At 48.0% G+C, this 113,508-nt stretch overlaps 4 protein-coding genes across 9 annotated transcripts; 3 read left to right on the top strand and 1 right to left on the bottom strand.

The window, feature by feature from the left end:
- The first annotated feature begins 664 nt into the window (after window positions 1-664).
- Window positions 665-9,320, top strand: NIF3L1 (NGG1 interacting factor 3 like 1). 5 transcript variants are annotated; one of them, XM_032967586.2, is made up of 8 exons: window positions 665-944; window positions 3,391-3,631; window positions 4,191-4,554; window positions 5,299-5,458; window positions 6,558-6,693; window positions 7,404-7,542; window positions 7,880-7,963; window positions 8,256-9,320. In XM_032967586.2, the coding sequence occupies exons 2-8, from the start codon at window positions 3,413-3,415 to the stop codon at window positions 8,438-8,440; spliced, it is 1,287 nt and encodes a 428-aa protein (XP_032823477.1). In that variant the 5' UTR covers window positions 665-944; window positions 3,391-3,412; the 3' UTR covers window positions 8,441-9,320. The 5 variants fall into 5 exon arrangements, with proteins under 5 accessions (XP_032823477.1, XP_032823475.1, XP_075928776.1 ...); XM_032967584.2 differs by lacking the exon at window positions 665-944 and adding an exon at window positions 1,126-1,279; XM_076072661.1 differs by lacking the exon at window positions 665-944 and adding an exon at window positions 1,194-1,452.
- A 2,504-nt stretch (window positions 9,321-11,824) lies between these two features.
- MRPL16 (mitochondrial ribosomal protein L16) lies at window positions 11,825-16,725 on the top strand. The gene is made up of 4 exons (XM_032967587.2): window positions 11,825-12,126; window positions 13,957-14,028; window positions 14,426-14,574; window positions 16,060-16,725. Exons 1-4 carry the CDS (start codon window positions 12,030-12,032, stop codon window positions 16,537-16,539), a joined length of 798 nt encoding a protein of 265 aa, XP_032823478.1. The 5' UTR covers window positions 11,825-12,029; the 3' UTR covers window positions 16,540-16,725.
- Window positions 16,726-18,553: 1,828 nt separating this feature from the next.
- Window positions 18,554-28,282, top strand: MRM3 (mitochondrial rRNA methyltransferase 3). The gene is made up of 5 exons (XM_032967590.2): window positions 18,554-19,371; window positions 21,253-21,497; window positions 21,882-22,055; window positions 22,710-22,872; window positions 25,781-28,282. The coding sequence occupies exons 1-5, from the start codon at window positions 19,070-19,072 to the stop codon at window positions 26,199-26,201; spliced, it is 1,305 nt and encodes a 434-aa protein (XP_032823481.1). The 5' UTR covers window positions 18,554-19,069; the 3' UTR covers window positions 26,202-28,282.
- On the bottom strand, window positions 28,282-107,467 carry LOC116950118 (uncharacterized). 2 transcript variants are annotated; one of them, XM_032967588.2, is made up of 9 exons: window positions 106,464-107,467; window positions 66,536-66,622; window positions 48,351-48,472; window positions 44,830-45,029; window positions 43,571-43,762; window positions 41,726-41,869; window positions 39,979-40,072; window positions 38,777-39,054; window positions 28,282-36,019 (listed from the first exon to the last, which is right to left on the bottom strand). In XM_032967588.2, the coding sequence occupies exons 1-9, from the start codon at window positions 106,643-106,645 to the stop codon at window positions 34,679-34,681; spliced, it is 2,640 nt and encodes an 879-aa protein (XP_032823479.2). In that variant the 5' UTR covers window positions 106,646-107,467; the 3' UTR covers window positions 28,282-34,678. The 2 variants fall into 2 exon arrangements, with proteins under 2 accessions (XP_032823479.2, XP_032823480.2); XM_032967589.2 differs by lacking the exon at window positions 66,536-66,622 and having other exon boundaries at window positions 106,464-107,466.
- Between the last annotated feature and the right edge of the window lie 6,041 nt (window positions 107,468-113,508).

Below are 113,508 nucleotides of genomic sequence, written 5' to 3'. Positions count from 1 at the left end.
TATATATTTTGTTATTTTGTTGTTTCTCTTCAACGTGACTTTACCGAAAAAACTAAGAATATGAATTATAGAATTGTTATAACACTCCTACAACATCAGAGTGCAGCGCCGCATTAAATACGCACTACAATGACAATAGTTTAAAGCGATTTGAAGCATGTTTTATGGTTTTGGGGGGGGGCAGAGCTTTGTGACGTCATATTTGAGGGGGGGGGACTGACTTTTTGTGACCCCGTGTGACGAGGAAGGGGGGGGTCAAAAATCGCGTGACGTCATTTATGGACGGCCCCGAAACGAATACAGTGCTGTACTTATTCTTAGTTCTTTCGGTAAAGTAACGTGGATAGAAAATGAAACAAAATAAAAAATTTAATTTAAAATAATAAAAGCAAAAAACCCACCGACGTTTCGATCGCAACACATGCGGTATTCATCAGGCGGGAAAAAAAATAGCCCCCCCCACCCGCGCCCCTATGCCCCGCCCACCCCCCGCTCGCTACCAATCACAAGCCGCCCTTCGCCCCCCGCGTGTCGCGTGCCAAGGTTGCAGCCAATCGCCGTGGCGGGAGTAAGATGGCCGAGTACGGCGAAAGGCGTCGCGGGCAGGAGTCGATTCACCCTGGGAATCGATTTCTCAGAATCGGATTTTTTATTACTGCAGCAGGGGGAATCCGAAGAGCTATGAAGCGCTTTTTGTCACAGATGTCCTCCAGTAGGGGGCACGGGGTAATAACGTTACAAAGTACAAGAAATGTAAACACAATCACCGTAAACACACACCCGCTGCAGATAGAGCGAATTTTAATTCGACGAGAGAAACAAATCGATGCATCATTAATTGCATTACAAGCAGCAACAACAATAACAACCGCCATTCACCACTAAGTGGTCCTGACATCACTACGGCGCTTGCATAACAAGCACTTCCAATCGTCAACAACCACGTGCGTATTCATATTATCAAAATTTAACCACGAGTGTGTTTTTGCACTCCTGTCGTGTCTACGTATTGTTGTAACGTTCTGACCCAGCCCTTACTGGACATCTGTTTTAAAAAAGCGCTTCATAGCTCATCGGATTCCTCCCTGCAGTCTAAATAAATATATTATCATTCTGGTGCCAAGTTCAGCACCGCATTCAAAGGTCCACGGGGGAATCGATTATTGAAAGTAATCGTGACGTCGATTCTTATAGATTCCACCGCGTTGGAATCGAGGAGTCGATGCTCCACGTTGTCCAAGCGAGTCCAGGGCGCTTGGAAGCCGGCGGAAGTTTCCCCGTAATTATAATAATTATATAATAGTTATAATTGTACAATACTTATAATTACATTGTCGCGCAATGAAGCCAGCAACCCGCGTTCGATTCCCTGCCGCGGCTAACATCAGTGGCGAATGTAATCCGAACCGGTTCTGCACACGGACCTCCATCAACACCGTACTGACCAGCGTGGTGAAGTATGGTCAAACCACGATCACTACAACCACCACGACTGATGCGGCATAGGGAGAGGCCTTCACACAGTAGTGGATTAACAAAGGGCTGTTGAGAACGCAGTAAGAGTGCCCTTCATTGTACCCGGGGAAGGCCTCACCGAGTGTCCCACAGACTCTTTGCCGAGAGGGCCCTGCTACATTGACTTAATTGATCGCTTAATGAGAGTTTTGACTTTTCTAGATTCGAAGCTTTCGTGACTGCAAGGATCCATACTCTTTGGTTCTATTCGGTAAAGTCACGTAGGTAAAAAATAAAATAAAAATCGCGACGTTTCGGCCACAACACAAGAGGCCTTCATCAGGTGAAGGGACCGTGCTGTCATGAGGACAGCGTTGGAGTGAAAACGGTGTCCTCATGACAGCACGGTCCCTTCACCTGATGAAGGCCACTTGTGTTGTGGCCGAAACGTCGTGATTTTTGTTATTTTATTTTTTACCTACGTGACTTTGCCGAATAGAACCAAAGAGTATAGTTTTGACTTTTGGTGGGAGGAAAGCAGAGAACCGGGAGAAAATATCACCAAAGTTGCGTGTTCACGATCCCACGTGCTGCATGGGATGTCACGCCCCCTGAAGTGGCCAGGAGATGGTAGAGCAGCATTGGATTCTTGAATCCATCTGTGCGAATAATTGAGCGTTACTCCCCTCTCACATAAGCAGTGAATTTCATCCGGTCTCCCGCCTCCCACAATCCACTCAATAGAATCGGCCAAACATTCCAATAAAGTTGTGAGATGCAGGCTTAGCTGGAAAAAAAATAAACGGGATCTATTATTATTATAACTTGCAAGTGTCCACGGTTTCGTCATATTAAATCCACCTGCTTGGCACGCAGTTAACTTTACAACCACTGTCAATCCACTGCTTGAGCCTTCGGACAACATCGGTCGTGGGGTTCTGATCTAACTTCTCGACACTGGTCCAGTGCTGGTTTGAGATGGGGAGGACACCAGGGCCGGTTCGGATACTAATCGCTGTTATACTGGTAGGAACCCCCTGGTTACACCACCAGCCCACAGGGGATTATTGTGTCCGTCCGTCCGTCGTGCATCCCAAAATGGGAGGGGCTGGGTGGGGAGGGGAGGGTGGGGAGGGGCTGGGTGGGGAGGGTGGGGAGTGGGAGGGGTGGGGCTGGGTGGGGAGGGGCTGGTCACCCCGTGGTGCCCTTATAAAATTCAACGTTTAACCTACTCACGCCGGCTTGTGCCCGCCCTCACAGTCGGGCATATTTGCGGAATACACCACGTGGTGCCGCCGTTGACCCTGGCCATTGACCGAGCAACCCAACGTTCCTACCAGCTCCCTCCGCAGGAATGTGTTTAGTCGCCGCTGAGTTCAAACTACAGCGCACAAACCACTGTGACCACTCTATCCTGGCGCTATAAATAGGAGGGACCTTTTTCATTGGGATGTAAAAAAAAAAAATCCAGGTCAGGTGACAACTCCAGGTCGGGGTAACAATTCCACCCGTCATCATCAGCCCCTCCAGGTTTACATATTAGACTACTACTTTGTGCCAAGTCAAAAGTGGTGGTTTTATGGGTAAACTAACCCTGTCATACGCATGGAGAACTTCCAACACTGTTTCAGTGTTCACTCATTTTCAGAGGAGGGCCACTTTCGACGATAAGCCATCGTCAATGTGAGGGCCAATACATATTTGAAACCATTGGGTTTAATAGGATGATGATGGGGGGTGTCTTTACATTCGTGTATTGTCGAGGGCTGCATGTCAGGGGCAGCATTTAAGACCACCGGGGCGGCCAGTGGCCCGTGGGCGTTGCAATGAAGAACATTGCTTCAGACAAATGACCACCACCACCCCATTCTTGTTTGAGCGAGGAGACCCTTTGACTTGTCTCGTCTCTTAACGGCATCCCTCGCTTTTTCACAGAGCGCCACGCTGAGCAGAGTGGATGTCTTGGGTGAATGTCCTCCCCGCGTCGAAACATCCCTTCTTCAAGACATCCCTCGGCTTCGCAAGACGTTCATTCAGCAGACGTCTGCAGTGGCCGTCACCGCAACTGAAATCTCAACTAACCTCCGCCCACTGGCCCACGCCATCTCCTGGCTGTTCTTTCGCTGGGCGTTGTTGGAGGCTGGTCACTCCCTGTAGCAGTAGCAGCAGCACCAGTGTGAGTGCAGCAGTAGAAGTAGGGTTCCCATGATATATTTCACGATAATATCTGCATCATCAATCGTGGGCCATGGCCAATCCACTGCTTGATGAAGGCCTCCCAAAGCTACCGCCATTGCTAATTATCAGATTTAAAATATATTACAAATTATCTTGAATATTTGTTTCAGAATTTTATCAAAGTCCGATTTTATGACTTTTCCAATGAATCCCAAAAATTGGCAACACATCCCAATGTCGTACAATATACTGTAGTCATATCTTTCCAATGGGACGCTGTTGATTGGTGAAGGGTTTTGAAGACCTGAGTAGCTATGCTTGATAGGGACAAAATCTGCTATCTTCACATACCAACCTACACTGACTAGCTTGGTGATTTATGGTCAAATCCGACCCCTATGAGCGGCGGACGAGACGGAGTGATGCAACCAGCACGTGTGCAGGCACTCGGATTATATATCGCAGGATCGCGGGGGATGGCAGCGGATTGGGGAGTGGATTGATCGTGGCCGGATAACAAAGACGATCATTGTATTGTCATGTTGTGGCATCCCTAGGTGGCGGGGATGGAGCTGCACGCGGTGGTGCGTACGTTGGAGGAGCTGGCACCTCCAGCTCTGGCCGAGAGCTGGGATAACGTGGGGCTGCTGGTGGAACCGAGCCCGCCGCACTGCGTCTCGACCCTGCTGCTCACCAACGACCTGACGGAGGAGGTCCTGCAGGAGGCCGTGCGACTGCCCGCCCAGATGGTGCTCTCCTACCACCCGCCCGTGTTCGCGCCGCTGCGCTCGCTTACCATGCGCTCCTGGAAGGAGAGGCTCGTGGTGACGGCGCTGGAGAACAGGGTGGCTGTCTACTCGCCACACACCTGCTACGACGCCCTGCGCGGAGGAGTCAACGATTGGCTGGCAGAGGGCCTCGGTATGGGATTGCTCAGTGTCGTCTGCTGCGTAGGTTTTCGCAGTTGTACTGTACAGCCCTCCGTTGTGTTTACGAGTTGTGCCACGTGTTGTTTGACACAATGGGTCAGCACGTTTCGCCCCGTGTGCTTGGAGCTTCTTCAGGAACTAAGAAGTGAAGATGCTACCTTGGTGTAATGGTTATTACACTGAACCTTTTGTAATATTTGGCCACTTCCATTGACGGGCGTTTGGCTTCATGTGGGAGGAAACTTGAGAACTGGGAGAAAGTCCACCACATTAAATTAGGGGGTGACACAGGTCTGCCCATATAAGTTTACGATCCCACTTAAAGAGTGAAATATTTCACATCTGTACGTTTACAGACTGCTGCGGTATAATGGTTAGCACACTGGACTTTAAATCTGGAGATAGCCAGCTTCATCTCCCAGCGCAGGAGTGGAAACAATGATACAAGGTTGTTAAATCCATTCACCTGTCCACCCAGCAGTATAAATGGCAACGCTATTGATCGGCAGTTCGCATGTGGTGGGGTAAAGTGTGAGTACTCCCAAATTATCCAAGATGTCTGTCCAGCATGTAACCTCGAGAAGGACTCTTTAAAGCTGCCTCGAATGGAGGCTTGACCGTCAAAAGTGGCATGAGCAAGAAATTGTAAGGCCGCACTTTTTCCCTTCGGTGAGAATTGGTTTTAAACAGTGATACATTGATGCACGTGTTGCGGCCTAACGATTGTGTCGTGCAGGCGAGGGCTCCGTGACCCCACTGAAGACATCCGAGGCCTTGAAGCACCTGAGCCAGGGGAGCGTGCACGTGACGAGCGCTGCAAAAGCGGCGGACTGGCCCTCGCTGGCCGCCCAGCTGAAGGCGGTGTCTGGGCTCGTTCTCCACACCCTGCCCCTGCAGTACGTACGCACACTTTTAAGTGCACGCACAGACCCTTTTCGTCGGTCCACTGCTGGATTTAGGACCCCCCTCACAGCGCGCGGGTTATGGGGGTCATTAAGCCATACTTCACCGCGCTCTTCAATGCGAGCCGATGCAGGGAGCATGGACGTTGAAATGTAGGAGAACAGAAAGCCAGTGGATTTTTCCGCACTGCCCTCTGCTTTCCGCCACATAGACCGAGAGCCTTCAACAGCGTGTTATGTATGGTGGTCATCCATCCAAGCACCATCCAGGTTAAACCCTACTTCTGAGTTTGGATGAGATTGGGCACATTCTGGGTGATTTCGTCACAGGCAAACCCACCGAGGGATGTTTATATTTTATCCGCCACGCTGGAGGAATGCAATGCTGATGCGACCCCTCAGTGGGATTTTGACTCACTACCTTCTGCATGCGAGCCTTGCACTGTGCTACTCTGCACATTGGTCGAATTTTTACTTTTTTCAGGTTTCCAAATTGGGATGTTCGTTTGGCCAGGTCTGTTCATCAGTGTTTTGTAATGGGAAGTAATTCAGAGTACCCAGATAAAATCTACCATGGATACAAGTGAATGATAGTCAAAGGCATGCACAGAAGGGTTCACGAAACGTACCAGCTGTACTCTTACCTGTTAGCCACCTCATAGCCAAGCGAGTTTGGGACTAGCAACTATACGTGATCCACAAACCCTCGCATCCAAAATATGAGATGGGAGGTGTACATTTGGAATATGTTTCCAATTTTCATACTTCAAAAAAAAATCTGAAAATGGTACCTAGATTTGAAATTTTTGATGATCCTAACATGTTTTTGCTTCGGATTAACGTGAAAGCATGACGTTGCAGGAAATTACATTACTTTCATCACATCACTTGGCACTTTTCCTGCCAAAAGTGGTGTCATGTAAATGATCCGCATATATGAAAAATAAACTAAACTGTTCTTACCTAAATAAAAAAAAATCTAAATGTAGATTATTATTTTTTTATCCAAAACTCGTACCTAGCGTGCGCTAACAATACCACACCCGTCCTCATGAGCGTAACGACTCTCGATCGACGCCTGTGTCGTCTGCAGGACTACGAATGAGGGGGGAGAGTCGGCGGTGATGCTCAGCATGAACTGCACGGAGGGAGCCTTGCCCGAGACGCTGGCTTGCCTGTCCAACAACGAGCACGCGCACCGCCACACGGAGATCACTGCCCTGCGCAAGGTCAGTCCAAATGCAGAGGGAGCCCGAGAGCAGGGCCTGGGAACACCTTGGAAATGTTCTGAAACGTTTCGGCCAGCCAGGAGGCACACGGTCGCACACATATACATAGACCAACATTGGCACAGGTAGATACGGTAGTATACACAAAGACAAATATCTCCCCTGTAGCAGTAACAGACTGTTGTGGTAGCTATCATGAGAGACATGGTGTGGGGAAAGCCCTCATCCAGAAGTGGATTGACAAAAGGGCTGTACACGTACTTGTTGCACAGTACCTGCTAAGACGGATTATGGGAATAACTATTAAGAGAAAGGTGGTAGAATTAAGATGTTGAGAGGCTTAGCAGGGGTTACTAATATTCTCAAGAAGGTAAGGGAGGGTGGCCTCAGACGGATTGGATCATTCGTTGAGAAGCGACAAAGAAGGTCCAATTCGATGGGTGATGGAGGTGTTAAGGGTGCTGAACAGAAGGAGCAGAGGGGAGCTGAGGAGGAGATGGGAGGATGTTGTGGAATGAGATATGAGGACAATGGATATGAAAAGAGATGAGGCGGAGAATAGTACGTGGAGGGAGAAAATCCGAGCATCTGACCCCACACACACATTTATGGGACTTTTGTATTCAATTAAGAAGATCGACTTCATGATACACATCACGTAAGAGGTGTGGGTACTTGAGCAGCGCGTGTTTTTCCTTCTCGTCCCATAGCCACCGTTCCCCGGCACCGGCATGGGTCGACTGTGCACGCTCGCCGAGCCGGTGTCCACATCCACGCTGGTGTCGCGCATAAAGCAGCACCTCCTGCTGCCCCACGTGAGGCTAGCGCTGGGAGCTGGGAAGTCGCCAGGTAACCATTACCATGTCAGTTATCGTTGGGTCATGTGCAAGAAGAAGCTGTGTTGTGTGCTATAGATTTACAAGTTCTATGTTACAGACACAGTGATGCTATGTGCTGTGTGCTAGAGGCTCTGATGTGCTATGTGCTGCACTGTGCTATAGGCTTAGATGAAGCCCAGGTCACGTGCCTCAATGAGTTTCGTTTATCTCCTGGTTAAATAAACGATACGAATATATGCTAACAGTGGCGCTGTGTACTATGTGCTACAGGCTCAGTGCTGCTGTATTCTACATAGGGGTGCTATGTGCTACAAGCTCAACGGTGGTGTGTGTGATGTGTTCTACAGACTCGACAGTGCGGACCGTGGCGTTGTGTGCCGGCTCTGGGGGCAGTGTGCTCAAGGGTGTTCAGGCTGACCTCTACCTTACAGGTGCAGCACCACACATCACTCACCTTAATGCTGCCTCGACCTGCAGTTTCAATCCTGTCCCATTAGCACCCCACCTAATAATTATAATCACCACGCTGGGTAGTGCTGTGGCGGAGTGCTCTGCTCCCGGTTGGAAGTTGGTGAATCTGAATCTTGGGTCATGGGTCGATTCAATCCACCATTCCTTCAGGGTCAATAAAATTAGTACTATTTCATGATTGGTACATTGTGGTGGTCCCTTAAAACCGACCCATTTTCTCCACTACTGTCGTCTGTGCTGTGTACGTGGCAGGGGAGCTGTCGCACCACGAGGTGCTGGACGCAGTGTCGCGGGGTGTCAGCGTCATACTCTGCGAGCACAGCAACACCGAGCGTGGCTTCCTGCCCCGCCTGCGCCTCCTGCTGCTCGACAAGCTACAGCAGAAACTCAACATTCACGTGTCTGAGGTCGACCGCGACCCCCTGACCGTCGTCTGAGAACGCCGGAGAGTTATCTTTGGTTTCCATCAGTTTATTTCATCGAGGGGTTGTTATTATACTATCGTGCAGGTTGTTGCAGTCGTGTGCTGTACATCTCTGCGATGTACTTGCGGGTTGTACCACGTGCTGTTTGGCATGATGTCCGATGTTTTGCTCCACATGCTGCAAGCTTCTTCAGCAACTGAATTGAGTTCCCGATGAAGCTCCCAGTACGCGGGACAGTACAACTCGAAAAGATATTGGAGAGCTGTACAGCACAACGACTTTGGCCTCCGCAGTGGTAAGTTGTAGCCTCCCCGTGGTCTATATTCGAAGAATTGGAACTGCGTTTAATTTCTGTCATTTTTCATGCTAAAACACATTATGAAAACGATTCATTTTATGCAGGAATGCCTCGCTGAGTTGTCTTTGACAGGAGGACACTACATTGGAATTGAAATGTTTGGTTGATTCCTGTTAGTGTAAATTCATATAAAAACTCAACATTGTGCTATAACATAGATATATAATAGGCTAATATTTATGCCAACGACCCTTTACAATATTCTTTTTAGAGTTTGGCCTTACTCTTAGGAAGGGCTTTTGCATTAAATGTTAGCCTAATGATGTAAAATGTTATTTTGCACCTTTCCAAAAACTGTCCTTTATTTTTTTTCTGTTACACGAGGCTATAGTTCCTTGGACAAAATCAACAACATACGTGATAGGATGTGGGTAAAATCGGTTCATATAGGTCAGTGACCTACTTGGTGTACTGTCTACTGTCAAGCTCGTATTCCTGGTGGTTGAGTCACTCATGCTGCGATGAATCAGTTGAAAAATATTAAGTATTGAATAAATGTGGTTGGAAATAATGGATTAAAAACGATGTAAACACTCACTGCCTCTTTTCTGATTAACAATCCTCTGGCCAGCCCCCCCCCCCCTCCACGGCCCTTCCCGGCTCCCACCCCCCCTTAACCTGTATATAATCTCGGGTCTCTTAGAGCTCTCTTCACTTGATACAGCAATTTTGCTGTGACCGTTTCCACCAGAAGACGGAAGCTTGTGTTGCCTCCGAAACGTCGCGATTTCATTTAGTTTTCATTTATTTTATTTTACCTGCGTGACTTTACCGAAAAAAAACAAAGAGCATGTGCCAATTGTGAATGAAGAAAGTACAAAACAGGTAGTCAAGGTGACACGCTTTCGCTGAAGTTATTCACAATGACACTCGAAGATATTTTCTGAAAATTTGGAGAAACAAATGGCATAACTATATATTTTTTGTTATTTATAATTTCATATTTGCTAGAGACCTGGTCATAATGAGAATGAATTGCAGGAAATGTTAAAATTACTTAAAGCCTGTAAAGTTAAATATGAGCAAAAACAAAGGTCCTGTACATCAAAGTCGCTAAACATTGGACAGTGTCGAGGGAACACAACTGTAAGACAGCAGTGTGTGTGTGTCGCTGGGACAGCTATTGAAGACTAACCGGAATAAAAATTTATGAAACGGGAGAGAGAACAGGCCGCGGAGTGCTTTCAGAAATCTGAAACTTGATAATGAAACGCAACATAGCAATGTGCATCAAGGAAAAAAAAGACACCCACAGAGAAGTTGGAACAATGAAATCAGCTCGTGGGCAAGTGTTAGGTGCATTATTGCATCGCAGGGCAATGAGAATGGTGATGGCTTGCGGGGGGCTTCATCCAGCGGTGGATTGACCACGGCTGATGATGAATGCTCATTTTCTTGTACTTCAATGGACAGGGCATGGTGGAAGGGCCATGACATGCACACAAAGGAGGCATCCCTTTTTATTTTACACGCTTTCTATTAACTCACTGTTGTATCCTCAAATCTTGTAACTCAATTTTAACCAACTTCCCGATGTGGTATTGACTGCAAACTTGGTATACTTATGTCATACTGATGACTACTATATTCTATCATTAAATTGTCCACGCTCAACTGACGTTGGCTGTAATTGCCCACGGTCCCCTTACGTCGTGGCAAGCTTCGGGGCCACTTCCTGGAGTCGTGGAGTTCTTCCATTACGAGTACATTTCATAAAAGCGTGTTTTTAAAAAAGTTTTTTTAAATATTACTTCATTAGACCTCCTTTGCCAGTACCAAAATGTAATAATAGGGTTTTTCCCCTTTTTTCAGGCAACAAAACTGAAACCTTTTTACAAGGATTCATGTCTTCATTAACCACAATACCTGCAGTCAAAATGCAAACAAAAAACATACTATGATAATATATGCATTGTCCTTGAAACTGATTGGTCCACACCAAGGGACGGCTTTCTTTAAAAGAAATGCAGATATGAATCCTTGTAAAAAGGTTTCAGTTTTGTTGCCAGAAAAAAAGGGGAAAAACCCCTATTATTAAATATTACTTATTAAGATATACTTTTAATGTACTGTATGTTGAACGTAATGCTGTCAAACCCCAATGGTTCTGAAATCGTGTAGCGGCCCTCACACTGATGATGTCCTATCGGCGAAAGTGCCCCCCCCCCCCCCTCTAAAATAGTGAAGATCAATGCTTTAGAGTGCGGAATGGCTCCTAGTTCGATGCAAGGTATCATACAAAGCACAACATTACATTATTACTATTAGCGTCCCGGAGAATATGAGGAACAAAAAATAATATTTTAAATTTTTTTTAGTTTGTTGGGTTTCCCCCCACCCCCCGCCCCGCAACCTTCGATTAGCACGGTTGGCTAGGTACGGTGGGAAAGAAGTTCAACATACACAATGAATGTGTTTTCATTCATTTTTACAGGAAGGGGGGGGGGGGTGCAATTTCGCCTATAAGTCATCAGCAGTGTTAGGGGGGCCGTCAAACTATTTGAAACCATTGTGAGGTTTGACAGCAGCAGGACGATGATGACGGGGAGGGGGGGTGTTTTCACCATCTGTGTGAAAGGGGCCGTCCATAAATGACGTCACGCGATTTTGGACGATTTTTGACCCCCCCCCCCCCTTCGTCACACGGCGTCACAAAAAGTCAGACCCCCCCTCAAATATGACGTCACAAAGCTCTGCCCCCCCCCCCCAAAACCATATTTCCATTTTGAAAATAAAGCATGCTTCAAATCGCTTTAAACTATTGTCATTGTAGTTGCGTATTTAATGTGGCGCTGCACTCTGATGTTGTAGGAGAAAACATTTATTAAAAAGTCTATTTCATTTAGTAGAACGTGTTGTCTATGTTTAGTTAAAGTTGCGCATTTTGATGTGACGTCACACTTCTCAACCCCCCCCCCCTCGTCACACATCGTCACAAATGTCTGGACCCCCGCCCCCCCACCTAGGTGCGTGACGTCATTTATGGACGGCTCCCTAATGTCACGGGGCCCGCACTTAAGGCCACCAGGGGGCGCCGCAGCGGCCCGCGGGACCTTGCGACCGCTCTTCGGTGTCACCAGAAGGGGCCGGGCCGCGGGTGTTGACCCGCGCGAGAGGACGGAGCCCCGCTCCCCTTCTTCCCACAGGGGGGCGGTCGCGCGTGTCCCGTAGGAGTCTCCGCGTGAACACTGCGGGCTGCCGCTGCTCGTGCGTGTTCGCGCTGTCGGGGCCGAGCGGGCGGGTATGGCCGCGTTGCTGGGCCGAGCCCTGGGCGTCCTCACCGCGGGAGGAAGAGGAGGAGGCGGCGGCGGCTGCTTCTGCTCCGCGCTGCGTGCCGCAGGTGACCCGGCCCTAGGCCCCAGGCTCTCTTTGGGCCTCGCATTGCATCTCCCACTGCTGTTGGGCGACAGCCAGGGATCGGCGGCCGCCGGTTGGCCATCGTCGAGGGCGTGGTTTGGAGTCCTCCGACGTGATTGGCGCGCTTGCTCGAGCGCGATGCGGCGCCGCGCGTTAGTGTTGGGAAGTGTGAAGTGGTGACCGCGCGCGCGTTGGGGGTCATTTGAATGGGACCCCACCGACCTCTGAAGGCGGACAGGTTGGTGAGTGGGTGAGCGGGTGGGTGAGCGGGTAGGTGGGTGGGTGAGCGGGTAGGTGGGTGGGTGAGCGGGTAGGTGGGTGGGTGAGCGAGTGGGTAGGTTGGTGGGTGGGTGAGCAGGTGGGTGGGTGAGCGAGTGGGTAGGTTGGTGAGTGGGTGAGCAGGTGGGTGAGTGGGTAGGCGGGTGGGTGAGTGGGTAGGCGGGTGGGTGAGTGGGTAGGCGGGTGGGTGAGTGGGTAGGCGGGTGGGTGAGTGGATAGGTGGGTGGGTGAGTGGATAGGTGGGTGGGTGAGTGGATAGGTGGGTGGGTGAGCGAGTGGGTAGGTTGGTGAGTGGGTGAGCAGGTGGGTGAGCAGGTGGGTGAACGGGTGGGTGGGTGGGTGAGCGAGTGGGTAGGTTGGTGGGTGGGTGAGCGGGTAGGTGGGTGGGTGAGCGAGTAGGTAGGTTGGTGGGTGAGCGGGCGGGTGGGTGAGCGGGCGGGTGGGTGAGCGGGCGGGTGGGTGAACGGGCGGGTGGGTGAACGGGCGGGTGGGTGAGCGGGCGGGCGGGTGAGCGGGCGGGCGGGTGAGCGGGCGGGCGGGTGAGCGGGCGGGTGAGTGGGTAGGTGGGCGGGTGAGCGGGTAGGTGGGCGAGCGAGCGGGTAGGTTGGTGAGTGGGTAGGTGGGTGGGTGAGTAGGTGGGTGGGTGAGTGTGGTGGGTGGGTGAGTGAGCAGGTGGGTGGGTAGGTGGATGGGTGAGTGAGTGGGTAGGTGGGTGAGTGGGTAGGTGGGTGAGTGAGTGGGTAGGTGGGTGAGTGTGGCGGGTGGGTGAGTGAGCAGGTGGGTGGGTAGGTGGATGGGTGAGTGGGTAGGTGGGTGAGCGAGTGGGTTGGTGGGTGAGTGGGTAGGTAGGTGGGTGGGTGATTGTGTGAGCGAGTGGGTGGGCGAGTGGTTGGGTGAGTGGACGGGTGGCGGTGGACATTTCCACATTGCCGTGGTCAGAGCGAGTAACATCCACACGACGATCACAAACGTGACACTCACGCTTTGACAATCTCGTTGGATTGATGGCGATTGCCTGAGTGTGCCTGCCGTCGTGGTGTGCCAATGTCACCAAATTTGGAAAATTATCCGTGAATTGCTCTTTCGCAATATACAGTACTTAGAAATCATCGCTCCCCCCCCCCCATGTACTCCAATCACTTGGCAGCACCCTCTTCTAAAAGAGTCATGGGACTCTCGCTGTCCTGGGTAAAACAAACATAAATTATAACGTGTGTGTGGTTGCTTGCCCCGGCATGGGAATGTGGAATTGACTCAGATGGCTCAGCACAGGTCTTGATTACTCGATGAATATTTTCCGGCTTGCCGGGAGACTGGCGGAGTTGGCACGCAATTATTAGTCTTAGCGAGAGGTCGTATACTGGATGTGGTGTGCTGGGTGTTAGGAATATTTTTCCGCATCACATACCCAGCTGAAAGTTAAGCCCTGGGTCAACACTGGACCGTTGACTGCTGCATTAAGCAATCACTTCAGTGGTTCGTTAATGAGTTAACACCATTGTGCTTAACACCACGTTGCTCGTTTGTCCTGCAGGTGTACCCTTCCGCGTGCCTGCGGTGTTCACAGCTGGACTCAAAATCTTCCCGCAACCTGAGAAATTTGATGGTAAAAAAGTGTGATTTCAGCCAGCATTTATATCAACGTTCTGCATACTGATTGTAGGTTATAAGTAGTGGCAAACCTGCAGCAAACACCATCCATTCACTCAGCCTCTTGCCACTCTTTACATGATAAATGGCTTTTAACAAGAATGGAACCAAAAGGGTTGTGATGTTGCTGGTTTGTAAATGTGGGATTACAAAACTCTCTTGGAATGTTTCCGGGTAGAACAATGTGTTTTTTGGCATGATGTCCATCGTTTTACTCCACATGCCAGAAGGATCTTTAGAAACTGAACATCATACATCAGAGAGCCTATACAGCACAACCGTGAAATCCGATGCAGTTAGTACACGATTGTAAAGTCTACTTCTTGTTATCTTGTTATCTTTTTCTCTCCCAGATGTGGTCATTCCTACGAAAAACAAGCTTAAATTTGTCAGCAAAGTTCCCAACTACAAGAAAGCACGAAAATGGACCAAGCAGTTGTCGGATATTCGGGGTCCCGCCAGAGGAAACACCTCGTTCACCAACGGAAAATTTGGCATCGTGGTAAGTTTTAGCGTCGGTGGCTTTCACACAACCTCTGGTGCGAGAAATTCAATGGAGGGGGGGCCCCCTGTCCAATTATTCCCTTCCCGCCTTGTAGCCCGGTGCCTGAGCCACTCCGACCCGTGGGCCCTGGTGCAGTTGCACCGCCTGTACACCGGATAGCTACGCCACTGCTGGGGTGGTGCAAGTGGTTAGTGCAGTGCACTCACTATGAGTTAAATTCCTGGCCATGAATAACTTCAGTGGTGCTGTGATGTCTGGACCAGTACTGTGCCATTGACCAGCGTGGAGAAGTATGATAAAAACAGCCCCTTCTCACTGATAGCACAGTGGGGTCTTCATCTAGCAGTAGATTGATGGGCCATAAAAGCAGCTATTATTTGAAAAACGTTTCATTTTTTATGTGTAATGCCTGTTCCATTTAATCCTTTGAACCAGCGGGTTTTAGACACATTCCACCAGTGCAGCGACAGTGTAAATGCTTGCACATCAAATAATTAAATGCAATACAATGTGGATTTATGTAGCATCTACATGCAACCACATCTCAAGGTACAGCAAGAGTTAGCATATATATAGCAGAGAGAGAGGTCATGGAGATAAGAGTTCCTTTTATAAAGAACATTTGGGTTGGTACAAAGCATGAGAATATGCAGTGGAAAAATTTTACTACAACTCCAAACAGTTGTGAACATCGTGAAAGGGAGAGGGAATAACTGTCACAACAAACCAAATAATAAATACAAACAGTTTAACACGAAGGCTTTCACGACCAATATCCATAATACAGGTTTTTTGGGTGAGATCGCATTAATATATAAATGTGTCATTAAAGCCGCCGCCACCACCCGACACAGCCAATTTAATAAGGTTTGTCACGTAAACAGAATATGCCAATTCGTTACTAGTACCGGTGTGTTGGAGAGCAAAGCTACAACATTTACAATCTGAGTACGACGTTTCACCAGTAATAAAAATAAAACCTCTTATGGATATACAAAACGGTTGCTAAAATCCTTTGATTCTACATAGATCATCTAAGCAGAATTTTGTTCTGTGTCTCCACATATAAGTAAATACATAATTTAGTCTTTATCAGCCTGTTGGCTCTCCAAAACAAAATAATGAAGCACCATTTGTTTTAAGTAAGCAAACTCTGGACCACTGTGTTTCATTCTTTACATATTTATGACTCCACGGCAGAGCGAGCGGCTCGCATTCACAAGTTTGCGAGTTCAAATCCCGGTTGGGGGTTAACTCAGTCCATTATCTCTCCAGGGCCGATAAAATAAGCATTACTTTGTGGGGAAGTCAACAGTGGATATCCGATGGAAAGACCCATTCCCAACACAGGAATGTTGACTTTCCACCACTGCCTCAAGGCTAAAAGCAGGAGATTAGCACCGCCATCAATGCACATTTAAACAATATATCACTTTTGACTTTTAGGCATTTCTGACATCGTTCTTTTTCTTCCATTTTAAGGCTCTGGGAGGCGGGTACCTCCACTGGGGCCACATGGAGATGATGAGGCTCGCCATCAACCGTAAGATGGACAGCAAGAACATGTTCGCGCGCTGGCGTGTTCGAGCTCCGTACAAGCCGCTCACGCGCAAGGGCCTGGGCCAGCGCATGGGCGGTGGCAAGGGCGCCATCGATCACTACGTTACGCCCGTCAAGTACGGGCAGCTGGTGGTGGAGGTGGGCGGCCGTGCCGAGTTCACGGAGGCGGAGGGCTGGCTTGTCGAGATGGCCAACAAGCTCCCCTTCCCCGCCAAGGCGGTGAGCAGCGAGCAGCTGCAGGAGATGCAGAAGACGGAGGAGTGGCGCATGGAAAACAACGAGAACCCGTGGACGTTCAAACGCATCGTGGACAACAACATGCTGGGCCTGCGTTTCACGTTAAGCCCCTATGACATTCGCTACTTCGGTAGTTTCTGGGGCAAGTTCAGGCTGCCCTCCTGATCGCGTGCGATTGCCGCCGTTGCGTTTATAAACGGCGAACGGCATCACATTTGTTTGTGCGCGCGCGGTGTACGGTTGCGGAATTAAATCTGGCCTGTGTTCGTTGTCTTCAAAGTGTCACTGTATTGTAATGCAGTTTTCATGACAATGAACACTCTTCTTCAATAAAAGACATAAGCGCCTTCACCTGGTGGTCCTCAATCTTTGTGGTGTGGTGGCCCCCCTCATAACCCCCAGAAACCGTGCTCGCATCAACTCTCAAGTTGTAAATGTTCAGTGAGGATTTTAAAGCATAGCCACATAACACCTGCAATAGATCATGGGACCTCCCTCGCCAGTATCAAAATATAAGAATAGGTTTTTACCCTTTCTTCCTTGCAAAAACTGGAACCTTTTGCAAGGAATGATGTCTGCATTATTACTGGCAAAAGGTTTAAGTTTGGTGTTTTAACATCTTAACACCTGTTTTATTCTAGATTTGAAGCTTTCGTGACTGCAAGGATCCATACTCTTTGGTTCTATTCGGTAAAGTCACGTAGGTAATAAAATAAAAATCACGACGTTTCGGCCACAACACAAGCTGCCTTCAATTAAAGGGACCAACCTGTCCAGCGGACACTCCAACGCTGTCCGCTGGACAGGTTGGTTCCGTCACCTGATGAAGGCCGCTTTTGTTGTGGCCGAAACGTCGTGATACCTGTTTTATTGCCCGAAAGGGTGAAACCTATTCTCATACCTCTGATAGAATTATCGCTTTAATAATGGCATATTCCACATTGGTTTATTTAATCTTAAGTATTGTTGACAACCCGTGAACTGCAAGGCCTCCTGGGGGTGCATAATTTCAGCAGCTTTGGTTCAATGCAAGCAACCTTTGGCCCGGTTTTGACATGTGGTGTCTCATCAGCAGTCACGATTGCCTCACACGATGCTGGTGAACTGATTATCTTAGAGGCAATGGACCTCTATGAAAGCTATGGGTCATAAATTATATACATAAAATAGTCGACGTCATTGTGGAGGACAGGCTAACATACATTCTGGGACGTGCACTTCCAGAAGGCTTTGTGGTTTCCGGGTGGTGTAAAAATACTTTATTTTGTGTGTGTGAACATTTGAAGGAGACGTTGCTTATTAATTGTATGTTCTTCAATGACTAATGAGCATCACTCGATAAAAAAATATATATTTCATCTGTGAAACCCAGTTATTCGAATGGGCGTCTCCCATACATATCAATCCATACGATTTACCCGTATATTTTGTACAGGGAAATTGATTTTTCAGGTCCATACGGCGTACAGCCGTTTCAATTAAAAAAAAGTGTGTTTCTCCCTTGTGATGGGACTTTGTAGGATGAACGTTGAGATTTATAAGGTTTGAATTGGTCTGTAGTAAGGGGCCGTCCATAAATGACGTCACGCGATTTTGGACGATTTTTGACCCCCCTCCCCCTTCGTCACACGACGTCACAAAAAGTCAGCCCCTCCCCCCCCTCAAATATGACGTCACAAAGCTCTGCCCCCCCCCCACAAAAAAATTAAACATGCTTCAGATCGCTTTAAACTATTGTCATTGTAGTGCGTATTTAATGTGGCGCTGCACTCTGATGTTGTAGGAGAAAACATTGATTAAAAAGTCTATTTAATTAAGTAGAACGTGTTGTCTATATTTATATTCTTAGCTCTTTCGGTAAAGTCACGTTGAAGGGAAACAATAAAATAATGAAATATTGATATATTTTATTATTATATATTTATATATTTCATTATTGCATTGTGACTTTACCGAAAGAACTAAGGATATGAATTACTGCAGTCACGAAAGCTTTAAATCAAGTCTATATTTATTTAAAGTTGCGCATTTAGATGTGACGTCACATTTCTCAACCACCCCCCCTCGTCACACATCGTCACAAATGTCTGACAAACCCCCCCCCCCCGGTGCGTGACGTCATTTATGGACGGCCCCTAAGGTAGGGCCCTGATAAGGGGTTGACAGGTATGGTCCCCTAAGCCGCAATTGTAATCCACGTTACACTACAGCTGTTGTAGCGCGTTACTCGTCGCGTTACTCGCGGTTACCCTGGCAACGCCCCCCCCACGTGACTTGGCAGGCCCCCACGTGACCGGAAGCACGTGTGAGCACCCGAACTCAGGGTTAGTTCACGGTGACGAGGTTGGTGGGGGTCCTGGTTGTGGTGGTCGGGGTTGTGGTGGTCGTGGTTGTGGTGGTGGTTGGTGTAGCGGTTAGCGCGCTGCGCTACGAACCCGGGTTTGATTCCCGCCCACGGCGAACACCACTGACGATTATCTGCCCCCCCCCCCAGGTCGACTCAGCCTCAATTGAGTACCAGTGCAAAACAGCACCGCCACTGGGAGAGACAAAGGCGGCCGGGCGTAGTGTTGGCCACCCACTGCCCCCCTCGTGTGCCGTGCCACGGCCTTCATAGGTGCTACTCGCAAACAGCATTTGCCCCAACAGTCTGTTGAGGCTATAACGGGGCAAATCTTTGGTGGTGGTGGTGGTGATGATGACGGCGGTGACGACGCCCGCGCTCGCCGCGTGCTGGAACCTGGCGCCTTGCCGCTTCCTCCTCGCGCCGCCCGCCGCTCGCTGGCGGTCACTGTCGGCGAGGACGGCGAGGGGCTGGAGGAGGCCGAGGGAGCCGGAGTCCCCCCTCGGGAGGCCGCAGGACGCGACTCCGCCCGACCAGCTGGGGCCACGTGGAGCCGCGCGTGGTCGGGACACGTGGAGGGCTGAGCGCGGTGCGGTGCTGGGCGTGGGAGATCTGCGGTTCGAGAGAGCGGGTCCTGACGACAAGAGGCTCAGGTGAGCAACGGGAGGAGAGACATTGTCTCGGACGGGGGGGGGGGGGTGATGTCCGTAATGGCCTTGTCGGGCGAAATGACACTTGTCTCAGGGTCATTGACGTTCTGGGGTCAATTACATGGGGCTGGGTCACTGCCAGGTTCATCATGGCATTGTCCAGGTTACGTATTGAGATGCTGGGTTCAAGATCTGGTGACTGTCTCATTGGGTTAATGATGTGCAAATTTTTGTACCCGCAATTAATTTTCACGATGATTTCCCTGAATGTGTCATGTTTTAAGAGTGCGCGTGTTAAACGTATGCTGTTTGTAAGGTTTTAAAATTCGCATGTTTTTCTCCTGCTTTGAGTTGTCACGATTGTCAAAAGCAATCCAAACTTTATTGCAGAATCTCATCTTGCCAAACGATTAAAAGTAACAGACCATCATCACACCCCAATGCGTTTGAAGAAGATCGGTGTATACTATCCGAGCGCATAAGTGCGTGCACTTAACTTGTTTTCCTGGCGCGCCTCTTGCTCTCATTCTCTGTGCACAGTTTAGTTTTTTTAATATATATTTGTGTGCGTTTTATTTACCACCGTTTAATACCTCGTTTGTTTTTTTTTATTTAAAGCTTTCGTGACTACAGGGATTCATATTCTTGGTTCTTTCGGTAAAGTCACGTAGGTATGAAATTAAATAAATCACGACGTTTCGACTGCAACACAAGCAATCATCATCATCAGGTGTGAAAACCACAGCAATACATTTTTGAAAAAAAGTGGCGTTTTTTTTCCACGTGACTTTTACCGAAAGAACCAAGAATATACCTCGTATGTTGTTGTACAATACTCCTGTACTCGTTCCCCTGCAATGCCCCTATGCTCACGCACCACGCATCGCCCTGGTAATAAAATAACCGTGCAAACTGACAAAACCGGGCTCATCCCTTGTAACAAATCAACTAAAATCGTGCTCACGACGCACAGCGCGAGAAGCGTGATCTGATCGTTAAGCCATGGAGAGGAGATGATGCACGCTTGAAAGGTTGAAAGAGCAACGATGTGGTCCACTTTATTCGCTCATCCGTGTGATTTTAGAGAACGAAGTGGGAGGGGGGGGGTTCAAGAAATGATCTCGATTCTGAAGAAACGGTGCGTGGGCTGAAGCAGAAATCGTTTAACAGTCTTGTTTACATGCTTTTGAAATCAAATTGTTGGTGTATTCATTGAAAGTATTGAGAAATCGGAGTAACACAGAGATTACATTTAAATACATACGTAAAATAATCTGGAGAAAAGTTATAGAATGCAGAGAAAATAAAGAGTTCCTGACCTAGCTACGAATGCCTCTCACTTATTTCCACAGATCAGCAGTCGATTGCTGATTTTCTAGTGACAAGTAACACGTGTTGTGAGTGATCTAAGGAGCAAAACAGAGTACAGTACTCATGTTTGGGTATTAAATTCTCAGGGTCATTGATGGATAAAGTAAAACCATGCAGAGAAGTAATACGGTTGTCAGAGCACACAGACCTTTAATGCTCCTCGTGTATACATACAATAACAGCAGTTATAACCCATCATTGCCTCAACAAAACAACCCAGAATGCACCTGAATTTGTCAGATCTCGGAAGCTAACCATGGTTGAGCCGGGACAGTGCTGTGGGGTTCTTTTATGGGCAGGAGAGGACGGAGAAAAAAATCCATAGCTGGAATTCTGCTCTCACGTCCGTGCTCCCCGCCTTCACCAACCCGCAATGACCAGCATGGCGAAGTATGGTCAAATAACGTCCCACGATCCTCACAGTGTCGGGAAACCCGCATCTAGCGATGGATCAACGAACGTGCCTGTACATGTGCATGGCCCGTCGGTACGCCCCCTTTATTTACCATTCAGGACGGTGGTGACAATTGCCAAGTCACGCCAGTACCGGGAGAAGCACGGCAAGATCTTGCTGGAGGGCACGCGACTCATTCGGGACGCGTTGGAAGCTGGTGCAGTTCTGCAGACGATATTCTTCGACAGCGTAACCCAGCTGCAGGAACTGCCCCTCGAGCTCATCGCCAGAGCTGCCCTCATCCGCGTGCGCATGAGGGACATCAGGCTGTGGTCGGACCTTGTCACCCCGCAGGGCTTACTGGGTAAGTGGAGGAACTCCGGGGGATTGGGAGCTACACAGTACGGCAGAGTCCTCAACATGAGTGGATTAATCAGTGCGTGAAGTTCAGAGGAACTGTAACCATGGTTGTTGGCTATAACAGAATGATAAGGAGGCTCCTCACCAACGGTGGATCATCAATCAACCTGACTTACAACCACTGTTGGCTCTCCCACAGAGTGATACTTATTTTATGCACCTTGGAGGGATGATGGGTTGAGTCAACCCCGAACCGGAAATTTAACTCGCAACTGTCTGATTGCCATTTGCTCACTCTACCGCTGGGCCACCTGTCTGATATAAGTAAAGCTGTCTCTCGTCTGGTTATACGTTCATATTTTTTGTATGTATGCATTCATCATTACAGCCATCTTCAGGAGACCTGACTATGCATCTGACAAGGAGCTGAGGAGTAGGGCAGAAGGCAGTGAGTGTCTTCCCATCTCGCTCGTGTGTGACAACGTCCGTGACCCTGGGAACATGGGGACCATTATCCGCTCGGCCGCTGCTGTTGGCTGCTCCAAGGTGCTTCTTATCAAGGGTAGGTTATGACCTTGGTGATCTCATACGGCCCAGTGTTCTTTATTGCAAGGCCTGCGGGCCACTGGCGGCCCCTGGTGGCCTTTAGTACAGCCCCTGACGTGTGGCCCCTAATGCGCAGCCCCCAACAATACACAAATGTGACAACACCCCCATTATCACGTTGTCAAACTCCAATGGTTTCAAATGGTGTGGCGGCCCTCGCACTGATGTCTTATCGGTGAAAATGCCCCCCCCCCCCCTCTGAAAATTAGTGAAGAACACTGATCTGAGCCATTGCCCGAGATCGTCTATTCCATATATTTGTATTGTTGGCGAATGTGTTGTGTTCTCTCATAGAAGTTTAGATCTCCCTAAAAAGTTGATCGTTTTTAGTTAACTACCAACTTTTTACTTTACGAGTTAAGACCCAATGAGCTTTTATCTCATTTTCAGAAGCGATCTGGCCACAAATAATAGCTCAACGAAATGGCTGATAATGGGCAAATTTATTACAGCCAAATCTTCTAAACCGGAGGATCCCGGAGAAAAATCCACGCGACCACGGGGAGAACATGCAAACTCCAAATATGCAGGGTCGGGTTTGAACCCACGACCTCCTGCACACCAGACGACGAGCCTTCTCACTCGTGCACCCTCGCTGCGACCCGGCCAGGCTGCGTCGACGTGTGGGAGCCGAAGGTGTTGCGAGCCGGGGCCGGTGCTCACTTCCGCGTGCCGCTGCTGCCCTGCCTGCGCTGGAAGGATGTGCCGGAGATCCTCGGAGTGCACACCGTGGTGCACGTCGCTGACAACCGGCCCATTGGGCACACGTTAAGGTGAGTGGGGCTGGTTTCCAGCTAGCAAGGAGCGGATAAGAACCCTCACCACGTCTTCATTTACACTGCCGCTTCTAACAAAAGACATGTCGAGTAGACAACAGAGAGGGGTAATGACTGGCCCTGCTGTTAATTTTATAATTTTAAAATGCAATTCGGCCTGAAAGCTGCCCATCGGCTTCCGTGACTAATATATACAGAATCTGAATTTTTATTTGGACTCCAAGAGGAATTCGATGAGCTATGAAGCTCTTTTCTCACAGATGTCCAGTATGGTTGGGTCAGCAAATTACTTCCGGAGAAAATTGAACGTTCAAAAGTGTTGCGTAATCCATGCGTACTCGTGATTTTTCTTGCTTGTTTCGTTTACTTTCAATTTGTATTTCAACATGCTTAATATTTGTCGTTGAACATGTTAGCCATTTTGATTTAAAGCTTTCGTGACTGCAGTAATTCATATTCTTAGTTCTTTCGGTAAAGTCACGTTGAAGGGAAACAACAAAATAATAAAATATATATAAAACAATAAAAATTCTCACGACGTTTCGACCATAACACAAACGGTCGTCTTCAGGTGTGTTGGTTTGCATAAATTTATTTTTAAACGGTGCATTTGTTAGAGCCCAATGCATATCCGACCAGGAACACATAGGCAGTGAACTCAAGCACGTACACCAAGCTCTTAGGGCTAATGGTTACTCTGACTATACAATCTGCAAAGCTATCACTCAAACCATGAAGAAGAACCCTCTTGAGGAGCCTTTCAAAACCATCACTTTACCCTACATTGCGGGGATCACAAAAAAGAGCTCCAAAATCTTGAATAAACACAAGATCCAGGTCCGTTTCAACACATTACATAAAATCCGTGATCTGGTTCCATCTGTAAAAGATGTGATTCCGGACATACAATACCCTGGTGTCTACAAACTAAGTTGCCTCTGTGGTAGTAGTTACATTGGAGAAACCAAACGCCATGTCTCGGACCGCATTCGTGAACACAAAGTAGACCTTAAACACGGTAGGACCAACACCTCGGCCGTGGCAAATCATTGTTATAATTCAGTAGGCTCACATGCCATTGACTTTTCCAAGACAGAGGTTCTTTGTAAGCCATCTGGCTACCATGAGAGATTCGTTCATGAGGCTATCCACATATACAAGCACAGAGACAATTTCAACCGAGAAGATGGATTCTATCTTAGCAATCATTGGAAAGATTTGATAAACCATTTCAGGTCTTAATTGATTGTTCACGCTTACAGTGGCTTTCAGACAGCACACATAAAAAAAATTGGTCTCCCCCCTCCTCTTTTCAGAATATAGATGGACTAGTCCTAAATAAACTGCCAAATCGCTGCGCGTGGTGCTAACGTTTTTTTTTATAAATAAATAAATGCACCGTTTAAAAATAAATTTATGCAAACCAACACACCTGAAGACGACCGTTTGTGTTATGGTCGAAACGTCGTGAGAATTTTTATTGTTTTATATATATTTTATTATTTTGTTGTTTCCCTTCAACGTGACTTTACCGAAATAACTAAGAATATGTTAGCCATTATTATTTACTATAACCAACCAGAAATGTCTGTCTGTCCCGCGTGTGACGTCAATCCACATGAGGCCCACCCTCCCCCCTCATTAATATTCATGAGTGGGTGAAGTTTTACACTAACGCAGAGGAAGGTTGAGCTGAATTAAATTATTTATTACGCAAAGTCGCTTCAAATATGACGTTTCTTTACAGAAAGTGACGGTAAAAAATACATCTACGCAGCACTGCTAAATTTGTGCGTGACGTCACTGCAAAAGAGGACCCCCCCCCCCTTCATTAATATTCATGCCCGCGTGGAAATTTACACTAACGCACAAGAAGGTCGCGCATGCCGCACCCCTCCCCTCATTAATAATCATGAGTGGGTGACGTCACTCCACATGCCGCACCCCTCCACAATATCCATGAGTGGGTGATGTCACTCAACATGCCTTACCCCCCCTCAAGAACCACGAGGGGGTGACGTCACTCCACATGCCCCACCCTCCCCAATAACCATTAGCGGGTGATGTCACTACATGGGGGCAACCCCCCCCCTCATTAATAATCATGAGCTGAACAATTTTTCTATTGAATAATTCAGATTTACTGCAATACGCACCCGTCCTTGGACAGGCAAAAAAGCTAGTGATTTGTAACAATTTACATTTGTAATGCACCCATGTTTCCCTTGCAATAATAACTTTTATTTCATTTGGCTCTTACTTGCATCTAATTAAAAGTTGTATGATTGAATTTAATTATGTTGACGTGGTCATGTTAATGAAATTGGTAAATTATGCCCACTGGGTTCACCTCACGGTTGTGGCTTCTGCCTCAAGAGATCAAAAGTATGGACCATGGAATTTGGTACCATCTGGAGATCTTAATAAAAAATGGCTATAAATTAACTTGGAAGCAATTTATTACGAGTCATATTGGCCGTTATTTAACATGCTATAAAAGCAATATTTGTAGCAGTAGTTGCTTTCATTGAGAGGGCTTCACTTGGCTCCACCACCATAATTTAGACCGTCTCCTTCTAACAGTAAGAAGTGGGCTTTTTCAGGTTATCTAGCTGACGAATCGTGGCCACATTTAGGTTCAACGATATAATCGATGCTGTTTAACGTTGGGGTGAGCATAGCGGCATCTCGTGGCTCCAGGGACGACGTGAACCGATTTTCACACAATTCCAACTGAAGCACGTCTGTTCTCGCATGCACAATTCGAGGCGTGCATCTTACGTACTTAAGATTCGACATTGATGAGTGCACAACTACACGTCCAATTGCTTGGTACTCCTGATAATGTTTTGTGCCGACGAATACCCGTAATGCATTGCCCTTTCTTCTGCTGCCCCATGCGTAGTGCACTCGACGACGAGGACGTACACGACATGTCTGGCGATGAAGGTTACGACGACGAAGACGACGACGAAGACGACGACGAGAGAGAAAAAGAAATGCTGCGCAAACTATCGTCCATGCCAGCCCACGCCTACACGCGGCCGTGGGCCGGCTCTGGCCCCGGCGGTGAAGACGGCGCACGCGAGACGGCGCTGGTCGTGAGCGGAGAAGCGCAGGGGCTGGGCGTTGAGGCCCTGCGCCTGGCCGAGGGCACGGGCGGCCGCCGCCTGCACGTGGGGATGGCCGCCGGCGTGGAGAGCCTCAATGTGGGCGTGGCGGCCAGCGTGCTGCTATTCGAGGCGCGACGGCAGCTGACGATGGGGCGCCGCGAAGCCGCGGCTCAGGGCGGCGCGGGGTCGCAAGCGAGGAGGACGCGCCGCTGACGACGCCGACGATTGCGGTCACGGCAACACGGTGTCCTTACAGATGTCAACGGCTTTAGATATGCCTTCAGTCATCAGTGGATAAAAATGGCTTGAGGAGGTGACGTGGCCTTTTGCGCACGGGTCGGCAAGCATTTTTGTTCGAAAAAGATGGCTCTTCTTGCATGTGGTGAATACGAGACCGTGGTCCTCAATAAAGAACGTCACGAAGCAGCTCCTGAGCCGCAGGCTGGTGACCCCTGGCCTAGCTGTAGCGCGTTCGCCGCTTGTTGCAGAGATTCGCGGTTCTGATGCAGTGGCCGCCGTGGTCGATGCCGTGGGTGTATATTAACCGTTAAACGCACCGTCTGCTTCACAGCGGGCGATCGCGGAACGTCGTTTTTCAAAGAGTAGGCCGTTCAAGTTCTGTTCTCCAGCAGAAAATTGGCTATGTGCGATTTGAATTCACTCGTACGCGACCCCGACGTGGGACGATATTGTGTGTGTACTGTGTGTGTGTGTGTACTGTGTGCGTGTGTGTACCGTGTGCGTGTGTACCGTGTGCGTGTACCGTGTGCGCTATTCGGCAGGCAGCCGTCTCCCCCGCGCGCTTTCGCTTTGTTACGCCCTTGGAACGCATCGACTGCGGCCGTGTAAGAGCGAGGGAAACCTGTGCACGGTTTGAGATTGATGACCACAGTTGCATCCGAGGATATTTTTGTATTCTCCATCCGTGAGGGGATGGGCGCATCTGAAGTGCGGTTTTGTCACGTGGTTCAAAACAGATTTTTATTTGCAGGGTTGCCGGGATGTTTTTCTGATGAAGTTCGCTTTCGGGGACCTTGGAACGTTTGCACTGTGTGGGTTGCCAACGGAAATATCATTGGTTCTGCTGGATGCATGTATATATGCCGCATTGCAGTATATACAAATACAAAGCTTGCATAGTCACTGCTTGTATAACATGTTTGTGCCTTATATTTTACACAGAGAAATGCCAGTTACCAGAACACGTCGGCATAGAGATGAATAAAAATAAAAATGTCTTTCGGTTACCTCCGTATCGAAAATATTGCCCTCGAATATATTGCCCAGTTATGATGTTTGATGAATTTCATACGTATGCTTTCACGACCGATATTATTGGTTTCCCTTTGGCCGTGCAGGTACAATAATGCCAGTTAAGAGCTGTGACCCCTCCACCACACCCGGCAAATTTTTCCAAGCGAAAACTGGAATGTTGGGAGAGTACACCCAATATCACGCGACCTCCGATCTCGAGTTGAATCCACTGACTGGTCTGGATCCTCAAGTCGATGCCAACACAATATACCTGAATACAGTATAATGAAGAATATTCTTCTTCTTTGGTTCTTTCGGTAAAGTCACGTAGAATGAGAATAAAATAATAAATTGATAAAATAAAATAACACAATAATATTCTCACGACGTTTCGGCCACAACACAAGCGCTGTCCTACCAGACAGTCTCGTTCCTTCACCTGATGAAGGCCGCTTGTGTTGTGGCCGAAACGTCGTGAGAATATTATTGTGTTATTTTATTTTATCAATTTATTATTTTATTCTCATTCTACGTGACTTTACCGAAAGAACCAAAGAAGATGAATCCTTGCAGTCACGAAAGCTTTAAATCGAAATTTAGAAGAATATTCTGTTTTCTCTTTCATTCGCTTGACGATGCAGGGGTGTGACACCTTCACCCGTATGACAACTTGGTTTATTTGGCTGTCGGGTGGTGCAAAGGTTTTATGGTGCATGTTGAATCGTGATGTTTTTTATTGGTTGTTTAAGTAAGACTCGTGGAGTGGTGGCGCTCTGGCTTGTGCACTAAATAACGAACCCGAGTTTAACTCAACACCAGCGATGTTCCCGAGCCTGCACTGAGCAGCATGATGGAGACTGGTGAGATATTGAAATGGATTCTTCGTTTGATGGCACGAGGCCAATTAGAATGAGCAGGATAAGCATTTTCAAATAAATTATTTTAAGGAAGGCACGTGACGGTGATCCTAATTTTAATTGTCAAATCATTTTACCTGGGGACTCTTTTCCGGTGTTGATCAATAAAATGTCCAAATGCGTTAGGTTTGTGAATAGTTTTATTAGTTGTTTTTGCAGAATACAAGATTGCCCACAGCTTGCATACAATAGGTGGCTGTTCAAGCAATATGCACACACACAATTTCACACGTTCACCACGCCAGCAATAAGCGACTTCATGACAACATAAGCAATATAATAAAGGAATAAAATCTATCACCTGCTCAACGATCAGGTGTAGTCTGGAATAAGCCACATCAAGCGTGTACAATAATACATCAAAATTACCTTTATTCAGTGTAACTATAAAGGTGAGGGCGAGTTGGCTATCCTATCGCAGTCGCTTCATTGCTACCGGGGGGGGAGGTCGAGGCTTTGCGTACCCCCGGGCGTGTTGGGGTGTGTCGCGGTGCTATCACGATGCTATCACGATGCTATGGCGGGCCCGGGGCCTGCAGACTGGATGCAGCTGCTTCTGAGTTTTTTGTTGTTGTCGCTGTAAGTAGAAAGAAAAAAAAACTTCACGTCCACGCGCGTCACAGACCTTTCAAAGTGGCAGCCGCACGCAAGGGACGTGGGGAGTGATGATCACGGCTTGCGCTGTTGGTTTCACACGCGCGCAGCTCCCACGCACGCGTGTTAAACCAGTACCTTTCATCCCGCGAATTACGGCTGAGATTTATTTTAGTCGTTGGAAAAGTTACGATCGACTTTTTTTTTGCGTCCGAAAATTTTGCTCCGCGCCTCTTTCAAAATTGTAGGCCCCCAGCACGACGAGGTCAATGAAGAGGTCAATGACGAGGTCCCCTTTAGCCTGAGGTCCATCGCCCTCCGTCCAGCGGGAACGGAACCGGATCCCTTTCTTTCGCGAACTATGTTCACTGTGTCCAATTCGTCGAGCAATGGAACCGATTTATCGGCGGTGGTCATCGATTGCACAGCGCAGCTCCACTGTTGAGCATAGCGGTACCTACCATAGCGATACCTTCCCATCCAACCTACCATTGCGACACCTTCCCATTCTACCGACCATAGCGATACCTTCCCATCCAACCTACCATAGCGATACCTTCCCATCCAACCTCCCATAGCGACACCTTCCCATCATACCTACCATAGCGATACCTTCCCATCGAACCTACCATAGCGATACCTTCCCATCCTACCTACCATTGCGACACCTTCCCATTCTACCGACCATAGCAACGCCTACCCATCCTACCTACCATAGCGATACCTTCCCATCCTACCTACCATAGCGATACCTTCACATCCTACCTACGATAGCGATATCTTCCCATCCAACCTACCATAGCGATATCTTCACATCCAACCTACCATAGTGATACCTTCCCATCCAACCTACCATAGCGATACCTTCACATCCAACCTACCATAGCGATACCGTCACATCCAACCTACCATAGCGATACCTACCCATCCTCCAAGCCACTGTCCGCCGCCTCCTTGAGAGGTCACAAACTTAAGCGGGGCCACATTATCTTCATGAAAGGAAAGACCCAGCGTTTATATTGTCCACAGCACAGCAACTGTTCCACGCGTGTTATTCTTTCTGGTTGGTGACAGTACTCGCCATTTTTTGTTTACATACATTTCAAGTGTTATCATAACAACGTTTTTCTTTTTTATTATTCGTGGCCATGGTCACGGCCATGAAATGGCTTTTCCGCCAGCCATGATGTTAAGTCATTCACTACCAGTCTTCTCAATTGTAGATTTTTGGTTACAATTAGGTATCACAAAATGCTCAATTGTATCGACACATTTTGCCAAAGTACCAAAAGGAAAAAAATAATTGGGTAGGCTGAAAGCCACTACGTGCTATTAACTACTGGTACAGCATTTGCGTTAAGCCAATTCACGAAGCGTGTCATGCAAGCTGCCATCCTCTCTGCGACCAGACGAAGGGATTCTACCGCGTATATACACGAACGAATTTTAGCGAGATCAATGATCACAGGGAGGAGGGCCGTGTGGAGACATTCGGCACTTGTTGAATACGACCACTTTGCACACTTTCCAAAAGCCACTCCACTAACACGGAGAGGCAAAGAGCCTGATTGGGTTTAGCGCTGTTTAACACACAGTCGGTAGCATTCGCGACCAATATTATCCAAGGTCGAGGCTTTCTGGGTTAGATAGGGTAGATATAAATGCGTCATTAAACCCCACCACCACACGACACGTGTGAGTTTACTCTGTGCTGAACTAGTAACGAATTGGCACGTTTTGTTAACGTGACGAACCTTACCGATTGGCTGTGTCGGGTGGTGGCGGGTTTAACGACACATTTATATTTACGCGAACTAACCCCCCCCCCCCCCAAAAAAAAAACTTCTTACGTTTGGCTCTGTCCATGGACGTGGCTTTTTGCCATGGTGTCGTTGGATACCCTTGGCAAATTATCCTCACCCCCGCCACGAACGCGGTGTTGGTTGGTGTTGGTGGAGTGGATTTGTACTCCGCCTATTTCACAGAGCCACACTGGCTTTCGAAAATAGTTTTCCGTTGACAGAATTTTCTCCACAACCGGAATCCGTTATGGTTATGAATCAGCCCGCAAAATGTTTGAAGAAAAACAAACTCTTTTAGCAGCCTGGCAATGCGACTGGCAGAATAAAATGAATGTAGACACATTCTACGATCATGCACTGGGGTTGGGATTTAAAATGACTATCAGCCATAACAAAAGTTTAAACGAAACAAAGTGCAATTGTCTACTCTTAATTCTGTAAATAAGTTTTGGACATGACCATCGAATTAGACGAATGTAAAATATTAAGGTAAGAAAATACTCATTTTCCTTCTCTCATTCGTCAAAAAAAATAACCTTTCACTGCCCCAGTATTTAAGCATTGTTGAATGGTTGCATATGAACTTCCCAGGTATTTGCTTTCATTAAAAATGATGGAATGCTTTACCGGTGAGACGGACAGTAATTTCAAGGGCTTATAATGTAAGCCTTCATTGCTAAATATTGCCATTGTTGGGGGGTATCTATCATGAATGTTGAAGCATGTTGGATACCACTTAAATGACCGACTGTGCCTTTTATTGCTTTCCATAATGTTAACATCAAGTAGGGCGTGTGAGGCGCTTGGAATTAGCAGTGCCTATCCATATTCAAGTAGCCTTCGTTACTCAGTCCATTATTTAATCGACAAGCATCGGCGCATCACTGTTTTGGGATCCGCGAAAACAATGTTTCACTGTTGAATATATTTAATTAATTTTGTGTACGTGCCCTATTATCGCGTAGAAATAAATTCTTTATGACAATCATTGGGAACAAATTGGTGACCGACGTTTGAGGCCAGTTCAGTGCAGATGGCTCCACCATCAACTATATATGCACACAGTAAAAAAATACTTAAGTTGGGACTTGGTGAAGCCAGATTTGCGCTCGTGCCAGGAAGGCATCCCAAAAGTAAACACTGCTCACATGCTCATCAAGCTGTGCCTGGAAGGATTCGGGGAGCTGTGATCATCCCACGTGATGTCAAATGACACGGGTTCACTGAACCTATCAGTCTACCACATAGCCTGGACATGAACTTAGTTAGTAAATAAAATATATATATTGTATGCACTATACTCTTTGGTTCTTTCGGTAAAGTCACGTAGGTATAAAATAAAATAAATCACGACGTTTCGATTTCAACACAAGCAATCATCATCAGGTGGGAAAACCACAGCAAGACATTTTTTTTAGCTGAAGTGGGAGCTAAAAAAAATGTTCTTGCTGTGGGTTTTCACACCTGATGATGATCGCTTGTGTTGCAATCGAAACGTCGTGATTTATTTTATTTTATACCTACGTGACTTTACCGAAAGAACCAAAGAGTATGGATTCCTGCAGTCACGAAAGCTTCAAATCAAGATTGTATGCACTGTTAAATATATTTAACTTATTATCCAAACGCATTTATTTCACTATTTTTGGTGATTAAATGGACTCTGTGTGGATGATTGACATGTTATTAATTATTACATGTTTTGTTAACAAGTATTAAGTGTTAATAACATTAAAATATTAGGTGGCAATTACATGCACATTTGGTTATATACTTAAATTTCAGTGGACCGAATAACTCCCAATTCACCAAATAAAGGCTTTCCCTTCAGCTGCCAAATGTGTCACTGCAATATCGAACGGTTTATGGAACAGAACCAACTCATTAAATACCGTGATGCGTAACTTTGTTGAATATGAAAAGACATTTGACTGTGGAAGTTGATGCAGTAATCTAAACCATTACAACATGTACTGATTGGAGTATGTAAACATACATTCAGGTGAGTAAAACAAACAGCAAGTACAAAAAGCCGAGTACAAATATTGAAGATCATTTTTGTTTGTTCCATTAACAACGAATATTGAAGATATCCGAATTTAAGATATTCGCTCTGTTAGTGGAACAAAACTTTTAAAATATATCCCAGAGAGCATTCATTGAAGGTGCAACGGGGGATCAAACAGAGGCGAACGAGAATTAGAAAATTTAATGAGAGAATGAGAATGAATGAGAGAACGAGAGGAAAAACGTGAATAGGTTGGCGCACTTTGTTGGAGAGCTGAACTTGAACGAAAAGCGAACATACCAATGCGGCGAAACGCACAACACCGCGCTAATCGATACAGGTCGATGCATCGTCACGCCGCTATTGAATTTGAGCACGACCGAGTCGAGAGATTTTTTTGGGGGGGGGGTTTCTCCCACGATACTCCGCGGTCCTTCCTACACGGTGGCACGCGCTCGCCGTTCCATGCCACGAGTGGAAGAGCGCGCGTCCCGCTTGCTGTGCGAGCGTCGGTTGCGTTTTAAAACACTCGCTTGACGATCCCCACGTTTTTCTTGGCGATATTTTAGTGTTAACATATCTCGCGTGAAAACAATTGACCCGTTCGAAAACGTTAAAATCAGATGAACTGTCAAGATACATTCAATACTGTACAAATGTCACGAAAACGATCGGCTTGCACTATTCAAGTTTGTAAGTCAACAGCAGAGAGTACTCTAAAACGCATTTTTATTTCACTATCTCACGCGGAGGAAGCCTCCCTAAGCACTGCACACGCGCACGCACACACACGATAACCCGCATTTCTATTTCTCTACTAGCCAAAACGTGGAGGCGCTTTGACTGCTGATGGAAGTTGTCTTGGCAGCTACGGTCACACCATCGTTTACAATAGTAGAGCAAACGAACCAAAAAAAAAAGGGTCGACGTTACAGGCACTGCAAGAAGATCCACTTGGGAATACGTAACTATTGACTGGCTCAAGAGTTCTATTACAAAAAGCAGGAAGGGTAAATTACACTGTACAGTAAAATGCAGCTTAGGTAGTATGTTAGACTCGAAATACAGGACCATCTCCACGTGCCAAAAGAAATACCTATCCTTAAAAAAAATCTAAGAATTTTTTCTCATTTCCAAGAACGGCAGGGGGAAAAAAACATTGGATTGCACACACAGAACCTATATACTGTATACTAGTTATGTGGGTGCGTGTGTGATATCTCTCGGAATGAAACAGAGAATCTATGCTGTGCTGTTACCCACATTGATGTGGCATGTATACTCCACTTTTCCATTGGCGCAGCCGAGCCGGGCCAGCGTGGAGGTTTTCGTGGTTACAGGTGGGTTTGTTTTCCAATTGCTGTTTATGGTGCCGCGTCAGATCCAAACTGTTGTTGGCTTGTCCAACAAGACATCCGAATCGTGAGTCTGGGCCAAGTGGGGCCAGATCAATAATTTTCTTTGCACGTTGCATCAGTCCGTACACTGGAACGTGTGATATCAGCAGCAGCCGTAATGGAGGTTTTTTTGGGGGTCAGATCATGTAAATATAAATGTGTCATTAAACCCTCCACCACCCGACACAGCCAATTAGTAAGGTTTGTCAGGTAAACAAAACGTGCTAATTCGTTACTGGTTCAGCACACCGGTGTGTTGGAGAGTAAAGAATTGTAAATGTTTTGGGTTTACTCTCCAACACACCGGTGTGCTGAATCAGTAACGAATTGGCACGTTTTGTTTACGTGACAAACCTTACTAATTGGCTGTGTCGGGTGGTGGCGGGATTAACGACACATTTTTACTTACCCACGCCCACACCAGAATGGCTTGGCACGAACTACAGGTTGCGCCTCGGTGGTCCTGAAGTTATCCCCACTCAACCAACATGAAAGATGACAGGTACCTGATATCCACTGCACGGATTTCATCACAAACCCACGTAAATCGGTGCCAGCATGTGACCTTTTGTCCCACACACGATCAGTTTGTGCAACCACAGACAAGCATGCAAAATTGGTCTCCTCTACACCACACATTGAACAATTAGTGCAGATAATTAACGTCAAACCACACCGGTCACAATCAAGGTCATTTACTGTTTGTCGACAAACACACTTAACAGGCCACAGCCATGAACGTGCTCTGGTCGCCTGTCCTATCTCCGGCGCCGCGTCTGCGGCAGAGCTGCAGGGACTCCTTCACAGGCTTTGGCCTTCCCCACGATTGCGTGGCGTCTCCTTCGCGAGACGGAGGGTGCGTGGCAGGCCCAGCTGAGCGTCGGTCGCCTCCGCCGCCATTCTTGAGTCGAAAGTCTTCTGACAAGGAGCTGTCCCAACCACGTGCTTTCACTTTGGCGATGGCCCCGGCTGGTTTGTACGGCGCTAGCACGTCGCCGCCGTTACCCGCGCGACTGCATTTGTGTCGAGTCGTCGTTGTCGTCGTGTCGGGCAGGCTGCGCCCTTTTTTTTCACAGTTCATATCCGTGCTGCTCTCGTCAGTGTCACGGTTGTCGACTTCAGCTTGCCCGGGAGCTGCCTGGACTTGATAAAGGCCGCCACGATCTGCTGCATTATGACCCTGCGTGGCACTGGGCGCGACGAGGCTACAGCTGAGCGGCTTCAGCTCACCTCTCTCATCCGCCGACATAGATGCCTCGGTGTCCCCTACCGGATCAGCCAGGGGCCAGTTTGAACAGCCGACTGCAATGCCCGATTCGTCAGCTGCGACCGTGTTGCTGCTTGCGATTGCACCACCAGGACTTGCGTACATATCGTTCTGGCCGCTGGTACCGACTCTAGGTTTCATTTCACCGCTCGCTGTGACGTTGACACGCAAGCCTTCGCCGACGTTGCTCATCTCACCGTGGGAATCGACAACACGAGCACCGCACAAAAAGCGGTCGGGAACACCTGCGATGCAGGGACGATCACCCTCTGCTCCGTCGGCGACACTGTTCCAGCCGGTTACTCCGGACCCACGCGCACGCGGGCGGACGTCACGACCCGAGGCACCTGCGCCGTTGGCGTCATCGCCGATCCTCGCGGGGAAATCCATCCCTCGCTGCGGCTCGCCGATCCACACCGGGGAGCGCAGCGCCAGAAACGTGCGCTCCGTCAAGGAGTCCTCGCGGTTCTCCGGCCCAAACTCCGAGCCGTTCCCCTGACGCGCTTCCCCGCCTCCTCCGCCATCGCACGGATCCCTGGCGCAGTCCCCTTCGCCGTTGCGCCCGTCAGAATCCCCGTGCGTCCCTCCGCCGGCCCCGCCGCCCGCTCCGCCGTTGCCGTCGTTGCTGCCCCCACCGCCGCTGTCCCCTCCTCCTCCACCTCCACCACCTCCTCCTCCTCCCTCCCCGCCGCCGCCGCCTTGGCCATTACCGCCATCGTCTTCGCCGCTGCCGCCGCCGCCGCCAGGTGGAACGGCCCGGTCTCTCTCTCCGTCGGCTCCTCCCGTGTCCTCCTGCAGATTGGAGCAGCAGCACAGAGCTCAACAGTACAATAGTAATAACATTCGTGTTCATCAAAGAAAGCCTTGATGCCCAGAGCAAACCCACTCAACATACTATCCCAGCGGTCGGCAACCCAAAATAACAAGAGACATTTATTTCGAATTCGGTAAAAAAAACAACTCAATATTGCAAGAGCCGCAATGCAAGCGGTGAATACGAGACGGTGGTCCTTCATAAATAACATCACAAAGCAGTTCTCGAAGAGCCGCATGTGGCCCTGGAGCTGCAGGTCACCAGCCCCTGGTCTGGAAGATCACGGAGAGTTTAGAGGGATCGATTCACAACCACGAATGTGAGTCGTGGATGAAATGCGCCTTGCAAATGTGAATTCTTATTTTATTATATGGTGATACTACAATTTATCGTATTATATGTAGTGTTGTAAATGAGTAAGGGCTTGCGCCGGTTTATTAACAAGGGTTGGTGACAATTTCCACGAGAGGTAGGTGCCCTACACTGGATCCTTCACGTGGACCCTCGGGTCTGTCTGTCCCCAGCTCGGCTATCTCTTGGGCTCTCTCTCTCTCTCGAGTCAGATCGGGGGTTCAGCCAACACCGACCGACCGGGTTGAGCAGCACCTTCCACGACTACAGCCGGCTTCTCTCCAGACTCCCTGAGCTCTACCCCTGGCTGGCTCTTCAACCGCTCTCCATCCCGGGCTCTCACAACAACCCCGCTTTCGTCACGGGGCTCCCCTTAAGTATCCCGAGGTGACATGACGTCATCGCACCGCACAGCGCATATGACGTCACGTTCCCATACTACCCCTCTACACATTTATAAGGTCTATGATCGCACGCTGTTCCATTGCTGAGCTTCAGGAAATAATTTTATTTTTCACAGAGGTACTATCCTGTACCAAAAAAAAACACTTTTATAGATGGGATTAAGTATATGCATGCATTTTATGCTCGGGGCACTCTGTATATTGAAACAATGGTGCAAGTATCTTAAATCTCCCCCCGCCGCCCACCTCTGTCATATCAACAGAGTTAAATGGGTTCACTACAGTCGATCGGTAGGTCGTCTCTGGTGGGGTAAAGTGTGAATACTTTTAGTGGAAGCCCATTCCATGAGCAGTGGCGCATGAGCAAGTAATTGCAGGGTGGCACCTTTACCGTTAGCGTTCATGAGGTCCAATATAACTGTATCATCTTTTAGTAAAAAAAAATATACAGTTACGTCACGATCATCATTGATAAATTTTAAACTAATTTGGAGGATCAATTTGTCAATTTGCCAAAAAAATTACTTGAGGGCCAAGCAGTGGCACAGTGGTTGGCGCATTGCGTTACAAACCTGGCGCACAGAGTTTCATTCCTGGCCACGGCTAACATCAGTGGCGAACGATATTTGAACTACTCCTGAGCACCTCCATCCCGAAACTGGTTTGATGAAGGGCTCTCCATTTAGAACGAACATTGTAATTATATTTCAGCCATTTGGTGAATCAGAAAACCATAATTTTCGCTTTAACAAATGCATAATTCACAATACAGGACATACGAGGAAAATATATATATACGCCCCCTTGATTATAAAAAAAAAACAGTTGAGGTGGTTTGGCACCTGATAATGTTGTTTTGTTATTTTTGCTTGTGCACGACTGCCAACTTAGCATTCATAAGTCATCTTAGTCTGGCTCTTTTAGTGTATTAACTTGCATGTGTGTGTGGATATATATTGTGGGCGGTGGAATTGTAATGGTTAGCATGTGCTGCGCTACAAACCCGTCAACCGAGTTCTATTCCTGGTCACGGCCAACACGAGTGGTGATTATCTGCACCGGTCATGCGCCTCCCCCAGGTTGACTCAGCCTCAAATGAGTACTTGGTGCGGTGTATAATTGACTAGCCTTTATAGATGCCTGCTAAGAGCACTTGCCCCAAAGGTCTGTTACGGCTTTAATAATAATGCTATACTGGGAGATCTTTGCCTTGTACATTTGCTGATTGCTAATGTTTGCATACACATATGAGAAATCTAAATAAAATGACATTATTTTCCAACCCTTTGTCAATCCACTGCCGGAAGAGGAGCCCCTCCCTATGCCGTTGTCATCAATTCGTCTTAACTTTTTTTTGGAAAGCCACCACCGCCCCTCCTGTGAAGTTTTCCTGACTTGCTTGGGAAGTTGGGACCGTCGTCTGGGATGTGACCTAAAAGACTAATTTCTCTGTTGTTCATAACTTTTTTTGTTGTTTGTTCTATTTGTTTTGGTGCCATTACTTAATTAAGTTTACTCATTTTTTAAATTTTGCTTGGGTAGAAGGATTTTCACTTGCTTTGGTCGTGGCTGTACTGTATATGCGATTTGATCCCTATACATAATGAATGTAAATCGTTATGTGATGCTATTATCATGAATGACGCTGTATAAAATTTAAGTATTATTATAAGATATATTTATTCTCCCATTCCCGCCCCCGAATCTTCAGCCCAGTATGTCAATACGATGCGGGGAAAACGATCGGACGGCGATGCAGGCGGCGCAACCCGGTGGTGTCCCGTGTCACGTGTCCCGTGTGCCGTGTCCCGTGTGCCGTGTCACGTGTCCCGTGTCCCTTGTCACACGTCCCGTGTCCCTTGTCACACGTCCCTTGTCACACGTCCCGTGTCTCACGTCCCGTGTCTCACGTCTCCCGTGTACCGTGGCACATGCCCCGCGTCATGTGTGCCGTGTCCCGTGTGCCGCCGTCACCGCCACCTGCATGACGTCGCGCGCGTCTCTCAGGAAGACGACGAGGACCGTGATGTTGTCGCTGGAGCCCGCGTCGCGCGCCGACGCCACAAGGCGGTGCGCCAGCATGGCGGGGTCCCCGTCGTTCTCGCGCAGGTGCTCCCCCACGATGCGCGCCGCCTCGTCGGGCTGCACCGTGTCGTAGAAGCCGTCGCACGCCAGCAGCAGGTAGTCCTCGCTGCCGTCCAGCGGGAACGTGGCACAGTCGGCGTCGCACGACACGTACGGCTTGTGCTCCATGTCGCCTGCGGCGGTGGCGGGGATGCAGGTGGAGACGCGAGCGGTGGAACACGAGGCGTACGGGTGACTTACGCCGTGTGCTGTGCGACGCCAGGCAAGACGAACAACAACGTGTGCGCGCGTGTGTGTGTGTGTGTGAATTGAATGTGTGGGGAGCGGTAGTGCGGCAGTTAGCGTGCTACTCTACGAACCCATGAACCCGAGTTGGATTATCGGTCACGGCCAACACCAGCGATGATTATCTGAACCAGTCCTGGGCCTCCCCTAGGTCGACTCAGCCTCAAATGAGTGGCTGGTGCAGTGTGTAAAAAACATCGCCACTGGGGAGATAAAGGTGGCCGGGCGTGGTGCTGGCCACCCACCCTCTCGTGTGCTGTGCCGGCCGTCATAAGTCCTCGCTAACAGCACTTGTTCCAACAAGTGTTCTACCGAGTCGATACCGGGGGATCTTTGTGTTTATTTTTTTTTATTGAACGTGTTATATTTTTTGTATTTGTTTCGTTTCCCCAACCTTTAACCCCAATGGGGTCAGGTTATGAGACCAATAATCCACTTGGAACTTTCGCCTGGTAGTGTCACCCTTTTTGTCAGAGAATAGTCCACATGGAAGCGGATATCTGAAATTTCTTCAAGTGACGACCTTCACAACAAGTCCTGACGGCTGACAGTAATGTTCGTCTCTTGGACAAAATCAACTGATATTTTGTTTTATTTGTCAGAGCTGGCATTTAGCTAAATAAAGCACAATGTGCCGTTAGTTTTGTGTGCAGACATTGGTGACTGGACTGAGACCAATCAAGTCACTAACCTTGGCTAACTGAATTCAAATCTAGGATGTCGGTGGTGGCTGCTCAGCGCTACAACCTTTGAGCCACCCGGCGGCCACCTCAAACGATCGATATGCTGAACTACGTGACCACGTGACCCACCGATTGCCCTCGACACGGACAGCGTCCCGTTCACCCTCCAGGCTCCAAACCAAATGACGCAGCCTCCGAGGGCCTCTATCCTCTTCTTCTCATCCTGCAGCATTTGGGCACACACGCACGCACCACCACCACCACGTCACAACATCACGTCGCACCGCAACGTCACACCGCAAGATCATCGTACTACGAGCACTCCACAAGGGTTCTCGTTCAGGCTGTACACCACTCTCATACCACAAAACTAGAAAATCTTCATTTCCATACCCGTACTCTTGTACAGGGAAATTGAGTTTTCAGGTCCATACAGCGTACAGCCGTTTCAATACGGGCAAAAAAAGCTCTATTTATTTGTGTTTCTCCCTTGTGATGGGACTTTGTAGGATAAAGGTTGAGATTTATAAGGGGCACGGGGTGACCTATAAGGTCTGAATTGGTCTGTAATAAGGTAGGCACTGATAAGGGGTTGATAGCTATGCATTTTGAATTTGGATTTCCACAAAAATTGCAACCCAGAGGTTGCTTAGATTCACTCAAAGAGTAGCTTCAAATATACATTGCTGAGTCTCACGTTAAAACACAATCTTCATCATTCGTGAACCGTGTAATTTAACTCCTGTGGGTGTGACACTATAGGCGATGCAAAGCCAGAACAGTTCTTCCCGTTATCACCAGTGTATACAACAGAAGACAAAAAGTTACTTAATCAACTCAAGACGCTGTGTCATCATCATCATCAGCACAATCCGTGGGAAAGAAAGCCCTTAAGGTGTCCACTGCACATTTCGTCATTTGTTTCTGCTTTCCTCTGCCTCGTGCCACTATGTATGCTGAAGTATTTTTAACACGTAGGCTTTCGCGACCAATAGTATATTCATAATAAAGGTGTTTGAGTTTTGATTTAAAGCTTTCGTGACTGCAGGGATTCATATTCTTGGTTCTTTCGGTAAAGTCACGTAGAAGGGAAACAATAAAATATCAAACAATATTTTTTTTTATTATTTTATTGTTTCCCTTCTACGTGACTTTACTGAAAGAACCAAGAATATGAAAAATTATAGATTATGTTTTTTTTATGTAGGGGGAGGTAAGGCGTCTGTTTGTCTCTGTGTGAGTCTCTCTTTGCTTGTGTGTCTCCGTGTCTGTGTTTTGTCTCTCAAATTTAGCAATCTTTGGAAGAACGTCAATCAACCAGGTGGGGTGTTGACTGTTGTGTTGGCCGACTCTCTGTGTTGTATTGCATTGTATTTCCAAGTTTACTATGTTTGTTTTCTCATTCATTAAGTACCTGATCACGATTGCTTGTGTTGCAATCGAAACGTCGTATTCTATTATTATTTAATTTAATTTATTTTATTTCTACGTGACTTTACCGAAAGAACCAAAGAGTAATTCCTGCAGTCACTAAAGCTTCGAATCTAGTAAGATACAACAGTAGCAGATAAACAACCCACACACACAGGGGCTGCGCTGGCAATGATGCGGCAGCACACATTTAAAAAAAAAACCATCTTTATCCCCAACTTTTCTTCATCGCACTATATTCTAAAAAAAACATTTTATAGCTTGATGACCTGCGTGGATTCCTGTCAGGCTGAGCGCCTCGCTCCCACCTGCATATCTGCGCGATGACGTCACCGTGCGTATCGGCGCGATTCGTCCTGGAAATTTATTTGTTTGTTTGTCACAGACCTCCGGGGAAGAACTTCAGCGTGAAAAAACCGGAGCGCGGTGGTGAGAGCGAGTTCACCTCGCGGTCGGGCTTGTGCGGAGACATGAGCTCCACGGGGCTGCCCTTCCTCACGAGGATCACCTGCGAGTCTCCGAGCCACGCCACGTGCAGTTCGTTGCCCCGGATCAGGGTCACCACGCCCGTCGAGCCGCAGCGCCAGTTCTGACGGGAGAGCCGCAAGCCGGGCAGGGCACGGGGCGCGCGTGCCGAGTGTCACAACGACTTACGAGCGCAAAACGGGCACGCGACCATCCAAAAAATTTTGGCGAATAATTGGCCACGTTTCCAGAGCTGACGAAAAGGCTTTTTTTTTAAAGCCCAAGATTATCCCCCCCCCCCCACCCACCTCTCAGGCCCCCTCGGCCTCTTCAGAGGGTCCCTCTCATGCCCCCGCCCCCCCCCCTCTGATTTTCCACAAATTTGTGCCTATTTTTAACGACCAGAGATGGATGATGGTGGGTTTTGTCAACATCTGAATCAATTATTCCTGGTTTATTAATGTGATGACTTGTTCACGGAAACCCTGCAGCCACTATAGACTCTGCACGACCTGAGTTTGGTGAGAAAAAATAAAATTATGACTGACTATAACCACATTTCAAGATGATTCACTGAACCGTGGAAGGTGGTGAATAGCTTATCAGTTGATTCAGCATGTTACATCTCATGAACGTCAATTACACTCCAATAATCCTAGTCGTCATCATACTTTATAGTTATCTCAATTCTAGCTTTTACTACTGTGTGCTATTTCTGTTTGCTTTCACAAAAAATAAAATTCGTACATTTTTACGTAAAAATACAACCCCGTTACAGTACTGTCCTGTACATTACGGATTGCAAAAAAAAATGAAGGCCACGCCAGTCACGGTGGTTGTTTGACCATACTTCACCACGCTGCTCAGTGCGGGTTTAGTGAAGTGGGGCCAAGGAATAGTTTCTGATGTCACTCGACACTGACGCTGGGCCGTGGCCAGAAATGTGACTCAGGCCACTGGGTTCACAGCAAAGTGCGCTAAGCATTGCGCCACCGTTGGTGGTTTAGATACCATCAAAATCAAAGGTGGAAAACATTTACTGACGAGCGAATATGACGTCCCAATGCTTGGTGTGTCAAATGTTAACACACCTCAATGGAAAGGCCTCTCGCACAGACTAATGATATAAACGCAGTGTTGTCAGGATGAAAATATCCCCTTCTAGTACCAGATTAGTGCGGCATAAGATGCAGTGTGGGTCACTTATAAATACATGGCCTCGTATGGCCAAAGATTGCCACCTCTGAGGTACAAAAATCCAGGATATATAGCGTGGAAAGAAGACTATCTCACGATATCAGCAGAGGGCAGAGCTACCCATAAATGTATTGTCTTGAGTGGCGTATGATCCTGCAACTGACAAAACCAGACCTTTTAATGTCCTGTGAAGGCTTGAGAATTTTTCAGCACAGCTATGTGAACAAAAAAATTGGCAACTAAAATTGTGAACAATACTCACCATTGAAAACCACACTGGCTATTGTGAACCACACCGACCATTGTAAACCACACTGGCCATTTGTGAACCACACTGGCCATTTGGAACCACACTGACCAATTACGAATCACACTGGCCATTTGTGAACCATACCGGCGATTGCGAATTACACTGGCCATTTCTGAACCACATTCACCATTGCGAACCACCACTGTTCTCTTGTGAATAACACCAGGAAGAGGTGGTCACTCCATTGTGGCCCCAGGGCCGTATGAAACGATGCTACGGCCCGGCCGTGTACGTCTCCCACATGCTAGTGAACCACGTCTTGCATCTCCAGACGCCTCGGCGGCGTCCTACTCCTCCAACTCCTCCAACTCCACACACCTCCTGGCGAGCCTTGAGCACGAAGCGTTGGTCCGTCTGGCAGAACGCCCGGCGCAGTGCCTCCAGGGGGTCGCGGCGAAACGAACCCTCGCGTGCCAGGCTCACGTGCAGGTGCGTTGCCGCGTAGATGGCGGCGTCGACGCCTCCGTGGCCGTCGAATATCGCAAAGTACGCCTGGTCGTCCTCCTCCTCCTGCGACACACGGCACGGCGCGCATGCACACACGGTCGCGCACCCGGTGCGTGGCGCGGGGTCGGAGCGGGCGGACGCCTTCACGTGCGGAAGCGGAGTGCGTGAAGGCTAACCAAATAAATGTCCGGGAGGCTCTCAACATGGGACACGTGGTGAGCTGATGGCCCCTTCCCTCTGCCATTCCACTTTAAAGAGCAACATTCACTCAATCAGTAGCCCGTCCCACACAGAGAGAAGCGGCCTCCTCCATCTCTCTGATGTTCGCCCTGCCTACTCATCATCCAATCCCGGCCCATTACCAATCACAATCCCCGCCATTTGCTACTAAGTGACAGTGACCTTACCACGGCCCTGTGTCAGGCCAGGTGCACTTTGAGGCCACGTGAAGTGTCAAAGGCTCGCTGACAGGAGGTCAAGGGACAGACTCAGGTGCCATGGGTTGACTGACTGAGATGACTGGTTAATGCACCAGCTGTACCCCCTACTATGACAACTTGCTGCGTTTTAGCCGCCCGGCGCTCCACTCGTTGTTGTGAGCGTCGCTCCTCTGCCCTCCGTTTTTGCTGGAGGGTGACTGACTCCAACTGCCCAGTAGCGTCCTTCACGAGCCTCCTTCATAGAAGCTGATCTTGACACCCCTGGTTCAAGTCCACTCAGCTCCACATCCTTCCGTACCGCATTAGTCCATCTCTTCTCCAGCCCATGTCATACACGTTAAGTTAAGCCCCCTCTATGCGGCTAAACAGAAGCTGCTTGGGCATGTGGTGGCTGGGCATGTGGGCGACATGACCCTGCCCACTACTCAGGTAGCCCCAGCCGTTGCCCATGTCGAGTCAGGCCAGAAAAAATGTAAATGCCTCAATATCTGTGCTTTTCTAAATACTTTGGGACACCTGAACATTGGTGGTCATAGTGGGACCTGTAGACAGTCCACATTTACATGACAGGGGCCATAGTCTCTACAGGTCATAGTCTCTACAGGATGGCCACTGCCTTTGAACCTGTACTCAGCAATTGTTTGTTTAAGTAAAAAAAAAAACACGACCAAGTAAACCCCCTGACTGCACCTCGCTGGTGAAGAGGGCGTTGAGGTCCTGGAAGATGACATGGCGGTCCTCCATCTTGCGCCGCGTGTTCTTGATGGCGTGCAGCGAGATCTGGAAGCTGCGGCGCTGGCGAGAGAGCGCAGGCGGCTCCTTCTGCCATGCCACGCACACCTCGCGCAGCTTGGCGAACACCAGGCGCGCCAGCTTCACCGAGTCGTACACTGAGGGGGTGTTCGGAAAGAGAGGGGGGGTGGGAAACCTTACTGCGGACCGAATAGGAACTTCCAAAACCTTTGGCGGGAAACCACACAGTGACGTTACCGAAAGAACCAAGAATATGAATCCCAGCTTTAAATCAAAATCTAACCACACAGTAGTCGACACGAAACTTTAATCACCATGCGTTCAACTACTTGAAAGACAACAGGTAACCGAATGCAGTGGTGTGGCCAGGTCCAAAATACTCCCCTCTAGCACCTGATTAGTGCAGCTAACATGAATTAATGGATTAACAAAAAATAAAAAAACATAAGTGTGCCAGCCATTACGAAGTGGTAGACCTCATTGGAGATAAATCTTGCAACAGTCGACACGTGACCTCCGAGGTCTTGCCCGCACATTAACCACCCCTCCACGCCCGCTGTCTAAAGTTAGATGATTTGTTTCTTGAAAGTTATACATTAATTAATTAGAGTTCTTAAAATTCAAGGACAGTACACTTTTCTGACTGCTACCAGTGATTTGGCGAGGCAGTGTTTAACTATTTTTGTACATCAATGCTGTCCATGGCCCTTATAACATCTGGCACATATAAAAAATAAGTCTCCAAGTTCAACATTAACACTATCTCACAAGAGAAAATACATAAATATGGCATTGTGAGGTGACTCGGTCGCCTCCATTATGAGGGCACAAACTGCTGACAACATTCAATGGCGATCAAAACAGTTTGCAAGTGTTTCTTGTTCAAACAAACGCTACATTGATCTGTCTGGAGGAAGCTGCCGTGGCGTAATGGTTATAAACTTGGACTCGCAATTTAGAGGTCACTGGTTTGACCGTGCAGCACAGCAGCTGCAACATTGGGTAAGGTTGCTTGAATCCCGCCCGTTTCTATCCAGCCAGCACTTTACCCGACCACAGCTTGCGTGCTGTGGTCGGGTAAAGTGTGGGTAATCCCACCGCTTCCAAAAGGTGTAGGTCTGCGTGGAAGAGTAGGCCAAAATTTGAATACCAAAGGCCCTTTTATGCCAGCAGTGGGGGTATAAAAGTGTCGGGTTGCACCTTTACACTTTACATTGATCTGCAATTGCGCGTCGGTGGTGGATCAAGTGCTGTTTTATATAAACGATGAAAGAGATGCCTTACCTTTTTCCATTTTTTTCCATTACCCACAGTGTGCTTTGGCAGCGCATAAATTATTTGGGCATCTTTGCTGACGCGTGTCGACAAGGTCAGACGAACGGCGCTTCTGGCAAATGGAATGGCTCCATTATTCAAATAGCCATGAAATTGAGTCAAATGCACAACGTGACATTGTAAACATAATTTAGAATCGTCTCTCTCTGGTTTGGGAATGCAATGTTCATTAAATGTTAAGTATGAGATAAGAATGGTTTGATGTCACAAATTCAAGCAATGTCCCAGTTTACTAATACGTTTCTGTATGACAGAAGCATGCTTGAATGACACCCGAGACAAAAAGAGGAAACATGTGGATGGGAAAATGAATGCTCATAAAGGCGTCACATTTACTGGTAAGAAAAATAAGCACGCTTGGGGAGGACACGTCGATAGGAGGGACAATCGACGGTGTTCTATAATAATTAGAATCAGAATAAGTATTTATACTGGAGGAATCCGATGAGCTATCAAGCTCTCTTTTTCCACAGATGTCCAATTAGGGAAAGCGGCAGCAAAGGGAGAGAGACGGCGCCCAGGAGGACGTCTGCTGCTGAAACGGAGCGACAAATTTTGCTCACGTGCAGCGCTTCATGGATTGTTACGTTGCAGGACCGATACCAACCCTGAGATACCAACCCTGACGCCTGTTATATATTTTTAGAACCGTGCGTTTAGATTATTCGGCTGCTGTAAATTTCCAGATGATAAGCCAGTTCATTCAGCTATCATTTGTGGCCAGGTCGCTTCTGAAAAATAAGTAATAGCTCAGTGGGCCTTACCTGGTAAAATAAACGTAAATATATATTTTAGCGATGTGTTTACCTTTACTATACTTTGCACCCCTATCGTGTTTTGTACTGTTTGTTGTTGTAACTTTCTGACCCACCTTTACTGGACATCTGTAAAAAAAGAGCTTTATAGCTCATCGGATTCCGTCAGTATAAATAAATATTCAGATTTTGAAATGACAATAGCTTGTGGAGGATATCATCCAGCAGTAGATTTTTCAAGCCTGATAATCATGATCTGTATGTTTAAACATGGCATGTAGTACCTGACAATACAAAACTTGAGATAAGAAGTGCATTCTACGATTTTGTGAAACTCCCATATCAGAACGGTTTGTGAGGTAGCCAGGAGATGGCAGTACTGCAAGTGTGTGAACCCATCCGTGTGCCGATAACTTATCCTCTAGTACTGGGGTCAGCGACCTGCGGCTCTGGAGCCGCGTCCGGCTCTTTAAGGAGCTGCTTCGTGACACCGTTGTTTATTAAGCACCACCATCTCATATTCACCGCAGTGCATTGCGTCTCTTGAAATATTTTTTTACCGAATTCGAAAAAAAATGTCTCTTCTTGTTATTTGGGTTGCCGACCCCTGGGATAGTATTCTCTGGAAATCAAGGCTTTCTTTTTTTGATAAACAACCAATTGTATTACTATTGTACCAAGTGGCGATGCTGGGCATAATCAAACGAAACAAAAGCTTAGGCCTCCAAGCAGCTCAGCAGCCCTGATTCATGAAAAATATATGGGTGTCTTAAATATCAGCTCAAATTCAAATCCTCATAAACACAGCATGCCAACTTACATATAAAATTAATGTCGCTCTTCTCTCGTATGCACATCTCTTTGATCATCTCACGGAAACTCTACACTGCATTTGACAACATTCCATTTATCTCACTACGTATGTATCTCTTGTCTGTATCGCTTCCGTTATCTCACGAATATTTGACTCATTAAAAGGGGGAGTGGGGGGATGGGTGGGGTACCCAAAAATATGTTATGCTTTGGGCCCCCCCAATTGTGCCCAGTAAACATCTTAACGCAAGCGGTTTTGAGGCTCAGTCAGGAGTTGCTGGATAAATAGATCACATCATTAACATGGTTATGGAAAGTATATCGATGTAAATTAACATGCGAGAGACCAAGAGGCAGACCTCGATGCAGGCAGGTAGAGAGATTCCATTGGCCTGATAATACACCGTACATAATCAATACACTGTACATAATCAGAACATGGAGCAAGGACATTCAGGGAATGCAGAGGGTTTTGGATCAAGAGAAAACTCTCTGTAGCTGACAGTAACATCTAGCATGGTGAAGAGGAGAAGGATGTATTGAGTGCACACTTACACAGTGGTTCCTCAGTGCCCTCCTTGATTTGTGCGGGGCAGAGACACGAGGACAGGTCAGAGGCCAGCACCTCGGCGGCCGTGGAGCGAGCCAAGGATGCAGCCAGGAGATACGGCGCATTGCTGTGGATTCAGGACAGGTAACAACCCAGCAGCATAATTACAAACAACCATAATAAGGGCATTTCATCGTCATCATCATTAGCCATCGTCCATTGGCTGCCTGGTGAAGACCTGTCCATATCATCATTAGCCATCGTCTCTTGGCTGCCTGGTGAAGACCTGTCCATTTCATCATCATCATTAGCCATCGTCTCTTGGCTGCCTGGTGAAGACCTGTCCATATCATCATCATCATTAGCCATCGTCTATTGGCTGCCTGGTGAAGACCTGTCCATTTCATCATCATTAGCCATCGTCTACTGGCTGCCTGGTGAAGACCTGTCCATTTCATCATCATCATTAGCCATCGTCTATTGGCTGCCTGGTGAAGACCTGTCCATGTCGTCGCCATCGCTCACATTGCTGCGATGCCACAATGTCACACCTCTGCACGTGGAATTATCTTTCGTCGCTCCATTTCCACGCATGCGGCTTCTTGGGCACATTCTGTCTCTAAGGCATCTGGAAAGTTATCTATCCAAAAAAATGTAATCATCGCAGTCTCCAGGAATGTTTACTCATGGGAAGGTTTGAAATAAGAATAAAACAATGAATATGGAGAGAGGGGGGGGGAAACCGGAGTACATGGAGAAACTTCCATGCATATGAGGCAATAACACTGAGAGCTCTTTACAGATAAAGGTAGATTCAAGTATCCTTTTCTGAACCACCACATTTGCCCTAAAACTCCTAACATTTCTTCCTGACTCGACGACTGAAACTGTCTCCTCTGTGGCCCACCCCCAAATCCCTCATCGCCAAACTGAGGATAATCAAAAATTACGCTGCCGGGCTTCACGTCCACGCTTGTAAATGTGACCGCGTCATCGCGATACTCAGATCTCTCCACTGGCTGCTATCCTGGATCGATTACAAGATCGCAATCCCCATCTCGAAGGTCCTCTATGAGCGTACCTACGTCTCCATTTCTCATCTCTCTCAACTCCTCCACACGTTGTCCCCTACCTCTCTCTCTCTTTCAACTCCCATCTCACTCTACTCTCCTCCAGGCACTCTGTGCTCCAGCAATCAAGGCTTTATCTTGGGGTCCCTAGGTAACATTCGCAAAGTAGGGAGTCGCTCATTCTCCTCCGCTGCCCCCATTGCCTGGAACTCTTGCCCTCCGCCATCCGTGATATCCACTCCGTGTGGACTATTTCGAGTCCGGGCTCAGGTCCCGCCTTGTTTCATCTAACAATGACTCTTTCTTCTGCATTAAAATTAATATGCCCCGTGTTCTGCACAGCGTCTTGATGTGGTTGCATTTAGAAGCCGCAACACGAATCCAAATTGCATTGTAGAACCCTGCAATTAGCAGCAAATATGAAAAAAAAATTTAAATGGAAGAGAGCGTAGGCATCAGCACATCGCAGGATGGGCCTTGCAACTCGAGTGATTCCCGTGATGGCTAATGCGACCGGCGAGATATAATCTGAACTCATCCAAGACTCCCTCTTTACTAATTCACGCTGACCAGCTTGGTGAAGTATGGTCAAACAACCCCAATAATCGACATGGCGTGTGGGGTGGCCGTCATCGAAATATAGCTTTTTAAAATTGAATGTAGAAGCCTGAAAGTCATAATAACTGAGCGTCCAGCACAGGTATGGGCACATACGGCCCAATCCGCCGCTGAATGAGGGCATCTCCATGCTCTGTAAATTGTGACCATACCTTTGTATTTGTTTATTATAACCTCACCATGCTGATCAGTGTTGGATTTCAAAACAGTGCAGGTGCCGCTTGTGAAGCAGTGTACATATTAAAGTCTGTAAAAAATAACTTCCTCCGCTTGCGATTGCATGAACCATTAAGACTTGGTTGTATTGGTTTCATTTGAGAATTAGCAATTTTTCATCTCTTTTGTCCAGTTTCGTTTGTACTGTCGGTCTTGCCCCTGCCTCGCTCATCTGATTGGCCTCGAGGTGACGCTTGCATATAATTGTAGTGACACCCGACACGGTCGTCTTCATTAATGGCAGTCTTTATTTCTTCCAGCACGAGACAGTCTTCAAAGATTCCCTTCACTCCAAGTGTCTCGAGCTCTCGCGTTTCCCCCCTCCTTATATATCCCTCAAGCCCCTTTCTCGAAGGTTCCTTGACCCACTTTCCCTCCAGCCAATCACCTTCCCACTTTCTCTAACGGATACCAACCGACCTCCTTGTCAATAATCCTCTGTTTCCTGCCCTTTTCATTTTGAATTTCTCCTCCAATCCCCTTCATCCATTTCCCCGCCTCTAACCAATCCCCATCCAGGCCCGTTAAGTACCAATCAGAGGGCTTTGTTTTTACGTCCTGAGGTGAGTATCGTTGGAAAGTAATACAGAATCAGAATCTGTATTTATACTGGAGGAATCCAATAAGCTATAAAGCTCTTTTTCACAGATGTCCAGCAGGGGCGAGTAAGAACGTTACAAGAACAAACAGTACAAAAACACGATACAATCTCGACATCATGTACAGACACCGTAAACGATGCATTCCCATGCTCACAATCGCAAACGTCGACGTGTCCGTAACATTTGCGAAACAGAAGATTTTACTTCAATTTATGAACCGAGCAAAACATCATTTTTCTCGTTCACCATGGTGGTGGTCACGTGTTTTTAGCAAACCACGTTGAGCACGTTCACGCTATTGCAGCCTGCAGAGCGGGCGGAATCCGTGTCTGTCATTTAATTTATGCCACGCTGCCCAAGCCAATGTGTGCTCGAAAGACGACGAAATGTGAAAAATCATAACGAGTAAAAATGTGTAACACGTTGTTCTGAAGGGTGTTCCTTGCCTATAATACGCGGGGCAAGCCGGTGACCTTTGCTGAAGGGGTCGTGGCACGCGAGGGGGTGGCCGGAACTGCTGCCAGCAACTGGTGCCCTAGGGCCTAGGCGAACAAATGCAATCGGCGCCCCAAACCCCAAGGGCAGATCTAGGCTGAGGTTTTTGGGAAACTGGGAAACATCTTGCCCCTAGTTTCCATTTAATGTCTTTGTAAGCGTTCTGGTTTTTTTTTTTTACAGAGGCATAATTATTCGGATTGTCCGTCCGTCCGTCTGTCCAACCAATACATTATCATAAATGTTGAGAAATGAATTATTCATATTTCCTCTGTACACGCACGGGAATTGATTGTATTTTTTTAATTTGTATTTTTCCCCCCTCGAATTTGGCGCCCCACTTAATTTGACGCCCAAGGCGACCCGCCTAGTTGGCCTAAATGGACGGGCCGCCCTTGACCACAATCTGATAATGAGAAAAAACCATGCAAGCAGTCTCGAGGTTATCCCGCTCAACATCAAAGGGACTCCTTCAAATATTCTTTGGGTCTTTCGGTAAAGTCACGTGGATTTTTCTTTGAACCTATCTACGTGACTTTACCGAAAGACCCAAAGAATATGAATTCCTGCAGTCACGAAAGCTTTAAGTCAAGACCCTTCAAATGTTACATCTAACTTTACGGGTCGTCGTAAATATCACAGCAATCTAACCACAGTGGACACGATGCATGAGAGGGTTAAACCAAGCGCTGCTGAGGAACACTGCACCACCAGTAGCACAGGCTGCTATAGACTTATGCACTACTAACTTAATGTTTTTGCTAGATGAAGGCCTCCCTAAACACCTTGTGGGGGGGGGGGGGGTGAAGGGGTTCAGGAATGCCCAGCAACCAGTCTCAGATATCACTCTCCACTCGTGTTAGCCGTGGCCTGGAATCTAACTCAGGTCATCGAGTCTTAATAGTGCAATGTGCCAAACAAGACACCGCTCCACCCAAAATAAGTTTATTTATGAAGTACACAACGAACATATAATTGTCGTACACATTTACAATTAGTTGAAATTATTTTTGTTTAATATTCGAGCGAATTATAACGAAGGATATGCATACATTAACCCGCTTACACCCCTCTGGCCTTCGCACCTGATTGGCTCACAAGTGACGACATCAGATCTACCCCTCTATTTAAGACCGAAACAGCAGGAGGATTTCTCCACAACTCTGGCCGTCCGCCTGATGATGCTGGTTGTAATTACCGGCGAAACGTCGTACTCGAATTGTAAACGTTGTGGGTTTACTCTCCAAAACACCGGCGTGCGACACATTTATATTTACGCGATCTAACCCAAAAATATCTATTATGGATATAACAAAGGATTGAATGTTCATGCGCGGGCAATCCAGCATGTTCCACGAGCCACCAGCTGATGTGCGACAAGTCGCCCCTTTCATTACAGAAAGAATGAACGCCCCACAACCCCCTAATTAATTTGCCACGTCCATGGAAACTGCCCCCGATGTTTCATTCAACGCCTGGGCCTGGTGGGGTTTATTTTAATTATTCCCCTCACATTTCGGTTACCATGGAAGGTGCCGCCTTGAGAAGAGGAGGATGCGTTTCAACAGCCGCCTGTGAATAATCACATCCCCCCCCTCGAAACCCCTTATCATTAACGGATTTTCTGCTCGTACAAGCAGTGCCTCCGCGAATGCATTCAAAAGAGAGCCCTGCTGCTTTTAATTACAATTTTTTTTATGTTGTTCTTGTTGTTGCAGAGGCAGTGCTGGAAAGAGAGTCGGAAGAGCGAACTGGTTGATGCGATCAAAGGAATACGGCAAGGCAGCATAAAACCAAAATAATTTATTTTGCACAATGTACGTAGCTGTCAGACACTCCCGGCGGTGGCAGCTGAACTCATCCAGAGTGACTGTCTTTGGCCATTTCATCATTACATCGTTACGGTTCGGATGGCGTCACGACATCAGGAGGGCTCGTTTTGAAAGAACGCAGCTATGTTTGCGCCAGGGAAGAAACAAACATACTCCCAATAACAGCTGTAAACAGTAAGTCATCATTATCTTAATAATTGTCATACTTTTGCATGATACGCGTGGCTCACGAGAATGCAGTCACGTGCTTGAGCAGTCAGAATCAGCATGATAATATTTATACTGGAGGAATCTGATGAGCTATTAAGTTATTTTTCACAGGTGTCCAGTAGTCACTTCAGACCTGCCTCAAATCTGACATCCACAAATCTATTCCGCTCAAACAACGGTCACAGTGTTTGCGTATGACTAATACATTTCGCAAGAGAATCCATTTCTGTATTCCACATGGAGAAATTTATTTGTATCTGAAACAATTATGTAAAATGCACACCTTGGAAAGACAAACGGTTTTCCTCGTCGATTTTACTCGGCAACACTAATTATGCACATTTTAATAAAAAAGAATACAACACGATTGAGCTAACATTCTATCATCATGAACCATGGTCAATCCACTGCTGGATGAATGCCTCCCCAAGCTACCATCTTTCGTGATTCAGCAATGAAAATAATCCACCCAGGACCTTGGGTTGTTTGATCGTCTGTCATTTCAGAATTCAAATAGTTTGAAGAAAAAATATAGAAAATTCGGCCATTTTAAATAATACAAAAAAGCAATTACAATAGCGAAACCTTAATTAGCATATTCTGCAGAAAAGACCCCCCCCCCCCCCACAACGCTGGGTGCTGCATTTCTTATTTTAGACCAAAGCTGTATTCTGTCTCGGCGCAACAATGACTCACCGCTGTTTTGGCTCATCTTTGCACAAACACATTCGCCTTTTGGCTCTTTTTTTGCTGATGGAGCAATAACTGCTCCTTTATATTTCAATTGCCGCGCCAGGAGATTGGACCAGAGACCTCAAAGATTGGAAGTCCAATTTGCTCAGCATTACACCACGGTAGTATGCCCAGTACGCTTCACCAACTCAATGTCTCCTGTCCCCAAAATCTAAACCCCAAGCTCATTAATGCACTAAAATGTAAGTGTCAAAAAATAACTATGGTGGTGGTAGTGAGGCTTTGGATTGAAATCACCCGCTGCTTTTTTTTTACTGCTGGACGGACGGAAGAAATTGGGAAGATTACGAGAAACTTGGGACCGTTAATTTTCAAATGCCATGCCATTACATCGAATAGAATCGTTGACGACCGGATTCCAAGTCCACCGCGCTCGCAAAACTATTTATAGGGATGGCCGTGTCACAACCGTGGGGGGAGATGGCAGTGGTGTGGCAGGGGTGGGAAAGGTATCCACCAAGGTGACACATATCCCCACCGTAAATATTTTATGGGGCTATTCAGTGAGAACAGTTGCCCTTTTTGTAGCAGCTCACTTGGAGGAGGGGGTGGGGGTGGGGCAGCAATTATAGAGGCGAGCTCATGTAGGCCGTTGCCAGATCAGTGTAGGACAAGGCCAGTGTGCACGCAAATGGGTGTACGTGCCACGGCGCTGCAGGCTTTTTGCTGATCCGCCGCTGGATGAGGGCCTCCCCACGCCGTGCAGGTTTAGGGATTATTATTATTATTTATATCATGGTTGCTGAGCACAAGGCCCAAAGGGCCAAAATGCCAAGCTATTGGTGACAAACAGTGGCAGCAAAGGTGCAATTAGATGTGAGTTTCAATAACACGTTTCGGGAATTGATCAAGGTTGTATGAACTTGGGAATAAAGAGACGATGGGAGGAAATTCTGAGATCAAACAGTGGTGGAAAATAAGCAGAATTTAAATTGCAGCCAGTGCAGTGCGGAGCGCAGATGCGGGAGTGTGGAAGTACAATTAATGTATCCGTACTGTCATCCACCGCATAGCTTCCGCAAGCTCAGTGACGACCTGCTTGTGCAAGGTGAGCTTTCCCCCCCCCCGAGCACCATCCAGTTCTTCAGATTTATTTTTAAGGTTGCACCGCGGGCTGCTCGGCACGGTTGCCCGACGTTTTTGCTCCACGTGCCGCGCGAACTTCTTCCAGAGCCGAGATTGAGCGGCGCACGTTCGCCGTACAAGGTGCCTGGGAGTCTCCCTCTCCTCGCACGCCATCGACAAAGCGTTGAGTCTCCCTCTCCTCGCACGCCGTCGACAAAGCGTTGAGTCTCCCTCTCCTCGCACGCCGTCGACAAAGCGTTGAGTCTCCCTCTCCTCGCACGCCGTCGACAAAGCGTTGAGTCTCCCTCTCCTCGCACGCCGGCGACAAAGCGTTGCGCAGCGAGCGGCACTCTTTTGACGCGCGCTGCATTGCCGAGCGGTCTCGCGCTCGTTGCTCGAGAGACCCATTCAGCGGGGCTCGAAAGCCATTCAGCAGCGGGCCGTCGACAGGACGCATCAGGAAGGACGGCTTCAACAAACTGCCCATTGTGACGTAATCAGTCGGGAGACCTCGTTTCCATTTAAGCCGCGGTTGTTTTTCGTAAGGCAGCAATGCCAAGCGAAGTTGCCGTGACGTGAATGCTGAGGAGGCAGGTTGCCCCCCCCACCACCACCCTGCTCGAGGGTCGTGCGGTTGCCACCATTGCTGGCTGGGCGGAGATGCGCACTACTCGTTTGAGCAAAAGGAGAATATGTAAAATATATCTGTATTATTCTTCTAGATTTGAAGCTTTCGTGACTGCAAGGATCCACACTCTTTGGTTCTATTCGGTAAAGTCACGTAGGTAAAAAACAAACAAAATAAAACAACATTTTTTTTATTTTTTACCAACGTGACTTTACCGAATAGAACCAAAGAGTATACAATTCTTACTTGTCAAAAATGTGGTCTCTGTTCGAATAAAAAGTAACAAAACTCAAGTGTAGTGAGTTCACCGGGTCTCACACACTGCAGCAAAAAAAGTCTCATGTTTCATTTGATTCTGTACATAGTGTGTGTGCTCGACTTGTCACCCGATGAAGATTACTTTTTGTATGCAGAGCAGATAGATAACTGCTGCCCCCTCTCTCCTGTGTGGATCAAAGGTCACCCGAAGGGCACCTTAAGAGGCAGCTCTGTGATGTCCACTTCTGTGGGACGTTGTCTGACATGAAGAAGGATTTTCGCTGCTTTGCGAGAGTACCCGGATGGACGTTTCTGTCTCAAAGGGTCTGACACCGATGGTTACGATCGGGATCAAACTGGGGACAGATTTATTAAATATTTGTACGCGTATATATCTTTTTTTTAGAAAAAATTGGATGTAGCAAACAATGCGGCTAGTGAAGGCTTGGTTACCAGTTTCTCTTTTTTTCTGCCAGCTCTTCCGTCGTCCGTTGCGAGAGAATTATGTAAGGACGCATTTTCAGCGGTGAGGATAGACTAGTGTAAGTCCCAAAGCTTAAGAAATTACCATGCCATGTGTGCTTGTCTGTCAGACCTCGTTGATAATCCTTCATTAGCCAACCTGTCATTGTGCATATTTTTGGATTAAGAGGCTATACAAAAAAAATAAGCAAATCAAATAAATTCCACCTATTCTCGATCTACTAATGAATGAAGGTCTTCCCACGTCACGGAGGATTTTTGACCATACTTCACCAAGCTGGTCAGTGCAGGTTGGTGGGGGAGGGGGGGTGAGCGCGACTGGTTCTGATATCACTCGCCACTAATGTTAGCCAAGACCAGGAATTTAATTTCGGCTACCGGCTTTAGGGTGCAGTGCACTAATCACTGATCCACCGCTTCATCTCGAAGAAGCAATATGAGAATAACAAATGAGAGAGACAAGCCAGAGTATATTTAAAATTATTATTTCCATGAGTCACTTATTTTCTTCGCAGTGACTGACAGTCTCTCTCCCAATAAAGTGTCTTCATTTGCACTGAGTACATCATAACATCACCTCTCCTCCCTCTCTATAATAATGAATATAATCTTTAAAAGGCCAGTGCTTCTTGAAATCATGCATTTGTTGCAGCGTTTATAACATCCACACTTTAATCTTTATTTGAAGCTTTCGTGACTGCAGGAATCCATACTCTTTGGTTCTTTCGGTAAAGTCACGTAAGTAGAAAAAATAAAAATAATAATAATAATAGATGACGACGTTTCGATCGCCACACAAGCAATCACCTGAAGACGATTGCTTGTGTGGCGATCGAAACGTCGTGATATATTATTTTTTATACCCACGTGACTTTACCGAAAGAACCAAAGAGTATCCACACTTTAGTTTGTACAAATCACTTCTCCTGTCGCTCGTGATTATGTGGGTGCATGCGAGCATGGGTGGGTAGATGGGTAAATGCGTGGGTGAGTGTGTGGGTGGGCGCGTGAGGGAGTGGGCAGGTGGGTTGGCTGGGTGCGTGGGTAAGTGTGTGGCTTGGTCCGTGGGTGGGTGGATGAGTGGGTGTTTGGGTAGCTCCGTGGGTGTGTGGGTGCGAGTGTGAGTGGATGGGTGCATGGGTAGGTTTACTGTTAGGTCTGTGGGTGTGTAAGTTCGTTGGTGTGTGCATGGGTAGGGGTGTAAGTTCATGCGTGAGTGGATGGGGGGGTGGATGAGTGGGTGGATGAGTGGGTGGATGAGTGTGTGGATGAGTGGATCAGGGGTGTGTGGGTGCGTGGGTAGGTCCGTGGGTGGGTGGGTGAGTTTGGGCACCTGAACAGCACAGTTAGAGTATTGCCGTTTTCTCTATGTACCTTTGTTTGCATGTTCACCACAAGTACGTGTAGTTAATGCAGACTTAATTCCTTGCAAAAGGTTTCAATTTGGTGTTTGAACATCTTAACACCTGTTTTATGGCCAGAAACGGTCAAATATATTATTATTTTTTCATACTTTGATTCTTGAAAAAAGGTCCCGTTCTGTACGTATCTCATTCGATCGCTCACAACAAATTCCACACCGTGCAAAAGTTGATCACCCAGAAATTGAGAGACCTAATTTCCTTCACCATTGTGAGTCGATGTAAAAAAGAAATTAATGTCGAATCAATTTCAAAACGTAATTTAGGCCAAGACCCTCGTAATTTACGATTTGACAGCATGCGAGGTTTTATGTGTGTGTTTGTTTCCTCATTTAATTTAATAGGATACCTAAACCGTTTCATCGCAGGCAATTGAGTTGTTTTAATTAATCAAATTTAATTATGGGGGTGGGGCTCTATATTGTTTTTTTTCGACAGCTGTGCATGGTGTTTGTAATATGTAGGCCAGGGGGTTTATATTCTGATGATGAGCCCCTGTGTGTGCAGTGTATACAGCCAATAAAGTCGCACTAAGAGTAAAATCTCTCCGTTAAGCCTCTCTCGTATCCGCAGTCTCGGCAGTCATTTCCTTTTTCGTTCGTAATTAGCGCGCAATCCTCACTCCCCCCCGCCCCCATAGACGGAATCCCTCAGTGGATGTGACGGGAGAAAAATCCCTTGATGAATATAAAAAACCCCATAAAGTTTTAAATAACCTGTGCAGCAGCGGCACTTTCTCCGCGGAGAGACGCGTCACGTATTGCGGGGACGACGCCTGCGACTTTAATTTTAAACTAAAAATAGAGATATTGTTTATTTCACCAGGTAAGGCCCCACTGAGCTGTGTAGCTTTTTTTTCACAAGCGACCTGGCCACAAATTGTAGTTCAACGAAGTGGCTTAACATCGTGTGGAAACTCATAGGAGACAAATATTCTAACCGGAGGACCCGGAGAAAAATCCACGCGACCACGGGGAGAGAGAGACACGCAAACTCCAAGTATACAGCAGCAGGCGGCAGGGTCGGGATCCAACCTACGACCTCCTGCACACCAGGCGAGGTAGTTAACATCTCTTAGCCACCGTGATGATGATAAGAGAGAGACACGCAAACTCCAAATATACAGCAGCAGTCAGCAGGGTCGGGATTGAACCCACGACCTCATGCACATCTGGAGAGGTAGTTAACATCTCTTAGCCACCGTGATGATGATGATGATTAGAGACATGCAAACTCCAAATATACAGCAGGCATCAGGGTCGGGATCGAACCTACGACCTCCTGTACACCAGGCGAGGTAATTAACATTTTCTAGCCACCGTGATGATGATGAGAGAGAGACACGCAAACTCCAAATATACAGCAGCAGGCGTCATGGTCGGAATCGAACCCACGACCTCCTGCATACCAGGCGAGGTAGTTAACATCTCCTAGCCACCGTGATGATGATGAGAGACACGCAAACTCCAAACATACAGCAGCAGGCGTCAGGGTCGGGATTGAACCTACGACTTCCTGCACACCAGACGAGGTAGTTAACATCTCGCCACAGGGGGCGGGGGAGGAAGACGGGAAGCCAAAACGCGCAAGACGCGCCGAGATGTTAAACGGTGGAAGGGTTTAACATCTTGGGTATCATTGTCACGAAGCTTGAGGAGGAGCAGTTGGAGTGAACCCGTGAACAAGATGAAGGAAGGCAAGGTTGTCCAGGCAAAGATGTGTATGGCACCGAAAGCCTGACACTTGGCGACGATGATGATGACAAGGGGGCACTCAAAGCCATGTGGTAGTGGGTGTAACCGTGGGTGTAACAGCAGCCCTTGACACCTGAAGGTCAGGTGTCAACTTTCAAACAACTACGGAATATACCAGGTTAGGGATTAAAGTGAAGTTTTATTTACACACTTAATATGTATTGCCATGTTTGTTCGATGTTTCATCACATTCGTTCTTTTTTTCCAAAAAGGATATTCTTGCAATCCACCCTTCCCTCCCCCTATGGATGGCCCTGCCTATGAACGGTGGTCATCCCCATCCAAGGTCTATCCAGGCTCAAGCACTGCTTAGCTTCCGGGATCTGATGAGAAATGTGGGGCGTTCCAAGTATGCAGATCACAATTCTGTGATCTGGTGAGAGTCTTGAGGATTCTTTTATTTGGATAAATAAAAGAGTATTAATGTTATTATAATCACTGACACGGATTTTTAATACAGTTGGTTTGAACATATAAAATAAAATGATTGAAATTCACATCAGAGCTCTTGACAGAAGACCTGGCGTTTTTTGTCCTGTCACCAGATATATTCATGCAGTGCCTTTCCAAAAAAGCCTCCAAGCTTACATTTCAAGTACCGCAGGACCAAAATATGATCACTTGGAGGCTTTAAAAAATATCCCAAATGCAATAGGAGCGTTATTGAAATCAAGTGTGATTTACAATGTGTGTCTTTCATCCAGACTTTGGTGCTATCCGGCATGGCTGGTAGGGGGTTTTCTCGCCTTTGGGAGGTAGGCAGTGAGGGCGGTTGTCATTTATAAAGGGACCCAAGAAGTCCATGTGGTGATGTGTCGAATTTGAACAGCATGGGTATGGCGGTGCACGTCTTTTGGATCCAAGGGTTGGCGGATGTATGTATGTGCGTATGTTGAAATTATTTCGCGCCGTACGTAGCCAACCGTGCTAATCGGAGGTGCGGGCAACACCATTAGGCATCATCATCACCACCATCACAACACCCATCATTATCACACAACACCATTACACATCATCACCACCATAACAACACCCATCACATCACACAACACCATTACACATCATCACCACCACCTTCATACAACACCCATCACATCACACAACACCATTACACATCATCACCACCACCACCTTCACACAACACAATACACCAATTACACCGTGACCATGTAGAGATTTGCCAAAACTTCCAAATTTGCGGGGCTGCGAGGTCACCGAGAGATGGCAGTACAGTAAGCGGGTTCATGAACCCATCTGTGCAAGTCCTTCGAGTGCTCTCCCCTCATTTGTTCCCTGAGCACTTTAGATTTTGCTCACACACCTTTAAACACTGAATTGGCCAAAACTGAATTGGCCAAAACTTCTAATGCTTACACTCTCCTTTAAAACAAGAGTCTTGAGACTCGGTAAAGCTTTCCAGTTAAGTTGTCGCATATCCGACCCTCGCGTATGCGCCTTGCCCTCGCCGATTAATTGATAAGTTTGACTTGTGAGGCACCATACGGCGTAGGCTCGCTCTCCAAGACAGAGGAACGACTCAAAGGGCACGAGGAGGAACCACAGGCGAGTGGGAGCGCAGCCACGCGATGAGCCAGTGCCAACAATTTCCCAAGCTTTGCCGTCCTCTATATAGCAAGATGCTATTGGCCAATTCACGAGTGCTTGATGTGGGGGGGGGGGGGGAAACCGGAGCACCTAAAAGATTAACTGCCCATAATGCGTGCAGTATTTGGGTTTAACTCATTTTCTATAGATGCTCAAATTTACGGCTATTTCACATATTCGCAGATACCTCTGTCCCACAGCGAATGGGATATGCGACGTCTTGTCTAAACATGTTCTAAAGCCTCAGCACTCAAACTGGGCCTGCCGATAGGCCTGTCTCTGTGTGCTCCTACCCCTGGCTGCGTGGGGAATAACCCATGGGCGACCCTCAGTGGAATAGCCGACAAATCCGTGTTAGAGAACAAATTAAAGAGGTTATTGGCTGGTTCAGTGGGAGAATAATCTTCTTATGCAAGGAACTGCACCAACACGCACGTGTGTGTTGACCTTTACCTCGTCTTCACTCTTTCTGAGTTCGACACTGAGCGACCAAGCACAAAATTCCTTTGGTCAAACCATGCAAAAAACCTCCATGAAGACAGACCGACGGTGCAAGTAAGTAAGACATTCATACCTCGCACATAAACGTACGTGGGCCAGAAAAATTCAAGATCGTACCACAGCTACATTTTTTGTTTGTTCGTAAAGGTGGGGAATGATGGCGCCATGAAATTAATTTCCATGGCTGGTGGAAGGGCCTCCCCACCAGGAGGTATTTTGGCCTGCTCTTCTATGCTGGCCTACTCGTCTTGGAAGAGCTGGGATTACCCACACTTTACCCCCACCGCACGTAACGACTAACTATGGCGCACCCATTTATACTTCTCGATGGACAAGAATCCCGTAACCATTGTTTCAACTGCAACCATGGTTTCAACTTCGACCATTCTTTCAACTGCGACCATTGTTTCATCTGCAGCCATTGTTTCAACTGCATACATTGTTTCAACTGCATCCATTGTTTTTCAACTGCAACCATTGTTTCAACGGCATACATTTATTTAACTGCATCCATTGTTTCAACTGCATACATTGCTTTAACTGCATACATTGTTTCAATTGCATCCATTGTTTCAACTGCATCCATTGTTTTTCAACTTCCGTTGTTGGGAGATCTCTAAACGAATTGGCGAATTTTGAATTTCAAGTAGAGTGGCTCAACCATTCCACAACGCAACAAACCGATTCTTTGGTAAATTGGGAAAAATGAGGCTGTGGGTTGAAAAATACGACTGCACTGTACGCAATGATATTATGAACATTATTTATTTAGGGAAATTAACGATAATAAAAGTTGGTGTTCATCAATGACAGCTTCAAGTGCGTCTCAAGACTCCTATCCAGAAGGGTTCTCCCGCATTGGAGTGTTTGGCCAATTTCAGTGTTTGGTCTGTGGGAGGAGAACTGGGATACCTGGAAGAGAATCCACCAAATCTGAGGAGGGATAACACTCCAAAGCCTCTGCAAAGGAAGCTCAGGAAAAACTCCTGCGTGGGGTTTTTTTTCCCGTGGTGGCTCTGTGTGTAGCTCTCAGGCGCGTTTTCGGGGCTTGCACCGCATACAAAAAAAAAGGATCCAGTTCACTGGATTATTTGAAAGAAAAAAAAGTTATTCACGTGTAAGTTTATCACATATATCGCAGCCTGGAGGAGGGGTTTTCTGTTGTTAAATATAGTATCCATATTATTCTGCAATCCTTACCCATAGGAAGTGCAAACAAAGGAAGATATTTAAAATATATATTTATCACTTGACTCTCTGTCATTCACAGCAATAGAATCGCATCAGGGAGACCTCCGAGATGCTGATTGTACCCTCATGCGACGCATGAACAACAGCTGAGGTGCGCACCTCCAATATCGCGCAGTGCACAGCATTAAAGCAATGCATTGTGCCAGCTCAAAGCCCAAAACTTAAAAAACGCTCGGCCTGCCACGTATCACTGGGAGCTGAAAATACGTAAAGTGAAGAAGCCCCTTGCAAACAATCTGTCACACACATGCGCCCCATCATTTTCAGCTGGGGAATTTCCCCTTGCGCAGCGGTTAAGTGCAAGGTGACCCGAGTTCAATTTTGGGTTCGTGCTAACACCGGAGGTGAGCGACATCAAAAGCACACTCCTCTGGGAGCAAAGTCGCCAGTGCCTTTATCCGGAGCAGTGTGCTTGTATCAGAATGTTGCCCTGAGCTTTCCCCCACCAGTGGTGTGTAAGCATGTGTTGCTCATATCGAAACTTTGAGTCATCGCACATAAATGTTCCTTTATTTATGTGCAATGAAGGGCCATTGCCAAAAAAACATCCCCCAATGTAAAATCTTCCTTTAAAGGCCACAATTTTGTTGATGTATTGAGTTTACTTATTTAAATTATTATTATTATCTATGCTTGTGCACCCACTGCCAACGCATGTTGGTCAAGGGGGTTATTTTGACCATACTTCACCACACTGGTTGCCAAGTGCCTGGCGGATGTGGGTGCCCTTATTGAGCATGGCTCCTCGGGTCACTCAAGGAACCTCAGGCGTGGCGGCTATTGATGAAGTGCAACACCTATACAGAAGTTTTTCATTTAGGTCGTTGAGCCACATAATTTGCGTCGGAAGTAGCGGAGCGGTGCGTCACTATAATGATGATGCCCCCCCCCACACTCTTCGTATTTGTCAACTGGACCACTGAGTTCGTGAGATTTTTCGCGGTTCTGTTCTGGGTGACCACAGTCGCTCACCGCAGACAGGGGTTTTACACTTTACATTTTTTGCGTCTGCTGGCCATGGTTTGTGCAGCTGTGGTTTAGAGTTGTGGCCCATAAAACTTACGTGGAAGATCGACGGCTGTTGTAGGTGTACGTATTGTGCTGTATTTCCAAATGACCCCGCCCCCCACCCAAGAACTGTTTATACGTGACCTTTGCTTGCTCTTATTTATCATGAGTCTGAATATTTCGGCCGTATTTAGTCTGTGCTTCTAACTCTTTCCTCCAAGTTTATTGCCACTGGGCGTTGTAATGACGATACTGACAGCACAGCTAAGTTGGATGTTTTCTCCGCGGAATTGTGTGCCTCTTTTCTCCGATCCACTTCCTGCAAAATATCGTATGTTGTTGTGAATAACTTTGCCGCAAATGTACCGGACTGTCTGAGTCCCCAATGAATATGCACGCTGGTATTTTCTTCGTGTAATCTTCGTGCGGCTGTTCCATGTTGGCAAATGTTTTTATTTTTACAAAACAAAACAATATATTTATGCCTTTCCTTGTGACAGCTTGGATGACTGCATCAATTTCCCCCGAGCCGAATGCCTTTGTCAAAGCCTACAATGGTCAGGCGCCATGGTGAATGAAATTCATTTGGGTTTTTTTTTTCCAGATCGTGATTAATTAATGTTGAATGTAATCGATGAAAGACAAACCTTTGCCAAACACTGCTTGCTCACATGGCTGGTTGGCCTCTAAATGTTCGTTAATTTGTTCTCAACAATGTTAGTGAACAATTTGTCTGTGTGTTGAACTTCTTTCGCACCGTACGTGGCGAACCGTGCTCATCGGAGGTGTGGGAAGTGTGTGATAATGGGCTAGAAGGTATGTAGGACTTTTATAAGTTTTATCTGAGTTTGAAAATAGAACAATGATTTAGGCATCATTCCGAGATCACAGTCTTTCAATTCTATATAAATATTTGTTGAACAAGTCTGCTGATATTGTTTTAACAATTAGTCCTACTTCTTGAATGATGTCTACAGTTATACCATGTGGTCCAGGAGCTTTGCCCTTTGTATGTTTGTTTGTTGAACTTCTTTGACACCGAACGTAGCCAACCGTGCTAATCAGAGGTTCTTCATTGAAGTGCGAAGTGCAGAGTTGACTTCTTCCTGTGTGACATCTGGAAGCTTTTCCTCTTCATCTGAAAGATGATCTGATTTATAGGCTATGTAATTTTATTTACTATTGGAGATCTGCTTAAAATTCCTCCATTGATTTTACAATGGAGGAATTGTTATGGTACTAGCCCTTCTCCATAAGGGCTACCACATGGAAATCTTTTAAAATGCAAATCATCAACCTCCTTATTGCTGCTTTAATGCTCCCATACCTTGCTATGATGTCTTCAATCATGGTTGTCTTTGTGTTTATTGATTCCTTTTCCCATTATTTTCCTAATCGTTCTGTGTATTCAATCTTCAGTTTCTCATCTCTGTCTAGTTTGCTATTCATTCTCTTTCTCAGCAACGAATCGTTTTGTGGTTCCAGACAATCGTCATAGTGTGTTTCGCTTTCTTATCTATCACCCAACTTTCAATGCACTACTCCAATTCTCAGTTGGTTAGGCCACTATAAAAAAGCGGTAACATTTGTCTCATCAATTTGATGGAGAAGGTTGCAACTCTTCTTCTGAAGCACGGAGTTCTTCGCTTTCCTTTACACATCACCAACAATATCCCACTTTTGGGAGGAGCAAGGTATCAACAACAAAAATGATCAAATATTGTTACTGTCAATTAAAAAAATTTGATGTTTTTTCTTTTTTTCCGGGGATAGGGCTTCATTGTCATAGGAGATTCTCAAACCCCAGTTCTCTGGCACCACTGCTGGTGAGCTCAGTGTTTACCGTTCTGCAGACACACGCAACGTTACCTCGTTTTTAAAGGAGAGCATTTGGTAACCGTGGGTTTGGCAACCGTTGGTTAACCTGCACCACGATGGGGCGTGAGGACTGGAGTTTGAGAGACCGTTATCCAGGAAAATTGCAGCGGTTTGAATGTTTTAGAAATGTAAATGGGAGGCAGGTCAAGATTCATCGATTGAAAACAAAATATCATGCTCATGATACATGCATCAAACACGCAACGCGGCGAATCACTATTCACGATTCATACAAATTACATGCAACAAAATATCGTACGATGCTCGCGTTACATTTAGGCATGACAATTTTAAAAAATCACGGTTTTTTGCCGAGCACAGGCTCAAAGGCCCAAAAACACGCGCCAAGCAGCCAGCGAACAAACAGCAAACCGTTAACGTGGTAATTGACAAAGCGTTAACACGTTCATTGAATTTAGCAGCAACAAGAGGGGCAGAGAAGCTCATCACAACTTGGGAAAAGGAAACCACGGCGGAGGAAATTCCAAAAAATGCGCAGAGGTGCAAAGGGCAAGACGCGGGAAAAGAGAAGTGCTTTTGACCTGCATTGTGTTGGTTGAACACAATATGGATGAGCTGAAACAGTCAGTCTGGTAGATCGAGTCCTCGACATGGGTAGAGGAACGAAACTGTACAAACGAGCCAAAACAAAAAATGAGAAACAATACAAAGGAGATGGTAAAAATGAGACCATAAAATAAGCTGCCCCTTGAATTATTTTCGCGAACCCCGAATCGTGACAATTCATCATACCACTCGGATGGGGTCGGGGGGAGGGAGGGAGGGGGATGGTGGTAAGCATTACCGTCCGCACGTGGGGGGCACCGCACTTATTTTGTAGACGTTCTTTGCTGTTTTACATTTACATAATAATGCACCCAGCCCACCGCTAGAAGGCACGCGTTGGCCATACACGCGAAGTGCCATTCACGCCACGCGTCAATCAATGCACTGCTTCACAACACCGCGTTTACGTTGGGTTTTGCGGTGTCGACGGGAAGTGGTGGAGGGGGGGGGCGCTTGAGATGGAGCGATTGTGAGGGTGCAGTGGTTGTGGGCTTCGTGGCGTTCGGGATGAGAGAGGTTGAGGCTCGGGGGCTTGATATATCTGTCGAGGAGGTTGGAGGTCTTTGTGTCGAATGGGGAGATGAGATGGTGATGCGCGTGGCGTGTCGGCGCCCGCTTTGAACACAACAAAAAATGCCTCCTCGCGCTTATTAGCCTCGAATTGTAATTGCCGAAGCTTGGGAGAGGCCACGCGTAAATGAGTCTTACAAACCGTAGATCCGTATTCACTCCCCCCAGACGGTGACATAGGGCGTCTTAATTCACAATGGGTGAGAGAGCCCGGTGGGTTGCACACATCTACATGCCGGAGGTGTTCTGGCCTTGGAGAGGGTTATTATCGTGAACAAAGAGGCTCACTAAAGAAGCCAGCTAACAGGTCAGACGGGTGGAAATCTGTAATACGGAGCCATTCATTGCCTGGAAACAAGATAACCGCGTACACATTCGTTGTTTATTATATAGCGTAAAATGTATAAGAAAAAATGTACATCAATAATGTTATTTGGGTCTTTCGGTAAAGCCATACCTGATGACGATTTCTTGTGTTGCGATCGAAACGTCGTGATAATTTTATTATTTTTCTATCTACGTGGCTTTACCGAAAGACCCAAAGAATATGAATTCCTGCAGTCACGAAAGCTTTAAGTCAAGATTTTACGTCAATAATGATTTGCCCCAATTTGAAATTCATGGAACATCTCGAAACAACGGTCTATGACTTACAGTCCCCGAGGTGGTAGGGGTGGGAGGAACTCCTATTGTAGCCCCCCACCCCATCCCTCATCATCATATGTGCACCTCCGCTGCGGGCTTTACCAAGTCTCAATAATACGAGATGAGATGGAGCGACGAAATCAGCCCGTGTGCTGGTGCTGAGGCCCATCATTGCAGAATCGCGAGAGAAGGGGGCGGCAACTTGGCAAGGCCTTCATCTAGCAGTGGATGGAGCACGCCTGACGACGATGACGATGCGTAGCCGCTTCATTATTAGAAATTCAAGATATCGCACATCGCTGTGGATTCTCGACACGCGGACACAGTAGCCGTGGTCTCCCAGCACAATAAATACGTGATATCGATGTATCGTCAATCGATTCATCGTGGGGCACTGTGCATTCACAGACCCATTCCCATCCCCCGCAAGGCCATGCCCCCCCCCAACACCCCCCCAACACCCCCCCCCCACGCTCTCCCCTTGCCCCTGTCTGACCCCCAACTGAGCTTCCTCCACTCACTGTCTCTCACTCCCTCCCTCCCAGACTCGACGCGCACATATCCCCTCTCCCCCCCCGCCCGCCTCCCCCGGCAGCCTCCTATACGCCCTCTCTGCATCCATTTGTCAAATCTGGTTTCGTACAATAATAATTGTAGTGATTGATTCACCGTAGCAAGCGCCCCTCGCACGCTCCACGTTCAGCACCAGTGGTTTGGCAAAGGGGGCAGGTGTTGGATTTTCATGCCCTCGTCGATGCTCTGTCGGGAGGGCCTCCGATGGAATTGGTGCCGAATTGGTGCCGAATTAGTGCCAATTACTCATCAAACATTGACGAGGCGTCTTGGATAAGGTGGGGGGGGGGGGGGGGGTTACCCACACTTCACCCCACCACACTCGACGTGTGTGTGGTGGGGTGAAGTGTGTGCTGTTTGTTGAACTTCTTTCGCACCGTACGTAGCCAACCGTGCTAATCGGAGGTGCGGAGGAAGGACAACAACACTAAACATAAAATTCTGTTCGAAAGAAAATTAGTTTTCAATCTGGATAATTTCAAAATGCACAGCTCCAGACGCACGTTTTCTAGACACTGCTGGGTGGACAGAGCCGAGGGCGGTGGTGGTGGTGCTTAGATAAAAAAAAAACCTGCCCCCGCTGGTTCAGCTGCCACGCCGGGTGGTCGAATCGAAGCGGTGACCTCCGTCTGGGTTTAAGAGCCCAGCGTGGCGCGTACCACACCGACGCGGAAACAGCGTCCCGTCAGCTGCGGTGAATTGATCAAGATACGGAGGTCGCTGCTGTCCGTGCTGTTGATGGCAGCCGCATCTCTGCTATCGCTGCGAGCAGATTCCGCAAGGTGTTGGCTCAGCTAACGCCCACATCCGACCTCTAAAGTTCCGCTCTTTTACAGAGCCATCCCGCAGCCATCTGGCTTTAGGGTTTCCCCTTTTGATAGATAACTGTTGGCCAGAAATAAGGGGGAGGGGAGCGACGGGGGGGGGCTAAGTCACTGCAACCCCCCCCCCCTAAAAAGCACTTTTGGGTTGTGTCCTGTTTGTTTTTCCACCGGCAAAGCCAAACGACAATGACCGATTCCAGCAATTGTCGTCTGCATCGAAGCCGAACACGAAACGCGGGCAGCTGCGTTTGCTTGGGGCACGCAAAGCGACATTTCACTTTGGGCTCGGTGAACCCTCGGGGAAACTCTCACGAAGCATGGCTCGGGGCCATGATGACCGAAAGGTTTAGAACTGCTTGTTATTACAATTTAACTCTTCGAACGATTCCGATGAATTGCCTCAATTTGGGATCACGATTCCATTCGAGAATGGAATTATTTTGTTGTTGTTCTTCTTCTTTATTTCCGATGCGTTTTGGGGCAGTGCGGTTTTGCCGTTGGGCGCAGCGATGCCCGACGTTTCGCTCCGCTTGCAGCAACTGAAATTTCGCCTTCGTCGGAAAGGAAGGTGGGGGGGGGGGATGAATTTCGGTTCCTCGAGAAGCTACCAGCACGTGGAGCAGAACATCGGACACCACGCTGGACAAGTGCGGCGATACAAACTCGTAAGCGCGTCGGAGAGCTGTACAGCACAACCGCAAAAAAACAAAAACGTACGAATTGGCTGTGTCTTGGCGGTGGCGGGTTTAACAACGCACTTACATTTAGGCGATCTAACCCAACAAAAAACATTTGTGGATACTGGTCGCGAAAGCCGACGTGTTAAAAAAATCTCTGGTCTGTATTGTACAGTGTCTCGTTTTGTTTTCCCTCCCGTTTTTGCATTTCTGTCCACTCCAGTCACCGAAATGTCCCCGCGGACCGTATCATTCACAGTCGCGATGCGACGCACGTATCTCGAGCGCGAGAGTCGAGGGTGCTCCGACGGATCGATGCATTGTTACACCTCCCTTTGAAAACCTCTGCCGCTGAGTGACTTGAAGAAGGGCGCATATTAAGCTTCATTCATCAATTATTGATTGAATTAGACATCTCCGGCTGCATCTGATACAGATCAATCGCCATGTCCACTGGCGTATTGTTTAAGCCTTCGTGTTGCTAAATCCCTGCTTGGTGTTGTCGGTAGGCGGAGGTCATATGCGGTGAGCGCTCCCCACATCGGAGAGGGCATTTCCGCGACGCCACCTCCAAATGGCAGGGTCTTGGCGCTCCGCTGTTCATTAATGCCTCCGGTGGAGACGGTGATTACAATCGAATGGGTTTTGCCTCGCCTACATTTCATTCCAGCGCTGGTCAACTCACTGTTAAGTGGCATTCTAAGATTGAGCCGGTTGTAATAGCTCTTTGGGGTTACCAATCTAAATTGTGTTGAATAATTTACCTGCGATTTTGTGTGTACGCTTCCCAAACTCGCCAGAATTAAATAATTGCGAATACAGCAATGCCTTTATTTGTCGGTATTTCATCGTCGTCTTCAGCCGTCATCTGTCTACTGCTGGATGAGGGTCCCCCCCATGGTCGTCGCCACGTCTCGTGATCCTGCGATGCCACAATCTGTGCCATTTGCACGTGAACATGTGTCATCACTGAAGCCTCAGTGTGTGGCGGTGCTCTTGGGGTGCATTCTGTCCCCTCGGTTGAGTGCCAAGACTTTTGTCAGGGCCGGTCAATTCCATTAAAGGGCGTTTTGGTATGGGGGAGGCAGCTGGAGTACCTCGACGATATCCACGAATACCGAGGGTCAATGATTTGCTTTGGGCTGATTATTCAAATGAATTTTCCGTCTGGATTATTTCGAAACGTGAATTTAGCGAGCACGAGATTGTCTACATTCGAGAATACACGCAGGTGAGTGACGCAATGCTAACTGTTAAGTCAAAGTGGGCTTGGGCAGGGCAGAATCAGAATATGTATTTATACTGGTGGAATCTGATGCTCTATAAAGCTCTTTTACACAGATGTCCAGTAGGGGCACTGGGTAAGAATGTTACAACAATAAAAAGAAGATAGCAGTGCAAAGTACAAGAAAGGTGAACAAATTACCCAAAAGAATAAATAAAAATAAACTATCCCCATCCTATTCATATTCTTAGTTCTTTCGGTAAAGTCACGTTGAAGGGAAACAACAAAATAATAAAATATATTATATAATATATGGAACGATTCCCACGACCGAGATCACTCGGACTGTGCCCGGCCTAGTCGGTTCTCACAAGCTCAGCAGGACAAACAAAAATGTTGAGCCTGGTTAGTGTGCGGTCAAGATAGGGATGGCTGACCACCCCGCACAACCGTGTTATCAGGAACTTGCGAGGCTCCTCGGTGAACAATGCAGCAAAATCCATTGTTGTACCGGCCTGATATACTCCCATGTCTATGATGCCCACCTTCATGAACCAACCGCACTAACCGGCATGGTTGAAGTATGGTACGATAAGCCTCACGAACCGTATCAGCCATGGGGAGGCCCTCAACCAGCAGTGGATGTAATAAAGGACTGTATAATTTATACACACATTGATACAACATATTACATACTTTATGGACTACGTAACACGCTGCTTATGAAGACAATCTAAGGTATTTCACAGTACAGTACACAGTTGAACAATCTCTATTTCCTTTACAAAACAGAGATGCGTTTTGTAATCCTGCTGCAAGATCGGTTTAACCCACATGAAGGTCACGTGACACGTGTCGACACGGGCCGAGCTGCCATTTAATTCCATAACAATGGATCGTGAGCGTCACACTGAAAATCGGATGGCGGTGGGTTAATGATGCAAGTTGTTTGTTCCATGTCTTTAATATAAATTACTGAAATTATCTCGGTTATTGCTTCTGAAAAAAGAAAATCCATGTTTTACTCTTTAGAGCCGTTCAAAAAATAAAATCGAAAATAATTAAATTAATTCCATTTTAATTCCAGCAATGGATGAAGGCCTCCCCACGTTACGCCAATTGTGGCGCTTTTGTTTGACCATACTTCACCACGCTGGTCATTCTGAGTTGTATTCCTATGATTATAAATGTCATTTTTGGGGTGCTTTTTTGAGTTTACGATTGGCACGACAATTGTTGAATCAACAAGCGAACACATTACGCCTCCTTCACCATATTTTTCTGTCCGCATGAAACATTCCGAACACCGCACGGAATTTTGGGAGCGCATTCTTACAGCAGCATTGATTCAACTCAAGGGGAAAACTCTGGACCGGTTTCCACATTCAATGTCTCCATCAGCAGCGTTGGGCTTGCTGAAAGCAATGCTGCTGAACTTGCCCCATATCTATGAGGCCAAGGACTGTTAACCGTTATAAATGGTCCCCAGTTATTAGAATTGTTAAGACGCACAACTTTACAACACACGGCACGCGCGCACACACACACAAACACAATGAGCGTATTCGACAACGTCTCGAAGCCTTACGCGAATATTTGTACTGGCGATAAATACGCAATTTTCTTTCGGGCTTCTGATTTGAGTGAGCCTGATCGAGTCTTAACATCGCCGAGGCCACAATATTCTGCATGAGCTCCAAGTTGTTGCTGCTGCTGATCCTCACCGAGCCCGCATATCCCCACAGCACTATCGCTCGCACTGCCGGCTAAAAATAGGCATCTGCAGTGGGATGCAAAATGTCACCCCCCCCCCCCCCCCCACCTTGCATTGCGGTGATACCCCCCCCCACATCCACCCCTTGCCAACAGTGACGCACAGAAAGCGCGGTGCCAAGGGAAATATGCGCCCCACGGCAGTCTGACAAGCACCACCCACACACGCACGCACACGCGTGCACCCACCCACACACACGCGCACGCGCGCACTTACACGCGCGTGCACCCACACACACACACGCGCGCGCACCCACACACACACGCGTGCACCCACACACACACGCGCGCGTGCACCCACCCACACACACGCGCGTGCACCCACCCACACACACGCGCGTGCACCCACACACACACACGCACCTGCATCCACCCACACACACACACGCGCGGGCACACGAAGACACACGGGCACCCACACATACAGACAGACGTGCATGACATTGCGCGTGCACCTGCATGGACACACGTAGACATACGCGCGCGTACACACACGGAAACATATTCCTTATATCATACACACACGTAGAACTACATACGTACGCACATGCGCGCACACGTACAAAGAACACATAATGCGCATGAGACAGGTCCACATCCTGTGCTGATGTTTTACCGCACCAGGCACTCCTCATTTGAGGCTTAGTCGACCTAGGGGAGGCCCAGGACCGGTTCAAATAATCGTTACCGGTGTTTGGCCGTGAGCAGGGTATCGAACTCGGGTGGCCGGGTTTAAATCACAGCGGACTAGCCGCTGCACCGCCGCTCCCCACTCAGACACAAAAAGACAACAATCCCCCGTGTAGCCTTAACAGACTGTTGGGGCAAGTGCTGTTAGCGAGTGACACCTATGTAGGCCGGCACGGCACACGAGGGGGTGGGTGGCCAACACCACACACTGCCGCCTTTGTCTCCCCAGCAGCGATTTTTTATTTTTACACAATCGTCACCGGTGTTAGAATCGAACTCGGGTATCCCGGGTTCAGCGCACAGTGGGCTGGCTAACCCCTGCACCACCAATACCAACACCCAGCCATTCGCCACGACGTCACCACGACGCCTGTGCCAGGCTAGGTGCACTTTGAGGCCACGTGAAGTGTCGAAGGCTCGCTGACAGGAGGAGGTCTCGGGACAGACCCAGGTGGTGCCATGGGTTGGCTGACTGAGATGACCGGTAGATGGACCAGCTGTACCCCCTACTGTGCCAGGCTAGGTGCAGCAGGTCGAACACTCACTGTGGAGGAGAGGCTGCCACTCATCTGTCGGGAGCTGGAGCAGTACCACCTGGATCTCTGTGGTATTCAGGCGGTCCGGTGGACCGGATCTGGCTCCTGCCACCATGAGGGGTGGACAGTCCTCTACTCGGGGCAGGAGACTGCCAAACAACAGGGAGTGGCTCTTTTTCTGAACAAAAGAATGAAGGGGGCGTGGGAGCGTGGCGGTGAGGTGTGGGAAGCTGTAAGCCCCAAGCTACTTTGGGCTCACCTTCCCATCAACCAAAGGCGAGGAGTGGTGGTCGTGGTTACTTATGCCCCCACCGAAGACGAACATTTGTGGAGGGATGCAGGCAAGGCCGATGAGTCAGATTTCTTGACCTGTCACAGGTGCTAGCTAAAGTGGCCCCTCGGGATAGAGTCATCTTGTAGGGTGACTTCAATGCCCGAGTTGGTCATGATGCTGGCACCTGGTCTGAAGTGATTGGAAGGCATGGGCCAGATCAGCTCAATAATAACGGCAGGAGGCTGCTAGATTTGTGTTCTGGCATTGGTGCATCCACACAACATCATGGATGTATACCGGGTCCAAGCAAGAACATCTGCTGGACTGCATAGTGATGGCACAGCGGATGCGGGCCCATGTCCTTGACACCAGGACCTACCGTGGAGCTGATCTGCCAACTGACCATCGACTTGTCATCTGTAAGATGCGCCTGCCATCCTTCCACTCCAGTGGTGGGTGTACACCCAGGACCTCATTCAAACCCATAGTGGCATGGTCTCAGCTAGGGGTTGGCATCGTCCCCCACTCTTCCTGATGTCGAGGGGAAATTTGAGAAGTTTAGGACTGTGGCTCATGCAGCTGCAATGGCTGCTTTGGGTACACGGTCCAGACCTCACCAGAGACCCTGGCTGACAGAGGAGGTATTCAGGCTGGCTGAGAAAAAGCGACAGGCCCATTTTCATCGGCTGTCTTGCACAGATGCCATATTTTTGTCCGTTTGCTACAGCAGAGGTGTAGGGAATTCCAACAAGACCTACATCTCTGGTTTATTGACCTGGTCAAGGCCTATGATACCATCAGTAGGCCTGGGCTCTGGGTTGTTCTTTTGTGCTTTCGAAGTCCCTGACCCTCTGCTCACGATCATTAAGGAGCTTCATGATGGTGAGCGGGCCCGGGTAAAACTACGTGGCCGGGAGTCGGAACCATTCCCTTTTCACCTTGGGGTGCGACGGGGATGTCCTCTGGCTGATCGATGCCCGTGTGCGGTCAAGGGATGACTTCCTATTGCTCAACCATGTTATGTATGTCGATGATCTTGTAATTGCTGCTCACTCAGAGAAGGAGTTGGAGGCGCTGCTGCTGAACCTGGAGTTTTCCACTAAGAGGTGGGGGCCTTACCATCAGCCCCACCAAAACTAAGCACCTGCATGGGTATGTTGTACCATCGGACACTCCACCCCCACAACTCCCAATTGGTGATAGTGCAGTTGTGGAGAGAGTGGAGAGTTTCCCATACCTTGGCAGTGTACTCATGACTGGCTCCGATTTAACAGCAGAGGTCTCACTCCGAATCTGTCGAGCGGCATTATCTTGTCATCGGTTTCATAACACTGTGTGGAAGCTACCTGGTCTGTCACTCCACACGAAGCTTCAGGTCTTCTCGGCCATGGTCATTCCCTCCCTTCTCTACGCTTGCGAAACGTGGACCCCCCTAATGGAACATCTTCGCCTGTTAGAAAATTTAGGCTGGCCTGCCTACGATCCATCCTGGGTTTAACCGGCCTGGATTGTGTGAGGAGCTCACAAATCCTTGAAATATCTGGACAAAGTCCTATCCGCGAGCTCCTCCGGCAGGCAAGGCTGCGTTGGCTGGGTCATGTAGCCCGCATGCCCAGCCACCGCATGCCTAAACAGCTTTTGTTTGGCCGGATCGAGAGGGCTAAACGGGTGCGGCACGGGCTAGATAAGAGATGGAGTGATGTGGTACAGGAGGATGTGGAGCTGAGTGGACTTGCCGGTACCAGCGGTGTCAAGTTCGGCCTCTGTGGAGAAGGCTCCAACTACTGGGCAGTTGGAGGCAGTCGCCCTTCAACAACAACGGAGGGCAGAGGAGCGATGCTCACAAAAACGAGCGGAGCACCGGGTGGCTAAGGCACAGCAGGTTGGCACAGTAGGGGGCACAGGTGGTGCATCAGCCAATTATCTCAGTCAGTCGGCCCGTGGCACCTGGGTCTGCCCCGTGACCTCCTGCCAGCGGGCGTTCGACACTTTACGTGGCCTCAACATGCACCTAGCCTGGCACAAGCCTTGTGGTGACGTCGCCGCCACTTAGTGGCGAATGGCGGTTGTTGTTGTTGCAGGAGGTCTCGGAACAGACCCAGAAGGTGTAATGGGTTGGCCGACTGAGATGACCGGTAGATGGACCAGCTGTACCCCCTACTGTGCTAGGCTCGGTGCAGGAGGTCTCGGGACAGACCCAACAGGTGCCATGGTTTGACTGACCGAGATGACCGGCAGATGCACCACCAGCTGTACCCACTTCTCTGCCCACTCGCTGCATTTTATCCACCCGGCGCTCCGCTCGTTGTCGTGAGCGTCGCCCCTCTAAACCTCCGTTGTTGTTGCTGGAGGGCGAATGCCTCCAAAGGCCCTGCAGCAACAGCGTCCTTCGCGAGCCTCCTCCCCCCACTCAAGGCAGACGCGCGCACAGACGACTTCGCTAATCCCCTACACAGCACAGCGCTCGCACAATTTCGCACGCGAGCGCACAGAACGCCCGCTCCGCACCCACCCCTCCTCCTACACCAACACACAGCCATCGCATTATCGCTCTGCCTAATGTGCACCACTGCCTTACACGAGAATTGCTATTGGCATTGGGGGGGGGGGTCGGGGTGGTTGGGAGTGGATGGGGTGGGAGAGATGGGCCTTCATCCAGCAGTGGATTGACCATGGCGGGAATACGATTTGCCTTGTTATTGTTTACGAAGCCCGGATCGGCCCACATGGGGTGGTGGTGGTGGGGCTTTAATTCGAGCCGGAGGGCTCCAGGGCTGAGCTCCGGAAAATGTCTCCGCCTCTGCCCGCCCAGCAGCAGCAGAGGAGAGGCGGTGGAGGATTACACTGTACAGTCGCTGGGAGGAGGGGAGGGCAAATTTCCGTGAGAAGTTAAACCCCTGGTGTACAAAATCGTGTGCGTGGGAGCTTAAGAGGCACACACAGCGGCTGCCGCTTCAGCTGTATGGGCCCTTTCAATATATTTGCATCGTTACCTACCTCCCTACCCCTGGATACACGCGACTTGGGCCACATTTATCTCATAATTACAAAAAAACTATTATTTATTTTGCCAGGTAAGGCTCCACCACTGAGCTATGTAGCTCTTTTTTCAGACGCGACCTGGCTATCGCAAATGATAGCTCAACAAAGTGGCTTATTATTACGTGCATATTTATAGCAGCCAAATAACTCTGAACGCGTGGTGTTGATTCTAAATGTGGAGGAGAAAATCGGAGGACCCGGAAAAAAATCCACGCGACTACGGGGAGAGAGACACGCAAACTCCAAATATACAGCAGCAGCAGGCGTCAAGTTCGGAATCGAACCTACGACCTCCTGCACACCAGGCGAGGTAGTTAACATCTCCGAGCCACCATGATGATGATGATGAGAGAGAGACACGTACACTCCAAATATACAGCAGCAGGCGTCAGGGTCGGGATCGAACCGACGACCTCCTGTGTACCAGGCGAGGTAGTTAACATCTCCGAGCCACGGCGGCATCCTTGAAGGTTGTTCCCGGATGCTACCGTGGTGATCCATGTTTCGCACGCCGGTTTGATTCGACCAACCGCGCGTGGCAGGTGAAACGAAGGGTTCCAGGTTCTAAAAATTTGAAAAAAGTGGCGGTTTTTTCTTAACGTTAAGAAAAAACCGCCACTTTTCGCAAATTTTCTTGCTGTGGTTTTCACACCTGATGATGATTGCTTGTGTTGCAGTCGAAACGTCGTGAGAATGTTATTGTTTTATATTTGTATTATTTGATTGTTTCCCTTCTACGTGCCTTTACCGAAAGAACCAAGAATATCAAACCCCTGCAGTCACGAAAGCTTTAAATCAAAATAGTAAAACTTGTCACATACATTATTTTCGGGTATTTCTCGTTATCTTTTTGGTACTTATTTTTCAAAATAAAATAAATAAATAAAACTTTACTTTTACCACCCGAAAATGACCATCCGGAGGAACGCATCCTAATGATATGTAATTAAGTCAATGGTAACAAAAAAGTTTTCTATTTACGTTGTTTCGACTAACGTCGCGTGATCCAGGGTCGCATCCCCAACGTAAATAAATTACTTCTCGTATGTCACGGATAATGTCAGCGGCGAGTGATATACGTTCATATGTTGCAACATTTGAACCTCATGGCGGGACCCCGGGGTCCGGATTAAACGGAACTCAAAATCGTAATGAATGAATGTATTTCTGGCGACTCCGTCCCACCGCGCACATGAACGCCGCTGAGACCCGCCTGGCGCGGATCATTCTGTTGTCGTGTCGTCCAAGCGAAAGCAGCGAGGGCGAATGCGCAGAAGAAACAAAACTTTGAAACTTTGATTAGCGCATCGTGCAGAGCTCGTCTAGAGGAATAAATCGCCGTATCGTTCGCCTTCGACAGACATAAAATGACGTCGCAACGCAGTTTATGCGAGAGCCGGGGGCTTATGGGACCCCGGGGTCCCGCCATAAGGTTCATTTGTAAATGGTTTTCCAACACTTCATTTTATGTTTACAATTTAATTTTTTTAAAAATAAAATCTGACTCACCGCTCACTACCAACGTTCTCTTCTACGTCACCCCCCCCCCCCCTACTGCACAACATCACCCCAGCACCACATTTTGTGCTCCGCGTGCGACGCATTATTAGTATGCGCCGCACTCGGGATGCGTGTCCCAACCGTCGGGGTGGGGTGGGGGGGGAAAGACAAAAATTAAACACCCCAACACGGTAATCTGAAAATCGATCCTCTAAAATGAAGACCTCATCCGAGAACGTGGAGGTAACTTCTTCCGTTTGCATTCTTTGGGTCTTTCGGTAAAGTCACGTGGATAGGTTAAAAAAAGAATAAAATGAACAAAAAAAACGTCGTAGTTTTTTTACCTATCTACGTGACTTTACCGAAAGACCCAAAGAATATGAATCTCTGCAGTCACGAAAGCTTTAAGTCAAGATTTCTTCCGTTGTCTTTTCCCACAAAAGAGTGACGTCACTCAAAGGGAGGACAGATTACCCCCTCCGAATTTGAGACCCCAAAAATTGGTATATTACTGATAGGGCCCTCTTTAAAAAGCTTCACATTTTTGGTCCGCCCATTGAGAACGAAGACAATCAAAATTATTCCACGGTGTAAATGATGCTAAAGCCTGAAAGAAAGAAAAAAACCCCATCAAAATTGTCCTTAAAAATCTGACATCTGATTTTTTTTATTTAATCTGAAACTCATCGCCTAATGCACACTGACACGCGTTTCACACGGCGCTTGACACGCTCACACACGAGGGCGCACCTCATGCAAATCACAAATCGCACTCACACTTCACGCATGTAGCCAAGGTCATGCAAATCCACTAACGGACGAGAAGATACCGTGTGTAAATTAAAATAGGGGTACACTGTGTGTAAATTACCATCGTGCAAAATAGAATTGGATGGAGGCGGTGGCACAGATGCTCGCCCACGGTGCTGTGAACATGGTGAGCCAAGTTCGATTCCCGGCCAAGTTGAACTGGTTCTTCACCAACTGTACTAACCAGCGTGGTGAAATATGGTCAGCCCCCATGACAAATACTATGTGGATTGAAAAGGGCTCGTAATTATTACATTATTTTAGTTTAAAAATATATATAAATGGGCAGGCTCTTGACAGTAGTATGGAATTTCCATCACTGTTGCACCACTCCATAACCGTTTGAGAAAGGACCTCCTTAGACATGTTATACATTATGGTAATGCTACATGGAGTTCATACACAGGCTTCCACGACCAATATTAACATTCACAGTTGGTTTCTTTTGGGTTAGATCATTGGACAACATTTTATGCTTCGGATTTTTCAGGCCTGCTTAAAATATCACTTGCCAATTAAGCCCTTAATTGTCTGAATAATCAAGGTCACTGGGTTCAAACTGCAGGCCACGGCCCACGGTGTACCACCGTTCCACACACATAGATGACACAAAGACAAAGATCCCCCGTATAGCTTTAACATACTTTCCGGACAAGTGCTGTTAGCGAGCACCTATGAAGACTGGAACGGCACACGAAGGGGGTGGGTGGCAACACCACCGACCCCCTTTGTCTCCCCAGTGGCGATGTTTACACACTACACCAGGTACTCATTTGATGCTGAGTCGACCTAGGGGAGGCCCAGGACCGGTTCCGATAATCATCACTGGTGTTGGCCGTGAGCGGCAATCGGACTCGGGTCGCACGCGCACACAAAACGATGGCGGCGTGGGAATTTCAGCAGAGGCGATGCGAAGCGCTTCAGGGTGACTTGAAGCAGAACGCCCACTTTAAAAAAGAAAATATGTTTAATAACAAAAAGACTCTTCCCAAATCTATGCCGGGCTAAACGTGACGTCTCCGCAGCGGTGGCGGCCGCGCAGCAGTCACCGCTGCACCACCGTCACGGGCATCTGGGCCCTCACCACCAACCTCGCTGCTGATGCTGCTGCTGCTGCCACCCCCCCCACCCACCCCACCCCCTTGACCAAGCTGGCGCTCGGCAAAAACCGCGCATCGTCGACTCACTTCACGGCGACGTTTGGCAGCCCAATTAGCGTCGCCCGAAAAAAAATATTCGCGATGGAAATACCTTTCAAATAAAGTGGTGTTAATAAATCAATTTATTGTGCTCCGAGAAAGATTTTTTTTTTGGGATGACTAAAGCTTCCATTTTGGGAAATGACAAATTTCTGGTGAGTAAGAATTTTTTTGTGTGTGTTAAGGTGGGCAGCGAGGGTGCTAACAAACGGCTTGAAAACCAAAAGATAATGCAGAAGGGTGGGGATGGGCTAGGCGATTACCCGGTGTAGCCGCTTCTCAAACGTTGCCGCACCGCACCGGAGCCTGCGATGAAACGGCCTTTGTGAGAGGGACGTCAGCCCAGCAGTGTGCGTTGTGCGTCACCACTGAGCGAGCGGGAGAGATGTTTTGGTGTCGCCGGCCTGGGGCATTTTTACTGATTCGCTTCTGTTGCGTAAGGCAGCGGCGGCAGGAAATGTGTTTTCAGGAGAGAATCTGTGCCGTGTTTGCTATTCCTCCGTTTAAGGAGTCCAGACAACTGTACCGCACACGGGTTTACTGATATTCTCCACGGTTTTGAGTCGCATGGCCCCAATTACACTTGCGGCTTTGATGAGGAATTACTCATCAAGTGAATTTACTTGATGAGTAATTGTACGTGACTTTACCGAAAAAAACAAAGATTAATTGCCACGGATGTTTATTGCAAGCCATATATTTTTTGTTGCAGAACAAGATCTCAGAGAGTCGTGGGTTTTTTGGCGCAATGACCCCCTGTGGAATATTGCAGTTGACCCTAAATACAGGGCGCTTCCAAAACATGTTAACACTTACATGGGGCTATCGTTTTTCATGGAAAAAGAACGGATAATACGCTGTAACATGATAACAAATGTAATTTTGATTTAAAGCTTTCGTGACTGCAGTAATTCATATTCTTAGCTCTTTCGGTAAAGTCACGTTGAAGGGAAACAATAAAATAATAAAATATATATAAAACAATACAAATTCTCACGACGTTTTGACCATGACGACCGTTTGTGTTATGGTCGAAACGTCGTGAGAGTTTTTATTGTTTTATATATATATTTTATTTTATTGTTTCCCTTCAACGTGACTTTACCGAAAGAGCTAAGAATATAAAAACAAATGTAATGTTAATAAAAAGTCCAAGAGTCTCCACTTGTTTGCCATCGTTGTCAACACGTGGCCTGGAATCTTCTCCAGGTAGTCTCCAGAGCCCGGGAGGCAGCAGCACATGTCACGTGGTGTTATTGCAAATTGCCAGAAGTGTTCACATTTTTTTTAAGCACCCTGTATATTCCCTCATTGGTGGCACGGTGCCTATAGTGCCCAGACTCGGGCAAAGCCTCATGTAAGGTCGACCCAGCTTATCGACCCCTGTATATCTTCTTCATCGACATTGGCCATGGTCGAGAGCCTCTCCAAGCCGCCCACCATCTCTCACGATCCTCAGATGTTATTAATCGACCACCTCTATAGCACATTTACTAGTGAGCACACACCGCTCCCCCTCTGAAGCGGTGTGTGCTCATTCAAACCTTGCGCAAAAATGTAATTTATCTTAATCACACAAATACATCAATGTGCACGAGTTTTCCTATGCGTTCGTTTATTATGCACCTCAAGCGCGTACAATGTTATTGGGGTGTCTGGGATTTTGTTGTTGTTGTTGTGATTCTAAGTTCACGTGCGCTGCTCCCTGTGTACGGCGCGCTGTTCACTTGTGCCCCTTCATTCCGCTGGCGTTACACTCGCGTGAGACGTGACATCAAGTAACAAATCAAGATGACGATGATGATGCGATGAGTACCAATTTGCGGGAAGTCAACGTCGCTCATGCCATGGTGGAACTGGCCCTTGCCATGGGAGTGTGGAATTTCCAACCACTGGCTGCACGGCCACTAAATGGGGGAATGAGCATCTTGACATTTGCACGTTCGAGTAGGGAGATGCTTTCGTCCTGGATATATGTCAGACCGTGTTTGTTCGCCACTCAGCCCCCCCCCCCCCCCGCTCTCCTAAACACCGCGGCGATCCCAACGTGGCCAAGTAAATATTACAGCGAGAGAGTGCGATTAAGATGTTGACCTTCGAATTGGATGCGCTGGGGCACGAGTCACAGGAGGACTTCAGGAGTAATGATGGGGAAAACCGCACCGCAGTGCATTGCATTGACGCCCATGTCACTGTGTGTTCGAATACACGGCGTGCTCAAAGCCACTTGGAATGAGGCTGTGCATGCGTATGTGCACTTGTTAATACAGGTTAAAGCAAGAAAACATCTGTAGGTGGTGGGAAGAGAGAGAGAGCAGGCCTTTCAACAATAATACACGCTGTGGACCGCCAGCTGACTAGTTAATGTTTTGCTGTGGCATAGTTCAACGGCAGGTTGTGTACCTTGGACAGCTGAAATATATCAAGGAATGTTCACCCAATCCAAGGTTTTTGAAAAATACATTTTAATTCACCTGGAAGGAATTCTGTGTGTGTGAGAGCCTAAATAAATAATTAAAAGCCACAGCAGAGAGTGGTTTTATCCACTCCCTTCAATAGGACACCCCACTCTACACAAGCCTCGTTTGGCCCTAGGCCCATTCGGAGAAACCGACTGAGAGGTCGCCTGCTAAGAGGAGAGCGGCGCCCGGGCGAGCTGCCGCTATTTACGTCGTGCGTGGGAAACGTTGCTGCGGCACGACATGGCAACAGCCTGCAAGCACTCACTTTAACACCACGCAGGTTTTTCGCGACCAATATCATCCATGATTGTTGGGTTCGATCGCGTAAATATATAAATATGTCGTTAAAACCCGCCAATTCGTTGCTAGTACAGCACACCGGTGTGTTGGAGAGCAAATCCACAACATTTACAATCTGTAATCTTTGGTTCTTTCGGTAAAGAACCATAGAGTATGGATTCCTGCAGTCACGAAAGCTTCAAATCAAGATTTACAATCTGAGTACGACGTTTCGCCAATAATTACAAATAGCATCACCACGTATATTGTTAAACGAGCCGTTACAGCCCACTGGACATGGCACCCAACTGAATGTGTTTTTTTAGTCTCTTAAATTGTCCCTCTGTGACTTCAACACCTGCATTCTAATGATTTAAACCGCAACTTATTTTTTTACCAAGGGCAAGACGGAATTATGCTCGAGCCGGAGAGTAATTGGTGCGTGGATGCGCCTGCGATGTGCAGCACTGTATCTGTCGTGGTCCCTGGAGACCTGTGGCTCCCAATTAGGTTGTGGCTTGCCCCTGGTTCGTGTGTCCCCAGAACGCGGCCAAATAGAACACCAAGTGTCTCCCCCCCCCCACCCTCCAGACTGTGTTGCTGCTCTCTGAAACAAGGCGCGTTCATTCCTGTAGAGCCACCATTGTGTTTTTGTTGGGTTGTGTGGAGTCTGATCAAAATCAAGATCACTCGGTCATCATGGTCAATGTCATTTAAAGCCACCATATTTATGAGCTTTCTAACCACGACATGTGGTGGTGACCCGGCACTCAGGTAGCCCCCGGAATTTACCATGAGTTCAGTGTGAGGCCAACACATTTTTTGCATCGGGACAAAATGCCAGGTTTTCACAAATGATTCAGGACACGGGAACAAACTCTCTAAAACCGAGAATGTCCCAGCCGTACCGGGACGAATGAGAGCTCAAATGAAAATTGATTCGACCGCGCAATGTCATCACTTCCTCCTCCTGCCATACCCCGCAACCGATGCACGGGGGACACCTGATCATGACAGGTGTGCTCTCCTTACATTGCTCCGTCATCTGCTTTGGGGAGTCATTTCCCATTGGTCACCAACCTCGGTGTAAAACCGAAGCCGTCTCGATTCGCGACGACGCCTCCCCATCACCGTCCCTGCCGCCCGAGCTCGACGCGCGATGACACTTGGCCTTTCACACGTGCGTAAAACAACACCGCGGCGAAGCTCGCTGCATTGCCGAGTACGACAAAACAAAAACCTCCACGGTGAGCGAGAGAGCTCTCGTGGCGACGTCGAATAATCAGCGTGCAGCCCCATTTGCCACTCCCAAAGTTGCAGATGAGGCCCTTACCCGATCCCCACGCCAGTGATGGGCAGTTCGTTATGAGCGTGGAGCTCCCCATTTGGGGGCTTCTTTGGCCATGCATCACCACGTTGCACGGTGCAACAATTGATGTGTGCTGCACTGCTCTCTTCTCCCCACAGCCCTTGGGCAACCTCTTGTGCACGGTGGTCGCCGATCCGAGCACCATCCAGACTCAACCCTGCGCAGCTCCCGGGACGTTGCAGGTGATTTGTTCACATGCCATTGATAACTGTCATTAATAATTATCCAGGTGGGCGGCGCGGTTGTCAGAGCGTGTGGTTCTCATTCGGAAAGTTGCGAGTTCAAATTCCAGCCCCCCGGGGGGGGGGGAGGCGGGGGGGGGGAGTCATCAGTACAACCCAACTTTCTGTCCAGTGTGGATAAAATGAGTTCCGTTACGTTGGAGGTCAACAATTGTCGTCCCATGATTAACCGGGTCCCCACCATAGGCACGTGGAACGTTCAACCGTTGGCTCAGGACCGTCAATGTGAGGCGAGCCACTGCTCCGCACTTGCGTCAGTGGGAAACTACCCTTAGCTTCTCCCGTGTATGAACTTCATTAATAATTATCCGGCCCTTTCCGTTGCGGTGCCACGTGACCTGGGGTGCGATATGATCTGGGGACACGGTGGCTCGTCTGGCAGCTCGCATAAAAACAGCTGAAGCGTTCGTCGCCCTCTTTATCTTAGAGACGCTTGAAATGACCTGTGGAAAATTCCACTGCTGGTGTATTGCACAATTGGTCCCAGAACTGTATTCACGTTGCTTCTCACGTGGATGGGGTTTGCAGAAATGACGTCAAGACGCCCCTGCCCTTGTCTCTTGATTGGTTTGCTTCTGTTGGCCGAAAAAAAATAACTCCACTCACGACGACGCATGGATTGGATTTGCACGGTGGAACAAGAATCCAGCGTAAAGCGTTTAAAAACAAATGTTTACTCTTTAAGTTTACAGTATCACAATCGCGCTATCGACATCGCATCACGAGAGAAAGTGTCCATTCAGAACTCTGACGGTAAGCGGTGGATCGGCCCGTGTTAAAAAATGCCCCACAGAAGCAACTATGACAGAACCACTTCTGAGATCCCTTCTAGTAGACCTCTTGTATGTACAGTACTAGGGAGGTACTCTCTCACTTGCCCCGCTAAAAATAAATGTCATTCGCATAACAAACTGATATTCTTTTGTTATTCTTAGAGCGGGCGCTTAGCCAAATTGAGTAAACAAAAAGAGACGATATGTAAGAGCGTTACTGGGAAGAGATCGCAAAGAGTGGAAGGCGTTTGGGAGGATGGCTTTGCTGGCAGTGAGATTTTTAACGGATGAGAAAGAAATATGTAAAAAAAAATTGTTTGAATGTGATGGTTCTAATCGTGCAGTCATTAGTGACAGGTCCAAGAACCGTCCACTGACTCCATTGAACACTTTTTTTTAAATCATGGGCTTGCTGCCCAGAGTGGAAATCCACGATCTTTAGCAGTGCCGGCAGTGTTACTGGTCCCCTGAGTCTCTCACAGTCACCTCCAGTGTGGGAGGAAGGTGCTTGTGTGCGCGAGAGAGCCCGGGACAGATTATTTTGCTCGTCAGTAACACCCTGAGGTGATGCAATTTAAGAAGTGCCTGATGTCTTTATACGACCAGTAACGGTAAATGGTGCTGTTTTTTGTTTTGTTTAAACGAGTTGGAACGATGAAATATTGCACTTTCATCGGGCCAAGGAGGACATTTGTGGGACTAAAGTTGTTCAACATGAGGCGGTGGTTATTTCGAGAAGACCGTCAGAATAGTTGTCAATGTAACGTTTTAGAAGCCAAAGGACAAAGTGGGTTATAAACGTAGGCAGGGGTTCTCGCTCACGTCTGCACGTGGAGGAAGGCTCTCTGTGTGCAGTACTCAGTGGTGGTGCAGGTCCACTGGGGGTTCTAGGCAGAGATTATATTTGCCTCCACCCCCCCCCCCCCACGTTCAATTAATAAACTCCCGCGTTAGATGACAAAATAGATAAGAGAATAGAGAATGTAGTGAGATGAGAGAAATGTAGACGAGAGTAGAGGAGATAGACATGAGACAGATGTAGTGAAACGAGAGATGTAGGCGAGAGACAAATATGCATTTAGACACATTAGGGATAAGATATATTTAATACGCTTTTTGTCATATTAATAAACTTTTGTATGCTTTTTCTTGGTTCTTTCGGTAAAGTCACGTAGAAGGGAAACAATAAAATACCGAAAGAACCAAGAATATGAATCCCTGCAGTCACGAAAGCTTTAAAACAAAATGTTGTATGCTTATTATGATTTGAAGTCGAGCTGACATTTTGCGTCACCAATATTTATTTCACGATTCATGGGATTACTTGAGATCCTACGCTTTTGCTTATTTTGTCACCCATGTGATACGGTACGGTACAATATATGCTTGTCCACTGCCTATCCTAATGCGGCTTTAGAGGACCCCTTCTCAGGGGCGCATGGCCCAGCGCCGTTTTGTCTCGAGTGCTCATAAAAGTCCGCAGTTCAGTGATGGAGCCATCGGGGCAGGGAGATGGCGACTTTCGTGGCGGGGTGGAGGAGGAGGAAGAAGGGGGAGCTGATTGCCGCGCCTGTCGCGCGCCTGCGGTGAATGGAACCGTGAAACGTAAACTGCGGTGCGCGTCTTAGAACACAAACAACCACAGACGCATTTTGTGGCTTTGCTCTCCAACACACCGGTGTGCTGTAGTCGTAACGAATTGCCGTGTTCTGTTTCCGTGATGAACCTTACTAATTGGCTGTGTCGGGTGGTGGCGGGTTTAACGACACTTTTATATATTTACGCGATCTAACCTAAAAAAACCTGTATTATGAACAGGGCCGGATAAAGGCACGGGGCTTTAGGAGTTTACAGCCCAGGGGCCTCCGCCAGCTGGAGGGCCTACAGAGATTAAGTGAAAAGTTATTTAATTTGTGAATGCTGAATTTAATTTGTTGTTAGCCTGGTAAAAATACATTTTTTATTTAACTTTGTTTTTTTTCCCCTTTTGAAAATATTACTGGGGGCATCACAGTACCTGTAGCCCAGGGGCCTACAAAATCTTAATCCGGCCCTGATTATCAACACAAACAACCTTGACGTGCCTCTTGTTTAGACCAGGGGGGTTTTTGTAGCGGTTAGTGGTTGTTGGTGGTGATGGGAGTCGTGATGGGGGGCTAACCCCCCACCACAATATCAGTTTCGTGTGCAGCTGCGGCAGCAGGGAGTGGAGAAGTAAAACGACGTCAAGGCGACGTGCGACCTCGGGCAATAACATAAACACGGGGGCTGGGAAGGGAGGTTCAGGGTGGTTTGGTTGGGTGCGTGGCGGCCGGAAAGGAAGAAGGTTAACGCACGGAGGCTTCGTGTCTCGGGAGAAGGGGCCGTGAGACACCGCGTGGCGTTCCAAGAGAGCCCGGCCATGGCTGGGAGTGACGGAAGGAAGGAAAGAAGGAAGGAAGGAAGGGGGGGGCCTGAGTGTGGTCAATTCTCCTATAGCAAGAGAAGGCGCAAGTGCCGGCGGACTCTCGGGAGAGCGCAAATCGTGGGAATGACGAGGAAGCAGAGGGCTCGCTGGTGGGAGATTGGCGTGAGAGATGTGGCTAAAAGAAGCAAGGTGTAGAGAGAGAGAGAGGGTGGGGATATGGAGGTGGGTGGTAGCCGCGCAGGAGGAAGACGGGGTTGGTGGTGATGGTGGTGGTAAGGAGGGGGGGGTGATGTATCACGGCAGAAGACGGGAGAGGTGGGTGTGAGATGAACGATGTGGAAGGGATGCACGCCTCTGTGGAAGGTGTCGTGTAAGAAGAGCGCTGTGTTGAGTTCACGCGGTCTGGTCGTTTGTTCACGCGCGCGTGTGTATGTGTGTGTTGAAATTAGGGGAGCGGTGGCGCAGCGGTTAGCGCGCTGCGCTACGAACACGGCGACCCGAGTTCGATTCCCTGCGCACGGCCAACAACACCAATGACGTTCATCTGAACCGGTTCTGGGCCTCCCCTAGGTCGACTCAGCCTCAAATGAGTACCTGGTGCTGTTTTTAAACATCTGGGGAAGACAAAGGCGGCCGGGCGGGGTGTTGGCCACCCACTCCCTCGTGTGCCCACAGTGCCGGGCCTTAATAGGTGCTCGCTAACAGCACTTGCCCCTATAGCCTGTTACAGGCTACACGGGGGATCTTTGTCTTTGTTTGTTAAAATTATTTCGCACCGTGCGTAGCCAACCGTGATGATTGTATGTGCAAGGGGGTGCACAACAAACTAAACGCACTTAATGGGGCGTTTTATTTTTAGTGTGTGCCACATGCTTACTTTATAACGTCGTGCGTAGATTTTTAAACAAAAAATGTTTTTAAAAAAAAAATCTGCGACATATATCACCACTCGCTCTTGCCAAACACGAGATGTTTGGCTGGGGACTACGTTAATTAAATGTATTTACGGTCGCCTTACCATCTACATATTGTCATGATGTCTTAATCAATACGGGGTGTATGGATATCACCTATCGACGGTGTTGATGATAACAATGATACACAATTAGACGGCCTTGCCCTACACACAAACACACACGGGCTAATCGTTATAAGCGTTGTGTGCGTCACCGTGTATTTTAACGTATAAATACCGCACTGTTGGATCAAAAGACGGTAACAATTATGATAATTATATACAGAGACCTCCAGGCACAAGAAGCTATCGATAGGGGAAAGCGTCAAGTTGGAACGATCACCAAATGGTTCCAGCGGCATCACGTAAAACGTGAGGCAAAAGTATAAATGCAGTGCATTCAATATTATCCAGGATACAGGTTTTTTTTGGGTTAGATCGCGTGAAAATAGAAATGTGTCGTTAAACCCGCCACCACCCGACACAGCCAATTAGTAAGGTTTGTCACGTAAGCAGAACGTGGCCAATTCGTTGCTTCGTCGTCTGCCTGGAAACAGCAAGGCACCTTTCCCATCATCCTCGGCACAAGAGGGGGATGCGTTGAATTGATTGATTCATTCATTCGTCGAATAAATGGATTAAAATAAACGCGAACGTTTATGGCGCGCGTATGAGGGACGCCGCGAGGTGATCCATATTAATAATCAAATAATGCTGCTCGCGAGTTCAAGTAACGCGCTCGATTCTCATTGGCCAGGTGCTGCCACGGGGGGGAGGGGGGGAGGAGTCGACGTAAGGCGCACAATCTGATTGGAAGATGTGAGAATCGTTCAAGTCTGATTGGTCGTCAGGGTAATTTGAAAAAAGCCCGGGAAAAAAGCGAATTAATAATTAAATATTGTTTCACCCGCCGGGTCTAGCGGCTTTCGAGTTCAAATAACGCACTCGATTCTCATTGGCCAGGAGCTGTCATGGGGGGGGGGGGAGGAGCCAACGTAGGGCGCGCAATCTGATTGGAAAACTTGAGAATCGTTCAAGTCTGATTGGTCGTCAGGGTAATTTGAAAAAAGCCCGGGAAAAAAATGCAAATGAGGCGTCGGTTGGGAGACTGTGAAGAGAAATGAAGGGGAATTGGTGGAGAGTCGGGGAAAGTTCCAGACAGGATGGGGAAGAGGAACAAAGGAGTGGAGAGAAAGGGTTCGGGCCTGCACCTAAACGGAGTAATTGCCTGACGTGTTACGCGCTGTGCTGCAGACAGAATACATCTGTGAAAAATAGCTTCATAGCACATCGGATTCCTCCAGCCGAAATAAAGATTTTTAACAAAGTCCAAGACTTATTCGGGATGGAACTCCTTTCTTACACTTGCATCAAATTAGAGCAGTGCCGACTGCTTAAGTTGCTTGATCAACTAAAAGTTGCAAATGGCCTACTTTTTGTGATTGATAAAAGTACTCGGGTTCCCCTTTATATCTGGCGGCTGCCCCCACCCCCCCTCCCTAACATCGTGAAGGCTGGAAACCCCTCCACCAAGCCACGCCCCACACACGACGAGTCTGATTATGCAAATTATGCCACCGAGCCCCGCCCATCACCTCCCATCCAGCGGCACAGCGCGAGGGCAGAGGCGAGACTGTACCCCCCCAACTATTGTTTGAGAAATAGAATGGATAATTGGTAGAGTACGGTAATCGATTATTTAAATAATCAGCTCCACGTCAAATCATGTTTAACTTCCTATATATTTTGTGCACCACTTTGGATTTTACACGCACCAACGATGGGACAAAAAATTTCGATTATTGGCATCAAATCGTTACCCAGAATCATGAAGATTCATTGTTTATTTATCGACAGCACAAGACAATTCCCAGCACTCTGGATCGTAACGAGGATTTCCGTGACGATGTTGATCATAAATTTTGATTTAAAGCTTTCGTGACTGCAGTAATTCATATTCTAAGCTCTTTCGGTAAAGTCACGTTGAAGGGAAACAATAAAATAATATATATAACAATAAAAATTCTCACGACGTTTCGTGAGAACCGTTTGCGTTATGGTCGAAACGTCGTGAGAATTCTTATTGTTTTATATATATTTTATTATTTTATTGTTGTCCCTTCAATTTGACTTTACCGAAAGAGCTAACTATGTTGATCATGTGCAAGCACTGTAATGCATCGATCAACACAATTTTTCATATATTTTCATAACATGTCATTAAATATCAAACAGCATGCTAAATGGTTTAACCTGCAAACCAAATGCCCACAGATCTATAAACACAGCTAATAAAGCAACCATTCGCTGTTCTCAGGAACACGCAAATAAACACTATGCCACAAAATAACCATTTAACATCCATTTGTTTCCTCGTGCAATGCACGCAACTCATTGTTCCCGCCGAATTTGACAACCGAAAGAAAAGTCTCAAATCTGCTCTTGCATTGATCCTAAAGCTCGTCGATGTGGTGATATTGGCCAGGCAACCGGTTTCATTACGCCGCCGTAACAGCAAAGACACACTCCACAGGTCTGATGTTTGGCACCTGCACCAACATGGGGACTAACATTGCGGAGTGATATCGTCTGTCCCATCTGTATGGAATCGAGTGTTGCTCCCTCGCACGCGTCGGGATTCTCTGGTGGGTGCTTGGGGTTTCCTCCCACGTGTAAACACTCGTCATTAATTATCACTCGTCATTAACTGACCAAGAATACCTTAATCTATAGAGGACCGCAGAGCTTGTGAGGTGGGGGGGGGGATATGGCGCTCGCTCAAAGGGTGGCTGCTGCTGCTGCTTCTGCTTTACCGTCTGGTAGGATGGGGATGGTTTAGTTCTATTTCTAGATTTGAAGTTTTCGTGACTGCAAGGATTCATACTCTTTGGTTTTTTCGGTAAAGTCACGTAGGTATATATATATAAAAAAAAATACTACCTACGTGACTTTACCGAAAAAAACAAAGAGTATGTAGTCCTATTTGTTTGTGTTTGGGTGATTAGTTTTTCTCTCTTCTACTTTGCACTCCAGCCGTGTCTTTGTACTGAGAATAATTGGGTTTTTCCCCTTTTTTCTGGCAACAAAACTGAAACCTTTTAACAAGGATTCATGTCTGCATTAACCACAATACCTGCAGTCAAAATGCAAACAAAAAAACATACTATCTTTTGGTACTGGCGAAGGAGGTCTAATGATGTGTCTTTGTGCTGTTTGTTGTGACATCTGTGAAAAAGAGCCTTGTCGCTCATCGGATACCTCCGGTATAAAGACATATTCTGATTCCATTTTCGAGAGTGAGCAACTACTGCGCAGTGACCTTTGACCAGTTGAAATAATTATGATAATTACCCGAAGAACTTTCTTTATTGATCATCATTGGCCATGATCAATCCACTGGTGCATTTCACTGGGCCCAGAAGTGCACAATGCACGCACAACTCTCAAGAAGGCAGACAGACGGACAAGTACTGCAGTTCCTGATTGAGCAACAACTTGAATGTGATAACTCCTACTTTATATTCACGATGGCACACACCACGTTTTGACCATACTTCACCGTCCTAGTCAGCGCGTGCTCTCATACCGCGCGCCAGACGTTCAGACAGCGTGATCGTCTGTGGTGCGGTGTGATAAACTGCGACGTTGCCACCCCACTACTAAGGGGCCGTCCATAAATGACGTCACGCGATTTTGGACGATTATTGACCCCCCCCTCCACTTCGTCACACGGCGTCACAAAAAGTCAGACCCCCCCCCTCAAATATGACGTCACAATGCTCTTCCCCCCCCCCCCAAATATAAAACATGCTTTAAATCGTTTTAAACTACTGTCATTGTAGTGCGTATTTAATGTGGCGCTGCACTCTGATGTTGTAGGAGTGTTGTTATAACAAAGTGTTGTTAAAACAATTATATATTTATTTAAAGTTGCGCATTTTGATGTGACGTCACATTTCTCAACCCCCCCCCCCTCGTCACACATCGTCACAAATGTCTGACCCCCCCCCCCCCCCCCAGGTGAGTGACGTCATTTATGGACGGCCCCTAAAGCAACTGGTTTGAGCGCTTACCCTGTGATTCACCTGCAGTTTCCCATAACCAGAGCAGCCACACAACACATCAGAGGAGGCAGTGTGAATCATCCTCCATACCCAGTCGAGCAGGAAACGCTGAGCCAATATTTTGGGGCCAACAGTTTCAACCAACGTTGCATGTTTTCTGGGTTAGCTGCATTTAAAGGTAGCGATCTGGGCACAATGCAACCTAGCTGCGCTGCCATGTGGTTGTTTAAATATTTATTTCAATACGAGCAAAGGAAAAAGCAAACACTCGTTGTAAATGTGACCTAAAGAATTGCTACGCAAATGTTCTCAGCGTTTTTGACAAAGCGAGAAAAGAGACTGACTGAGTGCCCTCCGATAGCCCGTTCACGCTCACTTGACGCTACACTAGGAAAAAGGCAGAACCACAAGATAGAGATCCCGCTGCATAGCCCGTAACAGACTCATAATAAAGGTTTTTGGGTTAGATCGCGTTAATTATAAATGTGTCGTAACCCTCCACCACCCGACACGGCCAATCAGCAAAAAAGTGTCACGTTGACAAAAGACAAATAGTTCACTACTTTAGCCCACCGGTGTGTTGAAGAGTGAATCCACAACATTTACAGTTTGAGTACGACGTTTCGCTGGTAATTACATCCAGCATCAACGGGCAATTCGCCAAAATGGTAAAGCCCTCACTTGCTCTCGGTCTTAAAGAGCAGCAGGGTGACGTCATCATTTAACTCAGCAGTGAACTAATTGTCTTTTGTCAACGTGACACTTTATTTTGCTGATTGGCCGTGTCGGGTGGTGGAGGGTTACGACACATTTATAAATAACGCGATCTAACCCAAAAACCTTTATTATGAATAATATTGGTCACGAAAGCCTACGTGTTAAACCGTAACAGACTGTTGGGGTAAATGCTTTTAGCGAGTAGCACCTATGAAGGTCGGCACGGCACACGAGGGGGTGGGCGGCCAACACCACGCGTGGCCGCCTTTGTCTCCCCCAGTGACGATGTTTTGTTCACACACCGCACCAGGTACTCATTTGAGGTTGAGTCGACCTGGGGGAGGAGGCCCAGGACCGGTTCAGAAAATCGTCACCGGTGTTTGGCCATGAGCGGGAATCGAACTCGGATCGCCGGGTTTCGTAGCGCAGCGTAGCGCTAACCACGACACCACCGCTCCCCATAACGAGAACCACAACACACACGCACACTCTACGCACTGCGGGCTCCCTCGTCCCAGCAAACAGCAGGAGGCTAGACCGTCAACTAAGATGGATCGAGCCACCCCGCTTGTAGAAATAACACACACCGTACGATGGCACCTGACAATTCAGCTTTGCCTCCCTCCCGCGCGCTCTCTCTCTCTCTCTCTGTGTCCACATGAAATGATTTATCTTTCCATTGCACATGCCGCTGCCTCAATAATGACGTTTTGGGTACTTTCACGCTTACTGTACTATAAAATTGCATTTATTTGCATAGGTTCCTATTTTTAAACTACATTTTTTTTATCCGTGCAATCTAAACGATGGGGTGGGAAAGAAGGATGTTGGAGCAGATGCATCTGTGTCTCTAGATGGTAACGAATAAAAATTTTACCCAATTATTTTTGGGGACATTTTCATAACAGAGCGGGTTGGGTTTTATTTTCCTTTCTTTATCGAGATAATCCACGCATGAAAAAAATCCTCACGCTAGCGAGTAGACACGCGCACACGAAACACAATCATCAGGGGTGGAGGTGATGCTTTTGATTCGTGCTATGCTCTCCATTTTTAAGCTCAACAATAAAATTATACATTTCAAATCTTGAATCAAACCGTGACCCTCACTCGTGACAATCCATTGACTTGATGTGCAAGTAGATTAAATGACGATTGGAACGTAACAGTAACGTGTGGTGGTGGTGATGATGATGATTGATGATGATTATTATGCATCAGTGCTGAGCTCCCACCACACGATTTGCGTGGGCTGCATGCGGCCATCTGCTGGAGAAAGGGCTAATGGTGAAGCCACTAGCAGTAGCTTCTCGTTTCTCAGTGGGTATCTACGTAAGCATTTGGGTCTGTATGTGAAACTATGGTTCAGTGTGAGTGTGAATGTATGGGTCTATATGCGAGAAAATGGGTCTCTATGCGAGTCTGGGTCTAAGGGTGTACAGTACAGTATATGTATGTCTGTGGGTCTCCATGTAAATCTGTTGGTGTCTGTGCTAGTCTGTGATGGCAAAGCCACTGCCATCGGCTATCCACTTACTCGGTTAATCCACTAACGCACCTTATAATCCCGTGAGATTGGAAACCCCAACGTGGAGTGTGTAGCCTCCTCAACGTGGAGCGATCCAAGCATTCTATCGCCAGGGCGTGATGCATTTTCAAGCCTCAGTGAACTGCACCGAGGCCTCGACTCAGCTACGTTATTTCGAAAGCATAGAGACGAGAGAGGGCACATTTAAGAAATGTTTGCCAATTTACGCGCCAGTGTCCTCGGGTTAACTGCTTAAGAGTTCTCGAAATGTCCGGCGATGAAAACACCAAACTAAACTATAAACTATTTTTTAACTTTTGATTTAAAGCTTTCGTGACTGCAGTGATTCATATTCTTGGTTCTTTCGGTAAAGTCACGTTGAAGGGAAACAATAAAATAATAAAATATATATAAAACAACGTGACTTTACCGAAAGAACCAAGAATATATATTTTTTTACTATGAACTATTTTTTTATTTCACCATGTCAGGCCCACTCTGAGCTATGTAGCTCTTTTTCAGAAACGACCTGGTCACATATGATAGCTCAACGAAGTTGCTTATCACGTAGGCATTTATAGCAGCCAAATACTCTCAACGCATGACGTTTATTCTAAATGTGGAGGGAAACACCGGAGTTTGGAGAGGTATCATCGCAGCGAGATATATTTTCTTACCCATAATTTTTGGGATATTGAGAGGGCAAGCAATAGACCGGGCGTTTCCCACCAAGTATATGCCTATTGCACAGCACACGACAGTGAGTTTAACTCACGGCTGTGCAACCCCATAAATTGCACGTTTAAATATTAAACGCACGCACACTCAGCATACCCACATGTTTTGACAACAGCATGTGACTGTACTCAGTTCGCACATGCATGCATGCATGTATACATGCTCAATCCACCTGCACATTTTATAACGACCGGTGTCACATTAATATTTGTAATTCCGTATGCATGAGGATGAATGGAGAACGGTGCGAGTTTTCCGCAAAGGTACGGAACGCGATCAAAGAGCACGTGTAGCGTGGAGACGGAGCGTTATATCAGTTCGTAGATTGCTACATCGCAAACCCGTGAGAGTGCAACAGATTCGGGAGGCATTCATTCAGCAGTGGATTGATCTTGGCTCACGATGATTATTCTGTTCACGGTACTTATTTGCGCTCTTGTGATATACGTATAATTAATCAGTCGTCTAACTTATTCCATAATCTTACACCTGTCACAGATGAAAGACGTCATCCTCAACAAAGTGTGAATGACGTCATGGCTTTTCTTGTGGGGCTAGATTGTGTAATAGTTTTTAAATGCAGGATTTTATTTCTTCATCATCACTGCCTGTGATCTACCCACTGCTGGATTAAAGTCTCCCTCACAGCTTTTGTCACCTCTCACGGTCTCGTGCTGCGACAACGCGTATAGCACCCGCATGCAAGATGACTTTATCGCTCCATCTCCCCGGTAGATGTCCTCTCGGGCATGTTCCCTCCATTGGCTACCACTCCCCATCATCGCTTGTCCCGCTATTGTCCAGAGGATCGGCAAATCTGCGGCTCCTGAGCCGCGTGCGGTTCTTCAAGGACTGCTTCGTCAGGTTGTTTACTGAGGACCCACCATCTCGTATTCACCCAATTCGAGAAAAAAATGCCTCTTCTTGTTATTTTTGGTTGCTTACCCCTGGGGTGTAGAGTAACCTCTACCGAGCCCACTTACTTTAATTAATATGCTGTCTCTAACTTGTGTATGTTTAACTTGTGCATGTCTAACTTGTGCATGTCTAACTTGTGCATGTCTAACTTGTGTGTGTCCTCTAATCCATGTGTTCTTCTTTCTGTCCCTCAATTTTAATTCCAATTGTGCATCTCCCCCACGCCTCGTTATGCCCTTCTCAGCCTTTTGTTGCCTTCTCTTTGTCAATGTTTACGCTTTTCATCATCATACGAGACATTAACTCCAGAAGAAGAAAAATATCCGTGTTTCCCAGCTCACATGGACTCGGCCAGTTGTGCTGATATTCCTGGGCCACCTCTACAGATGACACGTGGACATGGAGAGGACTTGGGGTGGCGCAGTGGTTAGCGCACTAGAAACATGGCCAGTTTGATTCCCGGTCCAGAGCTGACGTTAGTGGCGAGTGATGTCTGATGCATAGTGACTGCCTGCAAGGGATGGTGCTATAAGGGAACACTCAAAGATGCGAAGGGGAAGAAGACTCCGCGATCTGCATGGACGCGAGGCATCAGACATAGGACGGGGAATGGAAGTTGTCTTCGTTGAGACATGCAACAACGCACAGATAGATAGCGCATACATTGCAAGGAGATATTGGTGAAGGAAACGGTCATGACCAAAATATTTGAAAAAGGATATGAAGTATTTAAACCAGGAAAAGCCAGAGTCCGTCACCAGGGAAAGGGAGGTTTGGACCGCCCTACACAACACGCTGTCGCCACGACCTTCACCAGGACAAGCCAACTGAGAAACGAATTATTTGAACCAGTCCTGGGTTTGGCCTTCACAAACCCGTAATGGTCAATGTGGTAAATCGATGATCAAACAACTTCCATAGCTAACACGGTCGACTGACAATCAGCTAAATATGTAGATATTGTGCGGACCAGTCTCTCTCTCAGACAATCACTGTTGACTTGACACCTCTACAGACAATGGTGGAAAAATAACATGGCAAGAGCCCTCTTTTTTTGTATTAACAAGGTGAAAAGGATAAATGAGAGGGTGCAATCAAAGGCACGGTTAATGCGGCCTACTCAGTGTATCCCATTATGAAAGACTTTGATGATCAGACAATCCAAGTAAAGTCTCCACAAGCTGACAAGCTATGCCAACCCGATGTTTAACGCGGGCTTCTGACCAGAAGGGAAATTGTGTGAATACCAAAAAAATAATGTTGATCTTTCTCATTCACTGCATCCTTAAATGAATTTACTCAATTTGAAAATACATTTGGGGTCGTGTAAATACTGCATCCCACTGGGTTTCCAAATTCGCTTCCTTGATGGAATAATTACTGGGGGGGAAGGGGGGGGGGCTTTTTCTTGTACTTAAAAAGGGTTGGAAAAATCGATAGGTTTTTATAAAAATAATAGTAAATGCATCGTCCAAATAAAGAATCCAACGTACGGCCAGAAACACATTTCCACATCGCTCTTCTTTTGTTCATCAAGCGTACATTTAAGATGCAGTGAATCATCACAAGATGTTATTTTTCCACATGAATGGATTTCTTTTCCACTCATGCCAAACCCAGTTGTCTGTATGTCTTCGTCGTGAGCGGGATGGTTTTAAAAGGGTGCGTATATTTGTTTTTATATCCATACTATCGATTCGATGTTGCCAAGGCCCTTGTCAAATAAACAGCATTTTTTATTCGTGCAAATTTGCAACGCAGTACACGCTCATGAAGGTGCAATTATGCAATTTTGTGTCGGGGGGGTTGGGGTTGAGGGGGTGCAATTACGTCATCGGACTCAAACCCGTCACGAATGTCACCACCGCAATGACGTCACCGAGTCATCGCCCCCCGCCCCCGCCACGGATTCCTATCGAGCGGTTTGCGTTGGTGAACACTCGGGAGGTGATTTTCCTCATTGTCAACAAAATTGACAATGAGGGTTCTTAGTTACAGACTTACGGTGGGGGGGGGGGGGGGGAGCGGGGCATCATTTATTTATTGTCATCTTTCAAAACGCTCCGAGAACGTAGAGCTCGCGTTAATAAATAATGCAGCCGCATTTTCTATTGTAAAAGTCGGGGGTTACTTAATACAAAATATATATACAATAGGCCGCATTGTGCTTGTGTTTGCTTCGACCCCTAATGACCTTGATGTTCTCATAAAGATGCAGCGTATATCCGCTGTATGTCCAAACACAACATTCGAGGGCTATGGTCACGCGAGTTGGAGTAGCGGTGATAGACGTAAAGGTCTCTCGGTATTAAACATTAATTTGTCTCGGTGATGGTAGAAGCCATCTGTTTTGTTGTAGCGCAAAGCCACCATGGTGTGTGAGGCTGGAAATAACAAATCGTAATGATGATGGCCTTTACCCAGGAAAGCCTCTGTAAAGCTCAGCAATGTTTTTTTTCCAGTAGGGTCTTGGATTGGGACGCTTGGCCGATTCCACCAATTAGTGTGGCATTTGGGAAACCCCACGTAAGTGAGGGGATAGCACACAAAGCTCTGCACATGGATTCAAGAATCCATTGATTTTATGTTACTTCTATTCCCCTAAACCTGCACTACCCTGGAATTGTCAAACAATCTCCTGCATCCAATTCCTTTGCTTCTGAGATGAGCAGTCAGGGTGATTTGATCGTAGTTTTCATTGGTACAAGACAGCTGATTTAACAAAAAAAATGGATATAGTCTGCGTTTGGGCATCACCAGCCCTGAATGGTATTATTAGCATTTCCCCCCATGAATAAACGATCAGTTGTGCAGATCTGCTACGCATTTGTTTGTCCCGTGTGTTGAAATAAATATAGAACGTGGCCACATTCTGTCTGCTCACAATATCAGCTCAGAAATTAATCAATGGTGCCATTAGTGTGCATTTTTTTTTGTTCAAGGACAAGAGGACATTGCTGCGAATGCCACCACGCCTCACCACCGCTCCCTTCCACCAGATACCGAAAACTGTTGTGGAGGCAACACCTGACGACCTCTCAGGATCACACTGCTCAGTGAGTCTCGAGGCCTTATCGTCAGGAGGGTCCCGCACAGGTATGTTCCGACGCAATTGCTTCAGGCAAGATGCACCCAAGAACGAACAGCTCCCAACACTGCAGGGCCGCACCGACGCCACGTATTCCCCGGGTTGCCCGAAGCTACGCGAATGAAAAACAAAATACCCTAAAGTTGCGGCTCACAAGCACGCCTTCGTGGCACTGCAGTGGCGTCACGGCGACATCGCTGCCAGACCTCTCCTCGACATTGCGGCGACGTCCCGAGGTGGCGAATGGCGTGCGCGTGGCCGCAACTCTGAAGGTGTCGTTTTCTCATCGGCGCGCAACTGAGGCGTCGGCCTGCAGATTGGGTGCTGAAATGGACAGCGCTCCGCGGTGCAGCAATGCATTGTAGGTAAGGGGCTCGCCTTTTGGCGTTCGTCTCTGGTCCAACGCTGGTTGAGACTAGGCCCTCAAGAAGGCTGTTGCTGGTGTCGGCCAATCCGTTTCAAAGACAATGCAAATACTGCCAGAGCGTGCTGGTGTTTGCATGTACAAATACTGTGTGTGGTTAATGCAGATTTCATTCCTCGAAAAGGGTTTCTATTTGGTGTTTGAACATCTTAACGCCATCCTGTTTACATTGGCAGAAACGGTAAAAAAAATTGTTCTTATTTTTTCCACAGATAGGGGTCGTGTAACGTAGCCCTCCTCGTTCAACGAGTCGTAGCGAGATTCGGCGTCGCGATTCCATTGAATAACCTCTCACGTTTAATATTGCGTTGAATGTAGCGGCCTCCAGTGGTTTGACAGTCCATGTGGACTCATTACATACAAGTTAACCGATTCGGAAAGGAAGAAAAACACTTTGCCAGTGTGTCCTTAGGCGATTCCATGCACGTGGTGTCTCGAGCTTAACAATTAATATGAATCGAAGATTAATCGATTATTACTCTCGGTCATCGTGACGCATCGATTGTTATTATTTACTGCATGCGAACACCGCTGATACGAGTGCTTATGCCACGTTGAGCGTGCAGCAACAAGTGCACACTTTAGGATACACCACTTGGCCATTTAATCGGAACTTTTAAATAAATGATGGGGGGGGGGGGGGGGGGTGGTGGGGTGGGGAGTGGGGGAACACGTCCCATACGAACTCACACACAAAGACAAAGATCCCCCGTGTAGCCTCCACAGGCTGTCGTGGCAGGTATTGTTAGCGGGCGCCTATTAAGGGGGTTGTGTTGCCAGAATGACGCCCGGCCGCTTTTGTACTAATTTAAGGTTGAGTCGACCTAAGGGAGGCCCAGAACCGGTCCAAATAATCACCACGTGCTATCCGTGGATGGGAATCGAAGTCGGGCCGCAGGAATTCGCAGCGCCGTGCGCTAACCATCACGCTACCGCTTCCCACAAAAAAAGACAAAGATCCCCTGTATAGCTTTGACAGACTGTTAGGGCAAGTGCTGTTAGCGAACACCTATAAAGGCCGGCACGGTGCACGAGGGGGTAGGTGACCAGGACCACGCCGGACCTCCTTTTTGTTACCCCAGTGGCGATGTTTACACACCGCACCGGGTACTCATTTGAGGCTGAGTCGACCTAGGCGAGGCCCACGACCGGTTCAGATAATCGTCACCGGTGTTTGGCCGTGAGCGGGAATCGAACTCGAGTCGCCGGGTTTCGTAGCACAACGTGCTAATCGCCACGCTACCGCTTGACACCAAAAAGAAAAGACACACGCGCACGTACACACGCACGCGCACGTACACACACGCGTGTCTTCGCGCGGTGAACGCGTACAGAACGGTCTGGTTCCCCTTGCACACGTGGGTGACCTTGAACACAGACGCGGTCTATTTCAAGTTCATAAATGCCGTGTGTGTGTGTGACATCAAGCTCGACGATCCGAGTTCGATTCGTGTATCACGCCCAACATGGGTGACGATTATATTATTTGAACCGGTCCTGGGCCTCCTCCCCTAGGTCGACTCAGCCTAAAATGAGTACCTGTTGCTTGTGTGTAAACATCGCCATTAGGGAGACAAAGACGGCCGGGCGTGGTTACTGGCCACCCAATTCTTGGTGTGCCGTTCCGGCCTGAATCATAGGTGCTCGCTAATAGCACTCGCCCCAACAGTCTGTTACAGGCTACACGAGGGATATTTGCCTTCATAAAACACTGAATAATGTGATTGTGTTTTTCGTATTTTATTCACCATTTTATTCTCAAGGAAGGGGTTCATTTCTGGATGATATTTTAACAAAACCATAACACGTCGAGGCTGCGTTGGCGGCGGGTTTGCGCCATCAGGAATGAAGAGATGCATTAAAAAAAACGGGAAATCCCATCAAGAGGGAACTTTGTTCCGAAACGTCAGACAACTTGACATAAATGTTGTGTTTTAAGGAAGTGTTCGCAACGAGTGTGGTGAAAATTCAGGAACATAATGGGGCTGCGGTGACATTGCTAAACATTTTTTTTAAAAATATAATACCACCTGTATCATAAACACCACTTGTATGTTGATTTAAAAAAAAAGAAATGCGTGCTTGTAATCGGATAACATTTCAGGGACGATGGCTCACTTTAAAAGTGGCGCATCTGCGTTTGCCTTTTGTCAAACGGCACAATGGTCGCGTGGGGCCTGACTGGGTTTAGGTTACGGAGGTAGATAGGTGACCCGTGTAACCGGGGGGCGGGCGGGGGTGGCGATCGAGCCGATGAGTCGCACCCCATCATCAAGCGACAGGGAGACGACGGCGTTAGACGCTGCGTGGACGCACGTGCGGCAATGGGGTTGCGCGCGCGCGCGCGCGAGGGGTTCGTGACTCAGCGCGCGCGTAGATGACGAAGCGTGCGGGTGATGAGGCGTACGCGTGGGTGTACGTGCGTGTGTCTGTGCGTGTGTCTGTGTATGAGTCTGTGTGTATGTCTGTGTGTATGTCTGTGTGTGTCTGTGTGTGTCTGTGTGTGTGGGTCTGTGTGTGTCTGTGTGTGTGTGGGTCTGTGTGTGTCTGTGTGTGGGGGGGGAGTGGGGAGCGGTAGTGTAGCGGTTAGCGCGCTGCGCTATGAACCCGGCGACCCGGGTTCGATTCCCGCTCACGATCAACACCAGTGACGATTATCTGAACCGGTCCTGGGCCTCCCCTAGGTCGACTCAGCCTCAAATTAGTATCTGGCGCGATGTGTAAAAAAGCATTGCCACTAGGGAGACAAAGGCGGCCGGGTGTGGTGCTGGCCACCCATCCCTTTGTGTGCCGTGTCGACCTTCAATAGGTGCTGGCTAATAGTCTGTGGAAGGCTATACCGGGGGATCTTTGTGGGAGGAGTGGTGGTGTCGCGGTTAGCGCGTTGGGCTACGAATCTGTCGACCCGAGTTCGATTCACGCTCACAGGGACTATTATCTGAACTAGTCCTGGGCATCCCCTAGGTTGACTCAGCCTTAAATAAATACATGGTGCGGTGTGTAAACATTCATACTGGGGAGATATTGGCGGCCGGGCATGGTGCTGGGGGGGGGGGGGCTTCGTCTTTGTAGGTGTGCATACTTGACAGGCGACAAATTGTGTGGGTGATTGGGTGTATGTCTCTGTGTAGGGTGTGCTAATGACTAGCTATGTTGGTGCGTGTGAGGTTGTGTAAAATTAATTCGTTTTAACACGTAGGCTTTCACGACCAATAATATAGGGGTTTGTTTTGGGGGGGGGGGGGAGCGGTTAGAATGCGATCTAACCCCAGCAACAAAAAACCCTGTATTATGGATAACCCCGTATTATGGATGATATTGACCAGTTGTGTGTACAGGTGACTTAAGTGTCCGCTGTGTGAAGGTGTCGCCTGGCCTTCGATGGTGCTGCTCGCTAACAGCAACTGCCCCAACAGTCTGTTAAGGCTATACGGGGGGGGGGGGGTCTTTGCGTGTGTGTTGTCGCGTTTCTGTGTAGGTGGGCGTGTAGGTACGTGGGTAGGTGTGTATGTATGATTGATAGTGTGAGTGTGATTAGGTGTGTATGTATGATTGATCGTGTGATTAGGTGTGTATGTATGATTGATCTGTGTGATTAGGTGTACGTGGGTGTGTGTGTGCACGTGTAGGTGTGTGCCAATTACTTGGTTAGAGTCGGTATGTGTGTGTGTGTCGGATACGCGTGTGTGTAGAATTGTGGTTGCGTCTGTAGGTGACAATGTGTGCGTCGACGCCCGCTCACGGACAACACCAGTGGCGATTATCTGAACCGGTACTGGGCCTCCCCTAGGTCGACTCAGCCTTAAATGATTACCTGGTGCGGTGTATAAAAACATCGCCACGGGCGAGACAAAGGCGGTCGGGCGTGGTGCTGGCCACTCACCCCCTCGTGTACCATAACGGCCTTCAGAGGTGCTCGCTAACAGCACTTGTTCCTACAGACTGGTAACAGGATCTGTAGGAGGATATGGGGAATAATTGTCATTTGGGCGTGTGTGTGTGTAGGAGTGTCGGTTAATAGGTGTGTGCCGCTATCTATACAGGTATCTATAGGTGCGTGCATGTGTGAACGCAGAAATATAAGTGTATGCAAATATATAGCTGTGTGCAAATGTGCGTGTGAACAGGTGTGTGTGTAGGTGTGTGTCGGTGTGTGTCGGTGTGTGTAGGTGTGTGTAGGTGTCTCTAGGTGTCTGTAGGTGTGTGTAGGTGTCTATAGGTGTGTGTAGAGGTCTGTAGGTGCCTGTAAGGGTGTGTAGGTGTGTGTTGGTCTGTGTAGGTGTGTGTAGGTGTCTGTAGGTGTGTGTAGGTGTCTGTAGGTGTGTGTAGGTGTGTGTAGGTGTGTAAGTGTGTGTAGGTGTCTGTAGGTGTGTGTTGGTGTGTGTAGGTGTCTGTAGGTGTGTGTAGGTGTGTGTAGGTGTCTATAGGTGTGTGTAGGTGTGTGTAGGTGTCTCTAGGTGTGTGTAGGTGTCTGTAGGTGTGTGTTGGTCTGTGTAAGTGTGTGTAGGTGTCTGTAGGTGTGTGTTGGTCTGTGTAGGTGTGTGTAGGTGTCTGTAGGTGTCTGTAGTTGTGTGTTGGTCTGTGTAGGTGTGTGTAGGTGTCTGTAGGTGTGTCTAGGTGTCTGTAGGTGTGTCTAGGTGTCTGTAGGTGTGTGTAGGTGTGTGTTGGTCTGTGTAGGTGTGTGTAGGTGTATGTAGGTGTCTGTAGGTGTGTGTTGGTGTGTGTAGGAGTGTGTAGGTGTCTGTAGGTGTCTGTAGGTGTCTGTAGGTGTGTGTAGGAATGTGTAGGTGTCTGTAGGAGTGTGTGTAGGTGTCTGTAGGTGTCTGTAGGAGTGTGTAGGTGTGTGTAGGTGTCTGTAGGTGTGTGTAGGTGTCTGTAAGTGTGTGTAGGTGTCTGTAAGTGTGTGTAGGTGTGTGTAGGTGTCTGTAGGTGTGTGTAGGTGTGTGGATGTGTGTGTAGGTGTCTGTAGGTGTGTGGATGTGTGTGTAGGTGTCTGTAGGTGTCTGTAGTTGTGTTGGTCTGTGTAGGTGTGTGTAGGTGTCTGTAGGTATGTGTAGGTGTCTGTAGGTGTGTCTAGGTGTCTGTAGGTGTGTGTAGGTATGTGTTGGTGTGTGTAGGTGTCTGTAGGTGTGTGTAGGTGTTTGTAGGTGTCTGTAGGAGTGTGTAGGTGTCTGTAGGTGTCTGTAGGTGTGTGTAGATGTCTGTAGGTGTGTGTAGGTGTCTGTAGGAGTGTGTAGGTGTGTGTAGGTGTCTGTACGAGTGTGTGTAGGTGTCTGTAGGTGTGTTTAGGTGTGGGGAGCCGTAGCGTAGCGGTGACCTTGGTTCGATTCCCGCGCACGGCCAACACCACTGAACCGGTCCTGGGGCCTCTCCCCTAGGTCGACTCAGCCTACAATGAGTACTTGATGCGGTGTTTAAACATCGCCACTGGGGAGACAAAGGCGGTCGGGCGTCGTTCTGGGGCCACCCCTCTCCCCGTCGTGCGCCGTTTCCAGCCCTTCATAGGTGCTCGCAAACAGCACTTAAGGCTACAGCAGTGGTGGTGGTTCTTTGTTGTTATTGTGTGTGTGTGCGCGCGTGCGTGCGTGCGCGCGCACTCACTAGCGGCTGAAGAATTGCAGGCAGAGCTCCAGGGTCTCTCCCTCCACCTCCGACTCGGCGAGGCTGGACGAGGGCGGACGGAGCGGCGGAGGGGCCGCGTCCTCGCCGGGCGACTCGGGGGGCACGCGCAGCTCCGCGAGCATGGCCGAGAGCATCTTCCTCGTGCTCTGCTCGTCCGCCATGGTTTAGCACGCGCGAGTGACACAAACCCCAAAAACCCAAAACAACAACAATAAGAGAAAATGAAACCGAACGGGCAACCGAGGATGAACCCCACCGGAGGCGCACGCGCGCGCGCGGCACGGCACGCGCACTGCAGCCGCCCGCCTCGAACTTAGAGCGCGCGTGGTGGTCTTGGTGGGGGGGGGGGGGGTGGTGGCGGTGGTGGTGTCCCGGTTGTGGTGGTGCTGCTGGTTGTGGTGGCGGTGGTGTTGGTGTTGGGTCCGTCGACTGCCGTAGCTGAGCGCCGCTCCAGCTATTTAAAGCTTTGCCTCCTCCGCAAGTTTCACCCACAAAGCAGCAGCGGCGGCGTGGGCTGGCGGTAGCGGCAGCAGCGGCAGCAGCAGCGCAACCCACTCGCTCATCATCCCCGGGTGCGCGGCGCGCTCGACATGCATCGTCGTCGTCTTTGTAGAGGCGGCGGTCGACGCTCTCGCTGAGTCGACGCTGTCAGTCGACAGGCTGCGTGCTGCGCATGCGACGATTTTCCATTGTGCGCCTCTCACGCCTGCACCTCTGTGTGTGTCGTCTGTGTGTGTCTGTCTCTGTGTGTGTTTGTCTCTGTGTATCTGTCTGTGTGTGTGTCTGTCTGTCTCTGTGTGTGTCTGTCTCTCTGTGTGTGTCTGTGTGTGTCTGTCTCTGTGTGTTTGTCTGCGTGTCTTTGTGTGTGTCTCTGTGTCTGTCTCTGTGTGTCTGCGTGTGTGTGTCTGTGTGTGTCTGTGTGGAGACGACAAGCGGACAAGGGAGCGGTAGTGTAGCGGTTAGCGCGACGCTGCGCTCCGAACCTGCTGGCCCGAGTTCGATTGCCGTTCACGGCCAACGCCAGTGACGATTATTTGAACCCAGCCTGGGCCTCCCCTAGGTCGATTCGGCCTCAAATGAGTAGCTGGTGCGGTGTGTAAAAAAAATTATTGCCATTGGGGAGACAAAGGCGGTCGGGCGTGGTGCTGGTCATCCGACCCCTCGTGTGCTGTACCGGCCTTCATAGGTGCTCGCTAACAGCACTTGCCCCAGCAGTCTGTGCAGGCTATACGGGGGACCTTTGTATTTGGAGACAGGCGGACAAGGGATGACAGCCCCTCCCGGCTAATGCGAGTCAATATCATCAGCGGTCACCTGTTGTGCGCGCGCGCGCACAACAATATGGGGAGCGGTGGCTCAGCGGTTAGCGGCACTGCCCTACGAACCTGGTGGACGCGAGTTCGATTCCCCGCTCACGTCCAAATACCAGTGGCGATTATGTGAACCAGTTCTGGGCCTCAGTCTCGGTCGGCCACGTTTTAAACGAGTGCCTGGTGCGGTGTGTAAACATCGGCGTTGGGGAGATAAAGGCGTCCGGGCGTTGTTCTGACCACACTACCCCCGCGCGTGCCATGCCGGCCTTCATACGTGCTCATTAAGAGCGCTTGACCCAAATGTATTTTGAAGGTTATACGGGTGGTTGGGGGTAGTGGGTGGTTATCTTTGTGCAAACTTACTGCAACTGATGCGTTCCCACCCTGGCTGAGTGACCCCGAGGGCTGTCAGCCACCCGCTCTCTCTCAATGCCCGCATGATTTACCCAGGAGTCTGACAGCTTCTCGTTTGGCTATCGGAGGGCACGTAGATTTGTTCCAATGCGAATTAAAATTGTATGTTTTTAAAAAATATATATCCACGTGTAGATGGGGGAATCCGTGTTGCAGAGGTTGTGAGAGCCGAACGTTATTTAAAAAAAGAGATTTTTTTATTTGATTTCACTCAATTGCATCGAGAAAAAAATGCATCCTTTGTCAGTCTCCTTCCACAGAAGGGGCATAAATACACCCACCTCGCGCCGGTAATTGGGGGATTGGTTGACCATGCTTCACCACGCTGGTTTGTACGGATATGACGATTCCGCTGCTGGATGATAGCCGCGGCCGGCAATGAAACTCGGCTAGCCAGGAGCGGGGCGCAAGTGCGATGCCGTTAACCGGTGCGCCACCATTCGTTGTAAAATGGTGAGTGCGAGACAGATGCATCTTTAAAGGGGTGGTGGGTTGGTGACGAGCTTCTTTAATAATCATAGGGGGGTGACCACAATGAGTGTGCCCGGGGGATGTGGCGGTGGATCACTCCTCGGGCGATTCCCCCCCCGCCCGCCCCTCCTCCTCCTGTCCTGTTTGGCGAGCCAGAGGAAAATTCCACTTCAAGTGTTTTTATGCATTTCTAGATTTGAAGCTTTCGTGACTGCTAGGATCCATACTCTTTGGTTCTATTGGGTAAAGTCACGTAGATAAAAAATAAAATAACAAAAATCACGACGTTTCAGCCACAACACACGCGGCCTTCATCAGGTGAAGGGACGAGACTGTCTGGAGGACAGTCTCCAGCGCTGTCCCTTCACCTGATGAAGGCCGCTTGTGTTGTGGCCGAAAAGTCTTGATTTTTGTTATTTTATTTTTTACCTACGTGACTTTACCCAATAGAACCAAAGAGTATATTTTTATGCAACCGGCCACAGATTCTGACTGGGTTCCACTGAGATTAAAGAGAGAGCACTTCACATTCAGTGGTCAGTGACCTCCACCACCACCGTCGGCAGCAACGCAAAGTGATTAAACACACATGTTTCGCTCTCTCACTCGCACTCACCACGGGACAACGAAATAAAACTAAACAACATTTTAGTTTCATCGGACGCCGCCGCCGTAAACGTATATCGCCCTGGACAAAGCAATAATCCAGAGGTCGTCAGGGTCGATCGGCAACAACGGTCCATAATAAAGGTTTTTGGGTTAGATCGCGTTATTTATAAATGTGTCGTAACCCCCCACCACCCGACACGGCCAATCAGCAAAAAAGTGTCACGTTGACAAAAGACAAATAGTTCATTACTTTAGCCCACCGGTGTGTTGAAGAGTGAATTCACAACATTTATAGTTTGAGTACGACGATGTGCTGGTAAATACATCCAGCATCATCGGACAATTCGCCAGAATGGTAAAGCCCTCACTTGCTCCTGGTCTTAAATAGAGCAGCAGGGTGTCGTCATCATTTTACTCATATCAGGTGCAGTGATTTGAGGCGGAGGGGGGGGGGGTATTGTAATTATATAAGCGATTGGTAATCAGTCAATGGTTATGAGTAGTAATGAGTTGTAGATTAGTAATTAGTTGTAATGTGTTATTGTGATTATATGCTACGTTAGTAATCCGTTAATTAGTATGTGTTTCCCCTATAAGGAATTGTAATATGTATTATTTAATAATAAGCTTCCAAGCCGCACGGTTTAAGTTTCTGAAATCCATCCTCCCGCCACCACCTCCACCGCTCCCTTACGAGACGCCCGATCCAGCAGAACAAATGGATACACCACGGTCGATCGGCAGGTCGCGCGGAATGGAGTAAAGTGTGGGCACCCTCACGCACTTCCTCCAAGGCCACTCTAATCGTGGGGGACCCGTTTGTCAGCAGCGGCGTGAGCAAGCCATTAACCTCGTTAACTTTTAGTCCATTACACTATAGGGCCTATGGACCGATGTTGTCTGCAGCGGCTCCAATATTTTGCGTTTGTTCAGCAGTGCGTTAGAGCTTGAACGAACGCTGGCTACTGGGCTGCCAAAGATGCTCGACACGCACGCCACTCAACGCGTCCAAGGCCCCATTGAGCGCAGTCGAGCAACATTGTGCAACATAAATCGTTGCGGAGCAATAACATCGGTCACTTCATACCGACCAGTCACCCCCTCCATGCTCTAGGAAATGTTCAGCGGCGGAGGCAGTGGTGGAAATTCCACGATCCAATGGCGGGGGGCGGTCTCCATACGCAGCCCCCGGTGGAAGACGCCCCACGTCCATCCCTGAAGCGGGAGCCGTGAACGCCAAACGTCGTCTCCACCGTGCAGCGAGCAACCACCTGAACCACGGCGCTACGCAGCGTTCACGGCATGCTCACGGTAGCGTAGGGTACCCGTCACGGCTGCGCTTTTGACGGCGAGAGAAGGATGAGACGCCCCAATGTATAACCCCCCGCGAACCGCGAGCAATATAAAGAAATGTACAACAACAACAAAAACACACGATCGTAGGTCGCGGTCTATCCTCGTAAATAAATGAAACGCATTGAAAGGCAAACACGTGGAGTCAGGACCTCCGCGGCAGACGGCGGTAATGGGAAGGAGCCGGCAGCATTGTTAGAAGCAGGGACGAGGAGGATGACTTCTGCCGGTGCCTAGGGCAGGGGCCCAAATGCGCCTCCCGTGCAGGCTGGGGGACTTCTGTCCGGCCTTCAATGTCCAAGCGAGACGTCGCGATGGGCCACGGTGGCCTTAATCATGTTACGTGTACGACCCTTTCCCCCAAACCGCTGCTGGATGGGGTGGGGGGGCAGATTATTTTGACGAGGCTGGTCAGTGTATCGACACAAGCACTGCTTCCCCCCAATGTTCCGTTTGGAATTGATAAAAGCTACCATACTGCCTCTACTTGACTACTGTGACATCGTTTATAAATCAGCCCCAAGTACTGTACTGAAGAAGCTTGATTCCATCTATCACTTGGCCTTAAGATTTACATTGAACTGCCCATATAGGACTCACCACTGTGATCTCTACATTGGGTCAAACTTAACATCTCTTAATGTTCGACGGCTTGTGCACCAGATCTTATTTATTCACGATGTACTTATCAAAAAATCCGCATACTACCTACTGGATCTCCTCTGTTTCAAAGAACAAATTTTACCTCAGGTCTTCACTCAATTACCAGCTTCACATTCCCTATTGCCCTACAAAAACCGGAAGGGCCTTTGCTATTGATGCCCCCAGGGTCTGGAATGCTATTGCCAATAAACTGCAACTTGAATCACTACCTATGAGATCTTCACTCAAAACTGCTCTGGAGGAGTTGTAGACCCCTCGCTGCCACTGCTATTCAGTGGCCTAAAATATGGCTCTAGATTTTGGTGTTATAATTTATGTAGTTTATTGTAAAAAATTCGGTCACAGTCCCTATGATCACTGTTACATTGCATTTATGGCTTTTATTTTGATTTCGAAAACGTTTTTTTTTGTTTATTGTAGTACAGAGTTAGACTGATGGCCTTAATCTTAGTTGTCTTGTTGTTGTTATTTGACTTGCATCCCACTGGAATTTTTGCACACAGCGTTGGTGTACGGTGCTATTTCAGGAATATTTTGATGTTTTTTTCCTGGATTTTCTGTTTGCACAGTTGCGGTTGCACCCGATTCAAAAGCCGAATGGCTCACAGGGCTATACCAAATAACTGAACTATGGTGAAATTCGTGGGCATAGACGTGGGAGCGTAGAAGTACCGTACAAGTGGATCTCGATGCACTTGCCCTCTACTGCTCACCACGTGGGCACCGCGAGTCCTGTGAAAACGTGTTGGGTGCTTGGTGGTTCGTCCACATCCACGCGCTATTATCCAAGGCACCCGAAATCCTGCCGAGCTTCAGATTTGTCGAGGTCAGGCCGAATTGGTCTATCTGATATTACCACTAAATCGCCACCATCAGTAGACTTTCTACAAGACCCAGAACCCCATCAGGCGTGGAGCGTGCAACAGGGTGGGAGAGTTGTGCTGTGCAGCTTTAAAGGCACCATTCCAATCGAAGGAGCAGCACACTCCAGACGGCTGCCTGAAGCGGTGGAGGGAAGGTCGAGACACAAGAGTCGAAGCAGTGGCGTCCCTATCGAGTGTGCAGGCGGTGCAACTGCACCAAGGCCCACGGGCCGGAGGGGCCTTGACGTTGGGATAAAGAAAGCTAATGGAAGGGGGAGGGTAGGAAATTGGACGGGGGGGGGGGGGGGGATTTAATTGCAAGCCAGGGCCCATGGCAGCCACGCACGCTACGCCAGTGGAAGCAAGTCTGTGTTGGACCTGTGTAACCCTCTCTTGGATGGTCGAAATGTCAGGCTGACGACGACTTATACGATCTCCTCTCTGCAGATGAAACGCGTCTTTCTTAAATAAAAGGCTGCTACTGTGCCCCAACTTGTGATCACGAAGTGTTCAGATTTCCGGACAAGAACTGTATGTTTTTTGATCGATGTAGTTGACGGCCCAAAGTGACCAACATTTTGGTGTGTGTGACATTTAGAAGACGTATCATGTAGCAACACCGTGGCTGGTTGTCTAATGCATCGGTGTATCGATAACGCGTGGGTTTTCGCCACGGCTGACAGGCGACAAAGGTTGATTGTTGGACTCATGGCGAGGACTGCCTACAGGTAACCCCCCTCCACCCGCCCCCCGTGGCCACACGCGTAAACAGCCCAAATCAGTCACCCGGAGTGGGCGAACAGCAATCTGGTCCCGGGGAATGAGACGCGACTCCTGTCGGAACATGAGAAAAAAAAGCTCATCGGATTCCTCGCGTGTAAGTAAATATTCCGATCCTGTTTGTGTTTACGCAGCAACGTCAATATACATTTCCCTCTGGTTAGATTGATGGGCATAAGAAAACGTGGCAAGAACTGCGAATGTCGATCATGAAGCAGTGGTGGTGGTGAGTTGGGGCACGTGTGAAGGATGAAGGAGGGGGGGGGCAAGAGGCAGATATTGGAGCCAGATGTTTGAGATACTTTACAAGGCCTCGTAGAGGGTGCGTGTTCACTGAACAGCTGCAGGGTCTGGCAGATGAAGCGCAGGGCCAGATTAAAGTTCTTGTAGGCCCTGGGCACGTTTCGTGGGCTTTCAGTGACAACTCTCTACAGTTGGTACTGCTGTTGCTGCCCCGTGTCACTACTACTGCCGCTGTCACTCGCTTGATTGTGCAAAAAACAACACCATTTGCTCATCTTGCAATTAAAAAAATCTAGAAAAGTTAATATCCGGTGG

The sequence above is a fragment of the Petromyzon marinus genome, chromosome 38 (genome assembly GCF_048934315.1).
Source record: "Petromyzon marinus isolate PM22_M1 ecotype Great Lakes invasive population chromosome 38, UKy_Petmar_22M1.pri1.0, whole genome shotgun sequence".
NCBI lineage: Eukaryota > Metazoa > Chordata > Hyperoartia > Petromyzontiformes > Petromyzontidae > Petromyzon > Petromyzon marinus.
This window is presented reverse-complemented; position numbering and strand designations above follow the sequence as displayed.

Bases quoted from the DNA above. Each gene is read 5' to 3' on its own strand.
- NIF3L1 (XM_032967586.2), top strand. From the start codon at position 3,413: ATGTCTTGGGTGAATGTCCTCCCCGCGTCGAAACATCCCTTCTTCAAG. The intron at 3,632-4,190 runs GTGAGTGCAGCA...TGGCATCCCTAG, and splicing joins GCAGTAGCAGCAGCACCAGT to GTGGCGGGGATGGAGCTGCA. The intron at 6,694-7,403 runs GTCAGTCCAAAT...CTCGTCCCATAG, and splicing joins AGATCACTGCCCTGCGCAAG to CCACCGTTCCCCGGCACCGG.
- MRPL16 (XM_032967587.2), top strand. From the start codon at position 12,030: ATGGCCGCGTTGCTGGGCCGAGCCCTGGGCGTCCTCACCGCGGGAGGA. The intron at 14,029-14,425 runs GTAAAAAAGTGT...TTTCTCTCCCAG, and splicing joins GCAACCTGAGAAATTTGATG to ATGTGGTCATTCCTACGAAA. The intron at 14,575-16,059 runs GTAAGTTTTAGC...TTCCATTTTAAG, and splicing joins ACGGAAAATTTGGCATCGTG to GCTCTGGGAGGCGGGTACCT.
- MRM3 (XM_032967590.2), top strand. From the start codon at position 19,070: ATGATGACGGCGGTGACGACGCCCGCGCTCGCCGCGTGCTGGAACCTG. The intron at 19,372-21,252 runs GTGAGCAACGGG...TTTACCATTCAG, and splicing joins CCTGACGACAAGAGGCTCAG to GACGGTGGTGACAATTGCCA. The intron at 22,873-25,780 runs GTGAGTGGGGCT...CCCCATGCGTAG, and splicing joins CCCATTGGGCACACGTTAAG to TGCACTCGACGACGAGGACG.
- LOC116950118 (XM_032967588.2), bottom strand. From the start codon at position 106,645: ATGGCGGACGAGCAGAGCACGAGGAAGATGCTCTCGGCCATGCTCGCG. The intron at 39,055-39,978 runs GTGGGTCACGTG...CCACCGCCGCAG, and splicing joins GTCCGTGTCGAGGGCAATCG to GCGACATGGAGCACAAGCCG. The intron at 36,020-38,776 runs GTGGCGGTGACG...TCCAATCTGCAG, and splicing joins ACGCGCGCGACGTCATGCAG to GAGGACACGGGAGGAGCCGA.